We start from the raw sequence: 117,500 nt of genomic DNA, 5'->3' as shown, positions 1-117,500 counted from the left end.
AAGGAACAGAGGGTTACTTACTGCTCGAAAGTTTTTGCTTTCTCCTCCTTCGGTTTGTCCTCGAGGAGATCCCAGTAAAGTTTCTTTGTGAGGTATTTTTGGCATTTACCAACCGCACTGGGCAAAATGCCTTTTAGTATGTGATGCAGATTTCTGGAGATATATAGTATTTTTATGTGATCCGATGGTGTTGTGTATCGGTGATTGTTTGTTTTTATGTCATCTTCTGTTATGTTTGTTTTTGATTTGATGTATTCCATCAGATAGATAGATAGATAGATAGATACATACATACATACATACATACATACATACATACATACATACATACATACATACATACATACATACATACATACATATGTTTCTTTATTAGCCACACAGGGCTGAACACAGAGGGGACAAATTACAAAGTAGAGCTTTTCTTTTGAGGGAGAATAAATAGATCGATATAGATAGATAGATAGATAGATAGATAGATATATAGATAGATAGATAGATAGATAGATAGATAGATAGATAGATAGATAGATAGATAGATAGATAGACACACACCCGAGGAACTGCTGAAAAGTTCCTGGCTTTGGGTAAAAGAAAACACAGGAGAATTAGTTAATTATGATTTTATTCAACATATTCACCTCTCCGATTCACACATTTATTGCAGCAGTCCTTCGCTTTTTCTAAGCCCTGTAAAAGAACTCGGAAGGTTGGGCCTCCAATCAGGCCTCTCTCGATTCCCGTAAAGGCAGGAACTGTTTAGCATCCCCACGTGCATGTGTGTGGGGCGGGAGGGCGTGTGTGTGCTTGTCGTTCGTTTACGGGAAACGTTTTTGAATAACATATAAAATCTCTTATTCTATTATGCCAGCTACAGCCTAATGATGCCAACTGGGGTCACAGTTTTTGGGAGTCACACCGAGCTTTACCGATATAATGTAGGAGAAATATAGTAATAATAATAATAATCCTTAGATGGAATTTATAAATATTTTAATGCATCGCTACGCGCGTTTCCACAAATCACATGTACAGCTACTACAGTCATCCAGTTGTTGAAATTCATTGTCTGTGTTAACAAATGATACTTTCTTAAAATGACCTCTTAATTACTTTTGGTGGTATAATGGTATAGCATATAAAAATAATGATTATTTTGTTTAGTTTTTTTATGTTCTTCTTTTGTGATAAAACACTAACTGCCGTTAACATTCAAAAGCTTCGAATGCAAGTCATAGAATTCTATGACCAGCAAGGATCGTAGAATCATGAAGATGCACATCCCGTTGGATTTTGAATGTTTTTGAATGTTGTGGTTCACCCAATGAAAACGGTTTTTTTTTTCTAATGATGTAATGTCTCCATTAATCAAATAAAAATTCGTTGGAAACAGCTGTAGCGAATAGACACGTTATCCATCTGTTGTTATTTCTTTCTTTATTTATTATTCACCTCTCTCAGAACCTGCTCCTTGCATAGATCCGAAGTATATTACGAACCGTACATTTAGTACAATATGCGTTTCTCGATTAGCCTCAGGGCTATTGATATATTCAGTCGGGTACAGTTAATCGTATACATAACCTGGATATCTTCCTGCCTGTACTGCGATACCCGCTTATCTATTCCTCTATTTTTGTTGTGTACACATTTTACTTTTCAAGCCGACCTGGTACCTTACAATTTAAGTGCTTGATTTACTCGAATCCTGCTCTATTATAATATGTATGTATGTATGTATGTATGTATGTATGTATGTATGTATGTATGTATGTATGTATGTATGCATGTATGTATGCATGAATGTATGCCTGTATGTGTGTATGTACGTATTTAGGTTTGTACGTATGTATTTGTGTGTATATGTGTAAGTATGTATGTATGTATGTATGTATGTATGTATGTATGTATGTATGCATGTATGTGCGTGTATGTAAGTACGGATGTATGTATGTGAATGTGTATGTGTGTATGTATGCATATGTATGTATGTACGTATGTATATGGATGTATGTATGTGTATATATGTATGTATGTGTATATATATATATATGTGTGTGTGTATGTGTGTGTGTGTGTGTATGTATGTGTGTATATGTATGTATATATGTATGTATGTGTACGAATGTATGTACACATACGCATACGCACGCACATATGAGCGGCATGTTTGTTTTTACATAGTGTTCTCGCATTCCTATGTACACGTGATAATTAATTATAGATTTATCTGTAGCACTCGTCAACAGATAATTTGTTCGCTAAGTTCAAGAGCCATCGTTTTTGTTGAGAATCATTAATTCTGGGGTAGCTTTGCCCGAAGAGAGAGACAACCAAGTCGAATCTTCGCTATCAAGTTTCTTTATGTCAATGATTCGAGTGTGTAGTGACTAGACTTCGTCTGAAAGGTTTTCTCCGAAGGCGGAATACAATCGCGATTAGCATTGTTGTTAATGTCCAAATCTACCGGAACATATTATGAATGAATATGTATGCCATCGTGTGTGTGTGTGTGTGTGTGTGTGTGTGTGTGTGTGTGTGTGGTGTGTGTGTGTGTGTGTGTCTGTGTCTGTGTGTCTGTGTGCGTCTGTGTCTGTGTGCGTTTATGTATATATCTATATGCATGTATAAATATGCATACACACACTCACATACGAACGTGCGTCTGTATGTGCTGGTACGTATGTGAAATATGTAAGAATACATACGTGCGTATTGTTCCTTGAATGAAAAGTCTGATTTATCTAATCAAGTGAAAATAACGACCGATGGGGTAGTTCAGTTGTTAATTGCATTCGCCTCTACAAAAACTAAAACTTCTTGCCATTAATCATTCCAGGAATTCTGAAAACGTTCCTATTTCTATGTCTGATACACAGTCTTTCCTGACACCTTCTAAACTTCCTTATGTCGGCTTTAACTTTTTCTGATAGTCTTTACTTAGAATTATTATTTTGGATTTATTACTAAATCAATTCTATTATGGTTCATATCGAACTCGTCGTTATTGTTGCCCTGAATGTAGTATGCTTTGTCTTTATAAGAGTGTTCTTATTCTTGCATGAAACACTAATGTCATTTGGAGGGGGGACTGGTACCCCAGCTAGTTTTCTTTCTCTCCTTGAGCGAGTTCAAATTTGAGTGCCTAACACTTGTGGTTCTGGTTTGACAGTAAGGTTTCGCATATGTAATCCAAGGAGTTTAAGTTTTTCAACCGTCTGAGATTATTCAAGCAATTAACAAATAAAATCTTTCCGCCGAGAGTTGTTGAAAATCTCCAAGAAAAGCAATAAGATAAATGAACGAATTTTGAAGACAACACAGACAATGGAAATTTAAGTGGATCTCGCCGTTAAATGATCTTAAAAGACCAGATCTATTCCCATATATGCATTGGTTATATTGTCTAAAAATTAGCGATTGACTAATCATACTGGACTTATTTCCCTTGCTAGCTGTGTATTTTAAAACACCTAGAGGGAGTACTTTACCTACTAATTGTTTGGATAATCTCAGTTAATCGAAATTTCTCACTTAGTGTATTACATATGTTGGACCATACTGTAGTTGATCAATGTAATTATGAGGAAATGCTAAATGAACTTTGGAATGGCTTGAACTGATAAAGTTCAGAGATGAGACTAAATACAGTAAATTGTTTCATTTAGCGATTTGCTTTATTAATGACTAGCAGTATCGCCCGGCGTTGCTCGGGTTTGTAAGGGAAATAACTATATAAGCATTTTTAGAGAGTTACTTCCTTTATAGATGCCAATTCGGGCTTTCTTAGCCATTTCTGTTTTGGTGTCTTCAAGCCATGAAGTCGTTGTTCTAAAAGAACGCTGGTCTCCTTGACAACGCATTACGACATTGATTTCCTTAAACTCCCTTCCCCACAGCTTCACGAGGGAGGGAAGAAGGGGAGAAGCAAACACAGGTGCAGGTGTTTGAGCGTGGACGCCAACTCCGCCGTCATCGACACACGAAAAATTATGCATTAAAATGGAATAAAAAATGATGTTAAATTATTTTTAAAATCGTAGACTCATCGTAGACGCGCGCTAATAGCCAGACGGGCTTGATATTAATCACGACTATAAGATACCCGAATTTGGTTAAACTGCACCGCAAAATGTGGGAGGAGTTAGGAATCTAAATCGTAGGAGACAGACACTCACACAACTACAGTTTTATATATATAGATTTATCAATATAAATCCCACCCTATCATTGTACAAAAAGAAGAACTGATTGGGTGGTATAGAACTAGAAACACTATGCGTGAATAAAAAGAGCAGATTTTCAGAGTGGGAACAACTTTGAAGATAAATTTGCTTAGTCAGAGCTGACCTGTGTAGGGTTAAACAACAACTTGTCACAAATAAGCGACTCTCGCTCTACAACCCTTCTCATTCCGTAATGTAATCGAACGAGATAAATGCAACCAGCCGTCACGGGCGAGTGGGTATTATGTGGTAAAATATAGCATGCTTTTATTAATTGTTTTAGGTGTAAATCTAGTTGTGGGCAAAAAGAAACGACTTCTCTACCCACTCACCCCTGATCCAGCAGAACATCCAGTTCGTATCATTTGAAGAGAAAGGGGGCTGCCACCAACACCTGGCTGATAGTTATTACACCTGAATAAACTGAAATGAAATGCCTTACTAAAGAACATAATGCGCTGCTCAATCCAAGATTGAACCTACGATCTTCTAGTCATAAGCGAAACATCTCTAACCACTAGGCAACGCACCTTCATAAAAAGAAGTTAATACGAAGCAAGAGCTATCTTTATATAGGCGTGAATATAGTCATGAGGTTGAGGGGATCGCTTCACAGCCAAGTCGTTTGGGGTTCAGTTTCACAACACGGTACCTTGAGCAACTGTCTTCTACTATAGCCCCCTACCTTGTGAATGAATTTGTTAGCGGAAACTATATGGAAGCCTTTGTATATAGATATATATATATAAGTTTGTTCAAACGATGCGGAAACCATGGTCCGTTTTGTTCTCTTACTTTATTATCATCTTATAATCATCTCATAATAATGACTTTTATGACTCGTATTACTACCTCAGTCAATCTAAATGTATATATTTGTCGTTACCTGTCATAAATAGGCTTTTTTTTTATTTGCAATGTGCATTTTCGTTGATTTTTCATATTTTACCCTTACATTTCCACGTGTATTTTATATTTTCTTTTCGTAACATATTTCTACTATATATATATATATATATATATATTGTGTGTGTTTTTTGTGTGTTTGTGTTACTCCCCCACCCCACCGCTTGACAAACGGTGCTGGTTTCTTTTCGTCTCTGTAGCTTAGCGATTCGGTAAAACAGATCGGTAAAATAAGTACCTGAAATAAGAAAAATCCGTACTGAGGTTGATTTGTTCTACTAAGCTCTTTAGCGCTGTGTCCCAGCAAGGCCACAGTCTGATGAAGGAAACAAGTACAGTAGTACCTCGGTTTTCGAACAACTCTGATCGCAAATAAACCGTGCTTTATACATAAATAGATTTAAAGCACGGTTTATTCGTGATCAGAAGCGTTCGTAAACCGAGGTTCTACTGTATTAAATAATTATGAGAAAGACAAAAGATAAAGCACGGTTTATTCGTGACCAGAGGCATTCGTAAACCGAGGTTCTACTGTATACTCTTTTTTACCCTTTTACTTGTTTCAGTCATTTGATGCAGCCATGCTGGACTTATTCTTTGGAAGCCTAGTACTTATTCTATCGGTCTCTTTTATCGAACCGCTAAGTTACGGGGTCGTAAACACACCACCATCGGTTGTCAAGCGATGTTGGGGGGGCAAACACAGACACAAACATATACACACGCACATATATGTATATATATATATATATATACGACGGGCTTCTTTCAGTTTCCGTCTACCAAATCCATTCACAAGGCTTTGGTTGGCCCGAGGCTATAGTAGAAGACACTTGTCCAAGGTGCCACGTAGTGGGAATGAACCCGGAACCATGTTGTTAGTAAGCAAGCTACTTACCATACAGCCACTCCTGTGCTTAGTATTTGGATCTATTTTGCACTACTAAACGTTATTACAGTCATCGATGTCGGAGCGAAACTTATTGTTACAAATATTCTTATGTGTGTGTGTGTGTGTGCGTGTGTATCTCTATCATATTTTGTATAATCCATGGTCAGGACCGGCCCTAGGGTTGCTGGCGCCCCGGGCAAGCTGAACTTCGGTGTGTACAAGCTGACAGTCGTGGAAATTTCCTTGTCTTTGTCACGCCCCGCTTGGCGCCCCTACCACATGGCACCCCGGGCGACTGCCCGTGTTGCTGGTATTTTGAGCTGGCCCTGTCCATGGCTTACCCAGATAATGTGGTAAATGATAATCCTTTCTACTAGAGGCACAAGGCCTCAAATTTGTGGGGAGGGGACTAGTCGATTGCATCGACCCCAGTACTTCACTGGTACTTAATTTATCGATCCCGAAAGCATGAACGACTAAGTCGACCTCGGCGGAATTTGAATTCAGAACGTAGCGACGGGCGAAATACCTATTTCTTTACTACCCACAAGGGGCTAAACACAGAGAGGACAAATAAGGACAGACAAACGGATTAAGTCGATTATATCGACCCCAGTGTGTAACTGGTACTTATTTAATCAACCCCGAAAGGATGAAAGGCAAAGTCGACCTCGGCGGAATTTGAACTCAGAACGTAACGGCAGACGAAATACGGCTACGCATTTCCATCGGCGTGCTAACGTTTCTGCCAGCTCGCCGCCTTAATAAAAAAAATTTTATAATAATAATAATAATAATAATAATAATAATAATAATATAATAATAATAATAATAATAATAATAATAACAATAATACTGACCTGATGCAGTACCAGGCAGTGGCCCTCGTGGCTTCTGATCTTAACTGATTGGAAGTGTTATCATGTACATTGTTTTGTCTTGGTATAAAAGATGGGCTACAGCAAATATTCTGCTCAATACCACAGATTTAAGCATGTCCCTTGGTAGCTGACGATATGTGCATCTCTGATCATGAGCAGAAGTATTAGGGGAACATCATATCCATGTGTTGAGAGGGATTCTTTGGGATTTGAATAATTCATCTCTGGAAACATCGGTGTTTCGTTCAACATCCTTAAACAATCCTTATTCAGAGCCCTTTTGAGCGGGATGGGCTACTCGACCTGAAGTAAATTCTAACTGGGCCCCATCTGCAAGGTCATGCGCTGTTTATCTTGATATGAGATCACCATGTCACGCACATATGGTTGTGATGCATGTGCCTAGTGTACCCTTATCAGATAGGTAGTCATGATGGGTATACTGGGCTTCGTATATTTTACCCCAGTGTCACTTTGATGGCATGCTCTGCTCTCTTACTCAATAATAATAATAATAGTTTCAAATTTTGGTACAAAGCCACCAATTTTCTTTGATTACCTCAACCCCAGTTCTTGACTGGTGCTTATTTCGTCGGCCCCGGAAGGATAAAATGCAACATTAACCTTGGCGGGATTTCAAATCAGAATGTAAAGAGCTGGAAGAAATACCACAAAGCATTTTGCCCGATGTGTTAACGTTTCTTTCAGCTCATCGTTTTGCTGTGGTGAATTATAACGGAGGTGATTCATGCAACACAAAAAAAGCTGTGCAAAATTTCAAACGCAAAAAACAAAGAAAAGAAAACTTTTTTTTTTACATTTTCCTTAATTATTAAAGTTATTTGATTTGAATCTACCATTTATTATCGTCTAGCTTCGAGATTTCAATGGTGTGACTGATTTTTTTTTTTTTTTATCATAGTAGGGTATGTGTGAGAGGTTGGATCTGGCCTATTTGATCCTAAAGCAGATAGGATATTTGGTCCTGATATACCTAGCTTAAATAGTGACGGACGAGTACATTATTTACATTATTTGCATTATTTACATTTGACGGATATTTATCAAATGTAAATAATGTAAATGATGTACATAATTCCTCATCTCTTAAATATAGAAATGTTCTGACGGACAGGGTTTACCCAACAACAAGGCGAAGAAAGAAAAATTGTAGGGACACAACAAAACTCTATTTTGTCTTCTTATCTTTTGTAAATAACGAAAACTGGTTCAAAAAATCATCTCAGATAGCTTGTGAGAAGCCGAGAACTGGTATTTGTCATTTTCTAAATCACTAATTTTAATGTATCCTTCATATTTTTAAGACGGAAAGTAGAGTGTGATTTCAGAAACTGCCATTTCTAGCACATAATATCTCCAGCAGAGATATTTGACTGCCATTTCTACCACATAAAAGGCTGGACATTGTTTTTGAGATCAAAAGAATGGATACTTGTGCAATCAACCAAGCAAAAAAAAAAAAAACTAAGAAAACAGTGACCTTAAATTTGTGCTGGCTGGATATATATATATATATATAATATATATATATATTTACAAGAGGAGGACGAATGATGATGGCACTAGATTAAATACTTATATGAACAGAGAGAGGCTTGTTTTATTGTGTATGTTCTTTTTTTTTTTGCTGTTTTTAAGACTACTTCTTTTATTATTAAAGTGTATTGTTTTGTAATGTTTTAACATCCTACTTGAGACGAACAATCAAGTGCAAGTGTGGAGATATGAGTTGTGCGTGCGTGTGTGTGTGCGTGTGCGCGTGTGTGTGTGTGTGTGTGCGTATGTGTGCGTGCGTGTGTGTGTGGTGTGTGTGTGTGTGTGTGTGTGAGCGTGCGTTTGAAGTGATGGAGAGTAAATAAACAAACGAGGATACTTGAAAAAAAAAAAAACAGAAAATATACGCGTCTATACGGGCTCCTGAGTGACAGACAGACAGACAGATAGTGATGGACCCACAGACTGATAGTGACGGACTAACAGAGAGACAGAGAGACAGGAAAAGAAATAACGCATGTGTATGTACATGTGTGTGTGTGTGTGTGAAAGAGAGAGAGAGAAAAGAGAGAAAGAGAGACAAAGAGACAGACAGACACAGAGAGCGGGAAAGAACGACAAAGAAAAAAAAAGACGGGAAGAGGAAGGAAAAAGAAAAGAAAGGTAGGTGTGTGTGTGTGCGTGCTTGTGTGTGTTTGTTTTCAAGTAGCTATGTATTGTGATCTAAGTGCGAACCTGTGAAACTGGTTCGATTCCATGTTGATTTGTTTCACTTAATTTTCGTCCATTTGTGTGTGTGTGTGTGTGTTGTGTGTGTGTGTGTGTGTGTGTACGTGTGCATTTTTTTTTTCTTGTCTGGATAAAAGAATTTGTCCTCCAACACAGCTGAGTGCAACGTTCGTTAATATTCTTCTAAACAATTACTAGTCGAAACCTAATATCAAAAACAAACAAGAAAACATTGGCGTGGAAGGAATGCCAGTAAAATGACACTTTGGGGACAAAAAACTGACCAATGTATTTAGCGAGTGTGGGGTCAGGAACTTATGCACTATAGGGTCGGTCTTTCGAACTTTGTACACAGGGCCGGACGCGAAATTTTTTTCCCCACCTGAGTTCCGGACCCCAGTTATGAACTCGATTGCATACAGCCAACCAGAGTTCAGCTATCAAACTGATTTATGAGCGCATAACAAGTGATGGGTGATAAGATAAGGCCACTTGGGTAAGGAATGATCATGCTTCTTTTCTCTTTTAATAATGCTTGTTGTTCTTGTTCTTGTTCTTGTTTCAACCATGGCTGCCTCTGCGTAGTTATTTGTGTTGTTGTTTACTTTCTAAAACAGTAAGGAGTGAGGGCTGCTAGCACATCACCCTTTGCCCACATTTTTCGCATCCACATCTTTACCATATGGGGCCCTAACAAAATCCGATAATAGGTATAGATGCAAATCTATCTAATTGCTTCAGGCATAACTCAGCGATCGGTCGACTTACAACACCGTTCTTCGTTTTGAAGTTTACTTGGTAGGGTGTGTTTGTTAACTTGACAACAAGGTCAAGGTGAGCTCTGATTGGCTGTACGCAAATGAGTTCATTACTGGGGTCCGGAACTCTCGTTGGGAAAAAAATTTCGCGGGCCGGCCCTAGGATTGCTGGCGCTCCGGGCAAGCTGAACTTTGGTGTGTACAAGCTGACGATCGTGGAAATATCCTTGTCTTTGTCACGCCCTCCTTGACGCCTCCTAGTACATTACGCCCCGGGCGACTGTCCGAGTTGCCGGTATCTTGAGCCGGCCCTGTTTATACATATGAGTTGGCCAACCAAGAGAAACAAACTGCTCCCACTCCAAGTAAAAAGTAAACAACAATTAGCAATAATTTGTAATTATTACAAAATCTGATTTTGTTGGAAAATGCGTTTGATTTATTTTAATCTATTTCAAATTAGTAAACTAAAATCTAATAATTATAGATGATAGCAATGCCTGATGCCTTCTGGTAAACGATTTGTTATTAACTGGTACCTTGTAGAAATTTTCTTCTACATTTATTGCCGCTTGTTACCGGTTATTAAGGATTATTTAAGTGTAGTTAAGGCAGAAACGTTAGCGCGCCGGGCGAAATGCGTAGCCGTATTTCGTCTGCCGTTATGTTGTGAGTTCAAATTCCGCCGAGGTCGACTTTGCCTTTCATCTTTTCGGGGTCGATTAAATATGTACCAGTTATGCACTGGGGTCGATGTAATCGACTTAATCCGTTTGTCTGTCCTTGTTTGTCCCCTCTATGTTTAGCCCCATGTGGGTAAGAAATAGGCATTTCGTCTGTCTTTACGTTCTGAGTTCAAATTCCGCCGAGGTCGACTTTGCCTTTCATCCTTTCGAGGTCGATAAATTAAGTACCAGTTGCGTTCTGGAGTCGATCTAATCGACTGGCCCCCTCCCCAAAAATTTCGGGCCTTGTGCCTAGAGAAGAAAAGAAACAAAGCTATTTAAGTTTGTTTCACTTGTACGTCATCTTTTACGTACAAAATTCGAAAGATAGCCAATATAGGAGAGTCGAATGAATGAGGAGTACTCGAAATGGAGTGGCAAAAAATCATGACGGATCCATTGAGAGGATGACGGCAGAAAAGTGAGAATGAAGAGATAGCAAGCTTATGTGTGGTCACACGAAAGGTTGCAGTGTGTTGGGAAGTTACTTTACGTCATTTAGTCAGATACCCTTTCTCAGTATGGCAGATACACTTAAATATCTGTGTATTGGACAACACACTCTCAGTTGTGGAAACAATAAGCAGTATTCCGATTGTAGTTTTCACTGGAGCTCTGTTGAAGATTAGTACTTGACGCCTCAAGTACTTTCTGACCCTGTAAAGGAAGGCCTGACCTTTAAAATACAGTCTTTGTTATGCTGGGAATGTGTGTTCACCTGAACAGACTCTTCAGTGATGGTGAAGTTTATTATTTGTAGCGCTTGAGGCTTTTGTTGTATTGCTTATATTTATTATTTTCTGGTTGTATTAAGCTGGCGAACCGGCAGAACTGTTAGCACGTCAAATAAAATCCTTAATAGCATTATCACCGGTTTAGCTTTCTGAGTTCAAATTCTGCTGGTGTCATTTTCCCCTTCTGACCTTTCAGGGCCAATAAAATAAATACCAGTCGAACATTGGGGGTCAGCATAATCGACTACCCCACCCCCACTAAATTCCGGGCTCAGTGTCTATAGTAGGAAGAATTATTGTCATAGTGTTTTTTGTGCTTTTGAAGAAAATGAGATTAATAAGATTCTGTTAGATGATGTTTTCGAGATCTCTGACCGTGGAGTGAGTAAGAATTCGGCATGGGGTATCCAGGTATCCAGGTAGCAAATCAAAACTGAATGCAGAAGGTTAAGAAGGAATGAAAGGTGATAGAAGAAAGTGTTGTTAGATCGTTGATGTATTACAGGCAGTGTTTAGGGGACAAAACGGAACTTAGGGATACACCAGAGTTAATAACGTGGATCAAAGGGCGCTCCATCAGCGCCCACCACGATGTTGCGATCTAACGAGGAGCTTCCAATCCAAAAGACAGACTGAACTCGTAGGCAGACAGCTAAAATCGAGTACCAGTCACACACACACACATACACACACACACACACACACACACACACACACACAAACATCACACACAGGCGTGGCTGTGTGGAAGAAGCCTGCTTCCCAATCACATGGTTTCGGGTTCAGTTCCACTACGTGGCACCTTGGGTAAGTGTCTTCAACTACATAGCCTTGGGCCGACCAAAGCATTGTGAATGGATTTGGCAGACGAAAACTGAAGGAAGCCCGTCGTATATATACATATGTATATATTTTTGTGCTTGTGTCTGTTTGTTCCCCCGCCATCGCTTTACAACCGATGTTGATGTGTTTAAGTCCCCGTGACTAAGCGGTTTGGCGAAAGAGATCAAAAGAATAAGTACTAGGCTTACAAAGAATGGGTCCTGAGGTCGATTTGTTCGACTAAAACCCCCTAAGGTGATGCTCCCGCATGGCCGCAGTCAAATAACTGAAACATATAAAAAATAAAAGAATATATATATATTATGTACATTATTTACATTATTTGCATTATTTACATTTGATGAAGATAAATATCCGTCAAATGTAAATAATGTAAATAATGTACATGATTCCTCATATCTTAAATATAACACTGTGTATATATTCTTTTCTACTCTCGGCACAAGGCCCGAAATTTTGGGGGAGGTAACCAGTTGATTAGATCGATTCCAGTACACAACTGGTACTTAATTTATCGACCTCGAAAGGATGAGAGGCAAAGTCGACCTCAGCAGAATTTGAACTCAGAACATAGACACGAAATACCTATTTCTTTACTACCTACAAGGGGCTAAACACAGAAAGGACAAACAAGGACAGACAAACGGATTAAGTCGATTATATCGACTCCAGTGCGTAACTGGTACTTATTTAATCGAGCCCGAAAGGATGAAAGGCAAAGTCGACCTCGGCGGAATTTGAACTCAGAACATAACAGCAGACGAAATACTTATTTCTTTACTACCCACAAGGGGCTAAACACAGAGAGGACAAACAAGGGCAGACAAACGGATAAAGTCGATTATATCGACCCCAGTGCGTAACTGGTACTTATTTAATCAACCCCGAAAGGATGAAAGGTAAAGTCGACCTCGGCGGAATTTGAACTCAGAACGTAACGGCCGACGAAATACCGCTAAGCATTTCGCACGGCGTGCTAACGTTTCTACCAGCTCGCCACCTTAGAATAAATATATATATTGTACATATGCGGACACAACAAATACTGTTGAGAGGAGAAACGAGTAGGATAGGAATGCTTGAGTGAAGATGGCATGAATCCATCCAACTCCGACGTAGCGATAAACAATAGCAGAAAAAGGCATCAGCGAAACTGAGGATCAAAGGCTGTGCCTTGAATGTGAGCGACTTTATGTCAATGACGCTTTTCTAGTTGCATTTTAGATATCTGTGCGTAGAACCGCAGTACCGCCCAAGAAGTTAGAGCATTTAAACTTCACTTGACCTCTTGTTAAGTCGCAATAACTGAAGGAGACAAAAGTACCTTCTAGTCATAAAGAGAAGAGCCACTCGTAGGAGTACTGTCCCAGTTATGTTAAGGATATACTTTAACCAGAAGAGATCTTTAGTGGGGATGAGCGCTTCTGAGAGCTCTAGTTTAGTGTTGTTTATATTAAGGTGGCTGTGGTGCGATGATATTTCCTCCACAGCTACAATGCTTGTGTTTTCTTGTTGTTAAAAGAGACAAGATTAGCAAATTCCCACTGGCGGATGCTTTCAATGTCTTTGTTCGTAGAGTGGGTTTGTCGTGTGTCTAAGTTGCGAGTGGGTGGGTGTGACTGGTCATGTTAGGGAGGATTGAAAGACAGTGTCATCTGCATAAGAGTGGATGTTGTTAGTGTGGTGTGTGCGCGATTCGAATATAAAGGCACCTACCTTCTCTTCCTCGTGATGGAGACCCTTCAGTGGTAACTAATCCTTCGACACAGCCCCGACCCGAACACTAAAGATAGCAGCTGCTCACCCAAACCTTAGCGACGCCTTCACACGTCTTGACACTTCGACGACCCACGTTGGAAAGGCCGAATTCACCGCTGCCTACGCACGCCTGACGGCTTCCCCTTCCGGTTGCCCCAGCTTCCGGTCAACGCACCCAGCTGCTGACGTCATCCCACACGCCACCCTGATCTTAAAGATCACAATCTCTACGCTCCATGTCGTAGTCCACCATCCAACCGGGAGAGCGCCTTGCGCGTCGAGATCTTCTCAAGCTAGGCACCTCTTTCTCCCCCTCTCCAGAATCGTCGTCCGTCGAAGCGACAATCCTGCGAAGGTCCAAGACGTGTCGTGGCATTCCATCTACGGATACGTTGTTTCTGGAATTGACCGCCGTCACCGTTCCTCTGCTCCATTGAGACGTACAGCGCGCCTTTGGTGGCTTGACCCAGACGTCCTCCCCTATTTTCACGCGAACGGGTCCCTTCTCTTCCTCGTGACCCTCCGGCGCTTTGCTCGGGTGCCTCCATTCATATATGAACATAGCTCTCTGCGGCACAGATTCCTCAGCTTGTCCGGATCGGGGAGACAAGTTGTACCAAAAAACTGCTTCAAGCAGCGAAATGTGCCCTCTTTCCGCTATGGCCTTGACTGTCGTGCCTCTCCACGATCCCGTTACCGCTCGGCCTATACGCTGCTCTGAACAAGCGACGCACATTCCACCGATCAAGCATAACCCTCAATGCTTCCGAACGAAACGCCGCCCCGTTGTCCATCAGTAGTTCTTCCACGGGACCTCTCTCTAAAAATATCCCGTTCAGGATCTGCGCGATCTCGTCAGCAATGCCCGATCTCAACTCCCTCCAAATGGCCAGCCGGCCCGGCCCGCAGTCGACCATGGAGAGGTACATTCGCTGACGGTAGTGTGTCACATCCACAGCTAGCCTTTTCCAGTTCTGCTCCACGGAAAAGCTTCCCTGTTCATGCCCACACGGAGCAGGGTCGATGGACTGACACCTGTCGCAGCTCCCGACCACCTTCCGGATGCTTCTCCTAGTGACGTCAGCATCAATTTTCTTCGCCAGATACAGGGTCCTGTCCACACCCAGGTGATGCATAGCATGCAGTTTCTTCAGTTCAGAGTCATCCAACTGACACGCCGCAGCTATCCCTTTCCGGGCCTCCTCCGGTTCTTCCAACCACGCTCTTTTCACCCTGGTCAGTACGTCCGCCGTTTTTCTCCGAAGGCACGAAAACCACGTTCAGCTTCAATCCGAACTCGGCGATCAATTCACCTAGAACTCCTAGACGGCGCTTCACTAACATCTCCGCAGCACCTTTCGTCCGCACTCTCCTTTCACCGGTGATCACCGATCCTACCCAGCCAAGCACAATGGCCGAATCCGTCCGGATTTCAATTGTGCGCAGCCCCCATTTCAAGACCAAGTTCACCCCTTTCAGCACCGCGTCTAATTCGGCGACATTGATGTTGTTGAAATCATCTGCTTTCCGAAGCCAGGCCGCGTCCTCCACCGCAGCGCCTTCGATTGCCAACACCACCCCTATCGCTATACTGCTAGCATCACACCAGACGGTCCCGCATTCCGTCTTGGGCACGTACCAGTTCCCCCTGACCGGGTCTTCCGCTCTCGTCCTCTCTAGGATTTCCTGCATCATCGCCACCGTCCCTTCTCCCACCTTGTCGCCCCAACTCTCCCCTTCTGCTCGTCTCTTGGTGTAACTACACGCCGTGCGCAGCCATCCAGCGATCGGGTAGTGACCGACCAACTTCCCACACACCGAGAACAGCTCTCTCCTGCTGACGCTGGAACTCAGCTCTGGGATTTCATTCCCTCTCCGGAACACCAATTCACTCGATCCATCTCTTCGCAGCTTCAGCCCCAGCGCGGCTCTCCCTTCAATCGACTCCGGTGGCTTAGCAATCAGTCCGAACTTCTCCAGATGTCTAACTACCTCGTCGGCTGGCACTACAGTTTCGTCCACCAAAATGTCGTCAATGTAGGAGCTGGTGGCCTTTCTAATCTTGCCGTCTTTCCCTAGGACGGACCTAAGCACTGCTGCCATGATCTTCGGAGCGGAATTCAGCCCGAAACCCAGCCTGGTTAAACAGTACGTCCGGCCCTTGTACCGCACCAGCTGATATCGCTACAGTTTGTAGCTCACATGGAGCTGCAAGTATGCCGATTTCAAGTCGACAATCGTCGCTGCCTCGGTCGACTGTCTCCACTTACGTAACGTCCCGCCACAAACGTCTGTCGCCTCACCTCCCGTGTGATACAATACGTACTGGTTTAGCTCCCTGAAGTCCAGCACCGGTCTGACTTTTCCCTTCGTAGGCTGCACCACCGCCATCAGGGGTAGCACTCCACCCGCTACCTCCTCCTTCCAAGGGACAAGGACGCCTTCCTCGATCCACCTCTCCACCTCGTCTTCAAACTCGACCCTGGCGTGGCCTTTCAGGATATGCTGGCAACAGATCACCCTGTTTTCCAGCGTCGGGGGCTCGTCCTTCCATCGCCACTCTATCGTCCACCGCTGACCATCGAATGCCGCCTGAAAGTCTTTGTCCTCGATGGTGTAAGCGGCGCAGTCCCTCGCGGGGCTCTGCTCTCTCTGGCGATCCTGACTCGCAGTGCACGACGCCCCCACGCTTCCGAACGTGACCTCATTTCCCACAACACTGACGCCACCGAGGCAGTTGATGACGTCCATCCCCATCACCACATCAACTCCATCTATCACGCGTTCGGCCACAATTGCCTGCAGCCTTAGCGTCGCGCCGCGCACCACTATCTCTACCTTGCTGCTGCATCTGCAACGGATTTCGCTGCCGTCGACTGCCCGGACGCTACTCACCCCGTTCCATTCCTTCATCACCCTCGAAGTCACAAGGGTGGTCGTACAGCCCGTATCCACGAGGGCCTTGAACGTCTTCCCCTCGGCCTCCACGTCAATCAATGGCAGCGTCTCCAATAGCGCCTCTACTCGTTTGCGGGGAAAGTTCGAGAGGCAGCAACTTCCCCGCGGTTGTTTCCCTGGTCGCAATCACGGGCAATGTGCCCTGTCTGCCTCCATCGATAGCAAACGGGCCCCGGCTGCGTACAGTCCCGCGCCATGTGCGGTCCCTGGCATCTAAAACACCGTCCTGAGAACGGCCGCTCGCGTTGCATGATAAGCTTCTGTACGTCTTTCTCCGGTCGTCGTCCGTCTTTACGCGCCTCCGTCACCGCCATCGCTATCGTCTTCCGCCCAGAGTGTCGCGTCAACACGCGGGCCTGAGCCACAAGTTCGCTCAGCGCCATCTTTTTAATACCGGGCAGTCGTTGTAGGTGAATCCCTACATCGTCGGGGAACCCATTCACAAACGCCAGCTGGGCTGCTCTCCCCAGCCCTTCTCCCGCAAACCCAGCCAGAGTCGCTAACCTTCTAACTTCTGCTGCAAAGTCATCCACTTGTCCTCCTGTCCATCTGATCGCACCTAGCTTAGCAAAAGCTGTGAATTCGCATTCTGTGTAGGCATCCCGCAAGCGTCGCTCTATGTTCTCCTCGCTGAGCCGTTCCTCTTCGTCCATCTCAAGGTATAGCGTTAAGGCGCTCCCTTCTAAATACAGCGCCATAAGACTTGCCACATCGCTTATACCTTGCAGTCTTGCCACCAGCCTGATTTTGCGAATCCAGGCCACTACATCGCCTTCACCATTAAAGGGTCTGACGACGTCGCTGGCGATCCTAATTTTTGCAGACATCATGGCGACGAATCGTGTTGAAATGTAAATATTTAAGAATTGCCGAAATAGCTTGTGGTGTGTGCGCGATTCGAATATAAAGGCACCTACCTTCTCTTCCTCGTGATGGAGACCCTTCAGTGGTAACTAATCCTTCGACACAGCTCCGACCCGAACACTAAAGATAGCAGCTGCTCACCCAAACCTTAGCGACGCCTTCACACGTTTTGACACCTCGACGACTCACGTTGGAAAGGCCGAATTCACTGCTGCCTGTGCACGCCTGACGGTTTCCTCTTCCGGTTGCCCCAGCTTCCGGTCAACGCACCCAGCTGCTGACATCATCCCACAGTTAGATATGACAGCAAGTCATGTGGAAGGAAGAGAATTAGAGACAAAACCAAATCCTGGGTCATACAGAAACTGAGAGAACGAGGGAGAGAGAGAGAAATCCGTCGACTCATGTGACAACAGGGCGAACTGAAAGAGCGCTACCGAACCAAGAGATGCGAGATAGGTGGGGACCAAAGGTAGGAAGATTTTAAAGGTAGTTTGATGTCAGATACTGCCGAAAGCTTAGTTGATATCGAGGATAACAATTTTGCTTTTATCAAATTCCTTTACGGCAAGAGCTCGCTGGTGAGTGATGGGGAGGTAACGAAGAAGAGTAGGTTACCGGCGAGTCTGGTTTCATAGAAATTGTGCAGGTGGTCATTAGTAACGAGTGAGACGAATTCAAGGAGTTGGAGTCTGCCGTTGTTAATGGTTGTCCATTACCTTGACGATAGTGGATGTAAATACAATGTGGTGATAATTGACAGGATCAGAGAGGTTACCTCCCTTGAGAAACATTATAGCATGTTTTCATAAATCGGGATAGATCTCGGAATACAGAAACAGGTTCTATAGTTCAATATTTGAGAGCAATGGATAGGTCAACGTTTGAACCAGTGAGTGGCCTTGGTGATTTGAAGTGATTGAAATATGAATGCAAGACGATGAGCTTGAAAGAGTGGAAAGAGACAGAGGATTGGAGATTTGCCAAACCTGCGCATGAAGAGATGTTTGCAAGAAGGGCAGTGAAAGTAGAGGCATTCTCTGCAACAGTACAGAGCCATAAACCATGCTACAGAGCCACGGCATGAAGAAGCGGGAGACGAGATTCTATGAGGTTGGTGGAAATCCTTTCGACAAGAGACTGAAAAGATCGGCTGCAGTTTGGAAGGTAGAGTAACTAGGGAACTGTACGATACACCACTTCATTTCTACAGATGTTGCATTGCTGATAAACTGCACTCAGCTCTGTTTTTTTCTGGGGAGGGGGAGATTTAACCAGAGTTTGTAGTCCCTGAACAACTTTACCACAACTACGAATGAACCACTACGAGGTTTGGGACACTGGAGTTTTGATGTGTGCGGGATATGGAGAGTTATTCCTAGAAAGACAGACTCAGTCACCCGCGTAGGTGTTTCTGATGGGTCACGATTGAAGCATACCAGCAACCAAGGGTGGTTAAAACTAGCGAAGTACCCTAGGTGCAGATTGTAAGGCGGTATTGTGTAGTATGTGGAGGTGTGGGAAGTAGTAGGCAATGGTCAGATGACAGGTGTGGAAACAACAATAGAGTGATCTGAACTAGAATAGATTAAAAAAGAGATCAAAGGTGTTTGGAGTTGTTACACCTTCATATCTATGTGTATACGTGGGTATACATGTGTAGAATACATCCCCTCTTTTGGCACTATTTTGCTAGTAAACAGTACGAACTGTGTCTAAAGTATATATGTATTACTACGCTGAATGTGGACAGTTCGTGTAACAAGTAAAGTAAATAAACACGTACAACAATAACAATGCCTTCATTTGAGTTGTCTATCATCCATCGAGAACGAAACTACACATAACAGGAGTATAGTATGTGTATCGATCTGGATTGCGTGCAGAAGATGAGACAAGTTAATGAAGAGAATTAAAGATTGCAGAAGATTTGGTTACTATATCGACAGCATCCGCATGGGATGAAGGAGAAGGATCAACGAGAAACTGTAAACGTTGAAATCACCGAAGGCATTGACTTAGCAGGGACGTGAAATGAGATATATGTCCCCAATGTGGTGTGTGGGGGTTGAAATATAGTTAAAGAGACGCTGGTGGTTCGAGGAGTTAGGAGAGGAATAGAGGGCACAAATGTATTTGGGGGCATGATGAGGGAGACTTTCATTCATGGTAACTGAAAGTCGTTGTTGTTGATATCCACGTCTCCTCATTAACACTGACCGAGTGAAAAAGAAAAAGGTGTCCTTGTTCATGATATTCTCTGATAAGCAGAAGTCCTATAGTTTCATCTTCGTGTAAGTGAAGACCAATGAAATGAACAGAAATACCTTAGATGCAAAACAGGTAGGTTTTGGCGACTAGAATAGTATATGACAAGAACATCACCTGGCCATAAAAAAAATCTTCCTCAGTTTTATCTAACTTGTGCAAACACGGAAAAACAGAAATAAAACTAAACAAACAAGAATGACAATTTCGACATATCAGATCAATTTAAGTAACAATACGTATCTTAAATATATTTATTTCATAACTACTTAATAACATTACAGCTGCATCCTTAAATTATATTTGTAACCCAGTTTTCCTTTCGTCTCTTAATGATGTCTGTTAGCCATGTGACTGTGTACCATCTGCTCATTCCAATAGGTTGTTGTTGTTGCTGCAGCTGCTGCTGCTGCTGCTTCTGTTGTTGTTGTTTTTGTTGTTGATGATGTTGGTGTTGTTGTTGATGATGATGTTGATGTTGTTGCTGTTGTAGTTGTTGTTGTTGATGATGATGTTGATGTTGTTGTTGATGATGTTGTTGTTGTTGTTGTTGTTGTTGTTGTTGTTGTGCCTCAAATGATCACTAAATTAGCAAACTTATGCTCTAAAATGTTCCAAACATGAACATCTTTTTTTTCTCCAAGTATACTATATTTTTTATTCTTTTATTATTTTACTTTTAGTCGAACAAATCGACCCCTGGACTTATTCTTTGTAAGTCTAGTACTTATTCTATCGGTCATTTTTGCCGAACCGTAAACTTACGGGGAAATGAACGCACCAACATCGGTTGTCAAGCGATGGGGGGAGGGGCACAAAACGCGTGCGCACACATATATATATATATATCATCATCATCATCAGCAGCATCATCGTTTAACGTCCGTTTTCCATGCTGGCATGGGTTGGATGGTTTGACTGAGGTCTGGAGAGCCAGCGGCTGCACTAGGCTCCAATCTGATCTGGCAATGTTCCTACAGCTGGATGCCCTCCCTAACGCCAACCATTCCGAGAGTGTAGTGGGTGCTTTTTACGTGCCACCGGCACAGGAGCCAGTCAGGTAGGCCTGGCATCGATTACGTTCGGATAGTGCTTTTTACGTACCACCGGCACGGGAGTCAGTCAGTGGGTACTGGCATCGGCCACCTGCGGATGTTACTTTTTATGTGCCACCGGCACGGGAGCCAGTCAGGTGGACCTGGCATCGACTACATTCGGATGGTGCTTTTTACATACCACCGCCACAGGAGCCAATCAGGGGTACTGGCCACAGCTACGATTTTGGTTTTACTTGACTCAACAGGTCTTCTCGAGCATATCATATCGCCCGATGCATCAAGGGTACTCTTAAATGTGTCGGACATGCAACACTGGCATCGGCCATGCGATCTCACTTGGCTTGCCGGGTCTTCTCAATCATAGCATATCTCCAAAGGTCTCGGTCTCCTGTCATTGCCTCTGTAAGACCCAACGTTCGAAGGTCATGCTTCACCACCTCATCCCATATCTTCCTGGTTCTACCTCTTCCACAGGTTCGTTCCACAGTTAGGGTGTGACACTTCCTCACACAGCTGCCCTCATCTATACGTAACACATGACCATACCAGTGCAGTCGTGTCTCCTGCACACCACATTTGATGCCTCTTATGTCCCACTTTTCTCTCAGGGTACTTACACTCTGTCGTGTATGCACACAGACATTACACATCCAGCGGATCATACTAGCTTCATTTCTTTCAAGCCTACGCATGTCCTCAGCAGTCATGGCCCATGTTTCACTGCCGTGTAGCATGGCAGCTCGCACACATGGATCATACAGTCTACCTTTCATCCTGAGCGAGAGGTTCTTAGTTGCCAGCAGAGGTAGGAGCTCTCTGAGCTTTACCCAGTCTATTCTTATTCTAGCCGCTACACTCTCAGAGCAACCACCCCCACTACAGACTTGGTCGCCGATATAGCGCAAGCTATGAACTACATCTAGTTTTTGCCCCTGGCATGTGATGGAATCTGTTTTGTGTACAACTTCAGTGTTTATTGCCCCTGTGCATCTGCCACACACAAAAACTATCTTCTCGGTTACCTTTCCTTTAATATTGCTGCACCTTTTGTCTCCATGGCTTGCACCGGGTACATCGTATGGAGTTTCTACACACGCCTTTTCTACAGATCTACCTGAAAGGGCTTATGATTTGTCAGCCTTCCTACTTACTAAAACTTTGGTTTTTTCTAGGTTAATCCTAAAGCCCTTCGATTCTAGACCTTGCTTCTTCGCCCTAAACTTCGTCTCTAGTTCTGGCTATTAAAGCAAGGTCATCAGCATGGAGAAACTCCCAGGGGTAACCTACCTTGAATTCCTCTATTATTACCTGGAGGACTATGATGAATAAGAGGGGGGCTGAGGATTGATCCTTGGTGAACCTCTACTTCTATCCGGAATTCTTCACTATACTCGTTGCCAACCCTCACCTTACTGACAGCATACCTGTACATGACTTGTACAGCTCTTACCAACCACTCGTCTTCTTTTAGTTTCCATCTACCAAATCCACTCACAAGATTTTGGTCGGTCCGAGACTATAGTAGAAGACACTTACCCAAGATGCCACGCAGTTGGACTGAACCCAGAATCATGTGGTTAGGAAGCAAGCTTCTTACCACACAGCCACAGCTTTTCAGGCAGGGGCTGAGGCATTACGTTTAGTGTGATTAGTTCTCTTTCAGAAATTCTTTCTGGTGAGTTGGACAGCGCAGCTCTTCTTTATGCCTCCTGCCGCGACGTGGCCTCATCTAGTTTCTCAGATTAAAGTTTGTCCAGACGCTCTTTGAAAGCCTCCTCATCTACATCTCGCAAGTCTCTGAGGTTGTTTAGCAGAATGTTGAAAAGCTGTGGACCCTTGGAACTCAAGCTGTTATAGTACTGGGTCCTTATTCCAGATGGAGAAGGCCGAATCTTTGGTACTATGCAGTGCCGTCCAGTTTACTGGCTGCTATAGCTTCGAGCTAGACCTTCCCGGTTCTTCCATGTATGCATATCGTTCATATCTCTCAAGGGAGAGGGAATAGAGTTTCAGTTCTTGTAGCCTCTCCCAGTACCTCATCTGTTTTACCGTGGTCAACCTTCTTTGTGACGCTGGAGTGCCTCAAGTTCCGCTCCCAGTTTGACGCTCTGCAGTGACTACTGTTGGCAGCAATAATTCAGACGACTGGGAACGAAAATTCTCCATTGGAGTAGCATGGTATCGTTTTTCATGGTTTTGAAGGATTTCAGAATCCATTCAGCTGCTCGTCTGCCCAGTGTTGTCATCTTGGTAATATGCACATGGAATGATGCATCATTCCTCGTGTGGCTTCCCAGGTCACACATCGACTCCGACTGGGACCGCACAAACCCTGGTCCTGTATATTCCGATTGTAGTCTGTTTGTGGGCATTAGGAGAGTGCTTGAAACTTCTCAGCATTGAACTATATCATATATAAATATATATCCGCTCAGTCGAAGTCGACTCTCGGTCACTTGTTGGATCAGTGTCCTCCAGTCAGTTCTATCCTGGGCCGCTTCTTTCAGATTGGCTATGTCCATTCCGGTATCACTCTTGATGGTGTCAAGCCAGCGGGTTCTTGGTCGGCCTCTTCTCTTGCCACTGACCATTCTGAGCATGTCCTTCTCCAGGGATTTTCTCCGCATAATATATATATATAACATTATTTACATTATTTATATATATATACATATACATATATATATATACATACACACATATATATATATATATACATACACATATATATATATATACATACACACACACATCCAGAACTATCTTATCTATTGCCCTTCTTCTCAAAAGATAATGAAAAGTGATTTTTGAAGGAAATACAGCAGCTCTTTCAAAAAGAGTTAAATGACTATGTTGAGGCTCGTATCGTATGTGATAATGTGCCCAGGATGTGACAGATAGAAGGCTGGAACCCTATTGGCGGAATTGTTCCTTAAGCTCCAGTGATGGAACTTCTATGCAGTCACTCAACGTGCTAGAAATGATAGTCAAATCTTGAGATCTTACATCATGCTTTGTTGTCTTTTCATTTGGTCACATGCTATAATTCAGCTTGTTCATTATAGCTCTCTCTCTATATGTATATCATCATCATCATCGTTTAACGTCCGTTTTCCGCGCTAGCACGGGTTGGACGGTTCGACCGGGGTCTGGGAAGCCAGGGGCTGCTCCAGGCTCCAGTCTGATCTGGCAGAGTTTCTACGGCTGGATGCCCTTCCTAACGCCAACCACTCCGCGAGTGTAGTGGGTGCTTTTTACGTGCCACCTGCACAGGTGCCAGGTGGGGTCCGGCATCAGCCACGATCGGTTGGAGCTTTTAACATGCCAGCGGCACGGAAGCCAGCCAAGGCGGCGCTGGCAACGTTCGGATGGTGCTTTTTATGTGCCACCGGCACAGAAGCCAGTCGGAGCGGCGCTAGCATCGGCCACGTTCGGATGGTGCTTTTTATGTGCCACCGGCACAGAAGCCAGTCGAGTCACATATATATATATATATACACGATTAACAGAACCTCTTTACTCAGCTACGGTGTTATATTAGCTATCAATAATGATATTCCCTCTGATTTTTCTGATTTTCAAACCTATTTATCTAATATTTATTTATCGACAATGCCGTCCCCAGTCAAATTCCCTCACACCGCTTTATTGTCACTTGTCCCTTGACCTCTCTCTCTAACTAACCCTATCTCTCTCTCTATGTCCCCCCTTCCCATAACCATCATCGCCATGGTTCTCTATGCCCCCCTCCCCTTCCCAAAACCATCATCGCCATATATAAAAGAGCGATCGCATTTATCGTTAACCCCACTCGCTTCAAAATATCTAAAGAAGAATACGCACAGATCATGAATGGCTAAAAGTTAAGTGAATCGTCCAACCTCGCTACGACTACCTTCTTTCTTGCACTTATCTTTATTCTTTCTCTATTCTTCAATTTCCATCTCATTGTATTGTTCCTCATTCTTTCAGTATTCCCTCATTACCCTGTCTAGCTCAAACATTTTTTTCGTTTAGTCTTGTCTCCCGGTTCATAGCCACTCTGATTTTTCAATTTTTCGTTTAGTCTTGTCTCCCGGTTCATACAAACCCTTTTGCTAGCTCATACGATTAACAGAACCTCTTTACTCAGCTACGGTACACCCGCCCCCACCACACATGCCGGAAGTTCCTATTCTTTGCCATTCCGGGGTTGCTTCCCATGAAGACTGCAAATGCTCTCACCATCCCTACCCCTCCCTACCCCTAGTCTCGACCTGTGTAAGGTAATGTTCATACAGTGCAAAAAAAAAAATATGAAAGGCTAGTGTTATGCAGGTTGTACTGAAGGCTACTTTACTACTTCATTACTTGCACATTTCTGCCAAATGCGAGCTTTCTTTTCAGGTACACGAAGCTACTGTCCACCGTCCCAGGGTCTCTAGAGCCCATGCCTCCCACACCCTCAGGGTTGGCACCCTCAACGTTGGCACTCTGAAAGGTAGGTCTGGTGAGATAGTCGAGATGCTTGAACGGAGATGTGTGGATATATGTTGCATGCAAGAAATAAGGTGGAGAGGAGGATCAGCTAGGTTCCTCACAGGCAAGGAACGCAGGTACAAGATTTTCTGGGCAGGGAACACTGACGGGGTTGGTGGCGTGGGTATACTTATCGCTGAGAAATGGGTAGATAAAGTAATTGAGGTAATCAGAGTATGTGACAGAATACTTAAGTTTAGATTAGTGCTTCATCATAGTTTAGCAACCATTATATCAGCCTATGCTCCTCAGTCGGGGCTACCCGATGGACAGAAAGACCGATTCTATGACACTCTACTGCAGACTACCTCGTTGACGAACGACAGAGACCTTATCTTTGTGGCTGGTGACTTCAATGGTCACGTTGGACGACATGCTGGGGGCTTCCATGGCGTACATGGAGGCTATGGCTATGGCTCCCGCAACGAGGAGGGAACCAGGCTGCTGGAGTTCTGCGATGCAAATAATCTTATGATTTGCAACACTAACTTCAGGAAACCTACCAGCCACCTAGTCACTTACCGATCGGGCCAACATACCAGCCAAATTGACTACATCCTTGCAAGGCAAAGGGAGAGATGGCTGCTTATAAATGCCAAAACCTTCCCAGGTGAATAATGTACCCCACAACATAGACTGGTAGTTAGTGACTTTAGGATCAGGACTATGAGGACAACCAGAAGACGACAAATATGGAGAAGAAGGATCTGGAAGCTTAAAGATCCTGCAAATGGACAGAGATTTAGGGACATATTACTTGAAGCCTCTGAGGAAGTAGAAGGGGATAGAGCATCACAGGGGGTAGAAGACAGCTGGACGTTTCTAAGGGACAACCTGCTGAGAGCCACTGACCAGATCTGTGGCTGGTGCAAAGTCCCCTCTCGACCTAGAATAACGTGGTGGTGGAACAATATTGTAGACAGGGATATTAGACAAAAGAGACAGGCTTGGAAGGTCTGGAAAAATGGGGGTAGCAGGGAATTGTATCAGACTGCCAAAAGAGAAGCTAGGAGACAGGTTTATTTAGCCAGAGGGGAAGCAGATAAGAAAAAATTTGCCAATGTTCTGCGCCGTGAGGACCAAAGACTGGAGGTGTTTCGCGTTGCAAGACAGTGTGTGAGAGAGAATCGTGATGTGGTAGGAGAGAAGTGTGTTCGCATGGAAGATGGTTCACTTGCGCTAAATGAGGATGCAAAGAGAGAGGTTTGGAGATGCCACTATGAAAGGTTGCTGAATGAAGAAAATGAATGGGATAAAGAGAGTCTGCCGAATGTTGACCCAACAGAGGGACCAGCTATCCGAGTTGATAGTTCCGTGGTAGCTAAGGCAATTAGAAGCATGAAGACAGGAAAAGCCCCAGGCCCATCAGGAATCACTGCAGAGATGCTCAAAATGTCTGGTAGCGTCGGCTATAGCCTAGTCACCCGTATAGTTAATCAGGTGATACACAAGGAGTCATACCCAATGACTGGTGTAGCAGTATAATAGTCAACTGCTACAAAGGTAAAGGTGATGCCCTAGATACAAATAACTACAGAGGTATCAAGCTGTTGGATCAGGTGATGAAGGTTACGGAGAGGGTCATAGCCCAACTAATTAGAGAGAGAGTTAGTTTAGATGAGATGCAGTTTGGGTTTGTGCCAGGGAAAAGTACTACTGATGCTATATTCCTGGTAAGGCAGCTGCAGGAGAAATACCTAGCCAAAGATAAGCCCCTGTACCTGGCTTTTGTTGACATGGAGAAAGCCTTCGACAGGGTCCCCCGATCCCTTATCTGGTGGGCAATGAGGAAACTAGGGATAGATGAATGGTTAGTGAGAGCTGTGCGGCCATGTATAGGGACGCTGCTAGTAGGGTGAGGGTTGGAAATGAGTACAGTGAAGAATTCCGGGTAGAGGTAGGGGTCCACCAAGGCTCAGTACTCAGCCCCCTCCTATTTATCATAGTCCTCCAGGCAATAACGGAGGAATTCAAGACAGGATGCCCTTGGGAGCTCCTCTATGCTGATGACCTTGCTCTAATTGCTGAGTCGCTATCAGAACTGGAGGAGAAGTTTCAGGTGTGGAAACAAGGATTAGAATCGAAGGGCCTCAGAGTCAATCTAGCTAAAACCAAAGTCGTAATCAGTAGGAAGGTAGACAAATCACAAACACCTTCAGGTAGATGGCCCTGCTCGATCTGTAGAAAAGGTGTAGGTAGAAACTCTATAAGATGCACCAAGTGTAAGCTATGGACACATAAGAGATGCAGCAATGTCAAAGGAAGGCTAACTAGGAAGATGGTTTTTGTATGTGCAGATGCTCAGGAACAATAAACCTGAAAATGCTCTGAGACCAACTTCCGTCACTTTCCAGGGAGAAAAACTAGAAATAGTTGATAGTTTCCGTTACCTAGGTGACCAAGTCAGCAGTGGGGGCGGGTGTGCTGAAAGTGTAACTGCTAGAGTAAGAATAGCTTGGGCAAAGTTCAGAGAGCTCTTACCTCTGCTGGTGACAAAAGGCCTCTCGCACAGAGTGAAAGGCAGACTGTATGATGCGTGTGTACGAACAGCCATGCTACATGGCAGTGAAACATGGGCCGTGACTGCTGAGGATATGCGTAAGCTCGCTAGAAATGAAGCCAGTATGCTCCGATGGATGTGTAATGCCGGTACTCACACTCGGCAGAGTGTAAGTACCTTGAGAGAAAAGCTGGACCTAAGAAGCATCAGTTGTGGTGTGCAAGAGAGACGTTTGCGCTGGTATGGTCATGTGGCGAGAATGGATGAAGATAGTTGTGTGAAAAAGTGCCACACCCTAGCGGTTGAGGGAACCTGTAGAAGAGGCAGACCCAGGAAAACCTGGGACGAGGTGGTGAAGCACGACCTTCGAACTTTAGGTCTCACTGAGGAAATGACTAGAGACCGAGACCTCTGGAAGTGTGCTGTGCACGAGAAGACCCGGCAGGACAAGTGAGTCCATAACCCGTGGCCTTCTACATGGGATGGAGCCAGCCTACATATGCATACCTTCCCTTCTTGGGACACAAAACTCTACTTGTGAAGACGTGTTGAGGCAAGTGAGGATCAGAATTGAAATCAATCAATGGAAATTGCGGATGTGTTACCAGTGCCGGTGGCATGTCGAAACTCTACTTGTGAAGACCCGTTGAGGCAAGTGAGGATCAGAATCGAAATCGATCAATGGAAATTGCAGATGTGTTACCAGTGCCGGTGGCATGTAAGAGAACTTTCCGTTTCGCGACCGTTGCCAGCACCGCCCCGTTTCGTGTCCGTTGCCAGCCTCGCCTGGCCCTCGTGCCGGTGGCACATAAAAAGCACCATCCGTTCGTGGCCGTTTGCCAGCTCTGTCTGGCACCAGTGCGGGTGGCACGTAAAAAGCACCCACTACACTCACGGAGTGGTTGGCGTTAGGAAGGGCATCCAGCCGTAGAAACACTGCCAGATTTGACTGGGCCTGATGAAGCCTTCTGGCTTCACAGACCCCAGTAGAACCGTCCAACCCATGCTAGCATGGAAAACGGACGCTAAACGATGATGATGATATATATGTATATATATATATATGAAAGAAGGCTTGAAAATGCAATTTTAAAGATGTTTAAAATTACATTTTCAAACCTTCTTTCATATATATTTCCACTCATGCAGTACCTTACAGCTTCACTTTGTTTTATTTATATATATATATATATATATATATATATATATATATATATATATACTTGTAGCAGTAGAGGTTGCTTTGACTCTTATCTTTGCTTTATCCATTTTTTAACATACACACCTGTCTAATTTTGTAATACATTACGATAATTACAGTCAGAAGCTGCTTAGGGCCTCACCAATTGACCTCACCCATTTCAGCAAGATTCCACCAGCACTCCTAAACTGGTGAGATCAAAAATTTTATTTATAAATAAAAAAATATACAAATGAAAAAAAAAAGAAACTATTTTTTCTTCTATTTTACTTGAATTTTTATTTATTTATGACTGGTTGAGATATTTGACGCCTCTCACTTGCAATGCCATCTACATATTCAGACAAAAAAAATGTCTTCTATTTCTTTAAACTTTTTTTTATGATACAAGAGCCTAAATATTATTAAATGAGGGCCTGGCAAGAATTAATGAATGATATAGCCAGGGATGTGGTACAAAGGATTCCAACGACCCAGTCTTTAGTGACATGAAAGCCAATAATAACATTATGTATTTAGCTGTTATTGTCGTCTTTATTTCTGCATTTCTTCTCATAACAGAATCCCACAAACACACCTAAGTAGTCCTTGGGACACACAAGCTTTTGTGACACTGAACAATCCATAAGATAAACCTTCCTCTTGATAACAACACCAGTCCATCTGGGAGGAAGAGATGAGGGGGATGTTTTTAATGATTTAGTAAGAGGAAAGGGAGAGTTCGGCACCTTTCTTCAGGGCCTCCATGACGAGTGGAAACAAAAGAGAAAATTATCCTCGGACCAGAGATCTGTCCCAAATATAAGCATCTATTATAGTTTCCTGAAAATCCTACCATAGTACAGAATTTTGCTACATGAAACATTAGCTTCAATGTCTATTGATGTCCATGTAACATGGAGGTCAATGGAAAATAGGCTTAATGTTCAATTCTATGTTTTAGCAAGATCTTCTAGAACACCGTCTTCCCCTAATACAGAGGCTGTCAGTACTTGTAGCAATGGATGCTCTACTGAAGACACCCAACAACCAAGTAATGAAGTCCAGTACACAAGATGAAAACCAATCCCTCCTGATGGTCAACCAAATGGTTCCTGTCAACCAAATTTCACTCACAAAGCATCGATCAAAACAAGGTTATAGAAAAAGTCACTTGCCTAGGGTGACATGCAGAGGTAATGAACCTGAAACTATGCAGTTGCCAAGTAAACTTTGTGACAATGTGGCCATGCTGTGGCACATATGCTACTACCTAATTTTATATGCTGAGATGTGTTAGGTGTCGACATGGCTATGTGATTAAGAAGTTTTCTTCCCAACCATGTAGGTTCAGGTTCAATCCAACTGCATGCACCATCTATTGCCCTTCTTCTCTAAAGATAATGAAAAGTGATTTTTGAAGGAAATACAGCAGCTCTTTCAAAAAGAGTTAAATGACTATGTTGAGGCTCGTATCGTATGTGATAATGTGCCCAGGATGTGACAGATAGAAGGCTGGAACCCTATTGGCGGAATTGTTCCTTAAGCCCCAGTGATGGAACTTCTATGTAGTCACTCAATGTGCTAGAAATGATAGTCAAATCTTGAGATCTTACATCATGCTTTGTTGTCTTTTCATTTGGTCACATGCTATAATTCAGCTTGTTCATTATAGCTCTCTCTCTATATATATATATATGTATATCATCATCATCATCGTTTAACGTCCGTTTTCCGCGCTAGCCTTGTATGAGAATTTGGTAGATGGATATTAAAAGAAGCCTATATACATGTGTCTGTATGCATGTGTGTGTGTGAGAGAGCATGTGTTTTGTGCTATGACATTGCATGATAGTTGTAGACAAGTATCACTGTTAAACTAGCAGTGTTGTTAATTTCCAATCTTCCATGGAAACATGCATGGCTATGAAGAAATATTATCTTGCTTGGAAACAGATGAGGTTTGATGGCAGGAAAAGTATCCGGCCATAGAAAATCTGCCTTAACGAATTCCATCTGGCCCATGCAAACATGGAAGAGCGAACATTAAAACAATGATGTTGATGACGATGATGTAATACAAAATAAAATGCTCACAGTGGATTTGAACAAGAACTACGAGCTAGTAAGTGGCTCAGCACACCTTACACTCCATGTCATTATGTTGTAAGTTCATCTGTGCAGTTCAAGCGAGAAACCCACAAGATCAGTTGAGCACCAGATTTAAAGCCTGCAGATTTCTAGTTCAAACCTTTCACATTCCATGTTCAAAGTTCACTAAAATTGATTTTGTTGCTTTCATGCTTCTCAAAAAAAAATAGTCAGCCAAAGCAAAATTTGATCACAGAATTTTAACAAAGGAATGCATGTGTAAATTACAAGGCTTACTTTGAAACGACAATGTTTTGGGTTCAGTCCCACTGCGTGACACTTTGGGCAAGTGTCTTCTACTATAGTACTAGGCTGACCAATGCCCTGTGAGTGAATGTGGTTGATGGAAAGGCAGCAAGCTGGCAGAAACGTTAGCACGACAGGCAAAATGCTTAGCGGTATTTCATGTCTTTACGTTCCGAGTTCAAATTCCATTGAGGTTGACCTTGCCTTTCATCTTTTCAGGTTCAATAAATTAAGTACCAGTTGCGTTCTGGAGTCGATCTAATCAACTGGCCTCCTTCCCAAGAATTTCAGGGCTTGTGCTTAAAGTAGAAAAGAATGTGGTTGATGGAAATTGTGTGGAAGTCCATTGTATACATATATATATATATATATATATATATATACGTGTGTGTGCATGTGTGTGTGTGTGAGTGTGTTTGTCCTCAAGTCACTTGACAACCGGTGTTGGTTTGTTTGTGTCCCAGCAAACGAGACCGATAGAGTACATACCAGATTTTAAATAAAATATCAAGCACTGGGGTAATGCCCCAGCACAGCCACAGTCCAATGTTAGAAACATTTTTGCCTGACATGCTAATAATTCTGCCGGCCCAACCCCAAAAGGATGAAAGACAAAGCTGACCTTGGCAGATTTTGAACTCAGAACATAAAGACAGACGAAATGCCACTAAGCATTTTGTGTGCTAATGATAATAATAATAATAATAATAATAATCTTTTATATTATGGGTACAAGACCTGAAATTTTGGGGGAGGGTACTAGTCAATTACACCGGTCACTGGTACTTAATTTATTGACCCTAAAGGGAAGAGGGCAAAGTCAACCTCGGCAGAATTTAAACACAGAACATAGCAATGGACTCAATACTGCTAAGCATTTCCTCCAGTGTGCTAACGACTCTGCCAGCTCACCACCTCCAATACGATAAACATAATAACATAATCAATAATATGGTGCTAATACTTATCTGGTACTTATTTTAATGGCCCTTGAAGGATGAAAGGCAAAGTCAACCTCGGCAGAATTTGAACTCAAAACGTGAAGACAGCTGAAATACCACTTAAGTATTTTGTCATTCACTTCCCAAATAATAATGATTGATGATGATGATGATGATGATGATGATAATAATAATAATAATAATTCTTTCTACTATAGATACAAGGTCTGAAATTTTGGGGGATGGGGATAGTCGATTATATCAACCCCAATACTCAGCCGGTACTTATTTTATCGCCCCGAAAGGATGAAAGGCAAAGTCAACCTCGGTGGAATTTGAACTCAGAACATAAAGATGGATGAAATACCACTAAGCATTTTGTCCAGCATGCTAATGGTTCTGCCAGCTATTCACTTTAATAATAATATTAAAAATAATAATAATAATCTTTTCTACTATAGCACAAGGCCTGAAATACTACAGGCACAAGGCAGGGGTAAGTCGATTACATTGACCCCAGTGTTTCACTGGTACTTAATTTATCAACCTTGAAAGGATTAAAGTCTACCTTAGGAGAATTTGAACTCAGACGGTAGCAACAGGTGAAATATCACTAAACATTTCATCCAGTGTGCTAACGATTCTGCCAGCTCACCACCTTAATAACAACAACAACAACAACAACAGCACCAAGCAGTGGCTCTCATGGCTTCTGATCTTAACTGATTGGAAGTGTTATTATGTGCATTGTTTTGTCTTGGTATAAAAGATGGGCTACAACAAATATTCTGCTCAATACCACAGATTTGCTTGTCAGTTGTTTAACCTTAATCAGTTGACCATGTCCCTTAGTGGCTGACGATATGTGCATCTCTGATCATGAGCAGAAGTAGTGGGAGAGCATCATAGCCATGTGTTGAGAGGAATTCTTTGGGGTTTAAATAATTCACCTTTGGAAACACAGGCGTTTTATTCATCAGCCTTAAACAAAACTTATTCAGGGACCTTTTGAGCGGGTAGGCTCAACCTGAAGAAAATTCTAACTGGGTCCCCACCTGCAAGGTCATGCGCTGTTTACCTTGATATTAGATCAGCATGTCACACGTATGGTTGTGATGCATGTGCCTGGTGTATCCTTATCAGATGGCTAGTCATGATGGATATATTGGGCTTTGTATATTTGTACCCCAGTGTCACTTTGATGGCATGCACTGCTCTCTCACTCAATAATAATAATAATAATAATAATTCATTCGTTTATTGGCCACAAGGGCTAACAAAAATCAATTTAAACATAAAGGGACAAAACACAGGACGAAAGTTACAAAGGGTTTTTTTCCGTTTGAAAAAGTCCGTGTACAAAAGCAGGATAACAATAATAATTGTTTCTAAAATAAAAGCAGGATTAGAAATTTGGGGGATAGGATTGGTCAATTACATCAACCCAATGTTTTAACTGGTACTTATTTTATTGAGCCTTAAAGGATGAAAGGCCAAATCAAACTCAGCAGCATTTGAACTTAAAACATAAACAACCAGAAGAAACGTCACTAAGCATTTTTACCTGATGTACAAACAATTCTGTCAATTTGCCAGTTGTTTCTGACATATGATCAAGGCCACAATTTTATGGGATACCTGAATCTTAGTTATTTTGTCACACACCAGAAAGACAACTGGTACTTTACTTTTATCAACCCATAGAAAGATGAAACGCAAAGTTAACCTTAGTAAGACTTGAACTCAGAATGTAAAAAGTCGTAACTAAATACTGCAAAGAATTTCATCCAATGCTCCTAATGATTCCACCAATCCATTGCCCCACGAGGAATTTTTAAAAAACAACCATCAAATGTGTTCAATGCCAAGACTGTGTCTGGACAATGTGACTGCAGTGCCATTCACTAAAGACAAAGCACTGACGTAGGATGTTATATCACCCAACACCCCTTCTCGTCGACTAGTCAATTTGATAGAATTTCTGTCATATGATCTTTGGCACTATAAGAAAAAAGAGGAGAATGTCTTTCTTTCAGACTGAGAATCTAAGTATGTGGTTAGCTTGTTGCAAAGCTAATAAAGTATTACAGCTTATTGTAAAGAAGCTGAAGACTGGCCTTTGATGTAAATTATATTTACATAATTCTTATTGTAATTTGCATATTTCAAATTTTATAACAACGAGAATGATGATGAGGAAGGGGAAGATGGTTTTTAACATAGGCACATGACCAGAAATTTGGAAGCAAGGAAACAGTTGATTCCACTGACCTCTGTGTTTGACTAGTGCTTACTTCATCAACCTCTTAAAAAGGAAGAAAGGCTAAGCGAAACCCAGGGAGATTTGAATTAAGAACATGAAGGGTCATAACTGTATGGCATTTTGTTCCCCACTGTTCCACAGACCTCTGCTATCCACCATCCTTATGATGATGATGATGATGATGATGTCAACAATGATGATGACTATGATGATGACAATGACGATGACAATGATGATGATGATCATTAACTTATCCACAAGGCTGCAACTTTTGGAGGAAGAGAGGAGGTGATGTTAATGTATTTCCCAAAGATGTTAATGTATAAGTAAGCTGGCTTTGGCTAAGAATTGAAACCAAACCACTTGACTTGCCTTGCCAGGAGCTTAACACTTCTTTGTTCCATTCTCAATAATGGTATTTATAATAATTTATAGTAGGCCCACCAAAAGTAACTCGTGCTAAAGAAGTTAAGGTCTCAAGTTAAGATTAAATAAAACATTGACTGAGCTCTAAAAGATATCTACAATCATTTCAAAAAAAAACAGGAGAAAAATGTATTAAAATAAAATACATTTTCAAGAATTCTAGTTAAAAAAAAAACAGAAAGAAAGAAAAAATTTGATTCTTTTTTAAATCAGAAAAATATTATTATACAATTTTATATAGAAACTTATATAAATTAGGTAAATGATAAATTAAAATGTGACGAGGGATTTGAAGAGAGTAGGAAGAGAGAGGGCGTGAAGTTAGAATTAAAATAAAAACTTGAGAAAAACATTAAGGGCAAACGATTTTGTTATAATCATTCTTTTCAAATGTGTTTTTTATCTTTTTCATCGTCTCTGCATCTTTTTAATCATCTTCATAGTCTTCTGCATCATTGGTGCAATGACTTTTGTGGCTGAAATGAAAAGAAACATGTAGATATAGATGTCAAATACGCACAAACAATAATATCCAGTTAAGAAGCAAAAAGAACATTCACAAATAAACACACACACACACACAAACAAACACACATATATATAGTGATTAGGGAGTTGGACTCATGACCGCAAGATCGTGATTTCAATTCCTAGACCGAGTGGTGTGTTGTGTTCTTAAGCAAAACACTTCACCTCACGCTGCTCTGTGATCACCTCGACACCTGAGGTGTGGTACACAATGCACCTGTTCAGACAATGTTGATTTGATGGAGAGAGTGACCTAATGTGCAGCAAAAACATTTGATCACTATAAACAAATCATTTATGAAGGTCATTCAGCAAAAGCTGAAAGCTCATACATCATCTTTGATGGGAGAGTCCGTCATATATATATCTATATATATATATCATCATCATCATCATCATCATCATCATTTAACGTCCGTTTTCCATGCTGGCATGGGTTGGACAGTTCGACTGGGGTCTGGGAAGCCAGGAGGCTGCACCAGGCCCCAATCTGATCTGGCAGTGTTTTTACAGTTGGATGTCATTCCTAATGCCAACAACTCCGAGAGTGTAGTGGGTGCTTTTTATGTACTACCAGCACAGGACTCCCAACTACAATTTCTTTCTATTTGACTTAATTTTGATATATATATATATATATATTAATAGAGAAAAGTTGGACCTAAGAAGCATCAGGTGTGGTGTGCAAAAGAGACAACTGCATTGGTATGGTCATGTGGTGAGAATGGATGAGGATAGCTGTGTGTAAAAGCGCCACACCCTAGCGGTTGAGAGAACCTGTGGAAGAGGTAGACCCAGGAAGACCTGGGATGAGGTGGTGAAGCACGACCTTCGAACATTAGGCCTCACCGAGGCAATGACTAGTGACTAAGACCTTTGGAAATATGCAGTGCATGAGAAGACCCGGCAAGCCAAATGAGACCATAACCCGTGGCCTATGCCAGGGGAGTAACCAGCCTACTTATGCGTACCTTTCCTTCATTGGACACTAAACTCTGCTTGCAAAGACCTGTTGAGGCAATCGAAATCGAATCAAATTTGATGACTGGCACCCATGCCAGTGGAGCGCTAAGAGCACCATCTGAGCGTGATCGTTGCCATAGCAGTGGACTGGCTTCTGTGCCGGTGGTACGTAAAAATGCCGGTGGCACGTGAAAAAGCCATTCAAGCAAGGCCATTGCCAGTGCTGCTGGACTGGCTCCTTTGCAGGTGGCACTCAAAAAACACCATTTGAGCATGGCCATTGCTAGTACCACCTGACTGGCCATCATGTCAGTGGCACGTAAAAGCACCCACTACTTTTTCGGAGTGGTTGGCATTAGGAAGGGCATCCAGCTGTAGAAACTCTGCCAGATCAGATTGGAGCCTGGTGCAGCCATCTGGTTTGCCAGTCCTCAGTCAAATTATCCAACCCATGCTAGCATGGCAAGCGGACATTAAACGATGATGATGATGATATATATAATAAAATATATGTATATAAAGGGAGCCCCAAAAGGGGTCTCAGGGAGTAGTATCCCTGCCTTCCTGAGCTAGTTTTCTACCACATTTCTTAAAAATCATAGTAGCAGCCTTGGCCTCAGGATCACTCATGTCTAGAAATTGAGGTTGGAAGTAAACAAGAGCATGCATCCCATAGAAAATCCAGCTCCAAAAAAGCCTCATGATAGCAAAGGAGAATGGGCACCAGCTAGTCCAAATGTTGGGGTGGGCTGCACCTGCATACCTCAGTTGCTATGGCATTGAGGTAAATCCAGCCACCCGTGTTAGCGGGGACAAAACACGGATTTAAAACACTAGATGATGATGATGATGATGATACATGCACCACACATATACACAGATATGCAGGAGTGGTAAACCTTTCAAGTAAGATGACAACGGATTGAGACACCTTGTGCTTGGCCATACTCAAGAAGACCTGCACCCAGCAGCAGAAGTGTTAAGACCAATCCTTTTGGGTGCGTAAAGCACCCATGGTAGTGTCACATAAAAGTACCTGTGCAGAGCAATGTAAAAACGCCCATGCGGTGACACATAAAGCACTCGTGTAGCGTCACATGAAAGCGCCCATGCAGTGCCACATAAAAGCATCCAGCACATTCTAGAAAGTGGTTGGCATTAGGAAGGGCATCTAGCCATAGAAACCATACCAAATCAGACTGGAGCCTGGTGCAGCCCCACCCCCTGTCAGCTTGCCAGCTCTGATCACACCATCCAACCCATGCCAGCATGGACAACGGATGTTAAATGATGATGATATAAGTGGATTCTCCTGTCAGTTTCAATGTATGAGATCAGGTGGAGCAACTGCAAGGATATTCTATCAATGGGCAGTGTAGATATCATGGTTGATGAAATTCTCTGCTAGCAGCAGTTGCAAAAAATGGACAAGTAATTCATTCCTTGCAGCACTATGTTGAATTCTTGCAGGAAAGATATTTGGGATAGGTTAAGGTTACATGCAGAGGGTGATTTATCATTCATTGCTGAACCCTTTTGTTACCGTATTTATTTTGAGATGCTTTGTGTTTCTTTCAATTATTTTGAATATAACAAAGAATTTAATAAAATAAGTTCATTGTCATTAAGCTAGTGTTAGGAACATAAATTGTGACTAAGGTTTGGTGGAAGATTTAAATTCAAAACTTATGTAAACATGGCATTTGTACTACAGAGCCAGAGGCAGTTTCAGCCGGGTTGGTATTGAAAGGGTTAATGACTGTCAGACTGGAGTTAAGCAACAAACCCCATAAATTGTTATGATTTGGAAGCAATAAAAAAACAAGTATAAAATCAATGGAATGTTGGATGGACAATGAAAAAGATATTAGTTGATATTACCTGACAAGTGTTGTATCTAAGACCAATGTACTGAAGAAGCAAATGGTCAGTATGTTGCCAGTAGATTAAAGCTCACCACAATAAAGAGCAGAAACAATATAAAGCTATTTTTAGTTTATATATTTCTTTTGTCATCTCTGACTTGTGATATTTACTTCCTAAATTGTCAGAACAGCTTTCTTATGAATTATAACTGTTGTTAAGGAAATATCTCTCTTACTTAAAATATATTTCTTCGGAATTGGAAATATATTTCTTTGGATATTTAAAAAGGAGAGAAATATTTCTTCAAAAGTCTGAAATTTATAGACAAACCAATTTTCCCTCTGGCAACTGTGTAAACCAGTTGTAGAAGTACACCTGTTACTTGTCACAGGCAATAAAATGGATCATCAAGGGGAAAAGCATTTAGTCATACAACACTGTTTCAGAAACGTTGTCCACTCCATGCAAGAATGGAAAAGCAGACAGACAACAGCAACAACTGAAAGGCCCCATACCACATTAAATCACTAGGGATTAAATCAATAAGTCTTCAATTAGTGTGTGTAGGTCAAAAGAGACAGAACTCATCTTTCTCCAGCCACAAATCAGTCTTAACAGAACAAATTTATGATCTAAGGCATTCCAGTCATGACCATCATATCTTTTTCCAAATATGTCTTGCACTACACTGTCCAAAATGCCATTTTGTTTTCCGAGATGATAGAATATGATTTGATCAGACAAAGCTCCCTCTCTGTGTTACACCAAGAAGAAATATTGAACTTAGTACTGTGAATTAGTAAGCATTGCCACTCATGCTCTATCTGAATACTTACAACAGGATAAATTTCACTAAACAAACCCAAGGACTAGGTGGTAGTATTAAGCTGGGTGCTGTGCTAGGTGCACAACTCAATAGATAAAGCAGAAAGATCAACTTACAGCGATGTTGTTGAGAAACCTGTATTCTCGCTGAAGAAGGACCTGAAGAACTCGAGTGGGAGGCAGCAGTGGAAGCCAGAAGTTTGTTATTGACAACCGGTTTATATGTACGATATGGGCCTAAAGCATCCTTGGTGATGGTCCCTGTTCCATGCTTCAACTGCTTGCGACGAACATCTCGTGGAGGTTTTGCAGGTGCTTCTACAAACGCCATCTTAACTGTTCTCTCTAAAAAAATATCAAAGAAACAAAGAAAACAAACTAACCATCAATGAGAAAATATTTTTTGAATCTGAAATATTGAAAGTCTATCAACTTTTGCAGGTTTTTTTTTTATATACTTTTAGCAAGAAATTTAATCAGAAATTTTTTCTTTATGCCTGTTACTGTAGTAATGGATTTCACCTGAAATTATGTGTTAAACTTGATCTGAGGTTTTATTAATCCTCCTTGTATATTTTCAATTAGAGATTTGATCTAAGAATTGGTTATTTCTCTCTTGCTTAAATTTGGCAAGAGGTTTCATCTGAAACTGCATTGCAGTTGTTGTATCATTAATTAATAAGAAAGTTACCAAGATGTTCAAATACACCAATGCAGCTGTTAGACAATCAGATACAAAACATAAGGCTTTCATCTTAATTTTTGATTTTCCCTCATTTCAAATAAAACAGAATTTTAAAAAATGTTATAATATTTCTTGATGCTTTACAGCCATTTTACACCTTATAAACCCAGGTTGGAGACAATTTCTTTTTTCCAGCTGGGAGACCTTTTGATTGTTGACCATCCAACTGTGAAATATGCCAGAGTTGTGTGCCATATATCAAAGTGAACAACACAATGGTTGCAGAAGAGTTATAGTTTGAACTTACAACCATCAGGTCAGAAGTTCATCATTTTAGCCTCACAGTTACTGTTCCTCACCTGCCAAATTTTCAGTTTGAAAGGCTGCAGGGAAAAACATAGATAGGAAGTGAGTTTCTACAAGTAGCTTTTGTGAAGAGAAACTGGTCGGAAGTTTTAGTGCAGATTCTCTATGGTGGGTGTTTTAGAATGGATAAATGAAGAGATAGAATACCACAGAACAAAGCAAGAAGTCAGTGGTTCATATCATGTTACAGCCACTGTGTTGTAGCTATAGTCAAGACATTAAACTGTCAAGTGGCCAAGTCCACCTGGCTACAAATAAGTACAACAAGGAAAAAACTACTCACAGATGTAAGTAGCAATGAATCTTTTCTTAACCTAGAGCACTGAGTTCAAATCTTCCAGGGAATATAAAGAAACCAAAACAGAATTCAGCAATCATTTCAATCTACTTTGTCAATAAATCCAGAATCTGATAACAGAGTGAGGTGAAGGGGACTGATTTGTTTTTAATAGCAAATTCCATCTTGAGCTCATCACACACACACATGTATCCACCATGAGCATTTTTTGATATTCTCACAATATAATCAATCAACATAGCGACTGATACATAGAAAGGGTTAAGGAAAGAGATTGGATACATTATGTGGTTTGAAACAAGAGCAAGATTTTTTAGAGGAGAGGTCACTGAAGTTATAGTACATGAAAGAAGGAAGATACAACATGGTAATGGATAAGAAGTAGTAGTGATGGTGTGTAAAAGATTTTTGCTTTGGATGCAATCCGTAATGTGTGGTAGGCTTAATACTACAACCAATTTCAGTCTTCTATCTTGTCAGTGAATGCTTTTGAGAGTTTGGACGGTAGACCTAATATATCAACCAGCTTAACACCATCACCTAATTTTCATATTCATATAGTAGAAGGGTTCACTCTGTTACAAATAGTCCAATCAAACCTTCACTTCTCCTCCATGCATACATTTATCCTGCAGACATTGTTGCTGATATTATGACCAGCTGCTCTGTACTTTTGAAAACCAGTGGAATATAAAATCCAAAACCTGAAAAACAGGTAAGGACTGGCAACAGAAAAGACATCTAACCATAAAATGCTGTCTCAAATAGTGGCTGTCCAACACATGCTAGCATGGAAAAACTGATATTAAATAAACAAATAAATGAACATTAACCTGACAGAAAAGTCGAGTCAGCCATCAGAAGACACTGAATTTGGGAAATAGGGCATGAAATGGACATTGCACTTTCTCTTCTCATCAACTTATAAAGCAAAGAAAAATCTCAAAGAATTCCAAGTTACTTACCTGGAGTAACCTTGGACATTGAGGCTGAAATACTAGCCTTAACCACTTTGAGTTTCGCTTCGCGCTCATCAAACTTTCTCTGTAAAAACAAAATTACAATAAAATGTCTTAGCTTCCTACAACTAAATCAACTATGAAATAAAGAGTAAGCCTGTCTTTTGTACAAGCAGAAATGTATCTTTGATATATTTGCTTGTTTTGTTTTGTTTGTTTTTTTTTGTTTGGGGGGGGGGAGGTCTGTGTGTGTGTGCATGTGTGTCTGTGTTAGTGTGTGTGTGTTTATGTCTGTGTGCATGTCTGTGTGTCTGTGTGTCTGTATCTTTGTATGTGTGTCTGTGTGTGTGTCTGAGTGTGTGTCTGTGTGTGTTTGTATGTGTGATTGCATGTATGTATCTCTGTGTGTCTGTGTGCATGCATGTGTGTGTGGGTATGTGTGTCTGTATGTGTCTGTGTGTGTTTGTGCATGTGTCTGTGTGTCTGTGTGTATATGTGTGTGTGAGTGTGTCAATTCATGCATGTAATATCATATGAATATTTCTCTCTCTTTCTCTCATGCTCTTACATTCTAATTGCTTCACTTTCTTATAAATCAAAAAAATCCCTAAAATAGAGAGAGGCTCCCTGGGTAAAAATCAATGTTTTTTTTTCATTAATAACATTGATAACATTAATAACATTCTATTATTTGTTTCGCCATCTTGTATGCATGGCTTCCTGTCTGTCATGCATTTTAAATTCCTCCTTTAATTTCAGTGTCATCCCGTTGTTATTCCATCCCCAGAATTCACTACAATATTCTCCCTCTCTCCTATTTATATTATGTTTTAATCGAACCCCGAAGTTTCTAGATGTTCAGTAATTTCTGTCGCAGAAAATTCCCTACGTATTAACTTAAAACCTGTTGTTCCTTGGAGGTGACCCCGCCCTCCCACCCCTCTACCAGAACCGGAAGTTTCTGTTTTCTATCTTTCTTGACCCCCCCCCCCGCACCCCTATGTAGGGTTTATTGTGATCATATAGCGCAAAAACTTTGAAATTTATGCAGGTTGTAGTCTAGAGTCTCAGTATGATATCTGGCAAATGCAAGCTTTCTTTTCAGGTACAGAACACTGCGGCCCCTCATCCAGGGTCTCAGAGGCCACACACCCTCAGGGTAGGCACCCTCAACGTTGGCACATTGAAAGGTAGGTCTGGCGAGATAGTCGAGATGCTTGAACGGAGACGTGTTGATGTATGTTGTATGCAAGAAATAAGGTGGAGAGGAGGATCTGCTAGGGTCCTCACAGGCAAGGGACACAGGTACAAGATTTTCTGGGCAGGGAACACTGACGGGGTTGGTGGCGTGGGTATAATATCGCTGAGAAATGGATAGATAGAGTAATTGAGGTAATCAGAGTAAGTGACAGAATACTTAAGATTAGAATAGTGCTTCATAATAGATTAGCAACCATTATATCGGCCTATGCCCCTCAGCCAGGGCTACCCGATGGACAGAAAGACAGTTTCTATGACACCCTACTGCAGACCACCTCATCGACGAACGACAGGGACCTTCTCTTTGTGGCTGGTGATTTCAATGGGCATGTTGGACGACATGCTGGGGGCTTCCATGGCGTACATGGAGGCTACGGTTATGGTTCCCGCAACGAGGAGGGAACCAGGCTGCTGGAGTTCTGCGATGCGAATAGTCTTATGGTCTGCAACACTAACTTCAGGAAACCAACAAGCCACCTGGTCACCTACCGATCGGGCCGGCATACTAGCCAAATCGACTACATCCTTGCCAGAAAAAGGGAAAGATGGCTGCTTAAAAATGCCAAAACCTTCCCAGGCGAAGAATGCACCCCACAACATAGACTGGTAGTTAGTGACTTTAGGATCAGGACTAAGAGGGCGACTAGAAGACGACCAACATGGAGAAGAAGGGTCTGGAAGCTTAAAGCCCCTGCGAATGGACAGAGATTTAGAGATATGTTACTTGAAGCCTTTGACGAAGTGGAAGGGGGTATAGCTACACATGGGGTAGAAGACAACTGGACGTTTCTGAGGGACAACCTGCTGAAAGCCGCTGACCAGATCTGTGGCTGGTGCAAAGTCCCCTTAAGACCCAAAATAACGTGGTGGTGGAACAATATTGTTGACAGGGCTATTAGACAAAAGAAACAGGCTTGGAAGGCCTGGAAGAACGGTGGTAGCAGGGAAGGGTATCAGACTGCCAGAAGGGAAGCTAGGAGACAGGTCTATCTAGCCAGAGGGGAAGCAGATAAGAGAAAATTGCCAATGTCCTGCGCCGTGAGGATGAAAGACTTGAGGTATTTCGTGTTGCAAGACAGTGTGTGAGAGAGAATCGTGATGTGGTAGGAGAGAAATGTGTTCGCATGGAGGATGGTTCACTTGCGCTAAATGAGGATGCAAAGAGAGAAGCTTGGAGACGCCACTATGAAAGGTTACTGAATGAGGAAAATGAATGGGATAAAGAGAGTCTGCCGAATGTTGACCCTACAGAGGGACCAGCTATCCGAGTTGATAGTTCCGTGGTAGCTAAGGCAATTAGAAGCATGAAGACAGGGAAAGCCCCAGGCCCATCAGGAATTACTGCAGAGATGCTCAAAATATCTGGCAGTGTCGGCTATAACCTAGTCACCCGTATAGTCAACCAGGTGATACACGAAGGAGTCATACCCAATGACTGGTGCAGCAGCATACTAGTCAACTGCTACAAAGGTAAAGGTGATGCCCTAGATACAAATAATTACAGAGGTATCAAGCTGTTGGATCAAGTAATGAAGGTTACGGAGAGGGTCATAGCCCAACTAATTAGAGAGAGAGTTAGTTTAGATGAGATGCAGTTTGGGTTCGTGCCAGGAAAAAGTACCACTGATGCTATATTCCTGGTAAGGCAGCTGCAGGAGAAATACCTAGCAAAGATAAGCCCCTGTACCTGGCTTTCGTTGACATGGAGAAAGCTTTTGATAGGGTCCCCCGATCCTTATCTGGTGGTCAATGAGGAAACTAGGGATAGATGAATGGCTGGTGAGGACTGTGCAAGCCATGTACAGAGATGCCGTAAGTAAGGTTAGGGTTGGCAACATGTACACAGAAGAATTCAAAGTAGAGGTTGGGGTCCACCAGGGTTCAGTACTCAGCCCCCTCCTATTTATCATAGTACTCCAGGCAATTACGGAGGAATTCAAGACAGGCTGTCCCTGGGAGCTCCTCTACGCTGACGACCTTGCTCTTATTGCTGAGTCACTATCAGAACTGGAGGAGAAGTTCCAGGTGTGGAAGGAGGGTTTAGAATCAAGGGGCCTTAGAGTCAACCTAGCTAAAACCAAAGTACTAATAAGTAGAAAGGTAGACAATCCACAAATATCTTCAGGAAGATGGCCCTGCTCGATCTGTAGAAAAGGTGTAGGTAGAAACTCTATAAGATGTACCCAGTGTAAGCTATGGACACATAAGAGGTGCAGCAATGTCAAAGGTAGGCTAACTGGGAAGATAGTTTTTGTATGTGGCAGATGCTCGGGAGCATTAACCTCCGAAAATCTGCAGAAAACAACTTCCGTCACTTTCCAGGGGGAAAAACTAGAAGTAGTTGATAGCTTCCGTTATCTAGGTGACCAAGTCAGTAGTGGGGGTGGGTGCGCTGAAAGTGTAACTGCTAGAATAAGAATAGCCTGGGCAAAGTTTAGGGAGCTCTTACCTCTGCTGGTGACTAAAGGCCTCTCGCTCAGAGTAAAAGGCAGACTGTATGATGCGTGTGTACGAACAGCCATGCTACATGGCAGCGAAACATGGGCTGTGACTGCTGAGGACATGCGTAAGCTCGTGAGGAATGAAGCCAGTATGCTCCGATGGATGTGTAATGTCAGTGTACATACTCGACAGAGCGTTAGCACCTTGAGAGAAAAGTTGTACCTAAGAAGCATCAGTTGTGGTGTGCAAGAGAGACGATTGCGCTGGTATGGTCATGTGGCGAGAATGGATGAAGATAGGTGTGTGAGAAAGTGCCAATCCCTAGCAGTTGAGGGAACCCGTGGAAGAGGTAGACCCAGGAAAACCTGGGACGAGGTGGTGAAGCACGACCTTCGAACTTTAGGCCTCACTGAGGAAATGACCAGAGACCGAGACCTTTGGAAATATTCTGTACGTGAGAAGACCAGGCAGGACAAGTGAGCCCAGCCCACTTATGAATGCCTTTCCTCCCTTGGACACAAAGACCGTTGAGGCAAGCGAAGTCGATATAGAACCTCATCCGACGACAGACACCCATCCCACCCCCCATGCTTGCGAAGACATGTTGGGGCAAGCGAAATCGAAATCGAAATCGAAACCGAATTGAACCAGCCAGGATCCCTGGCCTGGTGGTACGTAAAAAGCACTATCCGACTCGGGGCCGTGGCACGTAAAATACTCCAATGCGACCGTACGACAGGCACCCATGCCAACCCCTTTGCTTGTGAAGACATGTTGGGGCAAGCGAAATCGAAATCGAATTGAACCAGCCAGGATCCCTGGTCTGGTGGTACGTAAAAAGCACTATCCGACTCGTGGCCGTGGCACGTAAAATACTCCAATGCGACCGTACGACAGGCACCCTGCCAACCCCTTTGCTTGTGAAGACATGTTGGGGCAAGCGAAATCGAAATCGAATTGAACCAGCCAGGATCCCTGGTCTGGTGGTAAAAAAAAAGCACTATCCGACTCGTGGCCGATGCCAGCACCGCCTCGACTGGCTTCCGTGCCGGTGGCACATAAAATACACCAATCTGACCGTGGCCGTTGCCAGCCCCGCCTGGCACCTGTGCAGGTGGCACGTAAAAAGCACCCACTACACTCACGGAGTGGTTGGCGTTAGGAAGGGCATCCAGCTGTAGAAACATTGCCAAATTAGACTGGGAGCTGGTGCAGCCTTCTGGCTTCCCAGAACCCCGGTCGAACCGTCCAACCCATGCTAGCATGGAGAACGGACGTTAAACGACGATGATGATGAATGCCCTCAAGAGAGAGAGACAGACAGACAGAGAAAATGACAGAAAGAGAGAGAGAAGTGGGCATGAATGCTACTGAATTCCATTACCATTCTATGACAAATCTCTGAGAGCTAATACTACCTAAGAACAAATCATTCTTACTAAATACATTTCTCTCCAGGATTCCATCTCGTCTGGTTCATAACCACGAAAATCCCGTTGACAATGAATTTTCCATAGTTTGTCTGAGTCTTCAAGGAAATGCTGAAAGTAGAGACATGGAATTATTAGACACATATCTTAATGAATAAAAAGAAATGATGATGATGACAACGAGGACAACACTAGTGGAAGCAGCAGTTTTATGAAAGCATTTGATCACTATTCAGTGTTCTATAAAGAAAAGATTATAAGAATTTAAGACAAATTTAAAAGAATGTTTAAATGGTAGATGGAAACTGTGTGGAAGCTTATCATACGCATATATAGAGTTGCATAATAGTGGTTTTATCTCTAATCTATATATTATATATATAAAGGCGGCGAGCTGGCAGAAACGTTAGCACGCTGGGCGAAATGCGTAGCCATATTTCGTCTGCCGTTACGTTCTGAGTTCAAATTCCGCCAAGGTCAACTTTGCCTTTCATCCTTTCAGGGTCGATAAATTAAGTACCAGTTATGCACTGGAGTGGATGTAATCGACTTAACCCGTTTGTCTGTCCTTGTTTGCCCCCTCTGTGTTTAACCCCTTGTGGGTAGTAAAAAAATATATATATTATATATATATTATATTATATATTATTATATATATATATATATATATATATATATATATATATATTCATGGGAACTGTTGTATGCTGATGATCTTGCTCTTATTGCAGAATCTATAGCAGAATTGGAGAAGAAATTCCAGGTAAGGAAACAAAACCTGGAATCAAAGGGCTTTAAAGTTAACCTAGCAAAGACCAAAGCTTTTGTTAGTAAGAAAGAAGATAAAACTCTTTCCGTCAAGTAAATGGTCCTACTCATTATGTAGGAAAGGAGTTGGAAGAAATTCCATTCACTACACCCAGTGTAAACTATGGATACATAAGAGGTGCAGCAAAATCACAGGTAGATTAACAAATAATATCGTCTTTGTATGTGACAGATGTGCAGGAACAATAAACACTAAGAGCACACAGGACTTAGATTCTCTCAAATGTCCAAGAGGCTCTCTTGAGATTGTATATAGTTTCAGTTACCTAGGTGACCAAATTAGCAATAGTGGCGGATGCTCTGACAGTATTGTTTCTTATTTCTTTACTGCCCACAGGGGGCTACACACAGAGGGGACAAACAAGGACAGACAAACGGATTCAGTTGATTACATCGACCCCAGTGCATAACTGGTACTTATTTAATCGACCCCAAAAGGATGAAAGGCAACCTCGGTGGAATTTGAACTCAGAAAGTAGTGGCAGACAAAATACCGCTAAGTATTTCGTCTGGCGTGCTAACGTTTCTGCCACCTTGCCGACTTCAGTATGTTTCTAGAATTCAGTATTGTTTATGACAGTATTGTTTCTAGAATAAGAATACGGTGGAGGAAGTTCAGAAAGCTATTACCTCTGTTGGCAACAAAAGGACTCTCTCTCAAAGTGAAAGATAGACTGTATGATGCTTGTGTGTGAACATAGTAGTTTGACAAGGGTTCTGAATGCAGAAGACATGCGTAGAGTGGAGAGAAATGAAGGTAGTATGCTCCATTGGATGTGCAACATCAATGTGCATGCACAACAAAGTGCAAATGTATTGAGAGAAAAGCTGGGCATAAGAGGAATCAAATTTAGCATGCAAGAGAGAAGACTACATTGCTTTGGACATGTGATGCATATGAAGGAGGAGAGCTGCATAAAGTAGCACTAATCGCTGAAAGTGGATAGTACTCATGGAAGAAGGACACCCAGGAAAATGTGGGATGAAGTGTTAAGGACCAATCTCAAGATGTTGGGCCTCATGGAGGAAATGACAATGGACCAAGATGTCTGGTAATATGAGATTCTTGAGAAGACCCAACCACATCAGTGAAACTGAGTTCTAGAAACACGGCGTGTCCCACCCACATATAACAAGAAAAGTTCTCACATACCCTACCACAACAAATCAAACTACATCTCTACATCTATTGTTTTCTTCACATTTCCACATCATGCTCTATGCTTACCTCCCACTCCCCAATCCTGTCCTCTTGGCCCTGTGCCACTGTATCATTGCTATCCCCTAGCTCCTGACCAGTGTTTTCCACCCACACACCTTGTCTCACTGCATCATTGATATCTGCTAGCCCCCGACCTGTGAATTCCACGCACACATAACAAAACTTTTCACACATCCTACCCCAACAAACCAATCTACATCTCTATTCTTCTCCACTTTTCCTCCTTCATGCACTATGCCTATCGCTCATTCCCCAATCCTGTCTGCATGGCCTTGTTTCTCTGTATCATTGCTATCCAGTAGCCCCACCACTCTATATATACCCGGGTTTCACCACTCACTGCCCCCCACTCCGCACTCTCTAATCACACTTCTTTCACAATATCCTGTCACTTATATTATGACGTTTGAACCTCAAGGGTATGCCCTGGCACTTGCCACCATCTGTATCCTGCTGTCTCCCACACTCTCTCTCCTTCTCCTGCACTTCCATCAGGTTGGGCAAACATGAATTTCCTTTGCGGCAGCATACCTGTTTTTGTCTTCATTCTTGATCTCTCTCTCTCTGGCCAGGTGACCTTGTACCTCCTCTACAGCAAGACAACTGTTTCTGTCTCTCTCTTACTTCAAATGCCCCCTCCCCTCTCAAAAAGATCTTTGTCTTGCAAGTTACTTGGTGACCCTGTCAGTGCAAGTGCCACTTTAAAAGCATCCAGTCCACACTGTAAAGTGGTTGGCATTTAGAAGGACATCCAGCTGTAAAAAGCTTGCCAAAACTGTCCTTGCCTGTGCCTGTGCCATGTAAAAAACACTAAGTCCAATATGCTGGGTGGATGGGTTATGTTAGGATGGGCACCCGGCTGTAAAAATTCTGCCAAAACAGTCACAGAAGTCTGGTGCAGGCTTCTACCTGGCTGGCTCCTGTCAAACTGTCCCGTCCATGCCAGCATGGAAAGCAGACATTAAATGATGATGACGACGACGACAGTGTGTGAGTGTGTGCATTTGTGTGTCCGCCCTCCCACTGCTTGACAATGACTGTTGGTTTGTTTACATCCTCGTAACATAGCAGTTTCGCAAAACAGACCAATAGAATAATTTCCAGACTGAAAGCATAAGTAGAGGAGATGACTTATTCAACTAAACCCCCTCAAAGAAGTGCCCCAGCATGGCCACAGACCAGTAACTGAAGCATGTAAGAATAAACGCACTTGTATTTTATGCGAACATCATTTCCATTTAATGTTCAGTTAAAAGAGCCAAATATCTCAACACTGAAGCAAGCACTCCAGTAATAGCAGCTAAGTCTCTTTCAGCCTATCCTATCACCATAACAAATGGAAATAAACATTTGTAAACATAATATGGTCGTAGGTATGCTATATCTGAATAAAAAAAACTAGATGGTCACAGCTGGAATGACTTAGATCAGAGCTACACTAGATCACGGTTGACTTGGGGCTAAACAATAACATCAATAACATTAGAATAATGATGGATGTTGATGAAATTCCTAAGGAATTACTGAGGAGGGCAGAGAAGAAGCTGTGTTTACCGGGTTGTAGTCTTCTAAAGTATAAAGCTGAGATACAGTACAGCGCTCCAGAACTGGTTGAAGGATCAGAAATGGTATACCACCAACATATTCAAGACCTGCAATTATAAAAATTAAGTAAGAAATCAAAAATAAAATTAAAACTTTAAAAAATCTCAAACTGGTTTACACTTTCCCAGTTATCAATTATTGGATAATGACCATGCTGGGGCACTGAATTCAAGGAACTTAGTCAATTGTATCAACATCTTTACTTATGTCTGCCTATCAGAATGTTAAATTGTGTATATTTAAGACATAAAGGGACGTAACTTGACACACTAGTTTACACCAGTAAATATAAACAGACGTGGATTCAGACACACTCACACATACAAGTGTGTGTGCATGTGTGTGTGTGTCTGTGTCTGTGTGTGTGTGTGTGCGCGCGTGTGCATGTGTCTCCCTCTCTCTATCTCTCTCTTTCTCTCTCATTATCACATCTGTTTTAACACCAATTTTTCTATACATGCAAGTGCCAGACGGAATTTGTTAAAGCAGATATTCTATGGTTGGATGCTCTTCCTGTCACCAGCCCTCATCTGTTTCCAACGAAGGTAATAATATCTCTCCATGGCTGGACATGTTTTCACAGAAGATTGGAAACACATAACAGTGAAACTCATTTACAACTATCACATGTCTAGTGGAGACACACACACCAATAGAGATTATTATAAAGGAAGTTTAGCTCTTACGTCCATAGGGTTTGGATAACAAGTAGAGTCTTTGTTGCTGGTTCTTTGTTATCTGATTTAAAGAATGTATTTTCATGTATCTCCCTTGTTAAGTAGTTTAGAGCAGTGGTTCTCAACCAGGGTCCATAAAACCCTTGGGATTCATATAAGATTTTGTTGTTAAAATTTATGTGCAACTAGCAGTATCGCCCGGCGTTGCTCGGGTTTGTAAGGGAAATAACTATATAAGCATTTTTAGAGAGTTACTTCCCTTATAGATGCCAATTCGGGCTTTTTTAGCCATTTCTGTTTTGATGTCTTCAAGCCATGAAGTCGTTGTTCTAAAAGAACGCTGGTCTCTTTGACAACGCTTTACAACGTTGATTTCCTTACACTCCCTTCCCCACAGCTTCACGAGGGAGGGAAGAAGGGGGAGAAGCAAACAGGTGCAGGTGTGACCATGGACGCCAACTCCGCCGCCATCGACACACGAAAAATTATGCATTAAAATGGAATAAAAAATGATGTTAAATTATTTTTAAAATCGTAGACTCATCGTAGACGCGCGCTAATACTCTGACGGGCTCGATATGAATCACGACTATAAGATACCCACTTTTGGTTACACTGCACCGCAAAATGTGGGAGTAGTTAGGAATCTAAATCGAAGGGGACAGACACTCACACAACTACAGTTTTATATATATAGATATTTCAACAATCTTTTATATAATTCTTAATAATATTTAATTCTAAAAATATATAATAAGACTTTTTAAACATCAAATAGTTATGAAGGTCCACCCGAAGAAAAAAGGAATCAAATGGGTCCATGGGGAAGAAGATGGTAAGGAATCACTGACTTTGAGCAACTTAGAGTTCATTGTTAAAAGGGGACTTCCATTAACATGACACTGCTAAGGCAGCAAGCTGGCAGAATTGGGTAAAATGCTTAAGCGGTATTTCACCTGTCTTTACATTCTGAATCCAAATCCTGCGAGTGTCAACTTTGCCCTTCATCCTTTATGGGGACTATAAATTAAGTACCAGTGAAACACTGGGGTCAACCTGTCTTTACATTCTGAATTCAAATGCCACCAGAGTCAACTTTGCCTTTCATCCTTTCGGGGTGTATAAATTAAGTACAAGTGAAACACTGGGGTCTATGTAATCGACTGGTCCCCTGCTCCAGAATTTCAGACTTTGTGCCTATAGTAGAAAGGATTAACATGACACTGCTTTTAAGACATTCAGAAAACAAAACAGACAGCAGTAATTGTTGCTATTGACATATTAGGGTATTTAAGGGGGTTCTATATTTCAAAACATAGTTTCTAATTCAGACTGTTTGTTAATAATTCTATATTTAGATTCTTTTAATTTTGTACTCTTAACAGTTTCATTGTTGTTATTATTATTTTGTAGTTGTCGTTTAATCCAAAGTTCTGATGAAACACTAAATCTACTGTTAAAGGCCTTCAATCTATAACCAACTCAAGTGTTTCTTATATGAGATACTACACTGCATCATCAAGTATATCAAGTATATATGCCAGTGCAGCATAACCAGCCTATTTAAGAGCACCCTTCAACCATTGGGCAACAAACTGTGCCTGCGAAGACCTGTTGAGGCAAGTGAAGTCACTGTTGTGGCCGATAACAGTAGCGTCTAATTGATACCCATGCTGGTGGCATGTAAAAAGCACTATTCGAGCGTGGTTGATGCCAGTGTCGCCTGACTGGCACGTAAAAGCACCCACTACACTCTCGGAGTGGTTGGCATTAGGAAGGGCATCCAGCTGTAGAACCTTTGCCAGATCAGATTGGAATCTGGTGCAGCCTTCTGGCTTGCCAGCCCTCAGTCAAACCGTCCAACCCATGCCAGCATGGAAAACGGACGTTAAACGATGATGATGATGATAATGATCTGGCATTATTTAAACCAGCAGGGTTTCATTTGTGGATTAAGTCAAAGAGAAGAATTTTTATAACAAATTATTAATGTGAATGATTCACAGCCATCAGTAGCAGCACTCTCCCTCTCTCTCTGCCTTCCCTTTATCTATGTATCTCTCTCTCTTCATGTGATCTCTTATTCTCTATCTTTCTCTATTGTTACTCCAGAGAAAGAGGGACAAAGAAAAAGAAAATGATTAAGAAAACACTAATGGAAGAGGAAAAACAATTTTAGAAAGTCATTTTCAATATTCTGTTGTGTCTGGGGAGAGTCTTTCTCTTTTGGTACCTTATAATTTAACACACTCACCGGTAAAAATTTCCACTTATTTCTTTTGTATTTTTCTAAAATTTTCACTGCGTCTTGCAACTTTTTCAATAGTTTTGACTCTCAATATTATTTCAGTAAATTATAGCATGTGTAATACTGAGTTAATAAATAACTAAGTCACTATAAGAACTAGAAGAAGTTTTAGGTGTAGAAGTAAGGTCTAGAATCGAAGGGCCTTAGAGTCAACTTAGCAAAAACCAAAGTCTTAATAAGTAGGAAGGCAGACAAACCACAAATGCCTTCAGGTAGATGGCCCTGCTCAATCTGTAGAAAAGGCGTACGTAGAAACTCCATAAGATCATTATCATCATAAGATGTAAGCTATGGACACATAAGAGGTGCAGCAATATCAAAGGAAGACTAACTGGGAAAATAGTTTTTGTGTGTGGCAAATGCTCAGGAGCAATAAACACTGAAAATGTGCAGAAAACAGCTTTTGTCACATTCCAGGGGAAAAAACTACAAGTCGTTGATAGCTTCCATTACCTAGGTGACCAAGTCAGTAGCTGGGGGTGAATGCTCTGAAAGTGTAGATGCTAGAATAAGAATAGCCTGGGTAAAGTTCAGAAGGCTCCTACCTCAGTTAGCAATAAAGGGCTTCTCTTTCAGATTGAAAGGTAGATTGTATGATGCATGTGTGCAAACAGCCATGCTACACGGCAATGAAGCATGGACTGTGACTGCTGAGGACACGCATAAGCTTGAAAGAAATGAAGCCAGTACACTCCGCTGGATGTGTAATGTCAATGTGCATACACGACAGAGTGTAAGCGCCCTGAGAGAAAAGTTGGACATAAGAAGCATCAGATGTGGTGTGCAAGAGAGACAACTGCGCTGGTATGGACGTGTTGCGAATGGATGAGGATAGCTGTGTGAAAAAGTGTCACACCCTCGCAGTAGAACCTGTGAAAGAAGTAGACCCAGGAAGACCTGGGATGAGGTGTTGAAGCATGACCTTCGAACAATGGGCCTCACCAAGGCAATGACAAGTGACCAAGACCTTTGGAGATATACTGTGTTTGAGAAGACCCAGCAAGGCAAGTGAGACCACAACTGTGGCCTATGCCAGTGCAGCATAACCAGCCCATTTAAGAGTACATTTCAATCATTGGGCAATAAACTGTGCTTGCAAAGACCTGTTGAGGCAAGTGAAATTGTTGACGTGGCCAATGATAGTACTGCCTGATTGGCACTCGTGCCAGTGACACGTAAAAAGCAACATTCGAGCGTGATCATTGCCAGTGTCACTTGAGCCTGGCTCCTGTGCCGGTTGCATGTAAAAAACACCATCCGAGCATGGTCGTTGCCAGTGCTGCCTGACTAACTCCTGTGCTGGCAGCAAGTAAAAAGCACCATTTGAGCATGGTTGTTGCCAGTACCACCTGACTAGCCCTCATGCCGGTGGCACGTAAAAAGCACCCACTACACTCTCGGAGTGGTTAATGTTAGGCAGGGCATCCAGCTGTAGAAACTTTGCCAGATCAGATTGGAACCTGGTGCAGCCTTCTGGCTCGCCAGCCCTCAGTCAAACTGTCCAACCTGTGCCAGCATGGAAAGCGGGCGTTAAACGATGATGATGATGAAACTTCTTAGATGGAAAAGTTGAAGGCTGCTGAGAGGGGACTCAAACCCACATCTGCAAACATCTTTGACTTTTTCCATTCAAAAGTGGGGGGTTAACTCAGTAATATTGTGTGTGTGTGTGTGTGTGTGTGTGTGTGTGTGTGTTTTTTTTTAATAAATGGAAGTGGTCAAAGGAAGTAAAGTATAAAATATTTTCAATTTCTAACAAAACGAAAGATCTCTCTTACTGTCGATATTTTCAATCAGGACTTGAATACAGGCAGTAAATAACGTTGGTAATTCTGGAATAGAAAAAATATATAGTGTAAGTGTGTTAAATAATAGAACATTACATCTTTCTCTCTCTCTCACACACACACACACACTCTGAGAAGCAAAACCACTAGCCAAAATTTCACATCAATTTTTTTTGTCTCCCTCTCTGTGCACATGTTAATAAATAGTTCAATTATTCTTCAGTCAACAATGACTCTTAAAGGAAGGCTTTTATGCTGGTTTCTTTTCATTGTCACTCAGGTCAAATGTACCAGTGTCATTTCAGCCACATTCCCATACCCCCACCCCCAATGACATCCTGGTTCATGCAAACACACTGCTTTGCAATTTGGAACCCTTTATTTATATCTATCCTCACAGAACAGAACAGTAGCAAGGCCGTCTATCCTCAGACTCTTTCCTGGTTAACTAAGGCCTTATTCTATTGTTTTTTACAACTACCCAGGCTGTTGGTGTCCTGAATAAACTGAATTTCAACATCCTTATTTTTTTAACTTTTACAAAAAAAGAAAACTGCAAATATAGAAACATTGGATTCTTTTAACAGAAGCTATAAACATTTGGATCAGGTCTGTGGATAAGATTCTTCCTCATTCCCATCAGTCCCAGAGGCCTTCACAGCGCTGCTACCTTTGCTGACAACAAAAGGATTCTCTCTCCAAGCAAAGAGTAGACTGTGAATAGTGACAAGATGTGAACAGCAAGCTGCAAAATTGTTAGAGCATTGAGCAAAATGCCCTGTGGTATTTTACGTTCTAAATTCAGCACCCACCAGAGTTAGCATTGTCTTTCATTTTCAAGGGTTGGGTGTCAATAAAGCAAAGTACCAATCAAGAAGGATATTAGTCGACTAATCCCCTTTCCTCAAAATTGTTGGTCTTGTGCTTAATCTCAAACTATAAATAGACATCATCCAATGCTAACTGATAAATATATTTCAGAGAAGACCCTTTGAAATGTAAAAGTGATTTTACAGGAGTGGCTGTGTGGAAAGTAGCTTGCTTACCAACCACATGGTTCTGGATTCAATCCCACTGCGTGGCACCTTGGACAGTAGTTTTTAAGATGATTCTAATGTACTTGTATGTGTCAAACGTATGTCCTGAGCCCAACTTGAAACTGCATCCTATAGGATCAATGTGACTAAAACCCAAGTCAGACATTCATGCCTCATTTGGGACGTCTGTTACAGTGGTTCAAACAAGTTGCCTGAACTGGATGAAGTACATATGGACTTACAGCTGAATAAAACTTGAAAGCTACGTAATAATATATTTTTGTTATAAAAATATATTCAGTCATGGTTGAATTATTTACTTCATAACAGTGCACAAAGAAAACAATAATAAAGAGGGTGTGTGTAAAATGAGTGCAGAGTATGTACGAAGCAAGATCAGGATATATATAAGTGAAATGAGGGTAGAGTGTATAAAATGAAACCAGTTACCTTTTAAAGTTGCTTTCTTCCCAGAATACACACATTCTCGTGTTCTTGATTTAATTCCAATAAGCACAGAATCGAGATCATCACCACCTAAAGAGAAAAAAATGAGAGGGACATCTCAGTAATTAACAGAAACCTCAAATATATATATATGTGTGTGTGTGTGTGTATAAATGTATGTTTGTGAATATTGAAATCTAGCAGAGGATAAAAATTGAAGATTGACATGTTTACAACTGACATAACAATGGTTCCCAGCTTTGGTTACAAAATCTGTATTTAAAGAATGGTTCAAGAATTGTTTCTCTCCCAGGGCCAACAGATGCTGCGAGTCACTAAATTTGGATTTTAACATTTTATGAGTGTTTGACAATACTACAGGTCATTCAAGTGCACTTGGTGACTTAGACCAAGAGTGAAAGCAACATTAACCCATTCGTTACCAAACCGCCCAAAACCGCCTGAAAAAAATTTTGGTTAATGTGACCAAGCCGCCTCAAACCGCCCGAATTTACCTATTCATATTTAAATGAGAATATCAGAGTAAATCTCTTTAGTACATTCGTGAAAACACGTATTATACTTCGTAAACAGTTCAACTACAGTTTTGTACAAAAATCGAAGAGTAATTTTAATTCCGTGAATTATGGGAGATTTTTTTCCGAAATTTGTTCCTATTGTGTTTTCAAAATTTGTAATTCTGACAAAAAATGGATACGAATTTCATTATATCAAGCAGCGAGTCAGAATTCGAAGGATTTTCTACTGAAGACCTTCATAAATCTAACTCTATGACTGAAAAAAAAAGCATGTGGTATTTGATAATGAATCTGATGTTTCATTTTCCGAAAGTGAAAACAGTGAATCTGAGAGCTCCGACAGCGATAAAGAAAATGAATTGGCACCTGAATGGAGTGAAAATTTAAAAACTGTTTCTTTTGGTGATTTTTCTGAAGAAACTGGACCAAGCCACAGACTTTCCCAGAAGAGTAAAGCCTTAAACTATTTCTTTTTACTTTTTCGAATGAGCCTATTTGAAATCATTACGGCGGAAACGAACCGTTACGCTAAACGTAAACAAAGCGAAAAAGAAGGATAGTTTGTTATTTCCCACAACCTTAAATGAAATTAAGGCCTATTTTGCCATAAATATTATTATGGGTATCAGAAAGTTACCCAGAATAACAAATTCTATCGTAAAATTTTGTTGTATACCCAATTGAATATTAGCTAATAACCCATTTTCTATAGCGATGTTTGAACAAAATTTTAATAATTTTATATATTGTTGAATTTACCTGTATCTACCTGCAATTAGAGTCACTTTGTGACAAAAATTATAGTATAGAATTGGTTGAGAACATTTCATTAAATTATCTTCCAAAATTCATGTTAATATATTGATAAATAAAAAAGTTATAGTTGTTTAATGAAACCAGACTAAATTTATGATTACGTTAGAAATTAATTGAAACACATAAGGGGTGTATTTTGGTCAGAAATATAGTAACGAAAGGGTTAAAGGACTACTATTTGCAAAGAACTGTTGCCCAGACTATTAAAAATCACTGAAAGAAAAATCAGTTGTTACTGTGACATATTGCTTTTGAAAGATTTAAAATACTGAAGACAACCTTTCTACATCCAGTCACAAATTCAAGGAAAGTTAAACTAGTCTTTGAGAGACTTTCAATAGCAGCAATTAAGGTGCTTTCCTTAAGTACGGTATATCCAGTGACAAATAAAATTAAATGCCTCTTTGTATCAAGCCAAGAAGGCTTCAGCAATATTTTTCTTCACTTTATTTACCAAATGTTGTTCAGCACTTTCAACCTGCCTTGCTTATCAGTCATTCACATTACCACCAGCTATTTTGTGTAATGAAGCAAGGCAATCTGAGAATTGGAAAAGGTGGAGAGACTATGGATTGACCCAAACCAAGCCAGATATCTGCCCTCAGATATGAAACTCAAGTTGTTGTCTGATACCATTTAAGATACTGCATATAAAAATGTTCATAACTCACCAATGTACTGAGTTTTTATAGTTGGTGAATTTATCAACAAGCACAAACAGCATGCACATGTGTGTGTGTGTGTGTGTTTTGGTATGTGTATATGTAGTATGTATATACACATCAGGTTTCCATCAACAAAAATCCACTCACGTGACATTGGTCAACTTTAGCTGTGGTAGTAATCATTAGCTCAAAGTGCTCTATGAGATCAAACCTTAAACAACGTTGTTGCAAAGCAAACTTCTTAACAGGGCAGCCAGACCTGTGCTAGGTTTCATTTACATTGGAAGGGTCAGGAGCATTCACAGTGTGGCCTTGTTCCCACCAAGCTTTTCATCATCACACAAAAGACTTGATAAGAAAGGAATTTACATTGAAAACCTTATCAATTCATTGATAAATTACTTACTGTTTGTCACAGCTTTCCGTTCTACTTTGTTACCATCACTGAGTCTCCATGGATGGTAATGGGCCTGAGTTTCTGGTAAAGAACTCAATATTTCAGATTCAGAAGGAAGAAGCTGGAAAAATGAAAGGTAAAGGAACAGAAGCAGGAGATTAGTTAATTAAAATAACATTTATGTATTTTGCATTTTCCCTAAAATAACAATACATAAATACTTCACATCACTCTCTTTCTCCCATATCCCTTACTCTTTTTTTATTCCCATTTCTCTCACTCTCTTTTCCTCTCTCTTCCTTATACACACAAACACAGACACACACAGCATTTCTCTCTCTCTCTCTCTCTCTCTGTTATGATACATGCTTCTAGCTAGAAGAACAAAAGAAAAAGAAGGAAAAGATGCTGAGGGAAAAATTGACACACTCTACACTTCATTACCATAATATAAATTAATAAATTCTCTACATCTTTTTCTCTTGCCCTTTTATTCTGAAAAAAGACTCAAGATCCTTCACCATTATCATTTAACGTCCATTTTCCATGCTGGCATGGGTTGGACAGTTTGACAAGAGCTGGCCAGCTGGAAAGTTGTACAGATTCCAATTTGGCATGGTTTCTATGGCTAGACGTCACTGCTGATGCCAAACTGTGCAGAGAGTACTGGGTGCTATAGGTAGTGTAACACTGGTACAAGTGCTTTTCAAATGCCTCTGGCACAGGTGCTGTTTTATGTGGTACCATTGGGGTCACAAGTAACTTGCAAGACAAGGATTGCTTAGTTGAGAGAGGGAATGGAACCAAGGGAAATGGTTGTATGCCAGGTGAGAGGTTAGAGTATGATAGAGGGCTAGAGATAGTTATTTTACTATAGAGGAGAAACTTAGCTATCCCAGAAGGACGAGGTAGGAGAAGGTAGGTGGAAGAGAGTTAGAGAAAAAAGGTGTAAAGACAGTGAGAGCAAGAGAGAGAGAGAGAAACAGATGGTGTTGGAGATATAATGAGGTCTACCCACAGTGAGGGTTGTTTTCAGACAAAAGAAGGACACATTAATATACTCCACAACCCCTAATTACCAATCTGTACCCTTAGGTGCAGGAGTAGCTATGTGGTAAGAAGCTTGCTTACCAACCACATGGTTCTGGGTTCAGTCCCACTGTATGGCACCTTGGGCAAGTGTCTTCTACTATAGCCTCGGGCCGACCAAAGCTTTGTCAGTGGATTTGGTAGACAGAAACTGAAAGAAGCCCGTCGTATATATATCTGAATATGTATATATGTGTGTGTGTGTATGTTTGTGTGTCTGTGTTTGTCCCCCAAACATCGCTTGACAACCGATGCTGGTGTGTTTATGTCCCCCTAACTTAGCAGTTCGGCAAAAGAGACCAATAGAATAAGTATTAGGCTTACAAAGAATAAGTCCTGGGGTCGATTTGCTCAACTAAAGACAGCGCTCCAGCATGACCACAGTCAAATGACTGGAACAAGTAAAAGAGTAAACAATACAGAATATTTGCCCTGCAACCTCAAGACCCACTACTCTTCTCCACTCAGCTACTCAACAACTACATTCAATAGTTTTAAAAAGACAAAAACTTCATATAAATATAATAGTTTCTGACAAAAAAATACCAGGTGAAAGAATATAGTTGGTTAAATGAACCTCAGTACATGAATGGTACTTTATTTCATCAACCCAGAAAGATAAAAGACAAAGTTAATAATCTCGGTAGGATTTCAACAAAGAGAAATAACAAAATACTTCAAGACCATTCACCTGGAACTTTATCAGTTCTTATTTACATTATTTACATTTGATGGATATTAGTCCTCATCTTGTTTGTTGTTAACACAACGTTTCGGCAGATATACCTTCCAGCCTTCATCAGGTGTCTTGGGGAAATTTCAAAACTGGATTTGCATTCCTAAGGTATTTTGCGATGTTATTATTATTATTATTATTCAAGTTACTGCTTGGAATCGAACTCAGAATCTTGGGATTAGTAGCCCATGCTCTTAACCCCTATGCCATATGCCCACAGGCTTTTCTTTTTTTTTTTTAGAATGAGAACCCAGGTTCAAAATTTCCCCAAGACACCTGGTATGAACACTGGAGGGTATATCAACCAAAACGTTGTGTTAACAATAAACAAGATGAGGACAAATATCCGTCAAATGTAAATAATGTACATAATTCCTCATCTCTTAAATAGAGAACTGTGTTTATCAGTTCTGTTCGTCATCCACTGCTTTTAATTATAACAAAATTATTTTAAGACTTACCTCTTTGGAAGCTGAAGGCACATGTAAAACATGAGATGTGCTACTTTTAGGCTCTTTGGATTTTTTACTTAATTGTAAACTGGAGGAGGATGAATGACTTTTACTACTATCTTTAGGAGAGTTCAATTCTTTCTTTTCTTTTGAAGACTTACTACTATCATCTTTGTCATGTTTCTTTTTCTTAAACTTTTTCTTCATTGCTGAATCATCATAGTTCATAAAGTCCTCAAAACTCAAGCCATCTCCCGCAGATTTTTTCTTCCTTTTGAGATTCTGTGATTTCTTTACTTTTGCTTTGCTCTCAGACTCACTTTTACTCTTTGAACTCTGATGATGTTCTTTGCTTGAATCACTGACAGTTTTGTTTTTCTTTTCTGGTGATCTGGAAGTCTCTGAATTGCTTTTGCTGCTCTGGTGCTTTTTCCTCTCTTTGATATTTTCAGAAGTTTTATCACATTCTTTTGTGGAAGATCTTGGTTGAGGAGAAGATTGAGGAGAAGACTGACGTTTTGTTCGGCAAGGAGTGGTTTTCTCATCATCAGATGAAGTCTTGCCAGATTGTTCCGTGGATGTGGAATTATATGGAGATGAACTACTACTTACTGACCGTTTGTCTGTGAGATTGTTTTCTTGTTTTGACACTAAAGATTTCCACAAAGTTACCACAGCTCGTGCTTTCTCCCCAATCTCACCTTCACGCTTTCTAAATGAGTTGACAGCTTTTCCAATTCCAGTCGACTGGCAAAATGACAAAAAAAAAATATAATATAAGAAAGAACATTACCTACATTCGTTCCATTCAATTAGTGTTGTTCTACTGCTGACTGATAGCTTCAGCATACCATTAGCAACTTAACTTTGGTGGTTATAAGCTCAGCAAGGCAGTGAAGCCATTGGAGCATCAGACAGTATAGCTTGCATCACTTGTTCTCTTTGTACTTTAAATTCAAATCCTGCCAAAGGTCGCCTTTGTCTTGCTTAGTTTCAGGATTGATAGCAAAAAGTACAATTCAAGGGTTAGAAGATTGGTATCTGCTCTGGCTCTTTACATTCTGACAGCAACATCTGTGACGAGACCAGTGCCAAGTTGTATCAGCCTAAGTCAGCAGCCTTACTCTTAGATAAACATGGCATGGAGAGGGAAGACATGCTTACATGGGAAACTGGCAGTCTTCTTCAAAAAATCTTGCCCAAGCCTATACATACATGTACAGATAAATGGTCAACTTTAACCAATGGAGGTTCTAACTATAAGCCAACCTGTCTATAAACCAATATTGGCCAATTGCAGGTTCACTAGAGCACATTTGTAGTTGAGTAATTGGCTCTGCACATCAGCACCTTATGTAGAATTTGAACTCAAAACACAATGAACAGAACAAATACCACAAGTCATCTCATCCAATGCTCTAATAATTCCAAAAATCACCCATATGGACTGGCATGGTATTTATTGACCTTAAAAGAATAAAAGGCAAAGTTGACCTGGGCAAGATCTGAACTCAGAGCTCACAGAGTTGGAACAAATACCATGAGCTGTTCTATCTGTCATTGCAATAACCCTGCCAATTCATTGTTATTTTGATATTTGAGAATAGTTAGATATATATTTAATATATACTGATAGTACCCGCCTGACTGGCCCTCATGCCAGTGGCATGTAAAAGCACCCACTACACTCTCCGAGTGGTTGGTGTTAAGAAGGGCATCCAGCTGTAGAAACTTTGCCAGATCAGATTGAGCCTGGTGCAGCCTCTGGCTCACCAGTCCTCAGTCAAACTGTTCAACCCATTCCAGCATGGAAAGTGGACGTAAAACGACAATGACGACAGACAGATAGATATTGAATTATATAACTAATAATTAATTCATTGACACAAGCAGGATGACAAGCAAAGTCAACATTGGCAGGATTTGAACTCAGGATATAAACTCGCACACTCCAATCTATATTAACCATAAAACCAATTTTAGGTTTCGTAGAAGTTGACTGTGGCAAAAAGTTTGTGTCACTGAAGCCAGCACAACAAAATATAATTTATACAGACAGAAGGTAAATCCAAAGTAAATTTAGATTATCTTTCTTCTTATTTTATTCTCTTTGCAATTCTAAATTTTACAAAAGAAATCTATTTTCTGAGATAAATAATCTAGTTTTTAAGAAACTGTAGATGAGAGATAAACTTCTTTCATTACAAGTAATTCTTTCAGAAAAAATCCTGCTACATCAACAATTTCGAAATACAATAATTTTGTTTCCATTTTTATTTTGAAAATAATGAAGACTTTATTACAACAACTTTTTCATTATTAAAATTGTGTCTGGAATATAAATTGACACAAAATTTTAATGGAAAGTTTCAATTTAGGTCAATTTAAAACAGACAATTTGTATCATACAACTAAAGGTTGTTTCAAGTAAGTTGGTATCAAAAAGGGATAACCGTGTAAAGTTGTTAAAAACAAACAAAAAGACAGAAAATATACGGTTCTTTAGTTCACCATTCTGATAAACTATTTTTTCCAATTAATTATCAACAGTGCTGAATACATAATCACAGGCATCAAAATGCAGATGCTGAAACTGGACAGCAACATCATCAACTTCACCAGCCTGCAAAAATAAGTGAAATTATTTCATTTTCACTGGAACCAATAAAAATAGAAGCCCTTTGCTAATACTAATCACAGTAGATATAGGACTTGTGTTTTGTTTTGTTAAATGAAGTGGATCAATAGACATTTCATCTAAATGTCTCAGATGTTTGTTATTACTAACATTACAATTTACAAGACAATTAATCTCATCTTTAAAGTGTGTATTTACTATTTATTATTGTTATATATCTGTGCTATATTGTTATATATTGCTATATTGTTATATATCTGTGCTATGTTTGCTGTTTGATTATCATCAGGTGTTCAGAACTTTCCAGGATATGCACTAGGTTCTGGATTAGATTTGAATGAAGAACCTTAGACCCAGCTCGCCAAATAAGGACTGGCTTGGACTGTAACAACCTATTCAACCTACGCCATCAAAGAAAATGAGACAGTTTTCTTATTGGCTCAATTGTTTTTTCAACTTTGCGATACCCTTCCTATTTTTAACCATTCAACTGTGAAATAAGGCTGGAGCATAAAATCAAGCAGAATATGTGCTATGAGCAAGTAGAATAAAGCAATGAGTTCTTGTAATAAGGTTTAAACCACTAAATATTTTGCCAGTCACGCTAATGATTCTGCCAGCTTACCACCTTAGAAATAATAACACAATGAATAAATATAATTATCAATGTTCTTACCTGTAAAATATCAATAGTCACTGGGAACCGTAATAATTTGTTAAAAATGTAAAGCAACTGCAATGAGAAATCAATAATTTTTTTTAATTCATGCTCTACAAAACACACACTTTTTAAAGATAAACTTATGATAAACATCAATTTAATACAGAAAAGAAAAATAGGCACATTGGTAGATGAACTAGCAAAATAATCAGTCCATTACTTCAACAAAGTGCTTACCTTTAGAAATGGTGTAAGTTTAGGGAGGTGAATAAAAGGAGAAGTTATTTCAGTTATGTATATACACACTGATGCATAATCATCTTTATAAGATACATCTACATACATGTATATAACATCCTCATCATTTTACATCTGCTTTTCTCTGTTGACATGGGTTGGATGACACATCTTGAAGCAATACCTATACATATATCCTTTATGTATAGGTATTGCATATATATACACACATATATATCACCATCATCATCATTATTATTATTATTATTTAGCTTCCATTGTCCATGCTAGCATGGGTTTGACTGTTTGACCAGGGCTGGTAAGCTGGAAGGCTGCATCAGACTCCAGTCTGATTTGGCATGGTTTTCAACAGCTGGATGTCCCTCCTAACGCCAACCACTCCGAGAGTATAATGGGTGCTTTTACGTGCCACTGGTACAGGTGCCATTTGTGTGACACCAGTATCTGCTACAACTACGATTTTGCTCGGCTTGATGGGTCTTCTCCTCAAACACAACATAATGCCAAAAGTCTCAGTCATTCCCTCTATGAGGCTCAATGCTTGAAAAGAACCCAGCCACTTTGCTTCCATAAGACCCAAAGGTGCTCTTTACATTCCACTGGCACGAGTGCCAGTTACATGATACCAGCACCAGCTATGACTACGATTTTACGTGGCTTGAAAGATCTTCTTAAGCACAGCATATAGCCGAAGGTCTCGGTCACCAGTCATTGCTTCTGTGAGGCTCAAAGTTCGAAGATCATGCTTCATCACATCTTCTTGGGTCTACTGTACACATTGCCAACCCTCACCTTACTATACATAACTTGTACAGCTCTCACCAACAACTCATCTATCCATAGTTTCCACACTGACCACCAGATAAGGGATCAGAAGACCCTATCAAAGGCTTTCTCTAAGTCAACAAAGGCCAAGTACAGATTTTTATCTTTGACTATGTCTTTCTCCTGCAGCTGCCTTACAAGAAATATGGCATCAGTGGTGCTTCTCCCTGGCACAAAATCAAACTGCATCTCATCTCTCTCCCTCATTAGTTGGGCTATGATGCTCTCCATAACTTTCATTCCCTGATCCAACAATTTGATACCTCTGTAAATATTTCTAAGGCATCACCTTTACCTTTATAGCAGTTGACTACAGTGCTGCTATACCAGTCATTGGGTATGATTCCTTCATGAACCACCTGATTAACAACATGGGTAACTAGACCATAACCCACACCATGTGCTTGTGTGTGTGTGAAGGCACGTGGCTTAGTGGTTAGGGCATTCAACTCAAGATTGTAAGGTCATGAGTTCAATTCCCGGCGACGCGTTGTGTCCTTGAGCAAGACACTTTATTTCATGTTGCTCCAGTCCACTCAGCTGGCAAAAATAAATTGTACCTGTATTTCAAAGGGCCAGCCTTGCTACACTCCGTGTTACACTGAATCTCCCTGAGAACTACATTTGGGGTACACGTGTCTGTGGATTGCTCAGTCACTTGCACATTAATTTCACGAGCAAGCTGTTTTATTGATCATATCAGTTGGGTGTATGGATGACTGTACCCATATTTGCTTATTGACTGTATATCCATATCTATGTAAGGGCATATGCATGTGTGATGCATGTACCTCAAGTATAAGATAGAGTTTGTGTCTGCATGTGAGTGTAGCTGTGTAAGTCTGTATGTATTTGTGTGGGTATCTCTGCACCCATTTGTGCATATACATATATATATCCTTTTCTACTCTAGGCACAAGGCCCAAAATTTTTGAGGAGGTGGGGCAGGCGATTAGATTGACACCACTACATAACTGGTACTTAATTTGTTGAACCTGAAAGGATAAAAGGCAAAGTCGACGTCGGTGGAATTTGAACTCAGAACATAAAGACTGATGAAATACTGCTAAGCATTTCACCCAGTGTGCTAACATTTCTGCCAGCTCATTGCCTTAATATTAATATATATATATATGTCATCATCATCATTTAACATCCATTTTCCGTGCTTGCATGGGCTGAATAGTTCAACAGGAGTTGGCCATCCAGGGAGCTGTACAGACTCCAGTAGTCTGTCTTGGCATGGTTTCTATAGCTGGATACCTTTCCTAACGCCCACCACTTTACAGAATGTGCTGAGTGCTTTTTACATGCCACTGGCATCGGTGCATTTAAACAACACTAGTAAGAGTGCATTTATGCAGCAGTGGCACAAGTGCATTTTACATGGCACCAGGACAAGTACATTTTACATAGCACTGGTACAAGTGCATATTACATGGCATCAGCACCTACAAAGGTGCATACCTGTATGTATGGATGGCCCCAATATTTACTTAGCTTGAAGCATCTCCTCAAGTACAGCAAATCACCACAACTCCCAGTCCTTTATCATTTCCTCAGTGAGGCCCAACATCAGAAGATCCTTTCTCACCCCTTTTTTAAGCAGCTATCCCCATCAATATGACCAAACCAGCACAGTCTTCTCTCTTGAACCCTACATCTGATGCCCCTTATACCCAGTTTTCCTCATCATTTACAATCTGTCGTGTGAGCACACTGACATTACCCATCCAGTGGAGCATGCTAGCTTCATTTCTTTCAAGCCTTCACAAATCTTCTGTAGTCATAGACCATGTTGCACTGATCACTGTCTTACCAGACTATCAGATGTTATTACATGTCTTTGATGATAATATGTTTCCAATTCTTTCTTCACCGCACCATTTTTTTCCCATCTTGGCCCAAATTGTTTGACTTAATCATCATGGAAGCCTTCTCATGGATACCACTTGGCAATTGCATGAGCCCACCTGTTGTCTGTGAATCTTGCAACATATCCAGCACACTAGAACTTGTGCTATCAGTATTTCACTCTACACCATTCTCGAATTATCTTATTCCAGGTGTGTTTTTGCAATGTTATTTCCATTGCCCTTTGTATTGTAGCCAATCAATGTTTTTCCCTCTTCAGAGTAGCTCACATCTTACTTGTATATAAGAGCAGAGGTAGGATAGTGCTGTTGAAGAGTTTGGCACAGAGTCTTGTGCAGTTTTAGGTCAATGCCTTCCATCCTACTCTTACTCTCCTTCAGATTTTGGCACCCATGTATATCAATTGTATACCTAAAGTAGACATACTCCTTTACTTTTGCAATTTCTTTGCTTACCACCTCTACTTAACCTTGTGCTATGTTTTCAGATCACATGTATTTTGTTTTCATATAGTTCCTTTTAAGGCCTACTGCTGAGCTATGAGTATCTAGCACAGTCAGCATGGTCTACAACTGACCTGTCGTTTCACTGATGAGTACAATGTCATGTGCAAATCAGAGGTGTATTAGGAGCTCAACATTGATGTTTATGCCACCTGTCCAGTCAATGTCTGTGATGACCATTTCTAGACATGCAGCGAAGAGTTTTGGAGATATGGTATTATCTTGTTTAATACCCTTCCCAATTGGAACTCATACTTGTGGCAACAGCAAAGATACATCAGTGGTACCTCCAGAGTATGCATCCCTGAGCAGTTTGATGAATTGCAGCTCAATACCTTGCATTTCCTGAGATGTCAGCATAGTGTTTATCGTGACGAAGGCAATACAGAGACAGCCTTCTACTCTTTCACTCCTTCTATAAGCTGTGTTAGATTGAATATGTGATCTATTGTATTGTAGTTTATGCATAAACTTGTTTTCTACCTCAGCTGCTGATTGTCAAGATGCTTCAATAGTCTAGGGACTATGATCTTCATAAACAACTTATAGAGATGAGAGAAGATGCATATGGAGTGATAATTTCTTAAATCTTCTTTATTACCCTTCTTACAATGCAAGATGGTACTCAACTCTTTCCACAGCAAAAGGTATTTTACCTTCCTTCAGATAGTAACTGAAGTGTAGAATGAGGATTTTCATGTCAGCACTTTAACATCTCTGTTGTTATGCCATCTCTTCCTGGAGCTTTAACTGCTTTCATCAAATTGAAAACATTTTCTATTTTACTGGTCAAAATAGGTGGCACTTCTAACATTTGTAAGGGTGGAGGATCAAGCTTCACTAATGATTTCAAAAGGCTGGTGTCATAGGTCACATATTTCTATTCCTCTTTGTCTCTCACTGTAAGCCTATCCTTGTTAATTGCCATCACATCTGACCTAGAGAGCACCAGCTCTCTCTTGCATCTTTCTAAACTTTTCCTTTCCTCTGCATCCTGTATCATCTTCTTCAATCTATAATTCTCAAAGTCATTTTCTAGATGTTGTTTGATTGCTTTGCAGAGAACTAAACACTCAGGTGGATCTTTCATGCTCCTCTTCACAGTTTCCCCCTTTCTCTAGCATTTTCTTCATCTCTTCTGAGATTCTTCCATCAGGCTCCAGCTGGCTTGCAGTTCTCATCGTCCACACGCAGCTTTTACTTTTCTGGACCAGTGAACTGTAGTCTTCATCACCTTAGTTCAAGTTGACTCTAAACTTTCCTCTTGATAGCATCCAGCAGCTGCATCACATCAAAGGCCTCGTTACATTGATTCTTCATTGAGATATGCAGAGCCTTTTCATTCATGGATTTAGTCCCATGGTCTGGGTCCTTGGGCCATACCTTGGACCACTCACAAGGCTTTGATTGGCTTAGGGTCTTCTATAACTCTAGGCCAATCAAAGCTTTGTGAGTAGATTTAGTAGAGGGAAAATGAAAGAAGCCCATTGTATTTTATATGTACACATATCTGTGTGAGGAGGTGTCTCTTTGTCTTGACGCTACATTGTAAAACAGTGTCTTTTGCTTACAATCTTCTGTAAAAACATGTTCAGCAATGAGGAAAAATTACCTTGCTTGGAAACAAGTAGGGGAAGACAAAAAGGACATCTGGCCATAAAAAATTGCCTCAACAAATTGTCTGACCCATACAGCATGAAAAACTAGACATAAAAGCGACAACGATGATTGATTGATGCATGCATGCATACATACCACTGTAGTATCTACAGATGAAATATGATGTTGTAGCTAGGACACTGTATAATGAGATCCATCAGAAGGATAACCCCAAGGCCAAAGAAATAAGAACCCACAGTATGGTAGAAGCCATAGCCACTCATAATAAAAAGGAGTGTTGGTGGAAAATCCCAGTGAAAACCTCAGTAAAATGTAAAGATAATAGAACTGAGATGGTGATTTGAGATAGAGAAGAGAAACTGTGTACAGTTGTGGAAATCAGCTGCCCAGCGGATGTTAACATAAAACTAAAAGATCAGCGAAAAAGAAAATACCTATGCTGAATTATTGAAAAATCTACTGTTACTCTATCCAGATTACAAGTTCAGATTTATACCGGTAATTATTGGGGCCCTGGGATATCGTTCGGTAAAAGAGAACGATAGAATAAGATTTTGACATCAAAATCAAAACAGACCTAACTGGATTCGAACCATTGTTAGCTCATATCCGGTTAGATTTATAGTGCAAAAGTTTTTCTAGTAACCAGATCAGGACGACGCTGTGACAAGAGGAGAGAGTGGGTAGTTTCATTTATTATATAAGGGAAATTTTCTGGTGACGTAAAGAGATGTTAAACGTTTGAAGCAGGAATCGTAACAGAAACAAGTCTCGTCTCTGAAGAGAACTTCAATTATCATTTTCAGTATTGTATTACAACACGAACTTAGAATTACTAAGAATTAAATTGCAGAAACACACACATTTATTTATATATATATATATATATATATATATATATATATTATATATATATATATATATATATAATATATATATATGCGTGTGATAGACAGGTAGATAACATTACAATCATATATATATATATGTATATATATATATATATATATATTATAGGTATATAGATATAAAGACACTTATATTTATAAAGAGAGGGTGAGGCGATTAAAATAGAAATATATATAACGACATAGATATTGCATTTGGTGTGTATAATAGTCATCGGTGTTTGTTGAATACAAGTTAAACATGTAATCCAGTTGGATACACACCTGGACAATATTAATTAGTCCAATAATCAACGAAAAGTCTAACGTGATAGAAAAATCATTAGAAGATCGAATGGAAAAATGAATATATACACGATAAAAGAAGAATAGGTCTTATTCTATAAATTGTAAAAATAATAAAAGAAATATCTATAATTTTGCTTACGACGTATTTTTTTAAATCCAAATAAAAATCTATAAAAACAATAAACTGTAACGTAATGAATTTTGTTTTTAAATATTAATATTGATATTAACCTTAACGTCGGTTGGATTGCCTTCTAAATAAGCTCGACATTTCATCAATTTCTGTTGAGCATTAATATCTGCCATTTCTGTTATTGATGATAACAGATTGACAAGGGACGTAACTCTGCCAACATTCACTACAAAACTTTGGATTTTGCTATTTAGAGAGCTCTTTCCCCCTCTTTCTTCCGGTGATAGTGAATGTAATGATGATGATGATGATGACGAGGATGTGGAGGGGGAGGAGAAGGAAGAGGGGGATAATGGTGGTGGTGGTGGTGATAATTAAGGGTGACGGAAGTGATTTTGGTGGGGGATATTGATCATGTTGGTGATGGTGATAGTGATGGTAATGACAACGGTAGGGGTGATGGGCGACATTAATAACTGGTTGTGATGACTGTTGGCAGTGGTGGTGATGATGATGATGATGATGATAGCAAATCAATTTCTCCTGCTCGTTTTCTCTGCAGTTGACACAAGTGACAGCTACAGTAACCTGGCTAAATTACAATTTAAGTTGAGGAATAAAGTTACTTTTTTTTTTTTTTTTTACTAGTTTCAGAGAAAGGGGTAGTACCCAAGGCCTTCACAGGCCCTGCATAACCTGCAATATTGATGTTGTTAATATTCCACTTGAACCATTGCAAGCCAATATCTGTGGGGAAAATAATGAACAGGGAGGGAATCCCAGAGGGTCAAGGTTTTAAAAAGGTAAAACTGGATGTAGGCCCTGAGTAGAGGAGAGGACAAGAGGCAAATAGGGTTAGAATATGAGTGAGATAGCATGACCCCCAGCTAGCTCTGAGGAGCAAAGGACATTATAGTACCATACAAAAATAAGAGATTTTGGTGGGGGATATTGATCATGTTGGTGATGGTGATAGTGATGGTAATGACAACGGTAGGGGTGATGGGCGACATTAATAACTGGTTGTGATGACTGTTGGCAGTGGTGGTGATGATGATGATGATAGCAAATCAATTTCTCCTGCTCATTTTCTCTGCAGTTGACACAAGTGACAGCTACAGTAACCTCGCCAGTAGGTAGGGGTAGGAGCGTGTCTGTGGCCCTTTTCTGAATGTGGTCTAGGATGTCTGTGTATACATAGCAGCACCCTTCGAGGTGCATCCACTCATAAAACCTACCAGCATGGAAAAGTAAATGTAAATGATGATAATAGTTTGAGGAAGATCTGACTGCTATTTCTAAATGTTCAAACAACCATACTAAGACCCCTTCATTAGCTTGTCATATTTGTAGGTGTAAATCAGGAGTGAGAAACCTGCAGCCCTAGGGGCCCTAATGTGTGGCTTTCTAGAAGAACTCTGAATTCTCCATTAAAATGGCCACTTCTTTTCAATCCAACATCTCTACCAGCTGCAGACATGCTTATAAACTCACCTATCTGTGCAATACCCATGGCTTTCACAAAATATTTTTTCATGCTCCAAATTGTTGAAGCATGGAATAAACTAACTACAGTGATGCAGGACACTGCATCCTTCAAAAATCCCACACTTCTTGAAATTAGCCAACACTACTCCTCATATAGGGGGTTAATGGAAATTAGAATGCGGGAGGGTTTTTTTTTTTATTATTATTGTAGAAGCCATCATGTATTCTGCATTAGGTTTGTGGATAGAGTGATGAGATTGAATGTAGTGGTCTGAATCCATATTGTAATTTGGATAGATTAATGGGTTGGTGAAATCAAGCTTATCCTTTCTTGAATTTTACAGGGTGTGCTTGGGAGAATGGTGAATAGGGTAGTGATTATGAGGATACAAACATCATGATGATCACCTTGATTTTCCATCATTGTAACTATATTTTCACTGTCACGTTTCTTAGGTTATTGTTGCACACCCTCAGTAATCTTCTGCCGTCCTTAAGAATATGATGACCAACACTATTATTGTAGTGAAGACACAAAGAAACATCTTTGACTGTACCCATTAAATATGGACTAGGCTTGGTATAAAACACCTCAGTGCTTTAGAACAATGTTATCTTCTTTGTGAACAGATTAAAAAACAAATTGGAAACAATTGGTATTTATTTTATTAAATACATCAAAATATTTACTGTTTTCTAATGAATTAAGAAAGGGAACAATAAAGTATGTACACCACTTCTGGGTTTTGGGGTATATTTATTCTCCAAATTTAAAGGGTCTTTTTTTTCTTTATACATTTGGAAAAAAAATCATAAAATGAGATAAATTATATTTTTTATCTCAGTTTTGTTCCCAAACTTAAATGTTTTTGAAAGAAATGGTTTAATTAAGTGATTATTTATCATTTATTTTTAATTTTTCTTTTTTGTCTTATTGAGATACCAATTTGGTATTTTGTAATCGAAATTATATTGAAATTTTGTAAGGATAACAGATTCTTTTTTAAACTGAAATTTCAAGTGTTAAATGAAATAAGATTTTATCACCTTGAGAGTGAAGTGAGAAAAATAAACAAATCATGTCCTGCATGAAGGAAAAAAAAATAAATAAAATTGAGGTTTCTAGATATGTCCATCAATGACCCCAGAGACAATATTTCAAATATACAGAGTTCCAATAAAGAAATAAATACATAAATTCCTTCTATTGAAGATACCAATTACAGGATTTTCTAAGATTCCGCAATAAGTCACACAATTCACTGACAGAAAACTTCAATTTTAACCGTTTCTATTAAGATTTTTCATATACCTTTGTCTTAAAACACAAACATTATATATATATATATATATATATATATAACATATATTACAATTTTTAAATGGGAGTATTTGGCATACCCCTGGGTGCAACAAAAAGATTTTTTTTATTGATGTCAGAATATTTAGAAGTAAATTGTGTGTGTGTGTGAGAGAGAGAGAGAGACAGACAGAGTAGAAGTGTATCTGAGTTTACAAAGTGGAGATGCAAAGCTCAAGTACTTAAGTAACTCCCTGTTGAAGTTATCAGCTTCAAAAATAAAAACATATCCATAATAAAATAAAAATCCTGAGAGAAAAATTGTTAAACTATAACAAAGACAGAAATAAAATTCTTTCCTATTCTTTATAAGAAATATATGGCAAAATACATACCAAATTCAACAGACTAGAAGTCTGAGGCATTACAAACTTTACAACATAATATTGGCTTTTAAGTCTTTACAAGGCCAGTGTTTGTAGAGAAGGGATAGAATTGACTGAATCAATCCCACTATATTAACACCCATCAATCCTGGGTAGAGAAAAGGTTAAATCAATTTTGGTAGGATTTGAATTAAGGATGAAAGGAGATTAAACTAAATATTCTAAGACATTTAGTGCACTACTCTACACTTGCAGCAGTTTGCTTCTGCTCTGAATGAAACATCACTTCTTATGTTGGCAAAACAAAAACAAAAATTTGTAGAGTAGGAGATGAATGGATTTGTCCACCCAAATATCTGACTACTAATTGTTCAATCAAACATCTGAATGGATAGAAAACAATGTTGATCCTGACAGTTCTTGAACCCAAAACTGAGAGGGTAAAATGTAATAAATTCTGTTTGCCATTGCTACCACCGTAAGCTGGAATTTAAACAAAAGGTGCTTAATTTTGAAAGCTTTTATACATATGCATGTATGTTACACCCGATACTGAATGGAAATATTTTTTCCTGGAGCAGGTAAAATAATCTCAGCACCTTTATTTTCTGGCAATTATGTAAATCATTATTTTCTGCCCTTTACTTTCAAAAACAAAACTGAAATATATATATATATCTTATCCTAGTAACATATTTACTAGACAAACTTGTGTACAATTTTTTATTGAAGTGGCAGGTAAAGCAGTTGTCATATTAAAATATCTTTAACAAGTAAATGATTTAGTTTCTTCGGTTCATTGTAAATCGCAACATTGAATTACAGCGAACACACTTGGGGTAAGTCTTGTCATCCTTTTTGGGAATGTGCCAACATTTACTGCAACGAATTCTGTATTTTTTGTACCTGTTAAAATATGGAAAAGACACAAAACTAAAAATATATAAAGCTTGTTTAAAAAGCATTGTTAAAAAATTTCTTAATGAACTGTTTTAAAGAAGAAAAACAATACACATTGACAATAAGCATTGCAATACCAAAGCGACACTACATTATCAATAAAACATTTTCTTAATGGACTGAGAGATTGAGAATAAAGAACCTTAAATTTGTTATGGTTTTTTTTTTTTTTTTTTGCTTGTTATACAGGGTGGGGCAGAGAGGATGGACGTTTTTGAAAAATTCACAAAAATCATTAATTTTAGCTGCAAACAAATTTTATTGACATCAAAATCAAGTGTGTAAAACAATATCCATCATGTGGTGTCCGTTTTCCTTGATGCATTTCTGAAGGCCTCCATTCTCTCCAGCATTGCTCTGTCGATTTGAGTGACTTCCACATTAATAGCTTCCTTCAAATCACCCAATGTATGGGGCTTATGCACATACATGCCTTGAGGTTTCCCCCACAAGAAATAATCACACCTGGACAAATCAGGGGACCAAGGGGGCCAAGGAATGTCAGCAAACCTGGATATGAGCTGGTCGCCAGAGAGAGAGCAAAGAACATCTATTGATTCTCTGGCTGTGTGGTCTGTTACTCAATCCTGCTGAAACCACACACATCGAATAGGCATATGTTTTCATCATAATTCGAGCACAAAGAAATTGTTTATCATCTCAATGGAGTTCACAGTAACAGTATTTCTATCATTGTCTTTAAAAAAGTAAGGACCAATGATGGCAGCTTTTCCAACAGCACACCAGACCATCACTTTTGGGCTGCGCAGTGGTCTTTCATGCAGTTCTCTGAGATTTTCAAGAGCCCAATAATGACAGTTCAGTTGATTCACCATGCCACTGAGATGAAAATGAGCTACATCACTCATTAACAAAATGAGGTTGTCATCTGCCTCAAAAATTGCTTCCATCTGACATGCGAAGTTAAGCTGCTGTGCATAGTCCCATGGTTTCAACTATTGCCCAATGACCAATTTGTACGGGTGGAAATGCAGTTCTTCATGCAAAATATGCCTTACCGATCAATTACCGATGCCAAGTTCAGTGGAATGCTTCCAAGCAGAGCAATTCAGACTCCATATCAAAGCTTGTCTGGCACATTTCACATTTTCCAGGGTCCATACCATTCGTGGCACCCCCAACCAGTTTCCTATTCATTAGTGTATCTGGTGTACAAAGAGCATTCACCCAACATAAGATTGTGTTACAGGTGCGAACAGCCTGATTTCGGTGAATGTTGAAGTAGCACCAAAACTCATGCTGAACTGCTGTGATAGGCCCATTATTCTTCACATAACTGTCGTATGCAAACACACTATGCTCTATCGTCCACAGCACCATGACTTCACCTGAAAAGGAAAAAAAATGGTAAGTCACCACGGACCAAATGGTACCTGTCAGTCATATGTTCCTCCCGCTGGAGCGGAGTAATGGCCATTTCAAAAATATTCATCCTCTTTGACCCACCCTGTATATCTTTTTATTTTATATCAAGATACAACAAACAAAATTTATCTGACTCTAAACAGATTATGAGTTTACGAGGGGCGTTCAATAAGTAATGCCCCTGACCCACTTCCCATAGCAGTAGAGGAACGAAACTTGGCACAGTTATTAGTCTTTTCCTACATAGGAAGCACCCAGAGTTACGCATTTCTGCCATCGTTTGATGCAGCTCTGAAGACCGTTTTTGTAGAAGACCCCAGCTTGGTCCTCCAACCATGACGTGACTTCAGAAATCAAGGCTGCATCACCTGGGAAACGTTTTCCTTTCAAAAACAACTTCATGGCTGGGAAGAGGTGAAAATCAGAGGGTGCAAGGTCAAGAGAGTAGGGGGGTGGGGGAGGAGTTCATAGCCGCATGCCTGTGCTTCTGATCTGGCGACACGCGAGCTGTGGACCGGAGCGTTGTCCTGCAGGAGGAGGATGCCTTTGCTGATCTTGCCCCGCCTCTTGATTTTGATAGCTTCTCTTAATTTCCTCAAAAATGAAGCATAATAGGCTCCTGTAATTGTGGTACACTTTGCCAGGAAATCTGTCATCACTACTCCATCCTGGTCCCAGAAGACTGTGAGTATGTCCTTTCCAGCGGAGGGCTGCACCCTTGCCTTCTTTGGAGGAGGTGAGTCACGGTGCTTCCCTTGCATTGACTGGGCTTTGGTCTCTGGATCATAGTGATGGACCCAGATTTCATCCTGTGCAATCAGTCTTTTGAAAAACTTTGACTCATCTTCTTGGCACATCTCCAAATTCATCCTCGAGCACTCGACGCGTTCTTGCTTCTGAAAGGTGTGAACAACCTGGGAATCCATCTGGAAGACAACCTTTGCATATGCAAAGGGTCATGAATGATAATTTCCACAGACCCGGTACTAATCTTGACCTAATGGGCTATTTGGCGAATAGTTATGCGCCAATCTTCCAAAATGGCAGCCTCAACTTGACGGACAGATGCCTCATCAATGGCAGAAGGGGACGACCAGATCTGGGAGCCTTTTCCACAGAGTTCCGACTATGTTTGAATTCACGATGCCAGCGTTTTACAAGGTCATATGATGGGGCATCATCACCATAAGTTACTTTCATTTCATCAAAAGTTTCCCATGGTGTGCGTCCTTTCAAATACAAAAAACGGATCACTGCTCGACACTCTAAAGGCTCCATTTCACACTTGACTAAGTTCAAACACCTGAAAATCAGAAACCACAATTAGTCCAGAGCTGTAATTCGCCATGTAATCTATAGAGATATGAATAATTTCAGCAAGATCAATCAACTGCAAGTGGGTCAGGGGCATTACTTATTGAACGTCCCTCGTACATTCCACTATAGATATTTTCAGTGTGTTTCCAGGAAAGATGTTCAATTCTACTCTCATGGTTTTCAACTATGAGGAGTAGCATGTCTTCTAGAGAATTTAACTCTCTTTTTCCTTTCATCTTGCTCCACAGGCTATATTCTCCTTTGAGAATTCCCTCCCCAGAAAAATCCACAAATATTTGTGTGGGTCAGCAAATATCATGGACAGACACTCCCACCTTGTCAGTTAGTTAGTTATTTAAACAAACAGATACAGAATATCATTTAACATAGATGTTCTATGCTAGTAGCGGTCTCAGAAACTGCATCAGGCTCCAGTATCTGCTTTGGCATGGTTTCTACAGCTGGATGATGTTAACAGATGTTAACAATAAAGAAAGAATGTTACCAGCACTAAAAGGTCTGTAACCATTGTCTAGATGCAGGCATGGCTGTGTGGTTAAGAAGTTCACTTTGCAACCACATGATTTCAGGTTCAGTCACATTCTATAGTACTTTAATAGAAAAAGTGTCTTCTACTATAGGCACAGGCTGACCAATGTCTTGCGAGTGAATTTTGTAGATGGAACATGCAGAGGTATATTGTATGAGTGTGTGTGTGCATGTATCGTGAATGAATATATAAATATTATATATATCAGGTGATTAAGAATGAAATGTCCAATTTTCTTATGCACCAAGTTTGACAAAAAATTTGTGTTTATGAATATGGCTTTCGTTGTGGAACCAATGCAGCCAAGACAGCTCCAAACATCAATGAGGTGTTGGTTGGTGAAGATGTGGCGAATGAGCGCACTGTACATCTATGGTTTGAGAAGTTCCAGTCTGGTGACTTTACTCTTGAAAATCAGCCCCATGGAAGACCTGAGACCAAGGTGGATAATGATGAACTGGAAACTGTAGTGGAAGTGGATACATCTCAAACTACACACGAGTTAGCAGCAAGGTTTGATGTTGCAATTACAACTGTATTGGACCAGCCGAAACAAATCAGCAAGGTAAAGAAGCTGGACAAGTGAGTACCACATGAGCTGAGCAAGCATCAAATGACACGTCATCTTGAAACTTTCTGTTCTTTGATGTCATGGCATAAAAGCCAACCATTTTTGCATCATATTGTTATGTGTGATGAAAAATGTTCTTTTCAGCAATAGCAAGCATTCTGCATGGTGGTTGGATAGAGACAAAGTGCCAAAACACAATCCAAAAAAGAATATTCACCCAAAAAAGCTAATGGTGTCTGTTTGGTGGTCCAGCACTGGTTTCATCCACTACAGCTTCATGAGACCTGTTAAGTTAATTACAGCAGATGTATACATCAACCAATTAGATGAAGTGATGAGTGAACTTGCAATAAAACAACCAAGATTGATCAAAAGAGACATGCCAATTCTCTTGCAAGACAATGTTACACAAAGAATGCTACTCAAGTTACAGGAAATGAGCTTGGAAGTACTCTCTCATCCACCATATTCGCTAGACCTTGCACCAAGTGACTATCACATTTTCCAGGTATTAGACAACTTTTTGCAGAGAAAAAACTTCAAATCTAAAGGTGTAAAAACAGCCTTTCATGATTTCATCAACTCTTACTCTCCAGAATTCTTTGCTACCAGCATAAATAAGCTATCAATAAAATGGCAAAATTGTGTTGATAATTTAGGTGCAAACTTTGATTAACTGCATAGCTTTTTTGTTGAGATAAAGTAAAATAAACTTTCAGTTCAAAATCGGGCATTTCATTCTTAATGGCATGGTGTGTGTGTGTGTGCGTGCGTGTGTGTTAGAAGAAATGAGGTACTCAGAAATCTGGATGGTTTTATATTTACAGATATTTATTAGTATGTTACATGTTTTTATAAATCATATATTAGCGCTTTCGCCCACTCTAGTGGAGTTGTCAAATTGAACTAAGTTTTTGCAGGAATTTTGACTCTTTTTATAGTATTAGTGAGTGTGTAGTGGTGGGAAGAGATATAAGATAGTACAAGAGGGTGAAGAATGGGGAGAAAGTGAGAGTGTGTGTGTGTGTGTGTGTGTGTGTATATATATATATGTTTATGTTTGACCTTTTCCTTGTACATTGCACAAGGTCATTGGTTATGAGATATACTGTTCCACTAGCTTTTGTCAGTCTATGTTCATTGTATGGTGTATATGTTTTAAGCTCTTGGTTTGCTGTTTCTCAGGTTAGTGTTATTATCTTGGGCATTACTTACAATGACAGTGGTTGTTTTTCTTCATAGATAATCTTAAGCTTAGATAATGCTTAAATATTGGTGTCTTGTTTTAGGGAAGTTCTGTGGCATGTGTGTGTGTGTGTATATATATATGCATATGGTGTGTGTGCATGTGCACATGAATGTGTGCATCATGTTATCTGACAACCAATCATAATGTGTCTACATCCCTCTAACTTAATAGTTTAGAAAAAAGATACCAATAGAATAACTCCTGGCTTACCAAAAGTACTGGGGTTAATTTGACCACTGAACCCCTTCAAGGTGATGCCCCAGCCTGATCACAGATCAGTGACAGAAATAAAATGAGTAAAATAACTTCAAGTATAGACATACCTGATCCCACAAGCATTACACAATGGCGTCCCATCTTCAGCATCTCGCCACAAAGGAGTTTTCCTTGTATTACATGATTTACACACTTTGACTGCAAAGATAAATTAATACAAGGTGCAGTTACAAATTGAAGGATTTCATTGATTCTGATTTTATATTTATTTTTCTCCAGATTAGGATTTTTTAGGGGTTTTCTTCTAAATAACTGTTTTCTTGTTATATCAAAGCTCTTCTCCTTTCATTTAACTATGATAATATCATCATTTAACATCTGTTGTCCATGATGGCATGAGTTGGACGGTTTGACCAGAGCTGGTAAACTGAGGGGCTGCACCAAACACCAGTCTGATTTGGCATGGCTTCTATAGCTGGATGCCCTTCCTAACACCAACCACTCCAAGGGTGTAATTAGTACTTTTACATGTCACCAGTACAGGTGCCAGTTGTGTGACACCAGTAACAGCCGCGACTATGATTTTACTTGGCTTAATGCATCTTCTACTGAAGCACGGCATATAGCCAAAGGTCTCGGTAACTTGTCATTGCCTCCAAGAGGACCAACACTGAAAAGGTGCTTTCTAAATGCCACCGGCACAGGTGCTAGTTATGTGACACCGACATCAGCCACACTGCCTCTGTGAGACCCAATGCTCAAAAGGTGCTTTTTATGTGCCACTGGCATGGGCTTGTTTATTTATTTCAGTTCAGCCAGACAAACCAGAGCAGAGTTGGGTATCTTGCTCAGAAGCACAACACAATGACAGAATTGAACTTTAAACTTGTGACTACATGGTCATGAGTTCTCTGATAGGCTTTGATGAGCATTCTAGCAAACATCAGGTGAGTGAGTAGTATGCTAATGGAAGATTTGTGTATGCAAATAAACAGAGTAAGCAACTGTTCAGAATGGGAAATAATCTAATAATGAAGATCTGATGCACAGCAATTGAGAGATTAAGTCTAGAGGTGACTAAGAAAGACAAGCATCTATAAACTTCCTCGCAGATAGACACATAACTGATTGTATGTGACATATTTTTTACAATCAAAATAGTAAGTTTTAGGTTACCCCTCTGTGATCTTTAAACCAAGCATTCTGAGGTGAAATGGTTACAAGGTTAAAGGGTTAGGCAATTGACCACACTGCCAGAAATCCAAATCTTTTAAACTCAAGCTTTGAAATGTGCCCCTGAGTGAAAGCTTATTGCATGCCTAACTTAACATTATTATAGAGTTGTCAGTAATTGTACCTACAAAACCTATATACTACCCATGACAATAAAAACAAAATGTAGAACAGAAGAAAAATATGAATTATATGCATAGTGTTAATGAAATTAATTATCATCAGTTCAATTGAAACATTTGTTTATAAAATAAGGACAATGATAGACGACATTCTCATAAAAAGAGAAAGAATGAAAAGGATTATTTTTACAGAAAAATAAGCATGTGCTACATGTAGAATGTGTCAGCTTGCACAATAATTACATTGAAGCCACTTCAATAACAGGTGCACAAAAAGGAATGTGCTTCTTAATACCTTACACGACGCTGGCTCCAGATAATTCAAACCTTCCTTTCATTTTGTAAAGGAGTTCTGCTTCCTGTAAGGCTGTCCTACTCTCTGACAATAAATAAGGCACAGGGACAGACATTTAACAAAGTTGGAATATATTTGCCACATCCTGTGTTCATCCATGGGCAATTATATGTGACATTTGTTAGGATCAGGAAATTATCTGATGTGGCAGTGAGAGTTGTTGAGGCCAACAGACAAGACAAGCAAGAAAACAAATTCTTACAAAAAACATTGTGTATAATGAAGTGCTGAGAGAGCAAATCTAGAATTTTATTGATCTCGTGTATATGTATACCATTCATATTGCATTCAGTTCATATACCTTGTAAAGTATTTTCTGTGATTACATAATGCCTATTTCATACATATCTAAATTAGTTTGGTTTTTTTCCTGTTAATATATGTATGTTGCATACAGTTTGTAATATAGTCCCATTTGTAATGTAGAATGTTTGTAATATAGTCCCATTTGTATCTAATTCAGTGAGTAAGCTCATGTTTATTCCTATATATATATATATATATGAATTATGGTTTGTACTTATTTACTTTGTAAATATGTGTAAAAATTAACACTTCCTTCTCCAAGCCTAGATTCGAAACCTAATCTAAGAATTCTTGGTTGTCCAAACCACCACGATCAACAGGCGTGAAAAAAGGTTTTCTCTGTCCTGTCAAAAAGTGATTGATCATCTCCCTTTGACCTACGACCTCAGCTATGTCAGCCGAAGTTCAAATGGACAGGAGCTGACCTATTTAGGTACAAACTCTGCTGCAGTATGTCTGTCCTTCTAGCTACCACGATTATTATAAATACGGTGGTCAACAGACAGATGAGAGCAGAAAGGCCTAGCAGCTAAACAAGAAAGGTCTATGACGACAGGTTCTGAATGACCATAGAGACCCGACAGAAATATTCGAAGTTTCATGGAAGATTAATGATCTCAGATGAACTATGCACACACAAACATTGATTTCTGACACATCACTTCCACAGATGTACCCTGTCTCTGTTTCTAGCAACTCATAGCAGTTGTCAACATTTTGCATGTAGTGAAGAATTATGTGTACCAATGACAAATTAAGTCCACTGAATAACTTATTTTCAACTATGAATCGATTCACTCATTTGTTTTCTTCAATGGCATATACATACCTTTTGCATCTATTCACCATGATACACACATAACCACTACATATGCAATAAAAATTGTGAATAATAAACATTTAATATACTGAATAAGTTTTATCTTTTAAATTCATCTTTTTTATTTCCTTAAACTAGAAAGCACATCATATCTGTCAAATGTATTACAAAGAGGTAAACAAGCAACAACTTCAAAATTCATTGCAGTTATATTTAAAAGCACTGTTTTGATTAAATGACAGGATATGAAATGAATTGTTTTGGAACTCCTTGCTTGTGTTTAATAAAATAAACATAATGTTTTCAAATGTGTTGACTTATACCAAGGAATTTCCACAAGTCCTGCTAGTAAAACATTATTTGTTTAACAAATGCCATTTGTAAAATTAAACTACATATTGTGTTATGTATGAAGACACAGGGATATAATATTATAGAATTTGGAAATGACTAAGTCCAACAAAGTTGCTCTACTTACTATGATTCTCACAGGATTCGATACGTATATGTTTAGAAATACTTTTGGGGGAGTTTTCCATCTCGGAACCACTCAATGTATCTGAGTGATAATTAACAGTTTTTTCTCTTCGATGCAACTGCTTTTTTTTGAAGTTTCTAAAATTCAAATATAGCACATAATTATCAATTAATAATTCATTAATTTCTTTTAATAACAAACCAATTGAAGCCAAATCTCTTACAATCTTCATATTCAAATCAAAATCTCAATTGAATTACCAGTGTTATACCAAAAATTACACAGTATATATTAATTTGTATTCCAAACAGCAAATAAATCAGTTGATACACTAACTTGTTTGAAATTAGTGATTATTATGAAAATTAAGCAAACAAACAAGCAGCCTCTATATTGAAAATATGTCAGAAAACATTTAAAAGAATCAAAAGGTCATCATCAATTAACATCCATTTTCCTTGCTGGCATGGGTAGGATGGTTTGGCAGGAACTGGCAAGTCAAAAATCTACACCAAGCTCTGCTGTCTGTTTTGGCATGGTTTCTGTGGCTGACTGCCCCACTTCCTAAAGCCAACCACTTCAAAGAGTGTGGACTGGATGATTTTTATGTGGCACCAGCAGCAGTGAGGTTACCAAGACCCCCTCAACTGGGACGGGGAATAGTAGAAGGACAGAAAGGGGTCTTGCATTGGAAGACAGACATAGCTTCCTCAGATGGAGGAGAGAGAAAGGAGAGAAAGATGAAGATGTGAGAGAAAGGGATCAGGGCTGTACACCCAAGTTACAGGTAGTGTATATAGTGGAGCAGACCAGGGATTGGAGAGGGTTGGTAGGTAAGTGAGTTCACAAGATTTCAAAAGTGGTAGCCAGAGGAGCGGGAAAGGTATTTAACAGATACACCATTGGTATACTATTATTAAAAGAGTCACATCACAGACGTGAAGAGGATGTGCAGTTTGCATGTTAGTAGGAAGTAGTATATGGGGGCCAGGTTGGATTGGAGAGCACAGATGTTAGAGAAGAGAAGGGAACAGTGGTCAGTGAGCTTTATCTTTAGAAATGTAAGGAAGTACAGAATGTGTTATTGCACCATGTTGTCACAAGAACTTCGTTCTATAAGCCTGGACTGAATGCTTGCAAGAAGGCAAATTTAACTGAAGATACTTTTCGCCATGCGGTTGTGTTAGATAAAGAAAGGGTATATGCACATCATATACAACAGGAATACATTAGGCAAACAATATAGATATATACATATATACTTATACACACACACACACATCAACCTAAGCTATTTTATTGCTCTAAATAATTCATAGCTTCTATTAACCAAGAAACATAATTATCAAAGGAAACAATGGTCTGGAAAAAATAGTTAACAGCACATGAACAGATGGACCTACTATCTGTGACAGCTGTAATAGAAATTAGGCTGTGTATCTACAACCATGACTCTCTCAACCTTTACATTCATATTAAATCTCCCTCTTTGTTACTCTCATCTATCACTGCCTCTCTACTGTAACTCTCTCTCTCTCTCCCATCATGCTGCCTGCACAAAGGATGATATCACATTGGATCTGCCTATATTCAATCCCCTCCTTTATTGCTAATCATTGCTTTCTCTTTTCCATTACTCTTTCCTCCTATCACTCCTATTACTGACAACCATCAAACTACTCTCTTACCATCACCCATCTTTAGTATTCATCTCTCTGTCTCTCTCATTCTTCTTTTATCACTTGTTAACATTACTCACACTTTTGGTACTCTATTTCTCTTTCTCACCCTAAAAGCATTCTATTTTTGATACAGTTTCTAAAAAGTGGATGACCTTCCAAACATCAAGCATTTTACAAAATATACTTGATGCATTTTATCATTGTATAAGCATTAGAGAGGCAGTTGTTTACACAGAGAGAGAGAGGAATGGCCCTCTTAAATATTGTTTCCACTGATTTGCAAACCACTTGTATACTAGATGTATTTTATCAAGGTATCACCATGATATTGAGTTTGCTTTGTGATCCACAAGATGAAAGAATCATTACTACTCTACAGAGTTTGTTTACTCAAGGAAACATGACCAAGAGGACGAATAGCAGATTGTGGGGGATGAGTATAATGGGGAAGAGACAGTGATTGGAGTGAGAGAGTAATAGAAAAGACAATATTGGAGTGAGACCATGATGAGGGAAAACTGTGATGAAAGTGAATAGAAAGGAGTGAGAGACTAACAGAGAGCATGGTAGGGAGAAGTGATGTGATGGTATAGAGCATAGGGCACCGAGCTGGCAGAATCGTTAGCATGCCGGGCGAAATGCTTAGCGGTATTTTGTCTGCTGTTACGTTCTGAGTTCAAATTCTGCCGAGGTCGACTTTGCCTTTCATCCTTTCGGGGTCAATTAAATAAGTACCAGTTACGCACTGGGGTCGATATAATCGACTTAATCCGTTTGTCTGTCCTTGTTTGTCCTCTCTGTGTTTAGCCCCTTGTGGGTAGTAAAGAAATAAGTATAGAGCATAGGGAGAGAGCATGACTGCTAAAGATTCATGATAGAAATGTACTCAGAGCAGATGGAGTAAAAAGTATTGCACCTCACACCCTGAAACATAAGCAGTACACAACTGGAACCCTAACAAGGGCTTTCAGTGCTAAGCCTCTATCACTAAGGATCTTTCCTGGTAAATGCACATCCGCAACATAAAGACAGCATCTCAGAAGCAGGCCTTCGTAGCCACACAGAATAGAGCGCTTCTTCCCCCAAATGGTGCAGTGCTGTTAGAAAGGCCACTCAACTGATTTGTATGAAATCACTCACCAACACACTCCAACCTCTCCTCCCCTCCCAACCCAGACATGCTGTCTCCTCTCTTTCTGCTTTTTCTACAACAATATCTTCTCGGAAGATAGCTGTTCTCACTGCTCTTCTACTAAAGTAAATTCAGCAAATCTGTCTTTCTTTCGCTTGCAACCCATGTATCTACTACCACACCTGGAACTAACCCCTTTTCCCATTCCTTTCTTCTCAGAAGGTCATCCTTCAGGAATCTCCTTGCTGCACATGTTTCCCTGCAGCCATCAACATACAAAAGTTTACACTGAGTGTTAAATCCTTTGCCTCTACAAATCATTTTAGTAAGTTTTTCCTAAATGTCTGTTTATTTTCAGACTTTCAGTTAGTCTGTCTTTCATACATTCTGAGCAATATAAAACTTTCCTTTAATATATATATACTGAAATTGCTGTATAGAGTGCACCTAATCTGGTGGTTGAAAAAAATTGTATACCATCTACAATGTTTATCATATGATGTAGGGATGCCAGGGAAATATGACCTGTGTGTCATAAATGACACAGGACAAGCAAAAGATTAAGAGTTCAATCTTACCAGTATCCCACCAAATCAATAAAAAAAAAATTTATGCATATTATTATGCATTTCATTAAAATAAAAAGGTGATTAATTACATTTGGCCATATGTTTTCTTTAAATGAGGTTTTCAAGTGAAAAAGTTTTGGGGTTCTATTGATATATATAACAAAGAAAGGGGTAGGCTGTCTGAACACAGAGGTTTTGTACATATACAGAAGATAAAGAGATTTTATCATCGTCATCATCATTTAAGGTATATCTTCCATGTTGGCAGAGGTGGGACAGTTTGACAGGAGCCAGCCAGCAGAAGCCTGCACCAGACTTCTTTGACTGCTTTAACACGATTTTTACAGCTGGATGCCCTTCCTAACACAAACTACCCAGCAGAATGGACTGAGTGCTTTTTATGTGGCACAACAGACGAGATCAATTTTGGCAAGGTTTTTACAGCTGGATGTCCTTCCAAACACCAACCACTTTACAGTGTGGACTGGATGCTTTTTAAGTGGCACCTGCATTGACAGGGTTACCAAGTACCTTGCAAGACAAAATTCTTTTGAGGAGGGAGGGGGCATTGGAGGAGGTGATCTTGTGTCAGATGACAAAAGGTTATAGTAAGAGAGACAGAAATAGGTGTCTTGCTATAGAGGAGGTACAAGGTCACCTGGCCAGAGAGAGATCAGGAATGAAGACAGAAACAGGTGTGCTGCCGCAAAGGAGATACATGGTTGCCCGACCTGAGGGAAGTGCAGGAGAAGGAGAGAGAGAGAGTGGGAGACAGCAGGATAGAGCTGGTGGCAAAAGGGATGGGGATCAGAATATAAATGGGATGGTTGAGCAAAGGCAGAGAGAGATATAGATGGTGGCAAGTGCCAGGACATAACCTTGAGGTTTGAAGTGGCAGGATATTGTGAAAAAAGTGTGATTGGCAAGTGCAGAAGGAGAGGGGTTAGTGGTGAAACCTGGGTATATATAGAGTAGTGGGGCTACTGGATAGCAATGATACAGAGAAACAAGGCTGTGAGGACAGGATTGGGGAGTGAGAGATAGGCATAGTGCATGAAGGAAGAAATGTGAAGAATAGAAGTGTAGATTGGTTTGTTGGGGTAGGATGTGTGAAAAGTCTTGTTACATGTGGATGGAACACACAGGCCAGGGGCTAGCAGATAGCAATGCTATAGTGTGTCACCTCACACCTCTGATCCTCATGCTGTAGAACATTGGCAAATCTCTTACCTTCAGCTATTCCTTTTGCTACGTAAACCTGACACCTAGCTGCCCTTTTGACTACCTGATATAATTCTCTGCTTCCACCATTTTTCCAGTCTTTCCAGACCTGTCTCTTTGCTTTATAGCACTGTCTACGTCCTTGTTCCACCACCATGTCACTCTTGGTCTAGCTGGGACTCTGTACCAACCACAGATTTCATCTGTAGCCCTCAGAAGATTGTCCCACAGGAACTTCCAACTGTCCTCTAAGTTATGTGTCGCCAACTCTTCCTCTCTTTCGTCAGAAGCTTCCATTAGGAAATCTCTAAATTTTTGTCTGTTTGTGGGTCTTTGAGCTTCTATAGTCTTCTTTTCCAGATTGATTTATTTCTCCGAGTCTTTCTAGTTCTAATTCTGAAATCACTAACTAGCAACCTATGCTGGGTTGTACACTCTTCACCTGGGAAAGACTTTGTATTTTTCAGCATCCATCTATCTCATTGTTTGGTGAAGAAGTAGTTAATCTGGCTTATGTGCCCACCTGACTGATACATGGCTGGCTGGCTGGTTTTCTGAAATTAGTGTTGCAGAGATCATTTGTATCATGAGATCATTTGTATCACAGAACTCCAGCAGTCTTGTTCCCTCCTCATTTCTAGGTTCAAAGCCATAACCCCCATGCACTCCCTGGAATCCATGGGGATGCTATCCAACAAGTCACCAGCCACTATAACAAAGTCTCTGTCATTTGTCGTCGAGGTAGTCTGCAAGAGGACCTCGTAGAATTGGTCCTTCTACTCATCAGTCAGCCCTGACTGAAGAGCATAGGCAGAGATAAATGAAACTGCTAATGTATCTATGAAATTGAAATGAACACATGAAGATCTGTGGTTAGAAAGCAGTTTGAAGAAGAGAGAAGGTAAATTTACTTGTTTTGGAAATTTTCAAATAATAGAATGAAGAACAAAGAGTAGCACAGGTGAGAACTTTTTGAAGTGTGAAAGACTACAGAAAACAATGTTACTTATAGTGAATGTAGAAAAAAAAATATGTAAAATTTAAGACAGTGTTATATAGACAGGTTAAGCAAGTAAAGAAATCCCTGTCACTTGAAATACAAGGTTGGGTTCAAAAGTTCATAGGCCAACTATGAAGAAGTGATGCTGAAGCTGTGAAATCTTACGGGCATTAATTTCAACTATTTTTATTAATAACTACATTGTTTTATTCCAAACAAACTGACACTCACTCTTCATAGACTTCAAAAGTAACTAGCAGTAACTTTTCTTGAAAATAGACAAAATTTGGCATCATGTTGTTATCAAGTACTTGCAGAAAAAAGGTTTAACCCCCAATGACATTCATGTGACATGGTTGCTACATTAGAGGAAGATGCTCCAGGTTTAGCAACAGTGCAAAAGTGGGTAACTGAATTTAGGAGGAGAAGGATGAGGCTTGAAGATGACCCAAGGTCTGGATGTCCTGCAACTGTCACCACCAAGGAAAACATTGATCGTGTTCACCACATGGTGATGAATGACAGGCAATTAACTATAAATCAAATAGTCAATGCTATCAACATATTTCATGGGGGAGTTGAGAATATTCTTCACAATGAACTAACTTGGCATGATGAAGCTTTCTGCTCAGTGGATGCCATGTCTTCTGACACCTGATCACCGGAAAACCTGACATTGTTGGAGGCAGATCTAGCTGATATTCTTGAACGTTTCCTAACTCAGGATGAGTGTGAACCAGAAACAAAGAGACAATCCATCCAGTGGAAACACTCGTCCTCACCTGTTCCAAAGAAGGCCATGGTTGTTTCATCTAAAGGGAATGCAATGGCGTCAGTTTATTAAGATGCAAAAGGCATTGTGTTTATTGACTATCTCCAAAAGGGCCATACCATTAATGGAGGGTACTGTGCCAACTTGGTGAGGCAGTTACAAAAGGTTATCAAAACCATATGCCCAGGGAAACTTATGAAAGGGGTTTTGTTTCATCTGGACAATGCACAAGCACACAAGTCTTTGTTTTCAATGGCTGCTGTGCTTGACTGTGGCTTTCAACTAGTTAGTTGATCACGCTCCTTATCCTCCTGATCTGGCCCCATTGGACTATCGTCTGTTCTCCAACATGAAAAAAACTCTTGGTTAGGAACCAGTATCACAATGCTGATGGCATCATATCTGCTGTTGATGACGTTTTTACCAGCAGGATGGAAACTTCTTGGATCTTTACCTTTTGACCAACAGATTTTTTTAATAATTTTTTGTAACTAAAGACTTTCAAACTTCCAACACTGGTAGAATGTGTCATATTAAACATCTTTTACTCTTAGCATTTTTGAGAAAAGCTTATATTTAGGAAGTTATTTCACATTAAAGTAGTCATATTTCGGTAATTTCAACCATTCAATGATGTGTATTCAGCTGAATAAAATTACTGCCGTTGTTTGTCAACAACTATCGGCAGTGTATTTTTCGTTGGTCACTGTTATTTATGACATCATTCGTGCACTTGTACTGGTTTTAGCTTTAAGGGGTTAGGGTTGTCATAAATAACAGTGTCTAACAAAATATACACTGCCATAAGTTCTTGTTGACAAACAACAGCAGTAATTTTATTCAGCTGAATACACGTCATTGATTGGTTGAAATTAATAAAATATGACAACTTTAACATGAAATAACTTCCTAAATATAAGCTTTTCTCAAAAACGCTAAGAGTAAAAAATGTTTTATATGACACATTCTACCAGCGTCCATAGTTTGAAAGTGTTTAGTTACAAAAAATTATTTTTTAAATCTGTCGGTCAAAAGGTAAAGATCCAACTTCTTTACTAATTGGATCCAAGCCCTGAAAGACCAATGGAAGAATCTTCATTTGGATTCCACAAGTACTTTTCAGCCTCATAGCAGGTATCTATATATATATATAAGGACAGACTACTATTATTAGACTAAAAGAGGTGCAATTGATATACCAAATCAGTAGTTTGTGAGGGAAGAGGAGTGGGAGGAAAAGGAGACAATGACAGAAAATGATATTAATAGAGTTTGGGAATCTTTTCCTTTTGAACGGCACTTTGTAACATAATTTCTAGGTAACTAAAAAGTTTTAAACTTCGTATACTGGTAGAATGTGTTTATAAAACATCATTTTCTCTTGGCTTTATTGAGAAAATTCTATAGGTTGTAACATATTTCGTCTAAAATTTCTTGCATTTCGGCAATTTTAACTAATCAATTACCTTCATTGACATAAATAACATTCTGTGAATAATGAATATGTCCCTCCTTTAAGCAACAGATTGGGTTTATTTACATTTGTGAAGAAAAAAGATACCCTTCCCCCACCCCTAAATCTAAAATAGATTGAAATGCAATAGATTGATACTAGGGTTATAATTATGGGTGACAACTTCATATGTCACCGCTACGGAAAATGGGATTTTTTTCTAGCGGTGTCAAATGAAAATGTCACCCATAATTATGGCCCTAATATCGATCTATTGCATTTCAATCTATTTTCGATTTAGGGTTAGTTAGGGTTAGGGGTTGGGGAAAGGTATCTTTTTTTCTTCACAAATGTAAATAAACCCAATCTGTTTCTTAAAGGAGGGACATACCCATTATGCACAGAATGTTATTTACGTCAATGGAGGTAATTAATTGGTTAAAATTGCCGAAATATGTTACAACCTATAGAATTTTCTCAATAAAGCCAAGAGAAAATGATGTTTTATAAACACATTCTACCAGTATACGAAGTTTAAAACTTTTTAGTTACCTAGAAATTATGTTACAAAGTGCCGTTCAAAAGGAAAAGATCCGAGTTTGGGATCAGCAGAATATTGGAAATAAATCTGGTGTAATATTAAAGCAGACTGGAAGATAAAGCTAGACAAAGATGCTGTCTTGACCCAGCAAGGCCATGAAACAGGAGGAAGAAAGGGCTGTACCATTAGTAGACTGGTATCCATTTTGAGTAAAGTAGCCTGAAGCACCTTGTTCTAGGACATAATGCAGAAGCCAGTCTTAGAACTGAACCTCTGTGTGTGTGTGGCAACGTTAATGTGTCTATTAAACTATATAATGTTCAAAGAGAGTAAAAAAAAAAACATTTGTATCCATTTTTACATATTGATTTGTTAGACGTAGCAAAATCTCAATATTATAAAAGCTATATTGATGATTTGCCTTAATATTAGATTAGAGGCTGAACTAAAATAAAATGGCTGCAATCAGATTACAGACGGAGCAAATTCCAGTAAATTATTGAGAATATTAGTCATGGCCGATACTAGTGGTCCGGAAGTGCTAACGATTCTGCCAGTCCATGCCTTATACCATTACAAAAAAAAATATTGAATAAGAAAACGTACATAGAACGAAGAAAAAACAGACAAGCTACATTTTATTCGAAAAAAAAAAAACAGTTATATTCCTGCGGTAATTGGCCACATGGAGCCATTATGACAATATGGTAAGAAGTTAGACTCTCAAAGACTAGCGAAACAAGAAAGGAATTTAGCTGTAATGATTTTAATTCAATCCCACTATTGTTGATTACTTAATAAACAGAAGGAAAAAGTATAATGAATTAAACTTACTTGAACAATGTTTTAATGATTAACTGGCTTTCGTTATTTACTAGTTTAATATGAAACGTAAATAATATTCCACGAAAACTTGGATCAAACCTCACTGGACTTTTGTAGGGAACAGATGACTTCCTCCGGTTCACTTTAACATCTGATGTTGGAGGAGAAGGTGAAGAATAGATCGAAGTCGGGGAAGAAGGAAGGTTGAAGGTGGGACTTGTGAACAACAAAGGGGAAGCCCGTTGTTCCTCCAAACGGTCCTGAGAAGGTCGTGGTATGCCTTTCGCCTCCTTTAATCGCTTGGCATACGAAAAGCGGTCGGAAAATAGATGCGTTGAAATTCTACAAAAGAATGGAAAGAAGCCATATGGTGTTATTGTGTCAGGGAGAAATATTTATGGAAGTGAAACAATGTTATTTATTAGAGAAACCTCAGTTTAAGAAAGAATTTCAGTTGCAGAAATCAGGAAATTAATAGAAATGATTTTCGATTAATTTCCCAGCCAAATAATTAATTTAATTACTTTAAAAAAAATGTTGATTCTTTACTTTCAATACTCAGTCTGTGTGTTTCTTAAACTTTCTTTTCGCATGAATTCACAATTACCAAGACCTTAATAGATGTTATATAAAGTACTTCGTAGGATTTTACTCCAGTCTTGTGAATAAATGGCGAACAGAAAAAAAGCACGAGTGGAAGTGAACATAAAAGAATGAGTTGTCTAGATAAAATATTAAGTTATATATATTATGAATGTCATTAACTTATGTTTATCTTTCATATAATGCTTATGTCGACAAAGCAAACAAATACTGAATGAAGGTTGATGTAATTTGCTTACACACTTCCCCTAAAATCCTTGGCCTCTCAATGTTAGAAACTTTTATTATTAATTATTTTATAGGTAGTTCTTGAACATTGTTGACTCGTAATTCTGGACAATTAGGTACGTTAATTCTCTCAAATGCTTTCATTGGCAAAATATCAAAAGTCTGAAGTCGACAAGACTTGATCTTCTGAGAAAATCGTTTCTTTGGAAAAAAAAAAAAAAGTTCTATGGTTTTGAAACTGACGAAGCAGAATTTAATTTACGCTATATTTGTTGACTTGACATTTGTTTAAACTAATCATAACTTTTTTCATAGACTGAAATTTATTTCAACTTGCACTCGCTTCAACAAAGATAGTCAAAAATATCAATAAATCGGAAACGAAACCTTAATAGAATTAAATTACACACACAAATGGGTGGGCGGTACGTCAAAAAGTTTCTCGCAAAATTACAAACAGTAACATCATTAATAACAAACCCTTTTTCTTTGCAGGTAACAAAAAGGTAAAAAACGGGTCCCCCTATAAATACATAAATTACAGACAGTTACAAATGCACAACCCAGAATACACTTGTTGAAAAGACAGTAATATATAGCAACCTCTCGGGTTCAGAATTTAAGTTGCGTCAGAGCCATCCATCTTAATTAATAAAGGAATATATATGATTAATTCGTAACGCTTTTGAGAGAAATGGTAGTATGCCTTATATTGATTAATTTAGGGAATGTGTGTACCTTTTTGAACAATTTTTATTGCCATTGTCCATTTATATTTGCAGCTAAGCCGTGGGGATAGTCATTTAATAACATACAAAGCTGTTAAATTAACTTTAAATTTATTTCAGGAAATGTCAAAAATTTCGTCGCACAACTTGCTAATTCAGTGTAATTACAATACAGAATATATTTCCCACAAATGGTTTCAATAGTTTTAACAGAGAGATTTGGAAGAATTAGAAAGTTCTCTAGTAATTTTCTTTCATGCAAATAAATGTTTATGTTAATTTAAAAATTTGCCAGCAAAATCTTATGGCAATGTTCTAAAAGATGAACATGTTTATATGTTATATATATAAAAATGTGGTGGTGAGAAGAAAACATTAGCTCAATGACTGATGCTTCGTTTAAGCTGAACTAGGTTTCTTGGAGAAAGAACAATAGCTCACCATAATTCTTACATTACAACATATCTCAGTCAATAAATATGTTAAAACCCTTCTGGTGATCTTAAGATATGAATGCTTGAGTTCTAAAAGGATGTCAAATAAATCGCGATCATTTTGTAGTTTTTAATTAATCTACATATTCACACATCTACACATTTATATACATTTGCAAACCTCCGTGTAATCGTGTTTAACACACCTAAACATACATCTTTACACACATCTACATAAACATTTTTATACACATCTGTATATCCACAAACACACAAGATCAAAGAGGGAAATTCAATGCAGAAAGCTCTCCATCAAATCATACCCCCTAACCTCTTGAAAAGAAGACATAATACATCCTAGATAAATAATACTGGCCTACAAAAAGAGGTGATGATCATGGCTGGGAACCTTTTGATCATAGATCTCGATCAGATATCAAAAGACATTGAGACTAAACAATAACATATTATATATATATATATACACATACATACCCTGTCTCTTTGGGTAAAATGAGCTCATTTTTGGGTGGATTGTCAATGACTGGGAAAGAATTGTAACAGGTGTTGAGTAAAATTCCATTTGGTATCATCATTCTATATGACACACACTTCGTTTCCTCCATTTCGAAAGAAGCTTCTGAACCATTATCAACGTCTTCCCATAGAATCGGGGACTCTATGCAAATTACAAGACGCCTCTAGCTCTCTCTCTACCGACAATCACCGGATTATTACGAATAACTATTTGCAGTTTCATTTTTTCGATATTGATAACGATAATAATAATAATCACCATAATAATTATGTTGAAGAAAAGAAGGATTTCTAAAATATAACAATAATTTCTTACATAATATTAAAAATTATTATAATTATTAAAATTGTTGCTTCGGCTCTTTACGTCCCGAGTTCAAATCTCGCCGAGGCCAATTTTACCTTTTATCTTTCAGGGTCGGTAAAAATAAAGTACTAGTCAAGAACTGGTGTCGATGTAATCGATTAACATCTTTCCTTAAATTCTGGAGCATGTACTTATGCTATAAAATCTATTACTATCATAATTGTTATTATGGTTGTTGTTTTTGTTTTTTAATATTATTCATTGTCAGCGTCGGTATACCAAACAAATAGAGGTCGATTAAATCGACCCTATTGCCCCCAAACCTTTGGCTTTTTGCCAATATTAAAGAAATGAATACTATTTATTATTTTCTTGAGTTAATAAATATTTTAACTTTTCTGGAGGTGGGGGTTCAAGTTTGCTTTATATTTTATAACGTCTTATTTATTCTCAAGGATTAATAATAAATCATTATTAATATTATTATTATTATAATATTATGTAGTAGATATTACGTCATTTTTCGTTCTGATCCCGCTGAAATTGACTTTGCTTCTCATCTCCCAGAGATCGATAAAATGGAGTAACATTCCTGTACTCTTATTTTTTCATTCTTTCTGTCTGCATTTCTCTCTTTCTAGAAGAAATCGGCTGCTCAGATCTGGAGTGGGATTGTTCCCGTCAGGTCTAAAAATGCTCAGTCACGCCGTATATTAAAACAGCGTTCCGACGACTCCAACAAGTTGAGAGCACAAGACAAGGCAAAATAAAACATCCATCAAATACTAGATCGATTTAATAGCTTACACCCGTCCTTTAAATGTGTGGTCCTGTGCCAATGTTAGAAATCAGTATTATTATGGCTCCCATAACTGATATTTGATTATACAGTGATATTCCCTTTCGGTTGTACCTACAATCAAGCAGATTGGATTTCATTGACAATATCCTTCCCAAAAGTTTGTAGCCTTGTGTCTAATTCTGAGGCCGGTAAAACAAAGTACCAGACAAGTACTGAGTTAATCAACTATATCCTCCTCTGCGGGATTTGAACTCGGAACGTAGTGTTATAACTAGATACGGTGATGTAATATACTAACGTATCTGCCAGTCAAGCAGTCAAAATAGCGATTACTGACGAATGACATCAACAAGAACTTGAAGCACAGAAATATAATTCATTTCTCTGCTACCGTCATCTGTATTATTTCACGCCTCAGAGATTTGGAAAGTTTTGATTAAAATTTGTAGGGATCATTCAATTATAGGCTATTGGATGCCATTCAAGAGAGAAAAACAGTCATAATTATAAAGCTTTATTATTTAACTTATCAGTCGGAATATGCTGAAATTCTTTCGTTTATTCGCAACAACTTCAGTCAGATTTATTTTGTTGGTTATTTGTAACTAAAGTTTAGCCAAAGAATTTTATTTCTCTTATTCGTTAATCGTTTTGCTAAACACATCCGTTCAGCCGTAAATGTTGCAGTATTTGCCAGTAAAAGTTGACAAATACAAATCTCTATTAGGTTCTTGCTATCTGTTGTAAAACAAAAACATTAAAGCTTGCGACATCTATTGTTTATTGTCATGTTTTGTTATACTTGACAAAAGACTAAATTAGGTAAAGTGCTCAAGCAGCAACATCGTTAACTGCTCGGACATAGTTTTTCCATTAGATTTGATGCGATGCTTAATATGAAATAGCTGTGTGTCGGTGATCAGATTGATCGCAATGTGCCGGTAAACAAGTGAAAGCTAAAAGGGATCTTTTCCTTTTGAACGGCACATGTCAACACAATTTCTAGTTAACTAAACACTTTAAAACTTCGTATACTGGTAGAATGTGTCAAAATAAAACATTTTTTTCTCTTGGCTTTCTTGAGAAAATTGTAATTCGTTTGTTTAACGTAGTCTAATTTTTCGAATTTTAACCAATGAATCGCCTCTAATTGAGCTAAAATCATTTGCTGCGTCTAAAACTGAGACAACACCCTTACCCTCACCCTCACCCTAAATTTTTGCCTTTCGTTTTTTTTTTCTTAATTGTTAAATTAATTTAAGGATAACAATTAAGAAAAAAAAACGAAAGCAATGGAAAATAATTTAAACAATCAACAAACAAAATAATTCTATTATTTTATTCACACGCTTTCCGTATACGTACGGAAAGCGTGTGTATAAAATTATAGAATTATTTTTTTTGTTAATTGTTTAAATTATTTTCCATTGCTTTCGTTTTAGCCTTTCGTTTTTTATTTTTATACGCGTAACAATTAAGAAAAAAAAATTAGGGTTAGGGTGAGGTTTAGGGTTAGTGACAGGATGTTGTCCCAGTTTTAGACGCAGCAGATGATTTTAGCTCACTAGAGGCGATTCATTGGTTAAAATTCGAAAAATTAAACTACGTTAAACAAACAAATTACAATTTTCTCAAGAGAGCCAAGAGAAAAATATGTTATGTTTTGACACATTCTACCAGTATACGAAGTTTTAAAGTGTTTAGTTAACTAAAAATTGTGTTGACATGTGCCGTTCAAAAGGAAAAGATCCGTAAAGACTGCTGTCAGAGAAAAACCATTGTTCCACCGTGGAAAAAGTTCTGTCGCAGTGTTAGTTTAAATTTGGCTGTGATGGATCGAATCCACTTCATGCATGCAAGATTCGCTACATATATATATATATACTAGCAGTATCGCCCGGTGTTGCTCAGGTTTGTAAGGGAAATAACTATAAAGCATTTTAGAGAGTTATAGCCAAAAAGTAGAAAAAAAAATGGAAAAAAATGATGGTAAATTTTTTTTTGAGATTTAAAAAAAGTGGAGTTGCGTCCCCTAGACAGTTTGTGGTTCGTATTTCTGATTCTCGACCCCATGTCGAATTTATCGATTTTTTTCAGAACTGGGGGAACTTTTCAAAATTTTCGCTGCGTTAGTTTTGAATTATGACATTGGGCTATGTGTGTGTCAAGTTTCATCAGAATCGGTTGAAAGCCGTGGTCAGGGTGAGGGTACAAGCAAACAGACACGCAGAAACACGCACAGACAAACTGCCGTTTATATATATATATATATATATATATATATAATATATATATATATATATATATATATATATATATATATATATATGTAACGTCACTGGTGCCAAGCTTCTTACCACACAGCCACCCCTATGCCTGATTGCTTATTTTTTCAAAGTGATATCAGTGTAAAAAAAAAACATGTACTAAACAAATATGCAAACAAATGATTCGAGAGAGTAAGTTATACCTTCAAATAATTACCAACAAACACGAAGGTATGTATATGCATGTTTGCACAAATTTTTGTTTTCATATTCGTTTGTTTTGTTTTTACATTAACACATTTACTCTTGATGGTTGGCGATTGTATCAAGAATTCTGTTTTTAACGTCGGCCCCGTATCGTCTGCTAAAAAGTAAACAATGACATGACTTGTCTTCACACTATGGACCGCCCTCACGTTATGAAACTCCTGGAAATCTTTTAATCTCAAATTCCATAACATGAAATGTTTCTCTCTGGGGATAAAAGGAAAAAGGGTTTTTATTTATTTAGTTATACAAAGCAATGAACTAAATAAAAGCACACACACAAAATAAGAAAGGAAAAGGAAAAATGGAGAAAGAAAACATGACTAACAGGGAAATGTTTCTCATATATTTTTGCAGCCTCCATAAATAGAAGGATCTTAATGATGGTTAGTAGAGCCCTGAAAATAAATGACACCTTCAACTTTGGTTGACTTTTCAAGATTATTTTGAAAATGTCCTCTGTCTCAGATTGGTGATTTTTGCATTCTAACAAAATGGCATAATGTTTCTGATTAATTCCCACGGGTGAATAAGGGTGATTCCATACAGCCTGTTCGTATCGATCACACAAATTTTCGATCTGGCATTTATTTTGTAGATGATCTGCGTTTGTCAGTTAAATTAGGGTAGTGGGTTAAGACCTCTTCGGTCATAAATGACCATGGGATTGCACCTAGAAAGTTATCCCCCGAAGCACAAGTCCCAGCAGTCGCCCATGCATATCATCCTCCCCTCTCAACGTCACTGATGTTATCCAAGGGAAAGGCAAAGGGGACGATACAGCTTGGCACCAGTGACGTTACAACTCATTTCTACAACTGAGTGAACTGGAGCAATGTAAAATTAAGTGTCTTGCTCAAGAACACAACACACAGTGTGGTCTGGGAATCGAACTCACTACGTCATGATTGTAAATCCGATGCTCTAACCATTGAGCCATGCTGACAATATGCTATACAACAAACATAGGAAAGACTTCTGCTCGTCCTCCCCACCCCCCACCCCCTCCATTTTCTCCCAAATTTGTTTATTTAAAAAAATTTTTTGGCCCAAAATCCTCGTTTTCGGATACGGAGGTTCCAGAAAATTGCCAAAGATTGGCATTGTGAAATTTTCCACCCCACCCTTCCAACTTCTTCAATTTTAACTTTTTCCCTAAACCTAACCCTAAAACCCTAACCCTAACCCTAAAACCCTAACCGTAAGTACAGAAATGTTTTGAATTTTTTGTCCGTATTTTCCCGCATATTTACAAAAAAAAAATTCTTAAAAAAAAAATTTTACAAAAATTATTGGAAATTTTTTTAAGAATCATAATCTCCGTATTTTTCTGCATATTTTGCAAAAAAAATTCTGAAAAAGGTTTAAAATGAAAGAAATGGGGATGGGGTGGTAATTTAGAAATGTCCATTTTTGCCAATTTTTCTGCAGATTCGTATTCCCCGTAGGGTTGTGTCGAAAAAAAATTTCAAAAGACGGGTGGTTTGGGTGGGGGACGGGCGGAAGTTTTGCTCAAACATACATATCACTGAGAGAGAGAAAGAGATGTATGCTGTGTGTGTGTGTGTGTAATGGGCTTCTGCGTATTTTCTGTCGACCAAATTGTATTCATATTGCTGAATTTGCCGTCCAGTGAAATCGAATACGGATTCACATGCTTGCGATAACGAACTTGTTAACCGCACAGCTCTATAATATTTTCTGAATTACTTTCACCATTCGTTAATCAAACACGCTCCGTATATAAGTAGTTTGATATTAATTTCGATGCGTGTCTTGGGTGGCTAACGTTTCAACAAATTTAGTTGTTTCTCTTTCGGCTAGTCAACGAGAAGGGGAAGAACTCTTTCTCTCTCTCTCTCTCTCTCTCTCTCTCTCTCTCTCTCTCTCTCTCTCTCCTTCTCTCTCTCTCTCTCTCTTTTTATCTATCTATCTCGCTTTGACACACTCTCTCGTTAACAACAGTTGCCATAGAAGCCAAATGTCAACAAAACAAGTTTGATTGCAGGAGTTGAGAACTCCATTTTAGATTTCCTAGTCTGTCTTGCAGAGCAGAACAGAGCAAAAAAAGGATCTTTTCCGACTGACATTGAAAAGATCCGCATACAGATATTAACGTCGAACGAGAAAAAATGAAGAATGTTTCCTCTCCTCGGTCAGTAAGCTTGTTTTCCTTATTCCTATGTTCCAATTATTAACTATGCCTATCGGGGTATATTAATGAGCTGGAAGCTCTCCTTCTCTCTTTCTCTCTGTCTCTCTTTCTCTATCCATCTATCTATCTCCCCCTTCTCTCTCTCTCTCTCTCTCTCTCCTCTCTCTCTCTCTCTGTGGAGTGTGTGTCTTTATATAAGTTATTTCGCCCTTGTAAATGGGAATATCTCAACTGCCAAGCGAACATGTCAAAGAACCACCCAGCCCATTGCTTCTTTCTTTTTTTAGGGTGGGTAGGGTGCCGTACTGTCTTTACAAAATGTTCAAATCCACACTCGGTTAATTTACTGCTTTTAACATTTTTCGAAAAGTCTTTTGGGATTCCTCGGTTAAAATTACAGTTCTGTCTTTTTCCTTTTTTTCTTTTTCTTTCCAGTGCCTATCTCCATCTGCTCGTACATACGTACGTACGTACCTACGTACATACGTACGCACCTACGTACATACGTACATACATACATACGTACGTACGTACGTATGTATGTATGTATGTATGTACGTACTGGGAAACAGGTTAACGTATTTGCGAACGAACTTAGAAGATTGGCTAAACTGGCGGGATTTGAGGGAGAATCGCTGGACCACATGTCGGTCGAGTTGCAGAAGCTGCCGAATATTCACTCGATGGCGATGGCAGACATTGTATCTCGGGCTCGCATGCTAGTTTCGTGCTGCAGAACGATGTCGGTAGCAGCGACTGCAACAACGAAAAGTGGCCGAGCAAGGAGCAGCGGAGAGGGGTCAAAGAAAGAACGTGTGCGACCATTTAAAGGACAGTGTTTCCGGTGTCAGGGCCCGCACATGGTACAAGACTGCAAGTCACCCAAGCCTGAGGTCATTTGCTACCGGTGTTGAGAAATGGGACATAGCCAGCGAATGTCTGCGGCGAAACGGTCTGAGGTAGACTACTGCGCCAGTGGTTGTCCCTTTGGATCAATAGAGGTGCGTTTATCGTCATTACCTGTAGTCAACATTCGGGTGCGGGGAAGATGTCGCGAGCCCTTGTTGACACGGGCTGTACGACAACCCTGATGACTCCAGAAGTGGTAGACACGTGGAGTGGAGAAAGCAGTATAAGACCAGTCGACAGAAGAGAAGTACACTGTGAAGGCATAACAGATGCGCAGATTGTGGTGCGGGGAATAAGGCTGACGCTGCGAGCAATTGTAGTTGGCCACTTGGTGGACGAGATTGACGTGGAGATGGGGATGGATGCAATCACCCGTTTAGGAGGTGTCACCGTTAACGAGGCCGGTGTAACGTTCGGGTTTGCGGGGAAACCGTATATGGTGAGACCATGCACTGGTGAGAGCCGTGAGGAAAATTATGTTGCACATGCTATCGAAGACCAGGACTTTCAGGCTATCTTCGATGGCCAGAGGTGGACAGTGGAGTGGCACTGGAAGGGAGAGACCCCGACGTTAAAAAATAAAGTGGGCTGCTATCAGCATACTCTAAAAGGAGATGCCAGAAGTGAGTTCGAGGGGGAGGTGGAGCGGTTGATTAAAAAGGGCATATTGATCCCTTGGGAAGAAGAAGAAGAAGAGAGCGGAGTCTTGCCATTGATGGCGGTGGTACAGCCCACAAAGCTGTAGTGACGTCATATTCCAGTGTGCGCACACGCAACGTCATTCTTCGGTGTGCGTGTGTGGGACGTCCTTCAGTGTGCGTGTGCGGGGTTGGAACCTTCTGGAAAGGCATAAGGAAGTTCCCTCATGCACATGCGCTAGAGACTGGGGAAGAAATTCTATCGCGTTCTTTAATAGCGCCGTTGACTTGAGACATGGCGATAGAAGCGAAAGGACGTATTTTTAAACGTGTGATCAGCCTATTCTCCTGTCCCAGACGCTAAGGATTTGACCTGCTCTGTTGCTGCTGAATTTGTTGTAAGAATCTTACAAACGTTAAAATTCAGCCTTGCTGTGTTGAACTAAGTATATACCAGTATACCATCATGCTTCATTTGTGAATAAGAGAATAAAGAATCGTATATATTTTTAAAGTTGCGTTTTGTTACCGACTGGTAGTTTCTAGAAACAAAAAGAAAGGAAATTGTATTGCACCCAAGTTGCACCCCAAAAGTGTAAAGAAGCAACCAGTTCCCTTTACAGTGGTGACCCCGAGTTCTGGTCATAGACCATAGAACACTCAACCAAGTTTCCCGAGTTCTGGTCATAGACCATAGAACACTTAACTGAAATCTAGAATCTACCTAGTCTGAACCAATCAACCCGCCGCAGTCATCATCTTTCAACAATTTGTCACCCATTTCATCGTCGACGAAAAAAAAAATTTAACTTAAGCTGTTAGTGCGATCTGTGCACCAAGCATAACAGGCAGTCAAACTTAAGAAGAGACAGTTTAAAATACATAACATTAAAAAAAAAAAAATTTTTCATGTTAGCACACACGCACGGAAAAAAAATAAAAAATTTGTTTTAGACGCGATGAATGTTGGTAAAATTTAAAAAAAGAATTTTTTATTCTCTGTGCATACAGTACAAAAAAGAAAAAAAAACATTTTTTTGGTAAATTGTACATGTAGAAAATCTATTGGTTCAATTGCTGGTCTTGTTTTTTCCTTGTTGCGTCTGTTCAACTTTGATTCGTTGTCATTTACCTTTCCTTTGACAGAGTCATCTAGTTAAATTTTAAAAAAAAGAACAACATGTCTTTGGCATCATTACCTATTTTCACAGGTGATGCCACACTTTGGTTTGCACAACTAGAGGCATATTTTTGTGCACATAGTGTTTCTTCTGAGCAGCAGTTGCAAATTCTTTGTAGTTGTATGCCTCCTCAACTTGCAACTACTGCCAGATATCTTATTACGGATCCTTCTCCAGATGCCACTTATGCGTCTGTTAAATTAGAAGTGGAGAAAAGAAATACTAGAAGCGAGGAAAGTCGCTTCAATGAATTGATGGCGGATGAGGAGTTGGGAGATAGGACTCCGTCTGAATTTTTGAGACACCTAAGAGAGTTGAGCGGTAAAGCTGCAGACGCTCCTCTCCTTCGGAAAATTTTTTTTCAATGTTGCCCGCCTATATACAAACTATTTTGGCAACCGCTTTAGAGTCCAATACCGTGGTCCAGATAGCAACTATGGCAGATAAAATGGTTGAATTTGCCGTGCAACCATCGTCACGGTCTGCTTGTGTCTGCTCACAAACTTCTTCAGCCTCAATTGAGGGACTTTCTAAACAAATAGAAAGTCTCACCAAAAGGATGGACGCGATGTGTCGCGATGGCAAACGATTTTCAAGATCGCGGAGTCGCAGCCGTTCATCATCACGTTCCACACAGTCAAAGTCCGGACTATGTTGGTATCACTCCAAATTTGGAGAGAAAGCACATAAGTGCATACAGCCATGCACCTATAAAAGATTTAAAGCTTTGGAGGAGTTGAGCACGTCAACTTCCTCCACGTCGTTTTCTAGTTATCGTGCATTTTTCGTTAAGGATCTAGTGTCGAAGAAATACTTCATGGTGGACACTGGTTCTTGTTGCAGCATTTGGCCTCTGCGTCTCACAACCGACAGGCCAAAACGATCTAATGTTATTTTGCACGCTATTGGCTCGTCACCAATAGCCACATTCGGTCAGATCTCTTTACGCCTTGACATAAATCTTCGTCGAGATTTTCAGTGGGTTTTTGTCATTGCTGACATTCCGCATCCTATTTTAGGTGCGGATTTTCTAAATAACTTTGATCTATTGGTAGATGTCAGACGTCGGAGGCTAGTCGACAGTTCAACTACACTCTCCACGCCGACCAGAGAATCTACCGATTCAGCTCTTAGCCCGACATTTTTTGTTTCTACATATGGAGATGTTTTTCATTCTCTTTTGGCTTCTTTTCCAGAGCTACTTGATATTACCTTTAAAATGGTAAAACCCGTACACTCGACACTCCATTTTATTATAACTACTGGGCCGCCTGTTTTTTCGCGCCCACGGCGTCTTGCACCTGACCGTCTTAAAACGGCTAGGGCTGAGTTTGAGCATATGCTCCAGCTTGGTCTGATACGCCCATCCACCAGTCCATGGGCATCACCCCTTCATTTAGTTCGAAAAGGGGATACAGATTTTCGCCCGGTGGGAGATTATCGGCGTCTAAATTCTGTGACGATTCCGGACAGATATCCAATTAGGAATCTCAATGACTTTTCAGCGAATCTTCATGGCTGTACCATTTTTTCTAAGGTTGACCTCATACGTGCTTATCATCAAATACCGGTCAACCCAGACGATGTTCCTAAAACGGCAATTACCACTCCTTTTGGTTGTTTCGAATTTCTATACATGAGTTTTGGTTTGCGGAACGCCACTAGTACGTTCCAACGTTTTATAGATGAAGTTGTTCGTGGACTTCGTTTTCGCGTATGTCGATGATATTCTCATCAGAAGTGATACGCATGAAAATCATCTCCAGCACTTGTCTCAGCTTTTTCAGCGTCTTCGCGACTATGGTGTTTGCATTAATCCAGACAAGTGTGTTTTTTGGGCAATCATCTCTTGATTTTCTCGGTCATTATATTGATTCGAGTGGAATCAAACCACTCTCGTCTAAAGTCGATGCAATTCAGCGCATCGCACCACCTTCTTCTTTGCGTCAACTTCGCCATTTTTTGGGTATAGTTAATTTCTATCGACGCTTCATAAACCGGTGTGCGGACAAGTTGTTTCCTTTAACGCAGATGCTAAAGGGCAATTCTAAAAGGACGCCCGTCTTACTCTTTCAGCTGAAACACTGTCTGCCTTTGAGTTAGTTAAAAAGGAACTAGCTTCAGTTCCTGTTCTAGCACATCCGGCTCCTGATGCTCCACTTACTTTATCTGTGGACGCATCAGATTCTGCAGTTGGCGCTGTCTTGCAGCACACCGTAGATGGTGAAACTAAACCTTTGGCTTTCTTTTCTTGCCAGCTGAAGCCTACTGAACGCAGATATAGTACTTTTGATCGAGAGTTACTAGCGATCTATCTGTCAGTTCGGCATTTTCAGCACCAGCTCGAGGGACGAGAGTTTGTGATTTATACTGATCACGAGCCCCTTACTTTTGCACTATCTTCTAAAATGGATAAACTCTCCCCTCGTGCTTTCCGTCACCTGGACTATATTTCTCAGTTTACAAGTGACATTCGACATGTGCCAGGGAAGGAGAACGTCCCAGCTGATGCTCTCTCTAGACTCCCTGTCAATTCCATTTCCTCTCCTGCAGCAATTGACTTAACTGCTATTTCGCAGGATCAACCACCTTTAACGGAGTTGGATTTAACTTCGCCCAAGTTTATCAATTGTAAGTTTGCCTACCGACCGCTCCCTTCAGCAGAAGGCTCTATTCTTTGTGACGTCTCCACCGGTTCTCCTAGACCGTTAGTACCTGAGAAGCATCAACGTTCTGTTTTTGATGCTCTTCATTCATTGTCACATCCGGGTATCTCTGCCACATTAAAGCTTGTTACTGCTCGGTTCTTCTGGCCCAATATGCGACGATCGATTACCTCTTGGGCACGCTCTTGTTTGAAGTGCCAGAGTGCTAAAGTCCATAGACACGTTCGTGCTCCACTTGGACAGTTTTCTTCTCCTGAGGCCCGTTTTCGCCATGTCCACCTTGATTTGGTTGGACCATGGCCTATGAGTCGCGGCTTCTCATATATTTTAACTTGTATCGATCGTTTCTCACGTTGGCCGGAAGCTATTCCTATGGCAGACATTTCTGCTGAAACTGTTGCGAAAGCTTTCGTGTCTAATTGGATTTCTGGGTATGGTGTACCGTCCAGTTTAACCACAGATCGTGGTCGACAATTCGAAGCGGTTTTATTTCGTGAGTTATCACGAATCCTGGGGATGCATCATATACGCACCACTAGTTACCATCCCGCTTCTAATGGGATGGTGGAGCGTTTCCACAGGCAACTTAAGGCCGCGTTGCGTGCCTCGCCGAATCCACAGTCGTGGACTGAATTTCTTCCTATCGTCCTGCTTGGATGTCGGACTGCGATTAAAGCAGACCTTGGTTTTTCTTCTGCCGAGCTCTTGTATGGTACCACACTGGCATTGCCTGGCACAATGTTGGTGCCAGACAAGTCACAGTCTCTTCATTTAGAGTCTTATGTTGCTCGACTACGCAGATATTTTTCTGCCCTTCCTCCTATGGGCCCTCGACACCAAAATCCTCCTTCTAATGTACCATCAGATCTTGATTCTTGGATGCATGTTTTTGTTCGTGATGATTCTGTCAAAGGACCTCTTGTTTCTCCTTATAAAGGACCTTTATAAGGAGAAAGTATTCAAACTTGACATTGATGGTCGTTCGGAGACCGTCTCCGTAGATCGTCTTAAAAGGGCATATTTTGTGGTGTCCACATCTTTTGATGACCCCACTGCCACAACCATCGTTGAACCTTCACATGCACCTTTGACAACACCACCATTTACACATGCACCTTTGACAACACCACCATTTACACATGCACCTTTGACAACACCACCATTTATACATGCACCTTTATCAACACCAACATCGGCAACACCACCTTCGTCGTCGCAGCCCGCCTCGAACAGACCTTATGTTACAAGGTCAGGCAGAACTGTTCACTGGCCGAAGAAACTTTCAAAGACGATTTATATTGACATTCTTAATTGACTTCCCAGTGACAGTTACGATACTAATTGAACTTTGTTCATTTGAGTATTATTTTTTCTTTTCTTTTTACTGCATTCTTATTTATATTATAAATTTTTGTTTTAATTTGTCATATTGTGTGCCATTTTGGTGATTTGGTATCCACCTTATATTCTGAAGCCACTACAAGGAATTTTGTTTCGTGCTTCCGCACTCGAGGGGGAGCCTTTGTAGTGACGTCATATTCCAGTGCGCGCACACGCAACGTCATTCTTCAGTGTGCGTGTGCGGTACGTATTCTTCAGTGTGCGTGTGCGGAACGTCTTTCTTCGGTGTGCGTGTGCGGGGTTGGAACCTTCTGGAAAGGCATAAGGAAGTTCCCTCATGCACATGTGCTAGACACTGGGGAAGAAATTCTATCGCCTTCCTTAATAGCGTCGTTGACTTGAGACATGGCGATAGAAGCGAAAGGACGTATTTTTAAACGTGTGATCAGCCTATTCTCCTGTCCCAGACGCTAAGGATTTGACCTGCTCTGTTGCTGCTGAATTTGTTGTAAGAATCTTACAAACGTTAAAATTCAGCCTTGCTGTGTTGAACTAAGTATATACCAGTATACCATCATGCTTCATTTGTGAATAAGAGAATAAAGAATCGTATATATTTTTAAAGTTACGTTTTGTTACCGACTGGTAGTTTCTAGAAACGAAAAGAAAGGAAATTGTGTTGCACCCAAGTTGCACCCCAAAAGTGTAAAGAAGCAACCAGTTCCCTTTACAAAGCATAAGGTCAGGCCAGTGCTTGACTTCCGAGAGATGAACGACCACGTATCATGTCATACAGGCAGTGAGGCCACAGATGTCTGCGGAGACACCTTGCGAGAGTGGAGACAGATGACAGGAGCCTCCATGATCGTCGATTTGAAGTCAGCATACCTGCAAGAGCATGTGGCTGAGAAACTGTAGAAGTATAAGCTTGTCAGGTATAAGGGCCGGATATACTGTCTGACCATGTTGGGGTTCAGGCTGAATTCAGCGCCAAAGATTATGGCAACAATTCTCAAGGCCATCCTGGGAAAGGTGGACTGAGTAAAAAAGGCCACCAATTCGTACATTGATGACATTCTGGTGGATGAAACCGTAATGCCAGCAACGGAGGTCATAGGCCACCTGAAGAGTTTGGGACTGATCGCCAAGCCACCAGAGGCAATGGAAGGAGGTGCTGCACTGGGCCTCAGGCTATGGAGAGACAAGGCCGGCATGTTGGTGTTCCGGCAAGGGACGAGATCCCCGAACTGGATGCCAGCATGAGTAGACGGGAACTGTTCTCAGTGTGTGGGAAGCTGGTGGGACACTACCCGATTGCAGGATGGCTCTGGACAGCATGTAGCTTCATCAGGAGACGAGCCAAAGGAGTGAAGTGGAACGATAGAGTGGGGGAGAAGATGACCGACATGATACAGGAAGTCTTGGTCAGAGTGAGAGCAGAGGATCCAGTGAGGGGCAGTTGGTGTGTTCCCAAATCAAAGAGTGGGATTGTATGGTGTGACGCCAGTAGCATCGCAATAGGGGTTGTCTTGGAAGTGGGAGGTGTCATGGTGGAAGATGCAGCCTGGCTCAGGAAGACAGATGACTGCAATCATATCAATGTGGTGGAGTTGGATGCCGTGTTGAAGAGAGTGAACCTAGCCTTGAAGTGGGGGCTGCACACCATAGAAATAAGGACTGATTCAGCCACTGTACTTGGTTGGGTGACGGCAGTCATCACCAATGAGGCCACAGAGATGCTGGTAAAGCGTCGATTGGGGATACTGTGTGAACTAACCACTGAGTTCAATCTGAAGCTGAGCGTGATCTTTGTGCCTTCTGAGAAGTACAGGGCAGACGTCCTGAGCAGGGTAAAGTGAGCCTAGTTGCAGGTGCCAAAGGATGCGGAGCAGGCTGTGACTGCAGTATGCCATCTGAGTGACCTGGAGTTGAGGAGATTGCATACCATGCATCACATGAGGGTGGACAGGACCTTGTTCCTAGCCAGGAAAGTTGACTTCGATGTAACAAGACGGATCAGGCAGAGAGTGGTTAGCAGCTGTGACAGGTGCCAGTCCATCGACCCTGCTCCAGACATACATGAGGCAAGAAGTATTCCAGTGGACCATGACTGGAAACGACTGGCGGTGGACATAACACACTACTGGCAGGGGACATACCTCTCAATGGTTGACTGTGGACCGGGGTGGTTGGCCATATGGAGGGAGATGAAGACGGGGACCACAGAGGAAATCATGAAAGTATTAAATGAGATATTCCTGGAACGAGGCCCCGTAGATGAACTGCTTCTGGATAATGGCACTGCATTTCACTCAGAGGTGCTGAAAGAAATGCTTGATGGGTGGCAGGTCAACCGCTTCTTCAAGACAGTATACCGGCTAAGTGGAAATGGGGTGGTGGAAAGGCATCATCGTACCATCGAGACCATGGCAGAGAGGGGCCACATTTCACCAATCGAGGCCGTATTTTGGTGCAATATGTCGCCCAGGTCAGGACAGGCTGAGGAGTCGGTGCCACACAGGGCAATATTCAGGTACGAGTGGAGGCATCTATGTACTGCATCAATGCGACCCGGTGCAGAGGAAGAGCATGCTTTCATGCAGGTCGGGGAAGAAGTTTGGGTAAAACCCCCAAACACACAGTGTGCATCACAGGACACCAACGCGCCAGCCTTGTCTCTCCATAGCTTGAGGCCCACATGTGACATCTGCCACATACAAAAACTATCTTCCTAGTTAGCCTTCCTTTGGCATTGCTGCACCTTTTATGTGTCCATAGTTTACACTGGGTACATCTTATAGAGTTTCTACCTACGCCTTTTCTACAGATCAAGCAGGGCCATCTACCTGAAGGTGTTTGTGGTTTGTCTACCTTCCTACTTATTAAGTCTTTGGTTTTAGCTAGGTTGACTCTAAGGCCCTTCGATTCTAATCCTTGCTTCCACACCTGAACTTCTCCTCCAGTTCTGATAGTGACTCAGCAATTAGAGCAAGGTCATCAGCATAGAGGAGCTCCCAGGAGCATCCTGTCTTGAATTCCTCTATTTTTGCCTGGAGAACTATAATAAATAGGAAAGGGCTGAGGACTGAACCTTGGTGGACCCCTAACTCTACCCAGAATTCTTCACTGTACTCATTGCCAACCCTCACCTTACTAACGGTGTCCCTGTACATGACTTGCACAGCTAACCATTCATCTATCCCTAATTTCCTCATTGACCACCAGATATGGTATTGGGGGACCCTGTCAAAGGATTTCTCCATGTCAACGAAAGCCAGGTACAGAGGTTTATCTTTCAATAAGTATTTCTCCTGCAGCTGTATTACCAGGAATATCGCATCAGTGATGCTTTTCCCTGGCACAAACCCAAACTGCATCTCATCTAAACTGATTTTGTCTCCAATTAGTTGGGCTATGACCCTCACCATGATCTTCATTACTTGATCCAGCAACTTGATACCTCTGTAATTATTTGTATCTAAGGCGTCACCTTTACCTTTGTAGCAGTTGACTATGGTGTTGCTACACCAGTCATTGGGTATGACTCCTTTGTGCATCACCTGGTTAACTATACGGGTGACTAGGCTATAGCTGACACTGCCAGATATTTTGAGCATCTCTGCAGTGATTCCTGATGGGCTGGAGGCTTTCCCTGCCTTCATACTCTTGATTGCTTTATCTACCAAGGTACTATTAATTCGGATAACTGGTCCCTCTGTTGGGTCGACATTTGGCAAACTTTCTTTCTCCCATTCATTCTCTTTATTGAGCGACCTTTCATAGTGGTGTCTCCAAACCTCTCTCTTTACAGCCTCGTTTAGTGCAAGTGAACCATCATCCATACGGACACATTTCTCTCCTATGACATCACGATTCTCTCCCACACACTGTCTTGCAACATGAAATACTTCAAGTCTTTGGTCCTCACGGCGCAGAACATTGGCAAATTTTTTCTTATCTGCCTCCCCTCGGGCTAAATAAACCTGTCTCCTAGCTTCCCTTCTGACAGTCTGATACAACTCCCTGCTACTTCCGTTCTTCCAGTCCCTCCAAGCCTGTTTCTTTTGTCTAATAGCCCTGTCAACCACATTGTTCCACTACCACGTTACCTTGGGTCGAGATGGGACTTTGCACCATCCACAGATCTGGTCAGTGGCTCTCAGCAGGTTGTCCCTTAGAAACCTCCAGTTGTCTTCCACATTATGTGATGCTATATCCTCTTCTATTTCATCGAAGGCTTCGAGTAATACGTCTCTAAATCTCTGTCCATTTGCAGGATCTTCTGGGCATCCATTTAGCCCTGATCCTGAAGTCGCTAACTACTAATCTATGCTGAAGGGTACATTCTTTGCCTGGGAAGGTTTTGGCATTTATAAGCAGCCCTCTTTCCCTTTTTCTGGCGAGGATGTAGTCAATTTGGCTAGTTTGTCTACCAGAATGGTAGGCGGGTTTCCTGAAGTTGGTATTGCAACCCATAAGATCATTTGCATCGCAGAACTCCCACAACCTGGTTCCCTCTTCATTGCGAGAACCAAAACTATAGCCTCCATGTATGCCATGGAAGCCCCCGACATGTCGACCAACATGTCCATTGAAGTCACCAGCCACAAAGAGAAGGACCCTGTCATTTGTCAACGAGGTAGTCTGCAATAGGGTGTCATAGAATCGGTCTTTCTGCCCCCCCCCCCCGGTAGCCCCAGTTGAAGGGCATAGGCCAAGATAATGGTAGCTGACCTATGGTGAAGCACTAATCTTAAGTCTTTCCTTGTTTGTTTTGCAAAATAGTGGTTTTGTCTCTAATAATATTTTATAATATTTTACTATAAAATTGGATTTAATCCTAAATCTGATTTTTTCCCTGTAAATTTGGATTTATTCCCTAATATTTATTATTATATATATATATATATATATATACTAGCTGAAGGTGACCCGCTCTACGCACGGGTAAGAGTGTGGTTGTTACTTTCTGTTGCTTCCTTTCAGCACGTAAAAAGCACCAACCGATCGTGGCCGCTGCCAGCCCCCCTGGCACGAAAAAAGCACCCATTACGCTCACAGAGTGGTTGGCGTTAGGAAGGGCATCCACCTGTAGAAACACTGCCAGATCAGACTGGAGCCTGGTGCAGCCTCCTGGCTTCCCAGACCCCGGTCAAACTGTCCAACCCGTGCTAGCACGGAAGACTGACGTTAAACGATGATGATGATGATTCTCCCTCCTTTCTCTCTCACTTTCCCACTCTGTTACTCTTCCTTTCTCTCGGACTCTCCCTCGCTTTCTCTTACTCTCTATCTTTATCTATCTCTCTCCCATTTATAAACAACAAAAGATCTTGAGTAAGTTGAGAAATAAAATATTTAGAAAGATCAATCATAAATATCAGGCAGTAACAACGGAAAGGTCTGCTTCAAGGTAGACAGCAAAACACTAGCATTTAAAAGGGACAGACGAACTTGCGAGCTGAATAAAAATAATAAAATATTGGAAACCAAAGTTTGAAGGGATAGAATTTGAGGATAGTAGAGTCACCATGGCTGGCATTTCTTAACGACGGACAGCAACGTATTGACAGTTTAACGGCTGGCGTAAAATTTTGAACTTGATGTAAAAGAAAATCCCTAAACACCAAGTTTTGAATTGATTCTTTCTCACGACAGTAGACTCACCATGGCAAGCATTCAAAACTTCTTCAAAGGCTGGCGCAAATTTTTTAGCTTGATGTAACAGAGAATTGCTAAACACCCACTCCTTTAAATTTTAATCCCCTTCAAGCCCCATTTAGACCCCTTTTCACATTTTGGTTAATATAACCCGATTTCATTCGGGTCTACTGGGGCCACATTTTATAAGATGAGAATTTTGTCCTAGAGGTCACGCCTTTCATTTGAGGAAAAAAATAGTTGTCATGCAAACTTGCCAGCACTTTTAACATAGGTGTGCATATTTTCAGCTCAACCAACTACATAATGCACACATTATATATATATATATATTATATATATATATATATATATATATATATATATATATATATATATATATGTATATATGTGTGTGTGTGTGTGTGTGGTGTGTGTGTGTGTGTGTGTGTTGGAGTCTCTCTCATACATGAGTGTTGACGCTGAATTCGACTGGTAAGCAGGTAACCTTGTCTTTGTTGAAATAGTTGTGAGCTGCTGGAGTTATTTCTCTGACAGGTAATAAGAATTTCCATATCCTCCGAGGAAACAAACTGTTGACCCAGACAATTAGAATTAATTTTAATAAAAGCATCAATTTAAGAAAAAATAATAAAGTAGTAATAAATGAAAATTTAGCACGAAAAATTTGCAGGGTTCTAAATAAATGTTAAAATGTAATAGATACGAAAAACCTACGTTATCACCAGAACACGAACGCTGGTTGGTGTGTTCTGTTTGTATTTGGTCGATCGGCGTGTTGACAGGTAGACAATAGAATGCGATGGCGATGGCGATGGAATATTTGTTTCTCTCTATGAATGCAGACAGATACATAAGTGAAAGTTATGGGAAGGTAAGAAATAGAGTGAGTGAAAATGTGCTGGGAAGAGGAAATAGTGAGAGTGAGTTGAGGAAGACAGATACATTAAATAACGGGAGTGGACTTGTCAAAGTTATAAATGAAGGGGAGTTAGAGGGGAATGGAGGAAATAGCGTGAGTGAGGAAGATGGCCCCTAGCAACCACACCTTTTAAGATAGGGATTTCTAAGGTAGCCCACGGGCATCGTCACCTCATTTTACATGTCCCTGTAAATTTTGGAGTGAATCGGACGGGATGTAGTGGCATTGAAAGTGATCCAAGCGGTAAAAACGCATTTCAGTTTTATATATAGAGATATATATATATACAAGTCTAATCCTCTTTATCTGCATCATCATTATCCCCATATCAGCTCAACTGGATTACTCTTACAGCCACTCTTTACCATGTGGACTTAGTCCTTGATAAAGACTTCGGTGTTAAGTTCAAATCACTTGAGCACTACTATGTGTTTTCTACATCTATAGTTCTTATCTTTCAACTGTCTTCGAAACGTAGAGTAGATGAAAGCTTTAGCGACTGAAGAAGGGGTTTTTTCTTTGTGTTAATTGTCCTGTATTCTATTTTTTTTGCTGTTTTTAAATAAATGTCCAGTTCCTTTGGTTTGTGTCTATGTTTTTGTTTCTCATTGTGCTCGACGTCCTTTTGGTGTCCTGTACTCATATATGCATGTATATGTACATGTAGAGGTAAGTACGTACATATATGTTTATATATATGCATATGTTTTATTTTATTTATTAATATATATATATATATATATATTGTTTGTATATATTGTTTATTTATGTATTTCAGCCTTTTACTCTGCTCATATGAAGAATAATGATTAATAAATTGCTGTCCTGAACTAGGAAGAAAGTTCGATATTATTCATAACATCTACAGTTCCAAAAATGTTGTCCAGTGAATTACTTGAGAAAGAGTTCAATGCTATCCAAAAGTTTTCCACCTGGGTAACTATTCTACAAACACAACTGATCTTTTGTTTTATTTATTTCTTGTATCTTTTTCTTCTTTTTGTCTATATTTTGATTCTTCAGTAACAGCTTCATACTTAAGAAGATACTTCATAAATATGTTAAGGGTACACATGTTGGTGGAGTGCTAAGCATATTAATTTCATGAGAAGGCTGTTCTGTTGATTGGATCAACTGGAACCATCATCACTGTAACCAACATTTGAATTCTATTTTCCTGTTTGCCAAAACTATACATGCACACTCACACACACACATTTGCATCCATCTGTCTATCTATCTATCTATCTATCTATCTATCTATCTATCTATCTATTTCCATATATATATATATATATATATAAATAATAATAATAATAATAATAATAATAATAATAATAATAATAATAATAATATACCAACTCTCTGTGAAGACCTGTTGAGGCAAGTGAGAATCAGAATCGAAATCGATCAACATCAATGGAAATTATAGCTGTGATACCAGTGCCGGTGGCACATAAAAAGCACCATCCGATCGTGTCCATTGCCAGTCTCGCCTGGCCCCCATGCCATTGGCACGTAAAAAGCACCATCCGATCATGTCCGTTGCCAGCCTCGCCTGGCCCCCATGCCAGTGGCACGTAAAAAGCACCATCTGATCGTGTCCGTTGCCAGCCTCGCCTGGCCCCCGTGCCGGTGGCACGTAAAAAGCACCATCCGACCGTGGCCGTTTGCCAGCCCCGTCTGGCACCTGTGCCGGTGGCACGTAAAAAGCACCCACTACACTCACGGAGTGGTTGACGTTAGGAAAGGCATCCAGTCATAGAAACATTGCCAGATCAGACTGGGCCTGGTGCAGCCTTCTGGCTTCCCAGACCCCAGTTGAACCGTCCAACCCATGCTAGCATGGAAGGCGGATGCTAAATGATGATGATGATGATGATATATTGTTGTATTTGTGGGATATATCTATGTGCAAATAAAGAAACATACAACAGGAATACAAAATAGCAAATCATTAGGAAGGAAAGACACACACAAAAAGAAAGAAGGAAGCAAAGGACCACTGATGAGGTCACTGAAGTGTGACCTAAGAATTCTGGCCGAAATACAATTAATGTGAAATAAAGCTGAAGCAAGTGAACACCGAATAAATAAAGTGTGTGTGTTTTCATCGGTTAAACTGGGAACACAACCATCCACAAATATAACAATATCTGTTTCAACACACAAATTCACATCAAGAATCTTCCAAAATAAATATACAAACGATTATATATATATTATATATATATATACACACACACGCACACACATATATAAATTTGATATATTTACAGTCGTGACCAAAGGTTTGGAACATAGGTTTGAACATTAGAATTTTATATCAAATGCCCAATGCTAAATTAAAAGTAACCAATTTGGTCTAGAATTATATTTTTGATTTTGCCTATTTTTTCTTTTAGTTATTGAACCATCAGATCAGTTATTAGGTAAGTATATCTCTATATTGTATATATTTGAATCATATTGTACTTGGGCATAACAATTTTAATTTTTAAACAAATGTTCCAAACTTTTGGCCACGGCCAAATGTATATATATACATGTATATATATATATATATATATATATATATATATATATATATGCATATATTAGAAGGTTTGGAGGTGATGTACAGATGTTATATATTAGAAAAAAATA

At 40.1% G+C, this 117,500-nt stretch overlaps 3 protein-coding genes across 4 annotated transcripts in view; 1 reads left to right on the top strand and 2 right to left on the bottom strand.

Moving 5' to 3' along the window:
• Nucleotides 1–35,745: 35,745 nt before the first annotated feature.
• Nucleotides 35,746–71,519, bottom strand: LOC115215696 (transcription elongation factor B polypeptide 3). The gene is made up of 11 exons (XM_029784978.2): nt 71,375–71,519; nt 64,882–64,938; nt 61,577–62,314; nt 59,300–59,411; nt 56,877–56,963; nt 55,381–55,434; nt 50,567–50,664; nt 46,972–47,073; nt 41,837–41,915; nt 39,640–39,867; nt 35,746–35,816 (listed from the first exon to the last, which is right to left on the bottom strand). The coding sequence occupies exons 1-11, from the start codon at nt 71,447–71,449 to the stop codon at nt 35,749–35,751; spliced, it is 1,698 nt and encodes a 565-aa protein (XP_029640838.1). The 5' UTR covers nt 71,450–71,519; the 3' UTR covers nt 35,746–35,748.
• Nucleotides 71,520–75,000: 3,481 nt separating this feature from the next.
• On the bottom strand, nt 75,001–95,890 carry LOC115215388 (GATA-type zinc finger protein 1-like). The gene is made up of 5 exons (XM_029784547.2): nt 95,697–95,890; nt 93,218–93,550; nt 84,014–84,150; nt 80,807–80,897; nt 75,001–75,356 (listed from the first exon to the last, which is right to left on the bottom strand). Exons 1-5 carry the CDS (start codon nt 95,825–95,827, stop codon nt 75,233–75,235), a joined length of 816 nt encoding a protein of 271 aa, XP_029640407.2. The 5' UTR covers nt 95,828–95,890; the 3' UTR covers nt 75,001–75,232.
• A 5,439-nt stretch (nt 95,891–101,329) lies between these two features.
• LOC115215387 (ubiquitin-conjugating enzyme E2 U-like) overlaps nt 101,330–117,500 on the top strand; it is a 27,483-nt gene continuing 11,312 nt past the window's right edge. Inside the window, exons 1-2 of one of the 2 annotated variants that reach the window (XM_029784546.2) lie at nt 101,330–101,536; nt 115,633–115,790. In XM_029784546.2, the coding sequence (XP_029640406.2) occupies nt 115,731–115,790 (60 nt within the window). In that variant the 5' untranslated portion in view covers nt 101,330–101,536; nt 115,633–115,730. Of the gene's footprint in view, nt 101,541–115,632; nt 115,791–117,500 lie in introns of both variants that reach the window. The other variant, XM_036505831.1, reaches the window with a different exon arrangement.

This window comes from Octopus sinensis, linkage group LG9, assembly GCF_006345805.1.
Source record: "Octopus sinensis linkage group LG9, ASM634580v1, whole genome shotgun sequence".
NCBI classification, from domain to species: Eukaryota; Metazoa; Mollusca; class Cephalopoda; order Octopoda; family Octopodidae; genus Octopus; species Octopus sinensis.
Note: the sequence above shows the minus strand (reverse complement) of the source record. Positions and strands in the feature narration are given on the sequence as shown.

What these genes read in the sequence shown, in the direction of transcription:
- LOC115215696 (XM_029784978.2), bottom strand. Translation starts at nt 71,449, where the DNA reads ATGGCAGATATTAATGCTCAACAGAAATTGATGAAATGTCGAGCTTAT. An exon ending in CCTGGAGAGAAATGTATTTA is followed by an intron (nt 41,916 to 46,971) that starts GTAAGAATGATT and finishes TTGTTTTTACAG; the next exon opens with AGAAAGTTTGATGAGCGCGA. An exon ending in GGTTTCTCAACAACATCGCT is followed by an intron (nt 35,817 to 39,639) that starts GTAAGTTGATCT and finishes TTTTCATTTCAG; the next exon opens with CCACAAAAGTCATTGCACCA.
- LOC115215388 (XM_029784547.2), bottom strand. Translation starts at nt 95,827, where the DNA reads ATGGAGGAAACGAAGTGTGTGTCATATAGAATGATGATACCAAATGGA. An exon ending in ATTTTACCCAAAGAGACAGG is followed by an intron (nt 93,551 to 95,696) that starts GTATGTATGTGT and finishes ATTCTTTTGTAG; the next exon opens with AATTTCAACGCATCTATTTT. An exon ending in CGAATCCTGTGAGAATCATA is followed by an intron (nt 80,898 to 84,013) that starts GTAAGTAGAGCA and finishes TTATCTTTGCAG; the next exon opens with TCAAAGTGTGTAAATCATGT.